This window comes from Pyrus communis, chromosome 4, assembly GCF_963583255.1.
Source record: "Pyrus communis chromosome 4, drPyrComm1.1, whole genome shotgun sequence".
Taxonomy (NCBI): Eukaryota; Viridiplantae; Streptophyta; class Magnoliopsida; order Rosales; family Rosaceae; genus Pyrus; species Pyrus communis.
The window spans coordinates 149,074-279,610 of NC_084806.1; the positions used below are offsets into that span (position 1 = coordinate 149,074).

The 130,537-nt window shown below is 37.5% G+C and overlaps 18 protein-coding genes, 1 non-coding gene and 2 pseudogenes across 26 annotated transcripts in view; 10 read left to right on the forward strand and 11 right to left on the reverse strand.

The window, feature by feature from the left end:
• LOC137731572 (uncharacterized) overlaps positions 1-1,923 on the reverse strand; it is a 3,265-nt gene extending 1,342 nt beyond the window's left edge. The window contains exons 1-4 of the mRNA XM_068470711.1: positions 1,132-1,923; positions 658-760; positions 493-558; positions 1-73 (exon numbers count right to left, since the gene is read on the reverse strand). The exon at positions 1-73 is cut by the window's left edge and continues 101 nt beyond it. Of these exons, the coding sequence (XP_068326812.1) occupies positions 1-73; positions 493-558; positions 658-760; positions 1,132-1,690 (801 nt within the window). The 5' untranslated portion in view covers positions 1,691-1,923. The remainder of the gene's footprint in view (positions 74-492; positions 559-657; positions 761-1,131) is intronic.
• Positions 1,924-2,188: 265 nt separating this feature from the next.
• Positions 2,189-10,761, forward strand: LOC137732227 (uncharacterized). The gene is made up of 21 exons (XM_068471528.1): positions 2,189-2,580; positions 2,776-2,874; positions 2,978-3,132; positions 3,300-3,372; positions 3,491-3,613; positions 3,924-4,032; positions 4,721-4,800; positions 5,481-5,562; positions 5,794-5,933; positions 6,029-6,139; positions 6,297-6,413; positions 6,517-6,606; positions 6,867-6,920; positions 7,113-7,187; positions 7,340-7,415; positions 7,568-7,667; positions 8,496-8,565; positions 8,941-9,005; positions 9,143-9,252; positions 9,532-9,789; positions 10,198-10,761. The coding sequence occupies exons 1-21, from the start codon at positions 2,455-2,457 to the stop codon at positions 10,476-10,478; spliced, it is 2,394 nt and encodes a 797-aa protein (XP_068327629.1). The 5' UTR covers positions 2,189-2,454; the 3' UTR covers positions 10,479-10,761.
• Positions 10,762-13,576: 2,815 nt separating this feature from the next.
• On the forward strand, positions 13,577-17,420 carry LOC137731644 (transcription factor SRM1-like). Of its 2 annotated transcripts, XM_068470815.1 has the most exons (3): positions 13,577-13,638; positions 13,803-14,483; positions 16,474-17,420. In XM_068470815.1, the coding sequence occupies exons 2-3, from the start codon at positions 14,098-14,100 to the stop codon at positions 16,961-16,963; spliced, it is 876 nt and encodes a 291-aa protein (XP_068326916.1). In that variant the 5' UTR covers positions 13,577-13,638; positions 13,803-14,097; the 3' UTR covers positions 16,964-17,420. The 2 variants fall into 2 exon arrangements, with proteins under 2 accessions (XP_068326916.1, XP_068326915.1); XM_068470814.1 differs by lacking the exon at positions 13,577-13,638 and having other exon boundaries at positions 13,690-14,483.
• A 2,006-nt stretch (positions 17,421-19,426) lies between these two features.
• On the forward strand, positions 19,427-20,614 carry LOC137733030 (GEM-like protein 6). Its single transcript, XM_068472255.1, has 2 exons — positions 19,427-19,952; positions 20,090-20,614. The coding sequence occupies exons 1-2, from the start codon at positions 19,709-19,711 to the stop codon at positions 20,557-20,559; spliced, it is 714 nt and encodes a 237-aa protein (XP_068328356.1). The 5' UTR covers positions 19,427-19,708; the 3' UTR covers positions 20,560-20,614.
• Positions 20,615-23,332: 2,718 nt separating this feature from the next.
• Positions 23,333-25,883, reverse strand: LOC137731186 (uncharacterized; annotated as a pseudogene).
• A 6,952-nt stretch (positions 25,884-32,835) lies between these two features.
• On the reverse strand, positions 32,836-35,305 carry LOC137731881 (FAD synthetase 2, chloroplastic-like). Its single transcript, XM_068471126.1, has 5 exons — positions 34,927-35,305; positions 34,576-34,628; positions 33,823-33,958; positions 33,509-33,684; positions 32,836-33,398 (listed from the first exon to the last, which is right to left on the reverse strand). The coding sequence occupies exons 1-5, from the start codon at positions 35,253-35,255 to the stop codon at positions 32,869-32,871; spliced, it is 1,224 nt and encodes a 407-aa protein (XP_068327227.1). The 5' UTR covers positions 35,256-35,305; the 3' UTR covers positions 32,836-32,868.
• A 506-nt stretch (positions 35,306-35,811) lies between these two features.
• Positions 35,812-44,858, reverse strand: LOC137730980 (myosin-1-like). Its single transcript, XM_068470008.1, is given in 22 exon segments — positions 35,812-36,780; positions 37,103-37,170; positions 37,302-37,448; positions 37,538-37,667; positions 37,977-38,112; positions 38,219-38,424; positions 38,552-38,761; positions 39,069-39,227; positions 39,385-39,462; positions 39,893-39,982; positions 40,072-40,224; positions 40,690-40,808; positions 41,180-41,318; positions 41,438-41,541; positions 41,916-42,041; positions 42,215-42,278; positions 42,622-42,787; positions 43,282-43,309; positions 43,419-43,569; positions 43,663-43,806; positions 43,894-43,995; positions 44,468-44,858. Coding segments are annotated over 22 exon segments (3,555 nt in total). The 5' UTR covers positions 44,840-44,858; the 3' UTR covers positions 35,812-36,117.
• A 5,392-nt stretch (positions 44,859-50,250) lies between these two features.
• LOC137730823 (uncharacterized) lies at positions 50,251-55,403 on the reverse strand. 3 transcript variants are annotated; one of them, XM_068469806.1, is made up of 10 exons: positions 55,312-55,403; positions 54,199-54,474; positions 53,654-53,725; positions 53,179-53,268; positions 52,726-52,768; positions 51,768-51,874; positions 51,473-51,568; positions 51,097-51,287; positions 50,898-50,967; positions 50,251-50,658 (listed from the first exon to the last, which is right to left on the reverse strand). In XM_068469806.1, the coding sequence occupies exons 2-10, from the start codon at positions 54,376-54,378 to the stop codon at positions 50,548-50,550; spliced, it is 960 nt and encodes a 319-aa protein (XP_068325907.1). In that variant the 5' UTR covers positions 54,379-54,474; positions 55,312-55,403; the 3' UTR covers positions 50,251-50,547. The 3 variants fall into 3 exon arrangements, with proteins under 3 accessions (XP_068325907.1, XP_068325908.1, XP_068325909.1); XM_068469807.1 differs by lacking the exon at positions 55,312-55,403 and adding an exon at positions 55,138-55,291; XM_068469808.1 differs by lacking the exon at positions 55,312-55,403 and adding an exon at positions 54,893-55,100.
• Positions 55,404-55,811: 408 nt separating this feature from the next.
• LOC137730824 (protein-S-isoprenylcysteine O-methyltransferase B-like) lies at positions 55,812-57,899 on the reverse strand. Its single transcript, XM_068469809.1, has 3 exons — positions 57,533-57,899; positions 56,831-56,915; positions 55,812-56,748 (listed from the first exon to the last, which is right to left on the reverse strand). Exons 2-3 carry the CDS (start codon positions 56,910-56,912, stop codon positions 56,102-56,104), a joined length of 729 nt encoding a protein of 242 aa, XP_068325910.1. The 5' UTR covers positions 56,913-56,915; positions 57,533-57,899; the 3' UTR covers positions 55,812-56,101.
• Positions 57,900-58,031: 132 nt separating this feature from the next.
• On the reverse strand, positions 58,032-59,493 carry LOC137730825 (prefoldin subunit 5-like). Its single transcript, XM_068469810.1, has 2 exons — positions 59,045-59,493; positions 58,032-58,430 (listed from the first exon to the last, which is right to left on the reverse strand). The coding sequence occupies exons 1-2, from the start codon at positions 59,417-59,419 to the stop codon at positions 58,344-58,346; spliced, it is 462 nt and encodes a 153-aa protein (XP_068325911.1). The 5' UTR covers positions 59,420-59,493; the 3' UTR covers positions 58,032-58,343.
• Positions 59,494-59,579: 86 nt separating this feature from the next.
• Positions 59,580-59,651, forward strand: TRNAT-UGU (transfer RNA threonine (anticodon UGU)). Its single transcript has one exon. It is a non-coding gene; the product is annotated as a tRNA-Thr (tRNA).
• Positions 59,652-60,013: 362 nt separating this feature from the next.
• Positions 60,014-62,215, reverse strand: LOC137731521 (thioredoxin-like protein YLS8). 2 transcript variants are annotated; one of them, XM_068470645.1, is made up of 2 exons: positions 62,096-62,215; positions 60,014-60,475 (listed from the first exon to the last, which is right to left on the reverse strand). In XM_068470645.1, exons 1-2 carry the CDS (start codon positions 62,213-62,215, stop codon positions 60,167-60,169), a joined length of 429 nt encoding a protein of 142 aa, XP_068326746.1. In that variant the 3' UTR covers positions 60,014-60,166. The 2 variants fall into 2 exon arrangements, with proteins under 2 accessions (XP_068326746.1, XP_068326745.1); XM_068470644.1 differs by lacking the exon at positions 62,096-62,215 and adding an exon at positions 61,370-61,572.
• A 1,441-nt stretch (positions 62,216-63,656) lies between these two features.
• On the forward strand, positions 63,657-64,502 carry LOC137732974 (nicotinamidase 2-like). The gene has a single exon (XM_068472203.1). It carries the CDS (start codon positions 63,735-63,737, stop codon positions 64,347-64,349), a length of 615 nt encoding a protein of 204 aa, XP_068328304.1. The 5' UTR covers positions 63,657-63,734; the 3' UTR covers positions 64,350-64,502.
• Positions 64,503-66,900: 2,398 nt separating this feature from the next.
• Positions 66,901-70,221, forward strand: LOC137731081 (porphobilinogen deaminase, chloroplastic-like). The gene is made up of 5 exons (XM_068470155.1): positions 66,901-67,315; positions 67,519-67,924; positions 68,601-68,807; positions 69,224-69,401; positions 69,821-70,221. The coding sequence occupies exons 1-5, from the start codon at positions 67,053-67,055 to the stop codon at positions 69,931-69,933; spliced, it is 1,167 nt and encodes a 388-aa protein (XP_068326256.1). The 5' UTR covers positions 66,901-67,052; the 3' UTR covers positions 69,934-70,221.
• Positions 70,222-70,709: 488 nt separating this feature from the next.
• LOC137732328 (serine carboxypeptidase-like 34) lies at positions 70,710-76,595 on the reverse strand. The gene is made up of 11 exons (XM_068471639.1): positions 76,304-76,595; positions 75,034-75,144; positions 74,796-74,891; positions 74,605-74,697; positions 74,450-74,496; positions 72,042-72,071; positions 71,647-71,937; positions 71,429-71,565; positions 71,219-71,305; positions 70,981-71,086; positions 70,710-70,859 (listed from the first exon to the last, which is right to left on the reverse strand). Exons 1-11 carry the CDS (start codon positions 76,593-76,595, stop codon positions 70,710-70,712), a joined length of 1,440 nt encoding a protein of 479 aa, XP_068327740.1.
• A 3,514-nt stretch (positions 76,596-80,109) lies between these two features.
• On the reverse strand, positions 80,110-81,745 carry LOC137731187 (uncharacterized; annotated as a pseudogene).
• Positions 81,746-82,683: 938 nt separating this feature from the next.
• Positions 82,684-88,061, reverse strand: LOC137732193 (serine carboxypeptidase-like 35). Its single transcript, XM_068471490.1, has 7 exons — positions 87,604-88,061; positions 85,572-85,676; positions 85,182-85,480; positions 84,762-85,076; positions 84,503-84,639; positions 83,154-83,246; positions 82,684-83,064 (listed from the first exon to the last, which is right to left on the reverse strand). Exons 1-7 carry the CDS (start codon positions 87,878-87,880, stop codon positions 82,791-82,793), a joined length of 1,500 nt encoding a protein of 499 aa, XP_068327591.1. The 5' UTR covers positions 87,881-88,061; the 3' UTR covers positions 82,684-82,790.
• A 3,279-nt stretch (positions 88,062-91,340) lies between these two features.
• LOC137732314 (cytochrome P450 86B1-like) lies at positions 91,341-94,124 on the forward strand. Its single transcript, XM_068471621.1, has 2 exons — positions 91,341-92,759; positions 93,497-94,124. The coding sequence occupies exons 1-2, from the start codon at positions 91,404-91,406 to the stop codon at positions 93,899-93,901; spliced, it is 1,761 nt and encodes a 586-aa protein (XP_068327722.1). The 5' UTR covers positions 91,341-91,403; the 3' UTR covers positions 93,902-94,124.
• A 6,453-nt stretch (positions 94,125-100,577) lies between these two features.
• LOC137732316 (flocculation protein FLO11) lies at positions 100,578-102,532 on the forward strand. The gene is made up of 2 exons (XM_068471625.1): positions 100,578-101,362; positions 101,559-102,532. The coding sequence occupies exons 1-2, from the start codon at positions 100,790-100,792 to the stop codon at positions 102,276-102,278; spliced, it is 1,293 nt and encodes a 430-aa protein (XP_068327726.1). The 5' UTR covers positions 100,578-100,789; the 3' UTR covers positions 102,279-102,532.
• A 2,053-nt stretch (positions 102,533-104,585) lies between these two features.
• On the forward strand, positions 104,586-107,226 carry LOC137731838 (ATP-dependent Clp protease proteolytic subunit 2, mitochondrial). Its single transcript, XM_068471075.1, has 2 exons — positions 104,586-104,991; positions 106,677-107,226. The coding sequence occupies exons 1-2, from the start codon at positions 104,703-104,705 to the stop codon at positions 107,099-107,101; spliced, it is 714 nt and encodes a 237-aa protein (XP_068327176.1). The 5' UTR covers positions 104,586-104,702; the 3' UTR covers positions 107,102-107,226.
• A 467-nt stretch (positions 107,227-107,693) lies between these two features.
• Positions 107,694-119,310, forward strand: LOC137730794 (ENHANCER OF AG-4 protein 2-like). Of its 4 annotated transcripts, none has more exons than XR_011068217.1 (14): positions 107,695-108,172; positions 108,763-108,839; positions 108,995-109,039; positions 109,677-111,671; positions 111,758-112,280; positions 113,019-113,127; positions 113,251-113,363; positions 113,438-113,625; positions 114,325-114,985; positions 115,069-115,585; positions 115,942-116,037; positions 116,137-116,238; positions 116,605-116,811; positions 118,876-119,310. XR_011068217.1 is itself a non-coding variant. In XM_068469754.1 (13 exons), the coding sequence occupies exons 1-12, from the start codon at positions 108,062-108,064 to the stop codon at positions 116,205-116,207; spliced, it is 4,506 nt and encodes a 1,501-aa protein (XP_068325855.1). In that variant the 5' UTR covers positions 107,694-108,061; the 3' UTR covers positions 116,208-116,238; positions 118,876-119,310. The 4 variants fall into 4 exon arrangements, 1 of the variants encoding a protein (XP_068325855.1); XR_011068218.1 differs by having other exon boundaries at positions 116,605-116,789; XM_068469754.1 differs by lacking the exon at positions 116,605-116,811 and having other exon boundaries at positions 107,694-108,172.
• Positions 119,311-130,537: the final 11,227 nt, after the last annotated feature.

The window sequence follows — 130,537 nt, forward strand, 5'->3', positions numbered from 1 at the left end:
CCTCACCAAATCAAAGAGGCCGTGGAAGAATTCTTTGAAGTTAATCTTTTCATCTTTGTCAGTGTCCCTTTCCCTAAGGAGGCAAAGGAGCATTCAGACAATTAGAGAAGCTAAGCAACCATGTTAGAATGACATCACGCAATGACAAATAAGATGATGTGCAAGGGAAAATGATAAAATACTATAAAATAAAAAATAAAAATAAAAAAGCTGGTAAAAAGGAACCATCCATCTCAACTAGTCAGTCCCTGGTTCCTAACTTCCTACATCAGTAGATGTTTCTTTTTCTCTTTTTGGTTCTGATATCAGATGATTTTAGTCCAGGAGAAACCCAAAATTATAAAAATAGAAGTAAGAGAAACTTCAGTCTGTTGCTTGCAAACTTCCTTGTCATGGTGCCTACCTCTGACCTACAAACTGATATCCTAGAAATAGATATTGCTCATATGGATATGGACAACCAGAATTTCAGAGATGGGAAATCAATACTACCTTACTTCCTCCTTGCACAACCACTTAAGTAGCTTCGGGTTTTTGCTATCAGCTGGGTGTAGAAAGCTAGAAAAGGACGAAGAGAAAAAGCACCAACATCAAGTTAAAGGAGGTATTCGAAAGGATATTATGTACAAGGAAGTTGAGAGACAGGTAGAAGCTCACTCATTGAACTCAGTTATATTAAGAAGACCATCTCCATTCGCATCGGATGCATTAAAATGTTCCTCTTTCCACCAACCCATATCATAGCCAAAGGAGATGTTATCTGGCGCATAGAACATGAATTGAATCAGTGACAAGGAGAATATGAAAACATACAAATATCTAGTTGAAGATGACCTACTCCTAGATAACAATTGACCACCCTGTTTCACCAGATACAACTTTCCTTCTTCCCACCCATATTACCGCCGTTGGAGCATTAGTACTAGGAACTGAACAACATTCCAACACATTACAGAATGGCACACTAGTTTTACATAAATTCAAGCTGTTTCTACCGAAAACCAAAAACCACAAATTCCATATAGCATAGACATGGACTGAATTTCGCTTTTCAGCAGTTAATAAAGCCAATGTAACAGAACAAGATATGAGAAATAACCAAACATATGCAACAACTTGCAAAGACAAAACCTGCATTCTGAACCCAACTGGGGGGCTGATACTCGGCAAAGGAAACAAAGCCGTCACGATTCTTGTCGTGAAGCTCCATATCCCTCTGAGTTCGATGCAAGACTTCCCTCTGAGCCTGGTTCAAGTTCCACTGAGTCAACTCGTCCTCGGTGATGAATCCATCAGCCGGGTCGACATCAACCTTTGGAAACAACAAGAGCAACCTGTTGGTGACGTTGAACCTGTCCTCATTGTTCAAGTAATCCTCAGCGTCCATGAAGTCTTCCCACTCAGGCTGAGACTCGGCGGCGGGTGCGGAGTCGTGGGAGGCGTTGAAGGCATGATCGAAGTGCTGCTGCTCCCATTTACGGTCCTCGCGGCGGCGCTCAATGTCAGCGACGAGGGGGTCAAAGGGGATCGGGTTATGGTGGTGGAGGGGGGGAGCAAAAGTGAAGTTGGAGCGGAGCTTGAGGCGGCGGTGGCGGTGGTTGCTCGGTTTCTTTGGGGAGTGGGAGATGAGCAAGAGGACAAGGACTGCAATTGCTATGTATATGATTACTGAGACGGACGCCCTCACCATTGGAACTCTGACGGTGAAATTGGAACGAATCGCTCACTGTGAGTGCACCACTAGTATTTGGAAATTTGACTGACTAGTATATCATATGGACTAGACCGGGAGGAGAATCAGGAAAGAAGACAAGAATCGGAGAAGAGGAGGATAAGACTGATTCAATATAATTATTTAATCAAATGAATGAATGAACTTGAATGAACTTGCGGATCTGCTCTGCCTCCGCCCGTCTGCCGCCACCCAACCCAGCCTACCATCCCTCCCGCACCTAGTTTTAATTATTATTTTATTTTATTTTATCGACATTAATAAGTTAGAGGTTAAATTAACAATCGATCGAGTTTAAACCAAAATCGTCACGCAACATCTTTCCATTACTTTGTAAAAAGATCACTTGCAATTTTAATTATTAATAAAAGAATTTTAACGAAAAATTCGCAGTATTATTCACTTTAACAAAACTCACGTAACCAAGCCTATGAGTATTTCCTGGTGTTCCTGGTCGATGAAGCCCAAAGCCCAAACCAGACAGATCCAATTCCAACCCAGCGGAATTCCGACTGGGGACCTGGGATCATTATTATTATTTTTTATTTTCTTTAAACAAAAAGAAAAGAAACTAAAAAAATAAGTTTAAGACAAGAAAGGAGGAGGAGAGGAAGTGACGGAGGCTTGGAATGAGAGTGTGAGGATCTAACGGAAACGGGAGTCTAATCGACGCCGTTTGGTTGCAGCGAAAGAAGAAGAGAGAAGAGCGAAGGGAAGGAGGGATGCTGAAATTCTTGAAGGGAGTGGTGGGCGGATCGGGTACTGGACCCAAAGATCTGCCCTACAATATCGGCGATCCTTACCCCTCTGCTTGGGGCTCTTGGACTCACTTCCGAGGCACCTCCAAGGTCTGCTTCTCTCACTCCCCTCTCTCTCTCTCTCTCTATGTGTGTGTGTATATATACAAACAAAATTTCATGATTCCGACGGTGGATGTGGACGAGTCATGACTGGATCTGAGGGAGGGTGATTGTTTATTTGGGACGAAGAAATTCGAATGAAATCTTTTTTTTTCTTCCAATTGTTTGTTGTAAACTGTCCAGGACGATGGGTCTCCGGTGTCCATATTCTCTATATCTGGAAGTAATGCTCAGGATGGCCATTTGGCCGCTGCTCGCAATGGCGTCAAGCGTCTCCGCACTGTGAGTTTCTCTTTCGTTTTGCTCTTCACAATTTCATATGCAAAATTGCAAATGCAGCAGCAATTGTTCATTTCATTTTGCTGATTTGCTTGTCTACTTTCAGGTCAGACACCCAAACATCTTATCATTTCTTCACAGTACTGAGGCTGAAACTGTGGATGCTTCTTCTGCCACCAAGCAAATTATCTATATCGTTACCGAGCCTGTTATGCCCCTCTCTGATAAGATCAAGGAGCTCAATTTACAAGGTATCCAAAGGTATTTCCAAACATAATCTATCCGCTCTTTTTCCCATCTTCTTGTTCAATTTGTTTCACTACGAAAATCTTTTTATTTCTTTACATTATTGCACTTGCAAATCATATAAAATGGATGCTGAAATTGTCGCTAGAATTCACTTCATCATTTTTTTTCCTTGATGTTAGGGATGAGTATTTCGCATGCGGACTGAACCAGATAGCGAAGGCTGTCAGTTTCTTGAATAATGATTGTAAACTTGTAAGTTTTTGTAATTGGTATTACTAGTATTTTGAATGTGGAGTGCACCATATAGCTAATTCTCATATATGATTTTCAGTTGTAGTAATACTGTTTGACTAGCTTTTGGACAATACAGGTTCATGCCAACGTTTGCTTGGCCAGTGTTGTTGTAACTCAAACTTTGGACTGGAAGCTACATGCTTTTGATGTACTATCTGAGTTTGATGGCGGCAATGAGGCTTCTGCCGGACAAATGCTGGTATGCATGTCTTCCCTTGTGATTCATCATTGTAGAGCCTGATTACTTCAACTTATTTCCTTGTTAAATTTTATTGAATTCTCCCCGCTTTTGTTTCTTTAACTATTGTTTTAAAGTTTACCTGCTTCACCGATATGGGAGGGCTTACATTTTTAAACTTTGGTTATATCTTTTTTTCTTGTTTGAATAGCTATGGATGAAATGGTGTTTGTTTCCACTAAGATAATTTCTTGTGGATATTTGTGCTAAAAAATTCTTAGGAATAGTAAGAAGTTCGATATGTTTCTCATTAGTTCTTATCTTCCGTCAGCAATTCGCCTGGCTTGTTGGACCACAATACAAACCCATGGAGTTACTGAAGTCTGATTGGGCTGCAATCAGAAAGTCTCCACCATGGGCTATTGATTCTTGGGGCTTGGGTAAGTCTGCTGCTATCTGTTTCTCAGAACATGATTATTGGTTTGTTAGTTCCACTTGACCTCTTAATGTTGAACTTAATTGATTCTTTCGTGGGGATGTAGAAATGAATTTTAGCCCCTCATAGAAGGTTCATCCTTGTTTTTCTTCATTGTCCCATTGTTTGATGATAAGGTATGGATTGTACTGGAAAGCAAGGCCGAGTTCGGTCCTGTGAATTTTTGTTTATGGATGTATTTTGTGCTTTTGGTGGAGAGAAAAAGTCTAGTGTGGGTTTTTAATGTGTTGCCGAAGGACAATATTTTGGGTTGTTTAGTTGGAAACGATTGGGTTTTTTTGGCAGAAGGTGGAAGGAAGTGGATTGTTGGGAATTTTGTCTCTTTTTATTTTCTTTGGTATATATTGAATTTTGACATATTCCATCTTATTATCTTAACTTGGATTGGAAGGCTGATACATGTTTAGTCAATTAGAGTTTGAAGGCTTTTTGTTTTCTAATTTGCTGATGTTGTACTGCTAATGTTTTCGTGTATTGGCTTTGATTATATTTTCAGTGAATGCTGGTTGATTTATCTTAATATAGTTAATATATTTATAGTAAAATATGTTGAATCATGTGATGTTTGGTTGCTGAACTGCCAGTGGAATACACTAATCTTGAAAATCTAAATTCTTTAATTGAACTGATAGGCTGCCTTATATACGAGCTCTTCTCCGGTCTGAAATTAAGCAAAACAGAGGAACTACGCAACACGGCTTCTATTCCAAGGGTTCGTAGTCTTCTACTGTCAGCATGAGTCAACGATGACCTTATTCTTTTTAGTGATCAACTTAATTTTAACCCCTAAGGTTTGGTAGTGGTTTTCAAATTTTTTTTCTTTTCAGAAGAACAATAAAATTTTATTAAAGCATAACATGAATTATAAAAAAGTGGATAAGAAATCCACCATCTAGCAAAACTAGCTAAGACCTCTCAAGTAGATCTATTTACAAGTAACTAACTGATGCCCAGAAGGCTGCCCATGAGGTTTGAATTTGGCAATTTGCACCCTGAAGTTATAAAATGACGTCAATTTTAAACTTCCGTCAGGAAAACTGTTTGTTTTCCGTTCAATTGGTGATGTGGCACTTTTGGGACCCATTTTTATGCAGACCTGGGGAATAAATATAGTAAACGATTATTTTGAAAGCACAAAAAGGGGTACGCAGTTCCCACATCATCAATTTAATATCATTTGTAAATAAATTACTAAAACGGAAATGTCATGGCCCATTTTGAAAACAACCCCAAACCATAGGGGTAAAATGTGGTTGATCCTTTCAATCTCTCATGAACCACCACCATGTTAACTAAAGATTTTGCAAGTGCCTGACATCTGTTTGTTTCCATGGGCTTAATCTTTTTGAAGATTCATTTTCATTTGCATCTCTCTATTTTCTTGTCTCACAGTCTCTGCTTCCAGATTATCAGCGGCTCTTGAGTTCCACGCCTTCTCGTAGGTTGAATACATCGAAGCTTGTAGAAAATAGTGGTGATCTTTCTTTCTCAACTCAAGTTAATTTCTTTTAATGTTTTTGGGAATTTATAGTCTTGACTCTTGAGAATGTCAGCCTCCTTCATGGTCTGAGGACTGATTGGCATTTATGAAAATATGATCTTTGCTCCTTCTATTGTTTATACCTTGGTGGTTTAACAATCTTATGTCTCATAGTGTTTTTGTTCACGTATATTTCACTAACTGTTGCAACAAATGTATTGGCAGAATATTTTCAAAATAAGCTAGTGGATACAATACATTTCATGGAAATTCTAAATCTGAAAGATAGTGTTGAGAAGGATACCTTCTTCCGCAAGCTTCCAAATTTAGCGGAGCAGCTACCTCGCCAGATTGTGCTGAAAAAGGTGTGTTTTCCGAATTATTATATGATTTTCGACTTCGAAATATATAACAAACCTTTTTGTTATCAAATTATAATCCTACCTTCTGGTTTCTACAGTTGCTTCCTTTATTGGCTTCTGCCCTTGAATTTGGTTCAGCTGCTGCACCTGCTTTGACGGCTTTGTTGAAAATGGGTTCCTGGCTTTCAACCGAAGAATTCAGTGTGAAGGTTACTGTTTCAGTATTCTGCGTTGACCTATATGTCATGAATGTTGTTTACTTAAATTTCTCTTGAATGTGGAAGCTTCATTTATCCTTTGTTAGTTGTTTTTATTTTTACAGTTGTAATCATCTGACTTGGGTTTATGTCTTGCCTATACATTTAGGTGCTGCCAACAATTGTGAAGCTGTTTGCTTCCAATGACCGAGCTATTCGAGTTGGACTTTTGCAACATATTGATCAGTTTGGAGAATCATTATCAGCACAAATTGTTGATGAGCAAGTATGCAGTTAATGATAGTTGGATTTTATTAAAGACTGGTAGATTTAGATTGATTCATTCCTAGTTTGTAGGTTCTAAATTTGCATGTGATGCTTGAAATTAGGTTTACCCCCACGTTGCTACTGGGTTCACTGACACATCTGCTTTTCTCCGGGAACTGACTTTGAAGTCGATGCTTGTTCTAGCTCCTAAGGTTAGTGCACCTAATTTTATGGTTGTATGATTCTTGCTTTGTATAATTTATATTCTCAAAAGCCACTGTTAATATGATTTGAATCTCAAAAACACGGTGCTTAAGTGTTAGTATTTTATATAGTATGGTTTACTCCATACCATTTTAAAGATATAGGTCAGTCTTTGTGTGGAGCCTAGGTTTAGAGGTCATTCTATCCCTTTGAAGTTTCAAATTATGTGATTATTCTCATCTAATCGGTTTGTCTTTCTACTTTGTAGCTTTCTCAACGCACCATTTCAGGGTCCTTGTTGAAGTATCTTTCAAAGTTACAGGTATTAACTTCTGAACTAATAACCTTAACTTAGCCATTGAAATGAATGTTTGCAGTGTTTATTTTCACACACTGTCTCTTCAAGTCAATTATTTTGAGGATTATTTTTGTGAGTGCATGTGTTTAGAACATAGAATATAGCCATTCTCTGACACTACGTTTTTTATTCTTTTAATTTCTTCCTGTTTTGCAGGTTGATGAAGAACCAGCAATTAGAACGAACACCACTATATTACTAGGGAACATTGCATCCCACCTGAATGATGGGGTTAGTGTCATCTATTTGCCACATTTACTGTTTCTAATGTTTTTCTTCTCTTCAGTGATAGAATGGTCCTATTGGTTAATTTCTAATTTTTCAACAGATTTTGGTAAAATATGTGCTTGTCCTAAGATGATTGGGTTCATATTTAAATGCAGACAAGGAAAAGAGTGTTGATTAATGCTTTTACTGCCCGTGCATTACGTGATACTTTCTCACCTGCCCGAGGAGCAGGTACTAGAATTTTCTATTTTTCCATGCCCTTTTTTACTACATTCTTTTTAGAATCATGTTTTAGTTTTTCCTCATATTAAACTTGTCCTTTTCCTCCGTTTCGTACATGTGTCAACGCTTGGATTCTATGATCAATGTGAAAATTGTGGCAGGTATAATGGCTTTGTGTGCTACCAGTTCTTATTATGATATCACTGAGATTGCAACTCGGATTCTCCCAAATGTTGTTATTCTTACCATTGATCCTGATAAGTAAGTATGCTGCAGATGATTTGTACATTATTTCTCTCTCTGGATTTTTTTGAAGCATGCTTTATGTTATTATTGAGGGTGTTTTCATGTTCTATGGCATGCTAACAGTTTGTACATATTGATACCTTATATGTACCTTACAAAATCTTCTCTTGATCTGGGTTGTTTTGAAGTCACATTTAACTACTCTTGAGGTAGGCGTTTGCTGTATTTAAAAAACATTGAAATAACATTTGCTGTTATAACAGAATCTTGTAAGATTCTGTTTCTTGTCACAAAGGTATTTTAAGGTCATCTTCTTATTAATGTTAGTAGTCATAATTATCTTTGGACGTTTCTTCAGTCTTTTGTTCTGAATAACTGTATATTCCTTTTACTTTTTTGAGCAGCAAGTAATAATTTGTCTATATATTGGAATACTAAGGAGATATTTCCTTAAGAAACTTTGCTTTTCCTTCCCTATTGTTAAGCCAATTACACGGTCTAGTCATTGCTTGGGTGAATGCCTGTGTGTTGTGTGATCTAAGTAGACTTTTTAGACAAGTTTACAGCATCACTTGTACAACACTTGGATCTGCGTATGATGCACTCAGAGTGGGATGGGATCAATTGCGCACCGAATATTTGTGTATCACCAAGAATTTTGTCGCTAAATCTTAAGGGGCAATGCTTCAAAAAACAAAAAAAAACAAAAAAAAAAAACAAAAAAAAAAAAAGGAAGGAAAAGCTTGAGGGGGAAAAGAGAAGTTTAGATTGCATTTTGTACTGTCATACTTTATTAATGGAATCCTTGTAACAGGAATTATACCTTTTTTCCCTTTGGTGCAGTGATGTTCGATCAAGGGCATTTCAAGCAGTTGATCAATTTTTACAAATTGTGAAGCAATCCTATGAAAAGGTGTGTTGGAATTACCTTGTGTATATGACGTTTGCAAATTTCTCATGAATTGAGTTATCAATTTTCTGTTCACATGCCACATATGATCCAACATGTGGTGTGTGATGTTGACCTTGCTACAATTTTTGGTGTTCCATCATAATTTCATCACTTGTTATCTTATGCCATCGTCTTGTGTGGTTTTCATGGTGCTTATTTGTATCGGTGAATAAATATTATTTGCAAAGGCAAATACAGTATGTATGATAGCAGAATCTTTAGAGGACAAGGCTCAGAGGAAGTTTCAGAAGCCTGATGCTCCATATCTTCGTATTTGTCAATACCGTGTCATATTGATAATCTGTTAATTTTTGTGCTCTTTTGTGGTCAATGTAGACTGATTCAGGAGATACTGCCGGTGTTGGAATCTCATCACTACCAGGAAATGCTAGTTTACTGGGGTGAGTTGCTTAGGAAACTTTTCAGCATATTATGATTTACAATTAGTTTATGGGGATTGAACCAAATGAAGCTGAATAGAAAGAAAAAGGTTCTTTCTGAGAGCTTAGTCTTAACGTATATTTAAATTATCATGCAGATGGGCAATGAGCTCCTTGACTCTCAAGGGTAAACCTTCTGAACAAGCTCCACTTGCTCCTGTAAATACCAGTGCATCTCTTACTAAAACAACTTCTAACGCAAGCTCAGGTACACATATTGATAACTTGGTTTCTTTAAGTGTGTTTAGCTTGTTGGAGAATCAACAACCATGCTAAGAATGTTGAATGCTGGAGATCCAATAATAAAAAGGGGGGTGTGGGAGGGAGGAGAGGGAATTGTGTGCGGATGTTGGTTTCCATATCTATTTTGTTTCTACCTCCACTACATAAGAGATCGGAACAATTTCTTATTAAAAAAATGGATAGACAGGCCAATGATACTTTTTTGGGTTCCACTTCTTACATTGTTATTATCTTGAAATCCTAGTGGTGGATACTCCAAGCACGGCGCCTGCCCACATAAGTTCGACAACAGATTTTGCCAATCAACGTATACCTGATTCCCCAACATCTACAGATGGCTGGGGAGAACTTGAAAATGGAACCCACGAAGAGAATGAAAGTGACAAGGATGGGTGGGATGATGTTGAACCCCTGGAAGAACCAAAACCATCTCCTGTTCTTGCGAGTATTCAAGCAGCTCAAAAGCGGCCGGTCTCACAAGCTGCTTTGCAGCCTAAACAAGGTAATTGAACTTATGTATCAAAAATGGCATTTTTTTAGCTTCTGCTGTTATGCATTTACATCTGAATGAATGTAAAATATTGCAGAAATGTATAAAAGTTACTGGTTACAATAAAAGAGTAAAAATGCAGTATACTGTTTTGAATTTCGAATGTACCTAAACCGATGATAATTGTCTTGTGGTGGATAAATCATATATCTTGTATTAGAACGAAGTATTTGCTTATTATATTGCATGCCTCCACAATGGCCTACAAAGTGTCAAAATTGGTAGAAGCTTAATATTGCTTTTACGTTTTTTCCTTTTCTAGTTCATTTAAGTTTGTATGCAGTCCGTCTTCGTTAATCGCTCATTCAGTAATATAATTGTGGTGTTAATTAACTGGAAGGTTTTTGTATTAATTTGTAGCAACGAGTTTGAGATCGAAAAACACAGCCAAGGCAATAAAAAATGAAGATGATGATTCATGGGGCTCCATTGCCGCCCCTGCACCAAGAACAGTTTCAAAACCATTGAAGGTGAAAGCAAGTGCAGCAGTTGATGATGATGATCCATGGGCTGCGATTGCCGCTCCCCCACCCTCTACCAAGGCAAAGCCTCTATCAGTAGCCAAAGGCCGAGGAGCGAAACCTGCTGCTCCAAAATTGGGCGCACAGAGGATAAACCGGACGCCTTCGTCGGGGTTGTAATTTACACAAAACAAGGAGAGAAGATTTTGGTGGCTGGTGTTCATGTTATCATTGGTGCCAACTCTTATTAATTGATTTGTAATGATATTCACTTGATTGTTTTGGTTTTACAGCTGCCATTCTGTTTAGGATGGAGGTGCACCTACTACTACTACTAGTTGCAGGGGAAGTTAAACTAAACTGGCTATCAATTTTTGGGCCTGTAAAGTAAATTGGTGACATGTAATTTATCACATTCTTCTTTGTAGTCAAAATGCATAGGGGAAGTTTTCTACCCATATCACATTCATGGCTCTGATTTTTTGACAATTTCTCTATTTTTTTTCCCGTGGGAAATGCTTAACGGCCCACCCCATAACACTTGGCCCAATACGTTGCACATGTATGTAACTGGATAGTGTTTGTTTACCAAAATAAAAAAAAAAAAAAAAAAAAGGTATATATATATGCATCAGATTAGTTCTCTTGGGAAAACCTAAATCTACGTGTATGCGAATTAACATTAATAATAAATGCAGAATTGAACAATTTGTTGTCTAAAATTGACCACAAAGTTGAGGCGGGGGGCCATGCCAGGGCCAAAGATGTCCTCTGCTGTGCTTTATACAGCCGCCGCAATTTATGATTTGCAAAATTGAGAGCAAGGGGCCACATTGGGTGGGTCTCAATTAAAATCATGTGCTTGCTTAACTTTTCAACTTTCAAGTTGTTTTCTTGTGTCTGATATTTTTGGTTTTTGGTAAAACGCCCTGATGTGTCACTTGTTTTTATCCAATCCAATAGAAAAAGTAAATCCTTTATGATACATCAGATCCGACTTGGTTATTGATAGAGTGAATAGATCTGTTATTTCTTTAATTCTCAAAAAAAAGAAAAAAAAAAGGATTTAATTGAGTATCGAGGAGTCAAAGAATTTAAGCCAAATTATCAAACGAAAGTAGATCGGTATTTTTTTCATTCCCGAGGAATTTCAGACTTGGCAACTTGCACAAATTGGGCGGACGGACTAATTTAGAAAAAAAAAAAAAAATTGTATCACTGTAGCATATGCATATCTCACTCTGCGTAAATAGAAAATGAAAAAAGAAACCATACTTTGGGGTTGTATGCGCGACATGTGCAAATTGCCAAAAAAACAACTCGCTAATGAAACGCGTATGGTATTTTACCGTAGTAGTATATGTGCTTGCCGATCTCTCCTACAGGGAAAACAAGATCCAAATCAGATAGAGCAGACAGAGTCACAGGGGGCACGAAAAAAAAAATAGAAAAAAGGAAAGAGCGAAAGTAATATATCATTTTATGCGATGGTGAAGTTGGGAAAAAAGGTAAAGTTGGGTGATTTTTTGCCATCAAAGGAAGCTTAGATTGCGGGATGAGAGATATTTATCCAAAAATTAGAAAGAGGATAAATCTGTAAAATGATATTATTAACAAATTAGGGTAGTAGGGAGTAGGGAGTAGGGAGTAGGGAGTAGGACCCAAAACCAAAAGAAGGAAGAAGTGTGCCTCCGAATCCGATATTAATATAGGATAGGCTGCCTACTTGACTCTTGTGACGGTGTTGATGTTGTGTGCAACAAAACAGGAGTCAGTCTTGACAAGTGCAAGTCTGCAAGTGCAAAGAAATGAGAAGGTTACCAAAAGATTGAAGGAAACTTTGATCACTTTTCCAACGAATAGAGGTGATGCCTATTGCTTTCAATCTCAAAAACCCAATTCCTCCCTCCTCCTTAATCCTTCTTATGTCACTTTTTTGCAATTTATATATATATTATGTTTTGCTCTGCAACTGCAAATGGTTTTGTTTGTTTGTTTGTTTGATGGTGGCGGTTTTACTATGTGCGAGCTGATGCATTAATGGGAATGGGAAATAGGGAATTGTATGTGTGTGAAATTGCAAGTTGAGTTGGAGAGTTGAGATCGTCTGTATGTAAATGTGTATGTTTCAATCAGTTATCAATCCGAGCTGTGGTGTGGTGTGGATGAATGTGTAAAGTAATCAGAGAGTAGTTGTTGGGTGATGGTGGGACCAAGTGGAGTGGACCATCCTGACTCCTGAGTGTGATGGATTCCTCCTCCTGCAGTTGCCTCTCTGGATATTTCGATTCAGGATAATCCATCCACATCATCCATTATTTTATTTATTGCTTTGTAAATTCCAACTCTTTTTCTGGCCTTTTTGACCTTTTGTTTTCTTCTGGTTGATGGTTTTAACTTTTATTTTATTTCTCTTTTGGGTTTATCTAAATTTCTGGTCTTGTTGCCTTCTCTCTCTCTTCCAGTTTGTTTGTTTTTATTAGGCTTCTTCTATTTCTGTCTATGCTGATGTCAACTCCGCAGTAAAATATGCAATCAGAGTAATTTCCCCTTGTATACATTTTTTGGTCAATTTTCACTTTTTGGTAAAATACTGACAAATGCAAACACGCACGCGCACACACACAGAAGGGGAGAAGAGGAGGTGAAGCAAGCTAGGTGTCTCGCGTACTCGAGGGTTGGGTTTTGCTTTCCTAAAAATACAATCTTGCTTTTGAGTTGTGACACTACTGCTTCTCAAAGTTAACTCCTTTGCTTGTTGATTAAACTGCCATAATTTGATAGTTTACTTCAATCCCTCTCCCTCTCCCTGATTAGGTTTTAACAGCATTTTGTTGGTTGCTAGAATCGCTGTTGTGTGCTGATCAATGATTGGAAAAGGATGTACAAGTAGGTGCATTTACTTAACAATGATTGAAAATTTTCATCTTTTTTTGCTTTAGGTGGGTAATTTTGGATGGGATTCTCCTCCTCCATTCGATATATGTAGTTTAGTAGGGCAATGAATTCACAGCGGGTAAGGTTTTTCTTTATTTTTTTGCCGAATTTTGAAATTTTAATTCTTGTCTGAATCTCCCAATTTTGAATTCTGCATATGATTAGGGATTGGGGAATGAGTGAGGATATGGATTATGGTGTTAGTGGGATAAGGAAGCTGTGAAAATTGAGTGTGAAAAGAGTGGGCCTGCGCTGTTAAAACTGTTGATATCCCTATCAGTGGGGGTGGGAATGGGGTGGGGCAGCTGCTCAAAAACTGGGATTTTTTTTCCTTAGAATTCAAAGGCTTGGGGTTTTTCCTTCTCTGTTTGGTTATTTCGTGGTCTCTTTCATATTTCACAGAGTAAAACCCTAATTACCATTCTACTACTAAATTTACTAAATTTATGTTTGTACTTAGTGATATTTCCTTTTTTATAACTGCCATTTGTTGCATCTTTGATATTATGGTTTTCAGAGGTTTTTCATGCTCTAACTGAAGTTTGTTGCCTTTTTGTTCATCAATAGGTCAGCAATTCAGAAGACTCCAATTCTTGAATTGTGGAGCTAATCGCCGCTGAAATCTTCAGTTACCTCTGTGGTCTTAAGCATCCTTTTCCCATAATTTAGCCCGCAAGAAGTTGTTAGCTATATGTTGTAACCAACTATTGAAATAATTTAGATCCAATTCCCAAGAACAATTCTAGATACTTGATAATCCCAGACCTGGTGTAGCATAAATTGCCAAGCAGGTTGCTAAATTACTCTCCTCTTCTTCCAGTGTGAAATATTTGGATAGTGGAGTCAAACAAAGATTACACAGATGACTGTGGAGGAAGCAGGCTGTAGCTCCTTGTGGACTCGAGAGCAGGATAAGGCATTTGAGAATGCCCTCGCAATTTATCCTGAGGATTCTTCAGATCGGTGGGAGAAAATTGCAGCTGATGTACAAGGGAAAACCCTAGAGGAGATTAAACATCATTATGACCTCTTACTTGAGGATATATCCCAGATCGAAGCTGGTGTTGTGCCTCTGCCTTGCTACAATTCTTCTTCAGAGGGTTCAACTAGCCACGCCAGTGATGAAGGAACCAATAAGAAAGGGGGACATTCTGGAAACTATAGCAATGAATCTAATCATGGAAGTAAGGCTTCAAGGGCAGATCAGGAACGCCGAAAGGGAATTGCTTGGACAGAGGATGAACACAGGTTAGTATATTATGGTTGAGTTTAATGATTTTCTTGCCCTTATTATAGGTGACATTTGTTGGAGTATCTAAATAAAGCTAAAGATTGGTTATTCTTAGCAAATTTTTACCAGGAGTTTTGTCCCTGGTGCAACTTTAAGATCTTAAGTTTGTTTGTCCAACAATAAGTTGTATGAAGTTGCTTTAGGCCCTAAAGCTTAGGATGATGATAGTTGGTTAAGCTATTAACTATATCGAGCTTTACCTTTTGAAGAACTTCCATATCCAGAATATTCCTTTTACGTTGTTTCTATTAAGTATCAAGCTCATGGCCCTTGGGTTATACTTTTGTACAATATTGTTGAACTATAATGGAATAAGTAAAGAAAACATGGTATTTTCGTATTTAAACACATTCCTAATATGGCAGTTGGTTGCTCCTCATTCAACTTTTCTATATTGATGCACGATTTGGTTAGGCTTCGTTTGAATTTTTCTTTTATTTTTGTATGAAAGACTTGTTAAGGCTATATGGATATATTTGTCACTGGGGTTGCCCTCGTAGACTATTAGTTAAATCTGAAAACGTGAAAATTTGGATAAGAAAGAAAACGGCATTGTAGGAGAAACTATCGAAGTATAGCACAACCTTTAGGATAGTTTGTCTGAAATGAGAGCCTTTTGGTTATGTATCTAGGTTCCTTAATTGTAATTTTTCTGTGGGATTTGGTGTTTACGCATGGAACACCCTATCCTGATATAATGATTTTGGTATATGCCTTACCTCAGCTTTTGGCATACTGCACTACTGCATTGGGCTAAGAAACCTTTGGTTCTCAATTTGGCACTGGTAAGAAGTAACTGGGAACTGCCACACCTGCTTTACTCAAATTGTGATTAGCTGGTAATTGTTTTAGTAGGAATATATGTGATCTGTAGATTTAGATTTGAACAGTATTTTTGTAAGGCAGATTTGAACAGTAACTGTTATCATGAAAACTGGTTTGTTTATGGAAGAATAGAACTAAGGTATGTAGCTATGCACATAACTGTTTTATAGGAAAGTGGATCAAAATGGCGAGACATGAAATAGCTCTGTCCTGTCACCATGAAAGAACTAGTAAGGCCCCCCAGTCAACAATCCCATGGTGAAAACTTCTTTCTAGAGAGTCGAGACTCTGCTTTTAGATATAGAACCAGGCTGTATGAAATTGTGAGGGAAATTCCTGCTATATTACTGTTAAGGGGTGCCAACTGAAAGTATGCGGAAGTGTTTCTAATAATCTGCATATAGTACTTATAGAGTTGGCATTTCATCTGAGAAAGATGGAAAGGATTGTGGGAACTCCAAAACGTGAGGTTTTTAAGAAAACATGAAACATCTGTAACAAAAAATTTAAGACCAATTTTGTTCATAGTCATTTCTTATATTTACAAAAGATACCAGCTGATCACGTTATCAGACTTGTGGCTTGATAGTACAGTGTTTGGTATGCATTAAGTTCTTGTATACCAGCTGCCATTTATCTCTCTTTAAATGAATCTGTCCAACAGTGTATGCTTGAATTATATGTACATCATATTCCTTTTCTTGTATGTTTGATGGATTTTCTTTTCTTAATTCTTTGAGTAGGCGTTTTGGCAGTATCCATCCTGTGTCGTCACCTGGGTTCTTAGTCTAGGTTAAATATCGCCGACTTACTAGTTTTTTGGTGAGAGCTTTTTGCAATTTTGTGAGCCTCCAACGCAGAGAATCTCAAACTGATTCCAAATCCCAAAACCATATTGTCCCTATGGAGTTCCATTTCTTTTATATAGTTCTAAGTTGTCTGTGTTTAGAAGTTTGGTGGCTGTTGAATTCATTGCTTACAAGGTTTTTATGGTCCTTTAACACGTCCTAGGTACTGTTTTCTTAGACCAACCTTGCAATGTCTCCTGACTCTGCTTTTGTGAGATTTCAAAATAATGCCCATTGCTTATGGTTTTTTCTTTCTGTTTTTGTACCATGACAGGCTATTTCTTCTTGGTTTGGAAAAATATGGGAAAGGCGATTGGCGAAGTATATCCCGGAACTTTGTGGTAACAAGAACCCCTACGCAAGTGGCAAGCCATGCACAAAAGTACTTCATACGCTTGAATTCAATGAACAAGGACAGGAGGCGATCAAGCATTCATGACATAACCAGTGTCAACAATGGAGAAATTTCGGCAGCTCAAGGGCCAATCACTGGTCAAGCAAATGGTGCTGCAGTAGGTTCCTCGGGTAAGTCCACCAAACAATCTCCTGCTGGGGCCCCAGGTGTTGGAATGTACGGCAGTGCACCGAGTATAGGGCAACCAATTGGAGGACCCCTTGTCTCAGCTGTTGGCACACCTGTGAATCTCCCTGCTCCCCCGCACATGGCATATGGTGTGAGCGCCCCAGTACCTGGAGTTGTTCCTGGTGCACCAATGAACATGGTTCCAATGACATATCCAATGCCTCACAGTTCGCATAGGTAGTGTGATATCGAGCAGCAGCAGCTTCAGGAATCAGAATCATGTGGTGTACAAAGAGGAGAGAGACCGTTTAGATTGTGTTGTTGGTTGGGTTAAATTAGGATGATATAGCTGCGAGGCTGAATGTTTTAGTTATTAGCAAAGCACAAGTTGAAGTGGTCGTTGAATGGTTCGTCCTTGCTTGTCCATACTTGTTGGAATAAGCCATTTATTTGATGGGGGGAAGAATGAGATGAATCTCTGTACAGGCAAATTCTGAAAGAGATGTAGCAAAGCAATGCTCTTTTATTTATCGGCAATTGGGCAGCTTCAAGTGTAGTAGTCAGTCGGTCAGTCGGTCATAAACATTTGATGATGGAAATAGTTAGTTAGCATTCTAGGCAGCAACCCTTTTTAAATGTTAGCATTGTCTTTGTTATAAAAACTTGTTTATTTAATGTCTTCTTTTTACTGTGTTCAAGATCGTCCTGCCCGCGCCAGATATGGCTACGTGAATAAACCAACAGGATTCTCTCCTCATCCTTTGGGTGAGAATTTTAGAGATTCGTAAATTATATTCGTTCATCGTACATCGTGTGGTTAATTTTTATCAGATATTGTTTGTATTTAATTTTAAATAAAAATATTTAAAATGATTTCTGATCACACGATATACGATGAACGGATATGATTCACATATCTTCATAATCCTCACAAAGAGGATCCGGCGAGAATCCGGATTCATAAATAAATTAGTGATGGTGATTGCCCAAAGTTTGTGAAATGGGAGTCAGATAATCTCCAAAAGAGGTAGCAATTGGATAGTAAAATTAGATTTGTTATGCCATTTAGGAAAAAAGTATTTCTCACATGCTCACATGCTCACATGCGGTACCGCGTGCAAAAAGGTTAATATAAATAAGTGCAAGTGGAGAGTAGAATGGACATGTGGGGAAAGAGAAGGGGAGGTGATGTGTGTTTGACGTGTGCATCCCCTTTTTTCTTTGTTATGATGGATTTAGATCACAAGTACAAAAGGTCGAGTAACCACTTGTCCCTAGGCCACACGGACACTGTTTTGCTTACGGGGGATGGATTGGACCATTGCTTAGCTAGCACACGGTTCTCTCTTTTATTTTATTTAATTTATTTTTGCTGGGAATTGACCAATGAATTAGAAAGCTTCGGTTCAAAGATTAAAAAAAATAATAATAAAAAAATAAATAAAAAATAAAAAAAGGGTGTCTTTGAATTAGATTAAAAGGAAAGGAAATGTCAAATTGGCCATGGTGGTGATGACGATTCATCAAAGTCCGTCCAGATAAGCACTTGCTCAGCTATACAGTTGTAGTTGTCATGTTGATGGAGATGCGATTTGTGATACTACACGATCAGCAGAGTCCGAGTGACATGACATTGTATATCTCTTTTAACCAATGTCAAACGCTTGACTAAATATGGAATATGTGCAACGTGTATGGTCCTCTTGCTTCTCTTATCCAACTGCCGCCAGCCACCTTCTTCTTGCAACTGCAATTTTTGTGAGTTCCCTTGGGTTTGGGATGAAAATAACACGCATACACGTTGAGGAAATTGGGTTTGAGAGGTAGTTTTGATGAATCTGGTATGAGCAAATTGTTTTGACAAACTGATCTAGTCAATGCATTTGCATAAATAGTTTGATGTAATCTCTAATAGATGAGGACAAAGTGATAAATTATTCTCCAACATCTATCACTAATAGCAGAATCACACACCTTAGAAAGAGACAACTTGTCCCTTAGTCTTGGTCTTATACCATGTGATTTGGCTCATGTACATATTTGGTGACCAAGAGTCTAATGCTTTTTTCCTTCTTTTTCGTCATCTTATCTTAATTAGTAGTATTAGTAGTAGGTAGGTAGTGTATTTGTATATTAGAAGAGGAAAGGAGAGGAGAGGAAAGGAAATCAGGGTGTGGGGGTGGCAAATGGCAATGGCATTGGCATTAGAAAGCTAAAGGTCCAGCTCAAAAGGTCTCATTGACACATCTGAATTCCTCTTCCTCCTCATACAGTTGGTTACAATATTATATTAATATCATATTTGAGCAAAGTTAAATAACTAAAAACGACGGCAAATGCATCGGGCATGGATGATAGATGCGTGTTAATCTATGCTTGTTTTTATTCTTTAGTCTTTCTCACTCTCTGTCTTCCTTTTCCTGCTTGTTGTAATGCTTGTGCTGATTTGGAAATATAGCAAAATATACAACAACTCAGACAAACAAGGTGGACCAGACAACAAACAATCTTACTTCTTTCAAGTTTTTTGGAATCGTATGCACAACATACATACATACATACATACATATATATAATTAATCTTATTGCTAAAATGTCTTTTTCTTAAAGCAAACAACCGATCGAAGATAACATGCCAATGCCATTATCTTTAAAAAATGAAGAGATGATTTATATCTTTAAAAAAGATTCGGTCGACTCTCTGCGTGCGTGTAGTCGTGCCTTTGTTCTCACTGACGAGCCATACATGACTATGCAACCAAAAGTTAAAGATTCATTCACCCCCACCCCCAGGGCCCGAGCCCCACCCACCTATTACTATTTTCCACCCCGTTATATATATAACATAATATAATGCTCACACAACCACAAGAATCACCAATTAAGTCTCCATCCATCTCCTCATAGGCAGGCTCATCAATTGTTCTTCTTATTCTAATTGACTTACAATTAATCCTAGCTAGATAGTTACTCATTATCATCAAATATGAAGGCCTCACTTCAAGGACAAATTATAGGAATTCCAATCAACTCCGCAGCTGCGTACGCGTTTAAGAGTGCAGATCATGGTGCTGCTATCCAATATCATCATAATATTCCAGCACCGGCTCCTAGTGATGCTACTGAACCTTCAAAGCTTATCAGACAAAGCAGACTGTATTCAGTGCTTAACAGGATGAACAAGCTTACCAACAAGGCTGACAGTTTTGCCCATGGAGTCAAAGAACATGGTGAGCAGCGCGGACGACTTCTGATTCAATTTCACTAAATAACTTTATTGCACCTCGCTGTTTGTACTAATTGAGAAATCAAGAGAAGTTGAGTCACATAATTATTAACTTAATTATTATTTGATTCAACTGTGCAGTGAGACTAGGGCCCAAGATCACAGAGACAGTGAAGGGGAAGCTGAGGCTGGGGGCTAAGATTGTAAAAGCAGGAGGGACGTTAGAGGTGTTCAAGCACGCATTCAGCGTTAAGGCAGGAGAGAAGCTGCTCAAGGCATCCCAGTGTTATCTGTCGACCACGGCGGGTCCTATGGCAGGCCTCCTCTTCATCTCGACCGACAAGATTGCGTTTTGCAGCGAGAGATCGATCAAACTTCCATCGTCAAATTCAGACGGACAACAGCTGGTCAGCAGAGTCCACTACAAGGTGGTGATCCCAGTGAAGAAGATCAAGGCGGTCAACCAGAGCGAGAACACGAAGAAGCCGTCGCAAAAGTACGTAGAAATAGTTACTGCGGATGATTTTGACTTCTGGTTTATGGGGTTCTTGAATTACCAGAAAACTTTGAAATATCTCCAGCAGGCTATTAATATTCCATCTCAAGCTTAACTAATTACGTACACGTTATCAAGTTGTAATTAGTTATGCAAATTAAGCTAGGAGAGGAGGAGGAGGAGGAGGAGGAGCTCAAGACCGTTAGTTAACCATGTATAAATATTGTTCTCTTTCTTTCTTTCTGATTAATGAGAAAATTCTCTTTTCTTTGAAAACCACGTGGCCTCTTTCGTATAGACAAAAATCGAAATCAAAATCAAAATCCTCTTTAATTATATTTTGTTATTGATTTACTTTTAATTAATAAAATATGGAATTTGAGTGATTTTCTAGACCGGGCTAGTATTTTAAATTGACTTTTCAATTTACCAGCTTTAAAATTTGATAACAAGTACGTACATGTAATATAGTAGTAGGGTAAATCTCAATTTACTACTCTTAAGTTATGCGATTTTTAATATTTAGTACATGAAGTTTTTTTCATCCCAGAATCATATATAAAGTGTTAATTTTAGAACAATCTTATACATTCGTTAGTCTGGCTGTTAAGTCTCTCTGATGATGTGATGCTCATATGGACAATGATGAGTGAGCATCAAATGTCAATAAAGGTCCCACGTAGATATTAAAATTTAAAAAATATATATTAAACATTAAGAGAGAAAAAAAAAAACGTTCTTTCTCAAACCCCTGACCACACCACCCCCGGGCCCCCGCCCCGGGGTGGAATTTGAGTGATTTTCTAGACTGGGCTAGTATTTTAAATTGACTTTTCAATTTACCAGCTTTAAAATTTGATAACAAGTACGTACATGGAATATAATAGTAGGGTAAATCTCAGTTTACTATTCTTAAGTTTTGCGATTTTTAATATTTAGTACATGAAGTTTTTTTCATCCCAGAATCATACCTAAAGTGTTAATTTTGGGATAGTCTCATACACTTGTTTGTCTAATTGTTAAGTCTCTCGTTAACCGATGATGTGACGTCCATATAGACACTGACTGAGCACCACATGTAAATAAAGGTCCCACGTAGATATTAAAAATTAAAAATAAATAAACATTAAACATTAAGAATTACAAAAAAAAATTAAAAAAAATGTTCTTCCTCAAACCCCTGACGCCCCCTCCCTCTCCTCTGCACATCCATCCTTCCCCCTCCCTCTTCGACTCCACCTACTCAACCCTCATCCTCTTCGACGGCCCCGTGAGCTCGAAGGAGCGGTGATCAACTGTGTGCGGTGATACTCTTAGATCTCGGGGTGGAGATCTCAAAGCTATGGGGGCGACGATACTCCCAGATCTCGGGGCGGAGATTTTGATTCAGCTATGCGCAGTGATCAGAATCGCCTTCTCCTTGGTCCAGTGGATGTACGTTTCGCAGGTTAAGCTCTCCCTAAGAGACCCGAGTCGTCCTCGAAACTCAACAGGAGGCCCAAGTCGCCATTGCCGAGCGGGAAGTACTTCTTTGTGTGCTGCTTGGGAACTGGAGTTAGTCTGATTCGTTGGGGTCAACGGCGTCGTGGTGGTTGAGGTTGAAATTGAGGGTGGCGGTGGGGGACATGGGGAAGACGAAGGGGTTCTGTGCTCTTTTTTGTTTTTTTACACTTTTATTTAATTAATTATTTTAATATTTTTGAATTTTTAATATCCACGTTTGACCTTTATTGACACGTGGCGCCCAATCATTGTCCATATGTGCACCATGTCATCAATTAACGGGAGACTTAATAGCAAGACTAACGGATGCATAAGACTGTTCAAAAATTAACACTTTAGGTTTGACTCTGGGATAAAAAAAACTTCATATACTAAATGTTGAAAACCATGAAATTTGAGGGTAGTAAACTAAGATTTACCTCTTAGGGCTGGTTTGGTATTGCTGTGCTTTGAAAAAAAGCTAATTCTGCTGTGCTGTGAGAATAAGCAGCTGTGAAATAAAGCAGCAGAGTGTTTGGTAAACTTTTTTGTAAAAGTGCTTTTGAAAAAAAAAAAAAGCAGTATTAGAGTATTTGGTAAACTTTTATGTAAAACAGATGTGAAAAAAGCCGGTTTTTCAAAGCTAGGTTTTGCAGCTTCTTGTTTTTGGCTTTTTTTCATCCAAAACTGTGAAAAAAAGCTGAAGCTGAGTGTTTACCAAACACAAAAACAGCTCCCAGCTTTTTTTGATAGCAGCTTTTTTCAGAATCACCTCAGTACCAAACCAGGTCTTAATCCTATCTCACACATCTAGCGAAGCATTCTTATCTTCACTACACTCATTTTTCGCATGTGTCCAACATTTTGTAAAGCATCGCTGATCTTATTATCGTTTTATAAAATTTTCTCTTAAATTTTAATGGTATATGACGATCGCAAAACACTCCCAATGATTATTTCACTTCATACTCAATATTTACATACTAAAATTAAAAATACTCACAAGTTTAAACTTAACTAAACACACTCACTTTTTCATTTAGGAATTTTAAACTAAACAAACTCACTTTTTCATTTAGGAATTTATTCATCCCTTTACCGTTGCTGAAATAGCCATGCCTAAAACCCCAACAACACTCATCGAATAGAGAATAGCTTTAGTACGAGGGATTAACCATGTTTCGATCATAATTTTGTCTCCTTGTTTTGGCGGTTGTTCCACGTCCAAGTCTTCCATGCACATTGACATATGGCTAATCTGATTGTATATTTGTCTGTAACATGTGATGTCAACAACGTTCGACAGAAAAATGAGTGGTCTAAAACCCTCTTGCATCCAACAACCTCTACACCAATCAATTAATCAGATATGCTGTGTAAACACACGACTAAAAACATTACATCAATCAATGCGACTGTTTGCAACAAGTAAGCACGCAGTCCTCCAGAAACTGGGTTTGCTCACAACTGTACAGTTTCGGGTCTTTTCTGAAATGATCAACATGAGGCGTCGACACAGAGTTGCAAGCCCTTACCTCATGTCCAGCCCTCCTTTGCTCCTTTATAAATGATTCCACCGACCCGGCAGGAATCACCCTGTCTGCAGAGCTGTAGATATACAATTGCGGACAACTTGGTTGTCGCGCTGACAATAGGCTCAACACATCAGAAAGCCTCCTGCAATACCAACAATAAGATCCATATAATACTACTTTTCATACAAGGAGAGAAAAACTCTTGCCAATACTAATTTCACATATTGCTTGCTTCTACAAATGTTCTTCTAGGATTATAAAACACAGGTGAGGTGAATGAATTCAAGTATAAGGGGAAATGTGTAGCATGGGAAGGTGCAACAAGATTCACAACCACCTCGGATAATTCTACAAAAATAAAAGGGCGAGGATGAAGAAAATAGACAACCTGTTCACTGTAGGAAGCTTCAAAACCACCCCAAAGAACTTCTCCAAAACAACTAGCAAAGCTGCTTCAGTTACTGCAGGTTTGGGTGCCACTACTCCAATATTGCTGCCAACCAAAGCATCCATCCCTGACTCATTTGAGTCTATGGTTCCTTTTGCCGCTACACTACGCTTTTTCAGAAAGGCTGCAGAAAAACCAGAAGCCCAGACCTGCACAAGGTCAATAATTAGATAACATACTCATCCAAACACTAATCATCTAAGATTGTAAGGAAAAAACCAGGAACCCAGAAAAACTCAAAAAACAGATAATTTGCACAACAAACCCAAACAGCTCTTGACGAGCCACACAGGAAACTCAGCAAACCAATACGTGTTTTGGATATTCCTACAACATTTGGGCATTGTGGTACAAATATATTGTGCCAACTGCAGTATTGTTATTGGTCAAATTCATACGAGCATGATCCATATTCTAAAAATGACATCAACAAGCTATCTCTGGTACAAAATGGAGTATATGTAGATAACTTTTTTACTTTAAAATATGATAAGTAGGATAACTTCTGCTCTTTCCCAGTTACAGAACTGCAACTATCGTTTACCTGTGGGTCAGGTGCTGCAACAGGTGCAGAATCTACAACACAAGCCCATTAGAGAAGGATCGTGCTTCTGGAACTGCTCCAAAATTACCCCATACCTGTAAGATGCAGCAAACCAAGAAATGGTTACACAAGAGAACGGGGAAATTGCACATGGAGTTTATATAAGAGAAAGAAGATAAGTGGGGAGTGGACTCACGTTAACCATCCAGTATTGCTAAAAGTATGGAAAACCAGGTTCTTTCCATGTTCCTCTTATAACCAATCAGCCAAATGGCTCACAAGCGAGTCGATGTGCTCTTCAACTTTCCCGCCAGGTTGGTATTTGAGAATGTCAGACATGGGCAAAGTAAATGTAATAGTATGATATCCCCTTAAAGTCTACCACTCGGCATACTTGTTGAGATGTTTTTGCTTTGCTCCCAACCATCCCAGCAAAATCACCACAGTCCCGAACTTTGCCGTTGAGCAAATGGAACCGCCTCAAACATCTATGGCAGTTGGTTCAGGTAAATGCCATGTGTAGGAGACCACAGATGGGGAAGTAGATGATATATCATGGTTATAAGCTAGCTTTTGTGCTTTAACCAAGTCTGAGGACTGATACAGATTAAGAAGAAGAGGTGAAGATGCAACCGATGCATATAGCAGCTTGGGAACAAAATTGCAGTCCGTGTTAGGAATTGGGAAGTTAATGTTAGGCACACATACTCGAATTCTAGCGATAAAGGACAAGTTTGCGAGCTTAGAAACCGAAATATGTGAAACCCAGGATGAGTTCCAATGTAGCAAGGAGGTGTTGTGTGATAAACGCGAGGTAGAACAGGCGTCGTTGGATCTGTGAGACGGCAACTTATCAGAGATGTCAGCAGAATCTGAGGCAACAGCAACGGCAGCAGCCGCAACGAGAGGTCTTTGAACCATTCCAGACGAGGAAGCCATATTGTTGGTAAGGGCGCCCAAAATATGTCATGCCAATATCAAGCAAGCCCCATTCAACATATGACAAGGAAATGACAAGCAAGCCAAGCAACCAAATTTCCCAGAAAGCCAACAATTTCAAGCACGAGAATTACCTGCAGATAAAATGAATGAATGGGATATATAAACCACCAGTCAGACTAATGAAGCACCAACAAATTGGAATAAGGAATCGGGATTGTATCAAATTGGAATAAGGATTTCAAACGAGGAAAGAAATAATAAAAAATTGGAATCATAATTTATAAGCGCATGAAAAACACGCAAGAATTAGGATTTAATAGTGGGTGGTCGATTGTCGAAAGAAATATTCTTACCGCGTTGCTTGGACTCGTCTTGTAAGTTTGTAACAAAAACAAAATCGGGCTGTCAATGTCGTTTGACAGACAGCCCGATAATCACCAGCAAGCGCACCCGACACCGACCGACCGATAGCAATTTCCTCCTTGGCCGATCCTTTCTTTCTGATGTTTGTTTTTGTTGTTTCAAAGCATAGAAAATAAAAATCCACGCTGGCGGTTAAAACAGAAGATCCAGTAGAACAATGCCACGGGTCTTTTAATTAAGAATTTTAACGAAAAAGTTTCGGTAATGTTTATTTTAACGAAAAATCACATTTTTATACTAAAAAATCAATCCTGATAATATTCACTTTATCCTTTGTTTTGCCTTTATCGTTAAAACTTAAAATTTTTAAACCCTTTTCATTAATTTTCTTTTTATAATTTCTATATAATTTTAGAAAAAAAGAAAAGAAAAGAAAAATCAGAGATGATGATAGGCTGATGGGGTAAGGGTGCGGGACATTGAACGGCATGAGGCAATGTAGGACCCCCGACCGCGAGCTCATTGGCAATTGGGCAGAACAAAGAAAAAGACCGTTTTGCCCTCCCCTTTCTTGTTTTTAAGAAATTTTCCTATATCTAAATGCGATGATTTAGAAATTTAATGTTTTTAGAATTCAATTTAATTCGACAAGAAAATAAATATTGTGAGAATGAAATCAAGGTAGAGAAGGGGAAGACCTGACTGAAGAAATCAAATCAAATCAAGGAAGAGAATGAGGTGGGGAATGGCGATCGGCGATTCCCCTCCTCTTCCCCTCATCTCTAAAACTAAAAATTTCAATTTTTTTTTTCACAAAAAATGTGAGTTATAACCTACTTTTCCAATCAATTTGAGAAATTTTACAAGAATTATTATAAGTGAAAATTTGACATTCTCGTCGCATTATATGTTTTCTTAAATTTAATTTTAGTAAATTTTGAACATTTTCAACACATAAAAATATATTTGGGAGGGGCGCGCCATACTAAATTATACTTATTTTTCTATTTTTTTACTTTGAAAGTCAATAAAAAATGGTTTCGGATCCTAATATATGGTAGAATCACATTCATAAGTCTTGCAACATTTTCCTTAACTTCCAAACAAAATATTTCCTAAAACTAAAAATTTCAATTTTTTCACAAAAACTATGAGTCCCACGTTTTCTAATCGATTTGGGAATTTTTACAAAAATCATTATAAATCAATATTATAGTCCTTTTCGTCACATCGTATGTTTCTTAAAATTAACTTTAGCACATTCTAAACATTTTCAACACATAAAAATATATTCGGATGAGGGACTCTATTATATATATTTTTTTAAATTTAAAAATTAATAAAAATTGTTTCGGGACTTATAGACGGTAGAATCACAATCAAAAGTCTTGCAACATTTTCCTTAACTTCCACGCAAAATATTTCCTAAAACTAAAAATTTCAAAATTTTCACAAAAAGTGTGATTATAACCCACTTTTCCAATCGATTTGGGAAATTAAAAGAATCATTATAAGTGAAAATTTGAGTCATTCTCATCACATCATATGTTTCTGAAATTTAATTTGAGTACATTTGAACATTTTCGACATATAAAAATCTATTCATTAGGGGGCGCTATATTAAATTATATTAATATTTTTTTTTAACTTTAAAAATCAATACTAATGGTTTCGGACCCTAATATATGGTAGAATCACATTCGTAAGTCTTGCAACATTTTCCTTAACTTCCACACAAAATATTTTCTAAAACAAAAAATTTTAATATTGTCACAAAAACTGTGAGTTATAACCCACGTGTTCCAATCGATTAGGGAATTTTTTGTAGGAATCATTATAAGTGAAAAATTTAGTCATTTTCATCGCATCATATGTTTCTTAAAATTAATTTTAGGACATTCAGGACATTTTTTCACCTACAAATATATTCGGTAGAGGGGGCGCTCTATTAAATTATATTTATTATTTTTTAACTTTTAAAATAAATAAAAAATAGTTTTAGAGCCTTATAGATGGTAGCATCACATTCATAAGTCTTGCAACATTTTCCTTCACCTCCACGCAAAATATTCCTAAAACTTAAAATTTCAAATTTTTTTTCACAAAAACAATGAGTTATAAATCAATATTCGAGTCTTTTTTGTCGCATCCTGTGTTTCTTAAAATTAATTTTAGGACATTCTGAACATTTTTGACACATACAAATATATTCGAGAAGGGGGTGCTCTATTAAACGGTATTTATATTTTAATTTTTAAAATCAATAAAAAATAGTTTCATAGCCTTATAGATAGTTGAATCAGATTTATAAATCTTGCACCATTTTCCTTCACTTCCACGCAAAATATTCCTATAACTAATTTCAATTTTTTCACAAAAACTATGAGTTATAATCCACATTTCGATTTGAGATTTTTTACAAGAATCATTATAAATCAATATTTGAGTCCTTTTCGTTAGATCATATGTTTCTTAAAATTAATTTTAGAACATTCTGAACATTTTCGACACGTACAAATATATTCGAGAAGGGGGTGCTCTATTAAATTATATTTATTTTCAATTTTTTAACTTTAAAAATAAGTAAAAAATAGTTTCAGACTCTAATAGATGGTAAAACCACATTCATAAGTCTTACAACATTTCCCTTAACTTCCATGCAAATATTTCCTATAACTATAAATTTCAAAATTTTCACAAAAACTGTGAGTTATAACCTACGTTTTCCAATAGATTTGGGAATTTTTACTAGAATCATCATAAGTGAAAATTTGAGTCCTTCTCGTCACATCATATGTGACATCCCACGTCGCCCAGGGGAGTGATCCTTAAATGTATATTCCCATCTTTACCTAGCACGAGGCCTTTTGGGAGCTCACTGGCTTCGAGTTCCGTCAGAACTCCGAAGTTAAGCGAGAAGAGGGCTAGAGCAATCCCATGATGGGTGACCCACTGGGAAGTTGCTCATGAGTTCCCAAAAACAAAACCGTGAGGGAATGGTAAGCCCAAAGCGGACAATATCGTGCTACGGTGGTGGAGCCGGCCCGAGAAGTGATCTGCCGCGGGCCAGGATGTGACATCATATGTTTCCTAAATTTAATTTTAGTACACTATGGACATTTTTGACACATAAAAATATATTCGGAAAGGGGCGCTTTATTAGTTTATATTTTTTTAACTTTAAAAATAAATAAAAAATAGTTTTGGGACCTAGTATATAGTAGAATCGCAATCAAAAGTCTTGCAATATTTTTCTTAACTTCCACGCAAAATATTTCCTAAAACCAAAAATTCAATTTTTTCACAGAAACTGTGAGTTATAACCCATATTTTCCAATAGATTTGAGAATTTTTAACATAATCATTATAAGTGAAAATTCTAGCCCTTCTCTTTGCATCATATGTTTCTTAAAATTAATTTTAGTACATTTTGAATATTTTTAACACATAAACATATATTCGGGAGGGGAATTAATTTTTTTTTTTAATTTAACTTTGAAAATCAATAAAAATTAGTTTAGGACCCTGATATATGGTCGAATCACATTCAAAAGTCTTGCAACATTTTCCTTAACATCCACGCAAAATATTTCCTAAAACTAAATTTTTTTTTCTTCACAAAAACAGGGAGTTATAACCCACATTTTCCAATCGATTTGAGAATTTTTGCAAGAGTCATTATAAGTGAAAATTCACGTCCTTCTCATCGCATCATATGTTTCCTAAAATTAATTTTAGGACATTTTAAACATTTTTGACACATAAAAATATATTTTGAGGGGGTGCTCTATTAGTTTATATTTATTTTTTAATTTTTTTAACTTTAAAAATCAATACAAAATAGTTTCGGAACCTAATATGTGGTAGAATCACATTCAAAAGTCTTGCACGTTTTAACTTAAGTGTCTAAGTGTCTTTTTAGATGGGGGACTCTATTATATATTTTTTTAATTGAAAAATCAATAAAAATTGTTTCGGGACTTATAGCCGGTAGGATCACAATCAAAAGTTTCACATCCCCGCCCGGGGGGGACCACATCCCGGGTCCGCTCCACCACCGAAGCACGATATTGTCCGCTTTGGGCCCCGACCACGCCCTCACGGTTTTGTTTCTGGGAACTCACACGAGAACTTCCCGATGGGTCACCCATCCTGGGAATGCTCTCGCGCGCTACTCGCTTAACTTCGGAGTTCCGATGGAACTCGAAGCCAGTGAGCTCCCAAAAGGCCTCGTGCTAGGTAGGGATGGGAATATACATATAAGGATCACTCCCCTGGGTGATGTGAGATGTCACAAAAAGTCTTGCAACAACTTCCTTAACTTCCATGCAAAATATTTCCTATAACTAAAAATTTCAAATTTTTCACAAAAAGTGTGAGTTATAACCCACTTTCCAATAGATTTAGGAATTTTTACAAGAATCATCACAAGTGAAAATTTGAGTCATTCTCGTCACATCATATGTTTCCTAAATTTAATTTTAGTATATTATGGACATTTTCGACACATAAAAATATATTCGAAAAGGGGTGCTTTATTAGTTTTTATATATACATTTTTTTAACATTAAAAATCAATAAAAAATAGTTTCGGGACATAGTAGATAGTAGAATCGCAATCAAAAGTATTGCAATATTTTCCTTAACTTCCATGCAAAATATTTCCTAAAACTAAAATTTCAATTTTTTCACATAAATTGTGAGTTATAACCCACATTTTCCAATCGATTTGAGAATTTTTTAAAAAATCACTATAAGTGAAAATTCGGGTCCTTCTCTTTGCATCATATGTTTCTTAAAATTAATTTTAGTACATTCTGAACATTTTCAACACATAAACATATATTCGGGAGGGGGCACTATATTGAATTATATATATATATTTTTTATTTTTTAACTTTGAAAATCAATAAAAATAGTTTCGAACCCTGATATATGGTTGAATCACATTCATAAGTCTTGCATCATTTTCCTTAACTTCCATGCAAAATATTTCCTAAAACTAAAAATTTCTTCTTTTTTTTTTTTTCACAAAAACAGGGAGTTAAAAGTTATAACCCACATTTTCCAATCGATTTGGGAATTTTTACAAGAGTCATTATAAGTGAAAATTCACGTCCTTCTCGTCACATCATATATTTCCTAAAATTAATTTTAGGACATTTTTAACATTCTTGACACATAAAAATATATTTTTAAGGGGGGGGGGGGGGCGCTCTATTAGTTTATATTTATTTTTTATTTTTTTAACTTTATAGTTTCGGGACTTAATAGGTGGTAGAATCACATTCAAAAGTCTTGCAACTTTTTCCTTAACTTCCACACAAAATATTTCCAAAAACTGAGTTCCAATCAATTTGGGAATTTTTACTAGAATCATTATAAATCAAATTTCGAGTTTTTCTCGTCAATTTTATGTTTCTTAAAATTACTTTTAGTATATTTTGAACATTTTCGATACATAAAAATATATTCAAGCATGGGCGCTCTATTAAATTATATTCATTTTTCAATTTTTTAACTTTAAAAATCAATAAAAATAGTTTTGGATCTTGATAGATGGTAGAATCACATTTATAAGTATTGGACATTTTCCTTAACTTCCACACAAAATATTTTCTAAAGCAAAAAAATTCAATTTTTTTCACAAACATTGTGAGCCCACGTTCTCCAATAGATTTTGAATTTTTTTTCGAAGAATCATTCTAAGTGAAAATTTGAGTCATTTTTGTCCCATCATATGTTTCGTAAAATTAATTTTAGGACATTCAGAATATTTTCGACACATACAAATATATTTGTTTTGTTTTTGGGGGGGGGGGGGGGGTCTATCAACCTATATTTATTTTTTCTATTTTTTAACTTTTAAAATCAATAAAAAAATAGTTTTGGAGCCTTATTGATGGTAGAATCACATTCATAAATCATGCAACGTTTTCCTTCACTTCCATGCAAAATATTTCCTATAACTCACGTTTTTCAATCGATTTGAGAAGTTTTACAAGGGTCATTATACGTGAAAATTCGAGTCCTTCTAGTCCCATAATATGTTTCCTAAAATTAATTTTAGGACATTCTTAACATTGTCGACACAAAAAAATTATTTTGGAACAGGGGGCGCTCTATTAGTTTATATTTAATTTTAAATTTTAAATTTTTAGTTTTTAAATTTTAAATTTTTTAGCTTTAAAATCAATAAAAAGTAGTTTTGGGACCTAAATGATGGTAGAATCACAATCAAAAGTCTTGCAACATTTTCCTTAACTTCCACGAAAAATATTTCTTAAAACTAAAAATTTCAATTTTTTCATAAAAATTGTGAGTTGTAACCCATGTTTTCCAATATATTTGGGAGTTTTTACAAGAATCATTATAAGTGAAAATTCGAGTCCTTCTTGTCGAATTGTATGTTTCTTAAAATTAATTTTACTACATTCAAAACACATAAAAATATATTCGGGTGGGGGTGCTCTATTAAATTATATTTATTTTTCTATTTTTTGACTTTAAGAATCATTAAAAAATAGTTTCGGACCCTGATATATGGTAGAATCACAAAAAGTGAGTTATAACCCATGTTTTCGAATCAATTTGGAAATTTTTACAAGAATCATTGTAAGCGAAAATTCGAGTCCTTCTCGTTGCATCATATGTTACTTAAAATTAATTTGAATCTTCAAAAGTCTTGCAATATTTCCCCTAACTCCCACGCAAAATATTTTCTAAAACTAAAAATCTCAATTTTTTTTTTCTTTTCACAAAAGCTGTGAGTTATAACCCACATTTCCCAATTGATTTTGAGAATTTGTATGAGAATCATTATAAGCCAAAATTCGAGTCATTCTCGTTGCATCACATGTACACCCATCATCAATGAATCCATCATGATGTAGCACAACCAGAAATGTAAAACCTTTCTCTACCCAATCCTCAACCTCGAGCCCCATACCTTAACGTAAAAATGATACATTGTAAAGCTGCACATATATCCCCGTATTATTCTCTCTCTCATCATGTGTTTGCCATTCACTCTTTTTCGGACAAGGATGAAATATTTCAGCCAACTTCTTTTAAAAGAGACGAAATGAAAATCAAATCATTTAAACATACTCAAGATTGCGAATCACCAAATTCAATACGTAAGAGCCTCAAGTCCTGTGTACCAACTCTATTACATACGCCTACGTCTACCTCATCATCCATTTCTATATGGACGTACCCCGTGTCAACCACCACCCTGCAGGATGATGCTAGGTCATCATCCTCCCCACTACAAAGATAACACTTCTCGTATAGACCCTCCTTTGGAGCCAGATTTAACAAACCAGACTTTGGAACTGACAACTTGTGTTTGCTGCCAGCAAATCCTTCCTGGTCCTTTGCAGTACTCATTATCAGACGATGCTGCCGACCCAACAGTTGTGAGACATACTTCATATCTCCCACAGCAAGGGCACGGCGAACGCGAGTAGAGGAGACTTGTCCTCTGTCTTTCAAATCACTCGACTGTATATTTATGGAGTATTCGTTCTTGTCCATAACAGAATTTATGATATATGCCTCAATGCCATACTCTTCACACAACCTCACCAGCTCTGTCGCATCACCCGCAGCTTTGTATCCAAATCGGTAGTTTTCACCTGCCACAATCAGTCATTGCAAAATCCATTTCAAACTTCAAAATATATGATCAAGGGTGTGTTTTTGACTCATACCAAGAAACATAATGGATTTCGTTAAATTAACTTACCTGCGACAACCCCACGCACTCCAAGCTCTTTCACTAATTTCTCAACAAATTGCCTTGGTGTTAGACGTCGAACACTTGAAAATTCAATCTGAAACTCTGCAGGTGCCATGTCACGACAGTACGGGGCCCAAGAGGAAAGAACCCGTTTGCGATCACATTTCGCAACTATGGGAGCTCTGTTCAATTGGTTTTTTTACAAGAATATAATTAGGTTCATTTAAAAAAGCTTGAATTTCTATTTGAAACTATAACCACCCGAACAAGGAAATTGAGTTCCAATGTGCAGCTCATATCACAACAACAAACGACAATACCTTGGTTCCCAACCCAGTACTTCAGCCATTCCAACAAATGACAAAAGGAACGGAGGTCCGACTTTGGATGCTTGAATCGCAAGTTCTCGATGACCAATGTGAAGGGCATCAAATTTTCCCAGTGCGACTATTCCTCCTGGGAATGATAACAAAAGAGAACTAAGTTGTGTATCTTAAGATTAATACAGACAGTGCACCAAAGAAGTTAATATATAAAGAACAAACGGAAAGCCTTGTGCAGGAGGATACTCGGTGATATGCAGCAAACAACCAAAGGTACAGGTTCAGAACCTGTGAGGGAAGACCCAATAAAGGAACTTGGAAGTTTTCTTAATCTATAAACTATAAACTATACGTTTTCAATGTCAGTATAGGAAATTAGCTTTTCCAATTTTGTGGACGGTTTCTTTCCCCTCGTTTTCTCAGAAGTTGTTTAATTGACTTCAGACGTGGTTGTCTTAGAAGGTTTGTTCTCCTCTTGAAAATCGGTATCTCTAAAGCAGCTAGCTCACCAGATACACTAAAAGACGTGTCACAGTGTAGAAGAATCACAAATCGCAATATACCGCATTGGTGCTTGAAGAAGCAGCTGAAAGGAATTCTGGCACATAAGATGCTAACAAAATTCTTATGGATATTAAAGAATTATATATTGCATACAAATGCCAAACTAAGGAACAAGCTTGTATATATAACGTGATAAGAAAATGTTGGTGAGAAAGCGAAAAAGGGAGAGTAGAGGTGGGATGAAACCTGCGACAGAGGACAATCCTTCGGAGGGAAGCTCGCGTTCATCTTCTCGTTGGCTAAAGTAATCAACATTGAAACCATCATAAGAAAAATTGAATCAATTCACTCATGTTAATTCCTGCATTGTAATTCTAAACCAAAATGAATGATGACAATATAAGATTTTAACATACGATCAAGTTGTAGCAGGAAAACGATAAGGCAATCAAATGGAAAATAAAGGAATAAGACAAATTCAATCACAAGTAAAATGAGAGCTGAATTGCATAATTGAATGGATTTATAACTAAACCCAAAGGAGAAATAAAACAAACGGGAAAGGGAAGGGACAAGTAGTTGAGGAGAGTGGAGTACCTAAAACAATGGGAGAGGGCGGTAATGTTGGAGGAGGACAACTTAGAACAAGGAAGGATGGAGGAAAAAGGAAACCCCCTTGTGTGAGTCTGTGTGTGAGAGTGAGCGTGAGAGTGAGGGAGGGCAGACGACAAGGATAGGGGTTTGAGAGGTGGAGGGCAGGGGCAACGGCGGCGGTGGGCGATTCTGGTGTTGTAAGACCCTAAGCCCAAGACAAAGACAAAGCCGAAGCCTAGCTGCGGGGGGTGGAGGTTGAGGTGGAGCCGGTTGACGTTGGAGTCTCGAAGTCGAGTAGAAAGACGAGAGCAGCCACCACCACCACTCAACATTATTTGCCGACGCAAGCCTCACAACTCAACCCACACGCAAAACAAGCCTCCTCTGTCTTTGTTACTTGCGTTGGGCTGTCCGGATTCAGATCGTCTCCGGATCTGTGTCTCAGGATCCTGCGGACCAAGTCATCTTGGCCGTTTGATTAAAATCCTGCGGTCTAATTGAATTTATTTCCTCCCCTCTTCTGAATTCGCTGGTTAATTTTCTTGGGACGAAAACGTGGCGTTTGTTGGTAAGGAAGTGGAGCAAGACGCAAGGAAGGAGACTTACTTTGTCGACCTGTACGTTGTAATCAAAATTTTGGACTATTTCTTTGGTTTTAGCAGCCAGCCATGGCATCTCCTTCCCTGCTCTTTTCGGGAGGAGACTTTCCTACACCCTGGAATGCTACTGTGATATTCAAACCAATGAAACAAAGTAATGTGTTAAATTCCCCACATAACATTGTACCATTGGTCCAATGGTATCCCAGAGTGCAAGGAACTCTCTCTCTCTCTCTCTCTCTCTCTCTCTCTCTATTGCCTTTAAATAGTCTGCCATATAAAGTTCCTATAAGAATAACAACATTCCATACATTGTGGCAATGTCAAAGATTGAATTCATTCGTTCGTTCGTTCGTTAATGTAGAAAATCGAACCTGCACTATAAATAAGAAAACATATACATACTCGTAACATACATATTGGAGTAACTAGCAGCTCAGCCCAGCCCTACAAATTAACTAAGCACCAAATCCCTTGCAACAGCAAAACCTTTGTCACAGTTTCCATGCAGCAACCCATTCCTCGCCGATAAAAAAGAAGGGGGTTTACCATAAACAACACAGCTAACCCAACACCAACAGAATAATTCTATTACTTAATTAATCCTCGAGCTGTTCCGCCTTCCCCACCACTTCTTTTTCACCCTGTCAGCACTGCCTCCCTCTTCATTTCCAATCTTATGCAAAATCACCTTTGTCTCCCTTAGTCTTGCCCCGTAATCCTTCTTCCAAGCCTCAAACATCTGCTTCAACCTTCTTAGCTCTCGGTCTGGATTCAGACTCGCTTCCACTTGACCAGACTTTACCTCCACCAAGAACTTGGCATCGTCGCCAAAAACTTGACTCCTCTGATCGAACTCTTCAGTTAACCGGCTTATGACGCTCAAACCTGCACTCATTGGTCTCACCCCATTGCTATCTTGGCCTCTATGGTTACTTCCTGTATCCCAACTGTACTCACGGTCATCACTTGCATTCACTGATGCATCAGAATTTCTCTCGGAATCATCAATGGCTAAGCTCTTCTTTGCAATTGAGAGGCTGGATTGTAGGGATCTCATTTGTTTCTGCCATACTTCTTCCATGGATTTCATTTTCTGCTCATATTCCGACCAACGGCTCTCATACTGTTGGAGACGTTGGTGGAGGATGTCATTCTCCTCTTCCTTCTCTCGCAGGCCAGCTTCAGCCTTAAGAACGCGGCGCTGTAATTCAGCAAGGAAAGATGCCTTTACCAGCACATCATCTGACTCGTTAGCCTGTTTGAGATTCTAACAGTTAATTATTCCAATAAACAAATGGTGGATTCCGTGCCATCAAACAGAAAATATAGTACGAATTGGTGATAGTGCTTGCACAAACAACACAAATTCTCAAACAACATTTATGGCACTCACACCACACAGCAGTAATTGAACCTGATGAAAGCTATTATGAGGCTCATTACCGGACAGCGTGCAAATAAAATCCATATAAGATGGGCAATACCAAAAATTTGAAAGATACAAACATTATAATGTAGGTGCAAAGGCCATAATGAGGTAATGAGAAGCTAGAATAGACAGAAGTGTATAGGACTACCTTCGTGCTTCCGGGCTTCAACAATCCTATACTTCCTGAGCATCTTCTGACCAACCAGCCACGAAGAACTGCAAAGATAGCTTAAACTTAGACAAAATTATCAAATATATAGATGTTGCGTAGTATGGACTGCTTAACCTTTAACATGTTGACAAAGTCTGCACAAGTTCAACAGGATTGAAGAACCAAGCTAATATACCTGATTGTATCACGATTGATGCATCATAAATGTTGTTGAATTTCTTCCTTGCAAACCTGCTTTTCACCTGCTTTTGTATGACAACAGCAGCTCTATGCCTCTCTAGTAATATTGAGTACTCCTTCCTGGTTTTCTGTCCCCTGATAACTGCATTAAGTAAATTACAATAAATACCCAAATGCTTCTTGACAAAATTTGATATAGTTCACCAAAATAAACAATGAGCAGGTTAATACATGACTGGAGAGTGGTGATTCCTCTCCTCAGCTCCTTGAGGTAACACCGAGCTTGGTGTCCTCTAAAGCAGCTTTGAACACGTAAAATACCATGGAGTGTACGGTTTCTGGTGTCCTCAAGCACCCCAATCTGCATCAAATTTCCACCACTTTGATCTCAGTAAAGATTAACATGTATGAAAGATGTTCCCAACAGCTGACACAACCAATGATTTTAGTCAGGATTTTAGATTGGTCAAATCTTGTATATAGATTTAAACACATCAAAATGTATAACAGTGGACAACATTGAAATATATGCATTAAAAGTGTTGGAACCTAGGCATGATGAAAGCATAGCCATACATTAGTCTTATCTCTACCCAGATGCACTAGTTTGACTGTCCCAAACAGGTAGCATAATCATTTTCCTTTCCTCAAACGCAATACATCAATTTACCTGTCCAGTTCGGAAAAATAACTTTGTATAGCCCACTTGATACATCTCTGGTAATATGTTGAACTGATGAAGAATAGCAACTGAAACACTAAGTGGATCCTGCGATGCAACATTCTCCAGCAGAAGAAAACCATATCTGATGCAAGGTTCAACAATGACAAAGCAAACAAAAATGATAAGATACTCGAGACAGGTATAAGGTATTTGAAAGACGAAACAGAAGTAAAGATATATTGTGTTGCCTTCTTGCAAACTTCTGGTGTGACATTCTGGTAGGAAAGCCAGATCTTGATATTCGAACCACTTCTAGAACTCCACAACATCTCAGCTGCTGCAGTACAAGTCCTTGCTCATATAGTCCAGGGGATTGAAGATTGTTGGGCTTGATACAACGTATGAAATGTGGAGTGGTGTTTTCTAGACGTTTCATCAATAGGAACAATTGACTCTAAATACCAACACAAATAAGTTAATTGAAAGAATACAGTTAGCAGATAGTTACTTCTGTATCTTATCACGATTATAATCTTTGTTAAATTCAAAGTCATGTTCTTAAAAACAGGAAAGCAGCATACCTTAAATTTTGTTGCAACACTCAGCTTCTGGGAGTCTACTCCACCACCTACTTTATACAAGGGACCAACTAAAGGCTTCTCAGGTCGATTAAGCATACTAGATGCAAATATCTGAGGAAGGTGGCATGAGCATGAGGAAAGAAGCTGAATAGAATCTAAATGCAGCAAGTCCCTGTTCTTTTCCAAAAATCCTGTTGTGTCATATGAAACCTGAGTGGAGGAGCAAGTCGAACAATCAACAGTCAGGCCAGCAAGAAAAAGTTAAAATAGAAAGCTTTTACTTTATTCTTTTTTCAGTACTATGAGATAATGCATAGAAGAATTGTTAGCACCCGAGCCTTGATTCGGAGTTAAAGGGGTGGGTTGGGCTTCGAAATGTACACTGACATTTTCTTTATACCAGTTGTGCTTTAATATAATCAGGAGAAATTATGAAGAAAAAAGATTAAAATATTATTGCACTCTAGCAATTAACGAGAACATAAAACAACGAAAATCAATTAATCAAAAGGAGTACCTCTCCTGCATAATGACTGACAGCAAACAATTTGCCTCGTTCTCCTTTGAAACAAGAATTAGAGCTCAGATGTTGCTTGAGCTTGTTGGCAAAGGTCAAATCAGTACCATTTGGGAAGGTGGACTCCTCATCTAACAGAGACAGTAATCCCAACGGTCTCTGCATTTATGTCACAAGAAGTTCAGGGACACACATACTGTAAATTTAGTTCTATCTACTAATTGGGAAAAGGGTCCCAAGCATCACTAACTTTATTGGTTATCATCATTAAACAAGAGACAACTGTAAACGGAAGGAAAGGGAAAAGGCTCAGTACCTTTTCGAAAAGACCAAGACAATCTTGGTTGTCTTCAAATTCAACTTTTGTCCAATCAATTCCGTCTTGGATATATTCCTGACAGGAATAGATAGTAGTCAATAAATTAAGCATGTGTTCTGCTCTAATTAACTCTTCATGTGATTAATTCAGTCCAAGCACAAATGTACCAATAAATTAGGAATCATTTAAGAATTTGGTTCACGCAGGGCAAGCATGATGTACTTATCATTGGTTTAATAACGTATCTTGGTTCCTTCACCTCCCTATATCTTGTTTGCTTTAAATTATTACTTGATGAACTAAAGTGGTAAATATAATTGTGACAGCATGGTTGCTTTTAAATAGGCACTGGCACTGCGAATTATGGTTTTCTAGTCTAATGAAATTCTGTGGAAGCAATAAATATCTAATTAGAACTCGATGAAACCCTGTGGAACAGAGGAAGCAAAGAATAAACGAGTCTCTATTAAATTCACAGTTAGAAAGATAAGAATGGGAAACTTACATCCTGCTCTAACTTGAATAAGTGACGATTGAAGTGTTGTTGCAATCTCTCATTTGCATAATTAATGCAGAACTGTTCAAAACTATTTCTCTACAGGGAAAAAAAAAAAGAACAAATGTTCAGTTAAAAAAAATATAATACACAAAAAGAGATCCAATTAAAGCATAAAGAAAACATACATCAAATGATTCAAAACCATAGATATCAAGAATGCTGATAGATCTGCCAGTACGCCGTTTTCCTACTGCAAGTGATTTGTTAATTTGTTCAACCAACCACTCAAACAAACATGCATAAATTGACTTTGACAAAGCATCTCTTGTGTCGATGGCCTGAAAAATGCAAAGACAGGATTTAAAGGGAGGACATGAAAATTATATCACTATGCTTAGTATGGTTTAGTCAACAATGAATGAAACCTGCCCAGTCGTTACGGAACCAAACACTAATCATCTGAATTCTTTTGTACAAGTGATCTGAGAGAGAGTCATTTTTCTTCCAAAAGTTTGCCTGAGCAGGTTGGAACATAATTTTAAAAAGAACTTGACAAGTCGATAACTATTGACGATAAATTAGCTCGGGATCTTTTTTATTTTCAGGGATCTGGTCCATGATCCAATTGGAAAATTAAATTACAATAGGTCAATCACAATAAATGTCATTTGAAGGACATATATAGAGGAATGTCGTGATTTAAGTTCTTCCTACTTCAGGGATTGACTCTCCAATCCTATGTTGTATGTATGATTTATACAACCTACAAGATAAGTATTAACTCTCTTTGAAAGATTTCTTACCTGTGATTGCGTTAGCTTCTGGACGATACTGTCATTACCAACTCTCATTTTTCGAGTCGATAAAGCAAGCTTAAGTTCATCCACACCACATCCAATCAATTTTGCGACATTGAACAGACCTGAAAATGAAACTTGAATCATTATTGACTTCATGAAACTCATTGAACCAATGAAAACCAAGACAAAATAAACTAGAGTCAGAAAAAAATACATCACAACCACAGCCATATTTATCTCTCACACCTCTCAAATAGTTTTCACATTGCACAAAAAAATAAAAATCCTCTCTTTCAAAAGGAATCACTAGAATACAACAAATCACAAAACTTCCAGGCAATCTGCCTTGAAAATCCTTTAAAATGTAAATAACAGCACAAAGCATTGATAGGGATATTGAAGCCATATATCAATGCTTCGTGATAACACCACAAGTATTACACTTAGCTAAGCCATATATTTTCTTTCATTCTATCCTCTCGAAGATTGTTACCTTCATCTTCTACAGGTTCAACATGATTTTCGTTATCAATCACACTAAATGAGATGTTTCCCAGCCACAAAACTGCAGCAAGCATTGCAAATACACTTTGTTGGTCTTCCTTGTTTATATGGACAACATCTAGAGCTTCCTGAAAATGGTAAGATCCATAGTGAGTTCACGTGCACATGATATTTCATAATGGTGAAATGGCGAAATAGATGTCTACACTACAAATAGGTATTTGTTGCATAAAATAGGAAATAGTACCTTCACCACACTGAATTCTTCAGCATCATTAACCCCAGTAATGGAATAACAATTGCTTTGCTTCAGATATTGATACTCATCTGCACTCTTCAAGTTCAGCATCTCTGTGACAGACAGCCAAAGAAACAATATATTGAATCACACACAAGCAAAACATACGTAGACGCCAATTAGCATTATGAGTTTGTGGGTTGAGGGGTCTTTGTGATTCTCATTTATATACAAAGCACGCATGAGAGTCATCAGCCATAAGTTTTTAGCTGAAGCTATAAGAAGAAGACATAATGGCCAATATGAGTTAATACAAAATTGCCTCTAATATAATATATTATACCGTTTAGCTGAAGCTATAAGAAGAAGACATAATGGCCAATATGAGTTAATACAAAATTGCCTCTAATATAATATATTATACCGTATCTTGTATAATGTTAAGTGATATATGAAGAAAATAGAAAAGGTAATCAGAATTATTAACCTCTAAGAGCAGGAGGAGCTCCAGCACAAAGCTGATAAAATATATGATAGGACCTTTCTCCTTCAGTGCATTGGACCACTCTAGACTGTTAAAAGTTTCAATTAGACAATGCACTTGTATGAAAAACTGAACAAGCTACAAACAAGGATCAGAGGAAGGAATGATTACCTTTTCAAGCAAAACTGTGTCATACAGGGGAAACAGACACAATAAAGAGTCAGTCTAGATATCGTTTTAAAAAAGAAACATATACGCAAATAGAATTCACTCCGGAACCTTAGCAGTATGACTGAACTTACAAGTTTGAATATTGGCAGCAGAAATTTTTCCAGTTTCACTGAAATGGATTTCAATCAATTTTCCCTGCAACATTTTTGCTGAGAGTTATCAGTATTGCTATGTGAAGGGTAATTAAATATACACCAAACATCTGTCTTCCCGCCTTTCCATCCTTGTCCCTTCTCCCTATCTCTCCTCCTCATCCCCCTCTCCCTGCCTCTCCTCCTCCCACTTCTCTCTCCCAGCTGCACCGGCCATGGCCATGGCGTGGAGGTTTTTCCTCATGGCATGGAGGTTTTTCCTCTGCACCATGGCCAGACTAGAAAGGGTTCGTTTTTCTTAATTTAATTTCTTTCTATTAATTAATAAAAGTAGAAAGAAATGAAACAAATAGAAAGAGCATTCATGTGAAAAACTGAGAGCTTACAAAGCGACTTGAGTTGTCATTTCTCAATGTTTTCGCATTACCAAAGGCTTCCAGTATAGGATTAGTTTTCAAAATTTCATGCTCTATTCCACTTCCACCTCCAAGTGTAGCCAGATATTGCATTGCTATCTTTGCAGTTTCAGTTTTTCCTGCTCCACTTTCCCCACTGTATGGACATGAAAAATAGATGATTGGATGTCAAAGAGGCCAATTCTATACATAATTTCTATACATATCATATATGGAGATAAAGAATTCATTAGGGATGCCGCAATAACATCAGATATCTCAGGTGCTACATCATGAATGTTAAAAATGATATTACTTAAGGGAATAAGAGTTGATTTCCTAACAAAAGGTTCTTTTATACTCCTTAAGCAAGATGAGGAAAGCTGTATTTTAGACAATTTATGATTCTGTCAACAATAAAAGGCCGTGCTTGAACCATCTGATTCATTTGACAATTTTATTCTTCTTACTGCCTTATTTGTTTGTGTTATTTTGTATGTTTGTTCGAGTGATTTCATTAATATGTCTTTTCTTATGATGTCCTTAACTGTGGTGCAGCTAGCATGTAGTTTGGATCAAATTCACTCATTTAAAATACAATGTTAAATGGAACAATTGAATACAGAAATGAAAATGTCACACTTTACTAACCTTATGATTATAGACTGATTTACTTCATCTAAAAGAAAAATAAGAGAAGGTTAGAATCTACAAGTTAATGACACTAAGCAAATGTGTTTTGAACTGCTGAAAATTCCATCATATAAATTGTGAAATAGTAAATCCACCTCGAACCATTTCCCGAATGGCTGTGTCTGCAATGGCATACACATGTGGATTTTCAACGGCTTTACGTTTGTATGCTTCAATGTATTCATTCCCATATAAAGAAACTCTCTTAAAGGGATTGACAGCAACCAACACTGGTCCTGCTTTTGTCTGAAATAGACAAGTATACCCACAAAAGCATTTATTAAAAGAAGGAAAACTCGGAAGTAGATTTCAAAGTAGAAATACCATATAAACACTTACATAAATCATATCTTGATTGTATCTATACTGAAGATTGTACAACACTGATGGCTCATTTAGGTAACTAAGTTGCATGAGATCATCCACACCATCAAGGATATCTGGATTAGCTGAAACCAAATCTTCAGTTTTTACTGTTACAACCTACACGTGAATAAGAAAACTTTAAATTAACTCAAAAATCAAACTAGTATCACATCGTACTTCCATAGTTTTCAAAAGGTGTCTTACTTTATCGTTAGGGAGTGATATAACAGATTGAACGCCTGAGGTCGACAATATTCTCCCCAGTTCCCAATTCCCATTTGGCAGTTGGAACCAAGATTGAAGCTTCTGAAACAAAAATTGTAATAAGCTATCAAAATCAACTCAAACCATTACCAAATAATTACAGCTAATTTTTCATAATCCCATGGCCTTATATGCTGTCAACAGATTCAGAATAGAATTACATATGCTTTCATGGACATACAGAAATAATGAATATGAATTACAATACAAATGGGATACTAGTTTGTTCTACACCTTCAGGCACACACCATAAATTCCTATATACATACAGACATTCAAATATGCAACTAAAGGACATAGGTATAATAATACAGCACATATGCATTTACATGATTGTGTGTATGCATAGATGATTATATGAATATCCATAAGAAAGTATATGCAAACTAACAAAAGAAAAAGGGCAAATAAGAACCCTGATTTTGCAGCATATGAGCAAGAAGGTGAAGATTCTTTTTCTTTCATTCTACCAAAAAGCAAATTTAGCTCGAATTTCAAGTGCATGATTAAATACCTTCTTCACAGCATAAGGATTGGCGTCACCCCACCTACTTTCCCTATGGGATGAAGATATTGAAGGCATAAATGGAGCAACATAATCCAAGTCTTCATCACCCCTTAAGGGCCTGTCTTCGATGGAGATTGTGTTCCTGCCATATGGTGAATCGTCTACCTGTTCCAAGTCGCCAAAAGGCCTGCTACTCCCTTCAACCCCCTCAAAACCACCATTTTCTGGAATACTCGAGGAGATGACATTGCTATTTCCCAATTTCCCATCATTGGATTTTCCAAATCGATCAGAAGCTGGTAGACCTGAGAACCTAAAATCTCCGGGCAATGATTTGATTGACTGGAAGGAAGGTGGGGCCCTGGTTTTCTGCAACATTTCCTCTATAGAGTTTCTGCAACCTTCAAGATTGAAAACCAAATAATACTGAGATCAAGAGGCTTACTTTTTCAACAAAGAAAATAGGCATATCGAACTTTAGCAAGGTCCCACGGGATGACTTATCCAACGATCTCAATGGAGGGGACCATAATCCAAGATACAGACTACACTACTTTTCTCTTATCAGCCACCAATCGCATGTCCAACGCCAAATGATGTTTGGTAGGATCCTCAAAGAAACTCAAACTGATAATGGTACCAAATATCCAGAAAATTAATCTAAGCAGAGTTTATCTGAAGAACCCTAATACAATCTCATCTTTCAACACTTTGTAAATAAATAACTGAATATTGGAGCAATGCCTTTTAGGAAATAACAGATCTTTTCTTCCATGCACCGTTTGGTTGCTGAGAAATTGAATAAAATAACAAAGTATGGTCGAGTCGCAACAAATCGTTTTGACTTAGTCAACTCAATGAATTCAAGCCTTCAAATAATAACACAAAGAAGCAAAATTTTAACATACAGGAAACTCAGATTACCCTTTTGTTTACTTCATTCATCTACTAGGAAAGTAACCACCAAATTCAAGTTTAAAACACACAGAATTACTCAAACTCGAACTGATCCACTTACCTCGCCGAAAAAGTGAACCCACTTGGGAATTCGACCGAAACCCTCCGATCAATCGTCGAATACCCTAAAAATGTGGTCAGAGACTCAGAGCTCAGCCAAAAGTTCAAGGCAAAAAGCCTAATAATTTGAGAGAATGTGAGGAGGAAGATAGATTCCTTTCAGGAAAACCCTAATAATTTGAGGGGGCAAACTGTTGAATGCGAGGCGACATTATGTGTTTGGATTGTGAGAAAGTGAGAAGAGAAAAAGGAGAGACAATGCAAAGGCTTGTGGAGACTGGAGAGGAAGCAGCTTTTTTGGCTCGTTTTTCACTGCTCCACATGAATCCCTGATAAAAGAAAAATCGGAATTTTTAAAATTTGAATTTTAAATGGTATTAAAATTTTATTTTTATGGTGTTTAAATTTCGGGGGTTTGGCACCAACCAAATTTAAAAACCATGATTTTAACGGTTCGGGCACTTGGAGGTGAATTGACGGTGTTAGCCCTTTCATTTGCTACAATGGCGACGAAATCCAAAACTGAAGATTCCACAATTTGTTTGCCATTAGAGGGTTCTTTTTGTTCAAACCAAGGTCTACAAACGGAGCGCGAATTGCTGTTTAAAGGGAAAGAAAAAAAAGAAAGAAAAAAAAGGAGAGAACAGTAGAAAGAAAATGTCATTGTCATGGAATGGATGGGATCGTTGGTGAGTTGAGAGGGCAATCTGGTTGTTGGAACGAGTAAAGAGTTTTTATTATTAATGTATTGATTAGCTTTATCTTTAAAGTAATGGATTGACATACGTAATTTTAAGAGGAGAGAGAAAATAAATTATGAATTTTCCAATATGCACAAAAAAATAAGTAATGCTACACCTATCATGTTCTTGTACTATTATTTATATCATTATTTAAATAGAAGTAGGATCCGTTAATATGTGTAGATTATATTTAAAATATATATATAGTTTGGGCTTTGGGGGTGTGCTTTTCAAGATGTAAATAGTCCCTTCAAACCAACTAGATTACTAATTGGGTAAGGAATAGGGATTAGAGGGCGAAAAGACAACGAGAGCTAATGTTAACGTGAGAGCGAAAGCATGTGATTAGGAAACATCAACACAGAGAAACACATTTTTGTTCTAAATTTGAAAAGGAGAAACAGTCGATACTCGACAAGCAAAAATTACCATTAGATTAGATTAAGATTAGAATCATTACACAGATCCTCACCTTACTGTCCCCCCTCTTCGATATTGACTAGCCACACAATCCACTTTCTTCAAGTCTTTCTTTTCTTTATTTTAAACATTTTACTCAACTAATTAAGATTTCCACTAAAACTATGGTTTAGCAAGGAGGAAAGTATAGGAGTGTTGGAGAATGATGATGCGATATAGATGATCAGAAAATACAAAAAATCTTATACGTTTTTAAAATAGTTTTAAAAGTGAAAATAATTTAAAATAGCTTATTTTTTTATTATTTCTTGTACATTCTTTTTATAAGTTTCTCACATTATTATTCCTCCACTCTTTATCCATCATTTCTTTTATGTAATTTTTCTTTATCACTACACTGAAAAGTAAAATTTAAAAACAAACTGGTTCTCATACAAGGTAATCAAATGAGAGCATGAAACGAAAATTACCATAAGGATTGTGTAGGAACTTCAAAGTTAAAAATATAAAATGATAATGTTGGTAGCCAATAATATACATTTGTTTTTTCAAAGCGACCCAACTGCATCCTTAATTCTTCTAAATTAACAGGAATTATACATGTTAAGTGGTCCAGCCACATTTTTGCTGTGGCTTTTGATGATGAGAAAATAATGGAGTTGGACGTACCATCTATATATATATATATATAGTCTGTGTCAAATATTGGTGTTTCTAATATATTTAATTTCACCTATAAAGTAATTAAAAGAGTAATGAGAATTTGGTTTCATTAAATCTTTGGGCTATCTTGGTGAAAACTGTAGTGTAGTTTCTTGTCTTGGTGAAATTTACCAACATATACAGCACTTCACTTGCATTGCGAAGTTAAGATTAAACCCAAATTATTCGTAAAGCTCCAATGTTTTTTTCTCTGTCAAAAAATAAAATAATGATCAAATCCAAATTACACTTTATCTTTACTTTTGATATCATATGATATAGGTTGTAATGAGCTTATAATTTACAAAGCACATATAATATATAACGTGCGCGAATATAAAATGTATAAGTACCTACGTTGTTATATATATATATATATATATATATGCAATCAGCAGCTAACTTGAGCTGAACTTAATGCGAAAAGATAGAATTTTGGTGCATGATTAATCAACAAATTTGTTTGTTTAATTCTGCCATAAGAAAATATGTGAGATTGTTGGATGTTAATATCATAGATCCATCTGATGAAGCACGAACACGTACCAACCAAATACGAATAATTAGGTTTGGTTTGGGTGTAATGTAAATTGTCCCAATACCCAGCAGCGTATCATTAATTTCATCTGGGAAGGGGGAAGGCCGAGTCAAGTAGTAGAAAGAAATTAATGGTTACAAATTTGTACAAGAAGCTCCTCTCTAATTAATTAAATTCGGTCATCTAATGAGACGAAGATGCTCATGACAAAAAATTTCAGGCATGCATTCCTAATTTGATTCGGTACGTACGTTCGGTATATATACTCACCCGTACGTGGTTACGTCTAGGTCTAAAAAACCCATGCATGCATGCACATTATATATATATATATATATATTGTGAAATTTTATTTCAGCTTTTCTCCATTACTACTCATCTAAAATTAAGGAATTAGCCTAACCTTGTTGTGGAAAGGGATACTCTCTTAATCATTTCCTCCTAATTCATCAAATCAGGAAATCTGTGTCATTGAAATTTGATCCAATGACTGAAATTATTATAACTTTTAACTCTTTCTTAATTTTAATTTAAATATTTATTAGGAGATGGGTCAATCGAGGTGTGCGTGTGCAACAGGAGAGATTGGGCGCAGCAAAAAAGAATTGAAAAGGTTGTTTCCCACTACTTGCGTATATATATGGATCGATCATGGTCCACTCCATCTCCATGGACACAAACAAACTCATACGAAAAAAGGAAGGAAAAGGGAGGGAGTCAATGCTCATACAGAAAAGCAAATAACTTGTCGTTAGATTATTATATATATAACTTATAACATTCTCATGAACATCGATCATCTTCTTAATCAAGTCCAGACTCGGAGGTGTAATATTATATGTTTTACAATTATATATTAAAACACAAGGCTGTATATTGATGAAACCAATTTGTGTGGCCTGTCATTGCCAATTTGCCATGCCATGTTGCTTAATTATATATACTGCCTTCCATCAGCTTAAGACTCAAAGCGGGGATCTAAGAAGTTCTCTTAATGGTAGGGAACTGAGGTTTTGAAAATACTCGTCCAAAACGTCAAGTAGGAATTTAATGAATTATAATTACACATGAAACCAAAATGAAGCATACATAATTATTTGCACGGTCTGCCCGGGCAGGCCTGCCATGTTATTATGTTTGCTAAAGGTGGATTGATGTCGAGTGGAAGTGGTTATCCTCTCCTAAGTCCTAAGTCACAAGTGAATTGACAACTACGGAAAGTCATCGTGCACTTCTTTTCTATCAGTTGGATGAAGCTAGGAAGGTAGCTAGCAAATAGCAGTAGGATTGAGATTATTCATGCATTCCCCTTAAGTAGTGGATAGGCCCTGAACCTGTGGGGACCAAAAGTCGTGTGTTGGTGTAGCCTAGGAATAAGAAGAAGAATACGTAAAGATATATGTTCTGTGTTCATAGGACGAGGAAGAAGAAGGAGAAGATTGGAATGCCGATTGATGGAGTGTCCACAACAATTGACAGGTACCCGCATCATCCATCCATCCATCCATCTTCAGAGTTTACACAATAATACATGTGGTCGTTTGTACTTCTCAATTAACTTCCCAACTGATAGCCACATGATCGATATGTATATAGCAGAAGCAGATAGAAAGCGAATGGATCGATCCATCATCCAAATGAGAAAAACAAACAAACAAACAAATAAATAAATAAAGATGGCGGGTCGGGTTGGGTCGGGTCGGGTGGGGCGGGACTGTCAGCCTGGCATATCATTATCACATGCCCTTCCATAATTAAAGAAGCTAGCTTGAGCTCGACTCGACTTATAACCATAAATAATACCAAATAAAGGTGAAGAGTGGATGCCTTTTTCCGTGTTGAGAACGACCATCAATTATGAATTATGAATTATGAATTATGAAAAGAGACTTGTTAAAAAGTTTTCTTTCCACCTTCCATACACATTTCCGAAGCCTCAGGAACGCGCACCTTTGCTTTGCAAGACAAGTTGCACACGCCACCAAAGTAATTATTAGTTAATTATTAGTTAATTTAGAGAGAAATTGGCAATCAAAGTAAGGTTTCTTATGGGTAAAGGTTTTAGGAAACTTTAACGAAAAACTCCTGATATCATTCACTTTTTGTTTTAATTTTAAGAAACCACATTTTTACACTAAGAAGTCAATCCTGGTACTATTCACTTTACCCTTTATTTTGTCCTTATTGTTAAAACTTAAAGTTTTCAAACCATTTTCATTAGTTTTCCTAAGGTTTTAGAGTTAAATCCCCCGTTTATTTGGCAAGAGGTTGGAGCATTACAACACTCACTGCTTTGGTTTGGTGGGCTCATCTCATTACTCATAAGAGAGGGAGGGGAAGACAGACCATCACAATACAGAGTGCGCACAGCCAATGAAAGTATTGCAATTTCATAATTTAACTATAACAATAGCAATCTATAATCTACATCAAAACCCTATAAACAAAATAATTACTCCAAACAGAGGTTACCTCTACTATAACCATATGTGTGTCCGCCCCGGTAAATCTATCTTTAGATAGAAAGAAAATCTAATTCCGTTTATGTCATTTGGCAACAAGAGAATAAGATGAACATTTATTAGTTAATAAAACAGCGTCTCTGCTCTCAACATCTCCATCAATACAACAGGTGCCCGTCTCCAAAGGCAAGTACACTTCTCCACTCAATTCACCATCACGTGATCAAATCCTCCCCCACCCTGCAGTGCAGGAATCCGGCTCACTCCAACATTTTGCAGCAGTTGTTGCAGCCACCTCCTAGTAGTTGGATCTTCCTGTATGCATAATACAATCAACAAAATGAAATCAGCAAAACAGACAGAGGCTAAATTAACAAAACCGCCTACCTAGTTTGAAACCATAAATTCATGGGCCAGCGGGCGGCGAAATCCTCAAACAGGACACTATTACTAATAAAGCTCATGCTAAGGATTATGTATCCCAGAACTATTGCCCCTATCCAAAAAAATATTTTTGGTGGAAACAACACGAATCCAAAAGCAGATATACTTACACAAAGGAAATTGTTAAAGCTAGCCTCTCGTAACACATCTGGAAGGCAACTTCTTAAAGCATCACAAGCCCTGCACAATAAAAGACCAAAGAACAAGTTTAGAGTACTAATGAAAATATGAACCCAACCCAATGAAAGAGAAAAAGCCAAGGCTGTGGAGAAGAATCAAATGATTGCATCAAAGATAGCATAATCCAACCTTGGATTATCTGACAATCGAAGATAGCAACGAATGATGTGTTTCAAAAGGCGTGATGAGGGTTGATCAGCCAGTGCTGTAACCATGGTCCCCAAAACTCGACCTACGGCAAAAAACCGTTCTGCTGTAGTACAAATATAGTCCAAGCCCATATCATCCAACAAAATCTTCTGAACTATAAATGTGGCTACCTGCCATAACAAGACCCCTTGTCAGATAACTAAGAACTTTTAAACCATCCCCGTGCATCAGAGAGAGGGGCCTTCTAAAAAGGAAAATGACATCCTTTAAGAATATGGTTCTTCTGCAAAAAAATTAGATATCAGATAGAAAGCATTCCAAACAGAAATTTAATCAAATAATCAGGACACTCAACTGTTTTTGAGAGTTCACTGCCCAATTCCATAGTGCGAAGGCACAGTGGAATTATTTCTGTTGACAGAAGGAAACTAATAACTTCAGTATCATCAACCTGGCAAAAGGGAAGAAATGAAACAAAAATAACAATATAAAACTATTAATGTCATAAGGAGGGATGGAGAATGTGGTTGTAACAGTAATATGACAGGGAATCAGCTATTCCCTTGTGTTAATTAAAAATTCATCAGAGCACTCAAATTTATAACATCAATAAATAAAATGGTCAAGAGAAGTTATCCGATAAAAAGTACCTTCACCAGGGCACCAATGACTCCTAAACTCGTAAGCCTTAAGTACTCAAATGGTCTTGCCTTGCTTGATGTATTGAGAAAAGGATACAGATATAAAGGTATATGAGCTGCAATAGAAAAGTTCAATAGGAAGAATAACTTAGAGGTGAATAAGTTAATGCAAGTATTAGCATCTGCATTAAGCTGCCAGCCATAAATATTCCTTTTCATAAGCAATACGCACAAGGAGAGTTACACAAAAAAGCGCATGACAAACATAACAACTTATCATGAAATGCACACTTAAGCAACAAAGAAAAAGGGGAAGACATTAATTTCTAACATAAATCAGAAAAAAAGACAATGAAATGCCAGTGGATGGACTTGACACCTCCCTTTATATCATGGGGCTTGGTCAGTGATTAAGTACCTAATACCATGTCAAGCAACCAACACCTATGCAACCATATACTTTGTTTGTAAGGTATGCATACCAAGCAAAGAAGAACATGCTCAGAGGGTACAAACACTTATAACAAGGCTATAAGAGAAAACAAGGGAGGTGACGTTCAACCTGAAATCAAGGCATCAAAGTGATTGCAACCAGAACTTCAAATTTTAAACAAAGATATATGTACCATATTATATCTAGGTTAAAATTATCTTAATCAGTGTTATGCTGTCATACACTGCATATCCATATCCGTGCTTCATGAGAATAAATCAAACTTTTTAATACACTGATGTTTCTAAGTAGACATGAACTTCTTTGGGGAAAAAAAAAATCTTCTAAGAACATAAGAATTAAAAACTTCCATTTTTTTAGCTTGCAAAAACATTATAATGAAGATGTTGTAGAGAAAATAACAGTTACTGAGGAACAACATTCTTAAGCAAAACAATATAAGCTATATAGCATCATATTGAACGGGTAGGATAACTTTACTTTACATACTATAAAAATAAAAGAACAAATTACCATTGAGGAACAACATTCTTGTATCTGGGTGGGAAGCTACGCACTGCAAGAAAATATAAAGCATAGCAAAACATTATCAGAATCGAGTCACCGAGGAAAACATAATTGATCTTTGAATCTAAGCAATATCCATGGTAAAGAAAATAAAACTATTTGCATAATCATCATATCCAAATTTCAAAAGATAAACACGACTTCTCCGATTTTGATTGACATAAATGCGGGCCCTTTTTTTTATCGTAAACATGGGCCTTCTAAACAGAATTCAAATACTCAAGCTTAAAACTCAGTCCCCAAGTTAGTTAAAAAAGAAACCGTAAAAGAGAAGTCAAAATGTGCTTCTCATATGGATGATTTACAAAATCATAAGTATAAAAAAAAAAAAAAAATAACATAAGTATACAGCTAGTAATATAACATAAAATTGATACTTGAAACAGGAAAGCATGTGACCTGAAGAAGAGCAAGAGCATTGCAAACTCGATTGGATTGTGCCGGAGTCAGATTTGGTGGTGATAGAACAGGGTATATTGAAACTATCTCCTGCAAATATAAAAGAAACCGACATCAGAGAATAGTCCCAATAAGCATCCATAAAAAATGAAATGTCAAAAAACCTTAACATATGAAAATCACACTCCTAAATTTAATCTAACAGTTGTGCTAAGGCCTAAGTGGGTAAAGCAAAGTAGCAAAAAGTCATCAATGAGTGAAAAACTGTTAAGGAACTTCCTTCAATGAACTTAGTTGAAAAAAATGAGATGGACAATGTATGATAACCATGCATCATGTACTATCCCAAGCTACCCACTTAAACAACGTACCTGTAAAAGTGCAGCAATAGTACCAAAAGAATTCCACAATACAGGAGCCAAATCTTGAAATAATTCTCTCGTCTAAAAGTAAAAACAGAAGGAAACACAAGTACCTGGATGAGTGCAGCAATAGTACCAAAAGAATTCCACACGAAAGGAGCCAAATCTTGAAATAATTCCTTGTTCTAAAAAATGAAACCAAAGGCACACAGAGTTTATATAGAAGCATATCAGTGTTGTAATATACATTGCATAACCACCTATAGGAAAAGTCACAGGCACAAATAATTAACTATAAAATCTGCTGTAAAAGAAACCTACGCAAGCTTCCCTGTGATCATAAACATATAACATGTATTTGTTGAAAACATATAGTGTATCTATCAAGATGCTCCAAGTAGCTTACGGGTCCTATGTAATAAAGAAGAGGGTAAAATTTTGAATGCCCACTTATACTGATGCAATAGTCACGCTTCCGAATCAAGTTTCTCGCTACAGGAAACAAATGCACTTTTCTTCCTCTTGTTAGTTATAAAAATGAGACAAGTAAATAAGGAAACGACATAAATAACAGTCAATTACATCCAAAATTACAAGCCTCCGACTCGGTGCTTCACTCTTGATATAGGAAGTGACAATGAAAACTTGCAAAAGTTACCTTTGAAAGTTCAAGAAGCGCGTTTTCTCGAAGATCAGGATTACTCAAGTCAAGCACCAAGCGCTCTGCTGATGCCATTTTACGATCTTTGTTTGCTTGAGCTCCAGCAATGCTTGGTGCTGAAACGCTTGGACCTCCGAATGGAACATTTAATGAAAGTGACTGGGGCCGGTTTGCCATTAATTGCAACACCCTAAATTCTCACCACTCGGGTATTGAGACAGATTTTATTATCAGGTAGGGTTGCCAGACTGCACCTTGACGTACTTAATTCAACTGATTATTCAAAAGAGAGAGTAAGTAAGGAAGCAAAAGGCCGTAAACAGAAACCATTAGCGAGAGGGAGAGCATGAGAACTTTATACGGTTACCAAATATTCAAATAACATTACTTATAAAGTGCCTATTACCAAAACAGGCACTGTGTATAAATTGCAAGAGTGTCAGAGATGAAGTGCCAAAATTGCGATGTTTGGCAGTCCCAGAAAAACAAAACCTATTGTGAATTGAGTAACTGATGCAAAATCTGTTCTCGTTGGTAAATCTTTTATATACAAATAACAGTTTATTTTTTGATATTTTGACATTAAGAAGACAAGAAACGGAACTCTCCGCGCAAAGAAGAGGGAGAAAAAGGTTGCAAATTTATTTCAGATAGATGTTTAAGCAATTGAATATCAAGTTATCAAGCAAACCTAATTCAAGTGGGAGATTTGAATTCTTTAACATCCTGGGTTCGTAAATCACCCCAAATCGCTCAGGAACAGAAAGGCGGAGGGGGAAATAGAGCATGCATCAAGAACACTAATTAAATTGCTGCCACAATTCCATGAAATGAAGAGAAAAATACGCCACCCGATTAACATTTACAGCATAACCACCTAGTTTATAAAATCAATTACGCATCACTGGTTTGAATTGAACATGAACAGATGCTTACGATTAGAGTAATGCAACTCAAGATACAAAAAAACAGATGAAATCCGTCATCAACCCTTCCGAACAACTAAATATATAGATTCACTGTCGACGTCAAAACATGAATTTAATAATTAAAGATAAAATTAAGAGATGGAGGGAGGAGGAGGAGATGGTTTGGTGGCCGGTGCCTCACCTAAAGAAGAAGCCTGTGGCGGACAATGGAATGGAGACGTTGCTGATCTTTCTCTCTCTGTCTCTATGTTCTCTGTCACTCAATTTGGGCTTCGGTTTGGGATTGGGCCATGTGTGTTGAGAGTGCTCAACTTTTAAACTTACCAAAAGGTGCCTTGAGTTAGCCCACAGTGGTTTATTGTGCCCTTTTCGGTTGTTGTTTAACTAGGGGATTCGTCACTTAGTATTATAGTTTAGTGATATTCTTCTTCATTTGTAACTTGTAAGTGAGAGATCTTAAATTCAATTCTCACCAAAAGCCAATTAAAACCACATTATTGCTAGCCTATTATAAGGCTTAGCCCGCTCCCCCATCCCCTTAATATAGATAATATTGACTACAACTGGAGATTATTGTTCTAGTCGCATGATGCAGTTTCCTGTCATGTAATGACTTATGATTATATGTATTCCGCCCTAATAATCTCCAAAACCTGATTAGCTTAAAAACAGAAAAATTACTAAAGTTGGGAATTTTCCGTTTCCTCCAAATTAAAGCCTTATAAATTGGTTGATACATTCTGTAAATAAATGGTACAACAGGAGTCAGGGATGGATGTATTCTCTCACCAATGCTTTCACCGAATATGAGCCGCTCCAAGCCTCCAAGCAACCACTAAGCTGCAGGAGGCGATGAAGCAATTCCGTCTCCCTTGTAACCCATTTATCAGTTCAACAAGACGACACTATTCTTGATCAAGTGTGGCAAGAGAAACTCATCCATGCCTACAGAATCCCAAGGATTAGGATCTTCACTTTACAAAAGGCACCCCGGAAGGAATCCGTCGGCCATATTCCTCGTACTGCGACCCAAAAAACTGCCTCAAGAAATACTCTTCATACGGAATCCTTTGCGCAAAGAAGCGCCAAACTACAAGTGCAAATGCAATTGTTGATATGGGATTACAGAGCATTATCTGAGTACCCACCGACCATATGAAGAAACCACTGTAACCAGGATGACGAACAACTCTATAAACTCCATTCGTAATCAATCGGTGATGCTCTGAGGGATGAGTCCTTATAAGATGTGTGAAGGACTGACCAGCCGTAATTATTGCCATCTTCCGTATGATTTCGCCTATTATGACCATTGCAAGGCCTAAGTTGCTGACCCACCAGTGTTCCTTCAGACCAGGGAACAAAAAAATTTCAACACAGTACTCCAGCAAGGAAAAAACCATGGCAAGAAGATAGTTTTTGCTGATCAGAAGAGACTTAAGAGTAACGTTTGATTTCCCGTGAATGCCAACCGCTAAAATGTATTCAGAACCATGAAAAAAGATTACTGCCAGGAACATTTGAGACAACTGTCTGCAGGCCGTGTAACTGAAGAGTTGCGCCATGTTTGGTACAATAGAGCAAATCGATATTTGGCTCTGATTTACTGTAGTGAGACCTAAGAGGATGAGGTTGTAGCAATCTTTGTCCAAAATCTCTAATTGAAGAAATAAATAAAGTTTATGGGGTTTACTTCAGACCTGGAAAAGATAAACCACTACATGGCGTTGAAGCCAAAAAATGTCTTTTGACATCACCCCAAATATGCTTCAACACGGACATATCCTGCACAAAACAAGATCAAGAAGGTTGAGAACAGTTCAGATTTCCAGGAAATTACTAGGATGCTGATATGACAAAGATCTTAATGAACATCAACTATGAAACCATACGTGCAGATTTTGAGCAAAACAATCAAATCTCATCGAATTATTCCCAGTAGAGCCCTCTGCGAAACCGCAAACTCCCCTCGCCCGACAGAATTACGGAAGACTGAATACCAAAGTTGGATTTTCGTCCCAGGTAAGTTTTAAATTAGGCCAACAACTGGTTCAAGCCCTCTAGAATTTGAAAACCATTCTCTTTTCAATTACACAAATGCAACAAACAATCTGACAGCCCACTTACATGGAAATTAAAACACAAAATCAATCAAATTTGAATATTCCAATTTTCTGATTTCTAATTTCAATTTCACGACTAACAAATCACGACCCGCAACTTAGCAAAAAGCGTCGAACCTGAGATCTAATTAAACCCATGAAATTTGAAAAAACAAAAACGCATATAATCCTAAAAACAAAAGGAGGATTATTTCGAATATATTGGCATTCTAATTATTTCCAATTCAACTACCACAAAAAAAAAAAAAAAAAAAAAAAAAAGTGTTAGAGAAAGATTACCTGATGATGATTGATACTGATATTCTGATAGGTACTAATCTGTTTGCGTTTGCAGGGGATCTACAGTCACCGTGGTGTTCTATTTGTGGTTGTGGGTGAGCGAGCTTACCGAATCCAGTTCAAGATCAAGGAAGAAGCTTTTTTCATGTATGGGTTTTCTTTCCATCAAAGCCCTCGTTCGAGTCAGTCCTCACTCCTCAACTCTAATATGATCAAATTACGTTCTCGTCCCCACGTTTGAGCCAAATTTCTTTCAAGTCCTTTTATTGTCGAAATTATCATCGAAATATTCAAAAAAACCACGGATCGATATGAAAAAAATGGATGAAATTATAAACTTCATCCTACATCGGCGAGATTTTAAAAAACCAATGAATATCAATGATATTTATCAACTTACTACACAAAATTTGCCGTAACACATTACAGATTTCAAACTTTTGAACTTTTTTAGAGAAATTTTTCTCTAGTTTTGACTTAAACCTGAATGAGTTGATCAAGAACAAGGTTAATGTTTAATTTATAAGTTTTCCTCCGAACAAAAAGAAGATGAACGATAGCACTTTTCGTCCTTCAAGTTAAACTCAAACGGCTGAAATCTGATAAAATTTGAAACAATCAATTATCAAGTAGTTCTGTCCTGCTACACAACAGCATTCGCGTTTCTCAGAGTCCCATACGGCAGATGGGAAATCAAACCTAGAAATCTAAATGGGCAAAAAAACAAACGCTCGTTCGCACTCGAAATCTAGTACATTTCAACATCATCTTTGAATAATATCATAACCACCATAAGCAAAATCATCCACCCCTATGACGTTGTAGCAGCCAACTGCTTCACTTTGGCTTGCAAAACTGCCCCGGCTTCATCTGCGATGCTTTTCTTCTTAGAAGCAACCTGCACATCACATTGAATTCAAGATTTCTCTCTCTTAAATGGATGATAATAACAATACAAAACGCAGAACAAAGGATCATCTCCAGCAAACTAGCAATCAAAGTTGAAGAATTTTGCAACCAAAGGATTCAATCCCTTATGAGTACGTAAGAGATAAAATTGGCTTTTCTACTTCAGGGAAATGATTTCCGCACAAGCGGTTTCTCCTTTTATACAAACCCTACTTGTTTTTCTATTAATTATCATTGATTTATTCAGGCTAGAAACAAACAGGAGGTGTGCAGTGTGCACAAAGCGGAAATCACTTCCCCTTTCATATTCCGCCTTATTCGATTCATTCCTCAATCCACAAAAGTAACATCCTTCTTCCTACAAGAGCTATTCAACTAAATTACAAGTGAAACCAAGTATACACAGTCAAATCATCCAAACAAGCTAAACTGTTCCTACTATGAGCTCGCAATGCGTAACAGAATAAATCCCCAAACCCTAGCAGGCTAGCACTACCAAAATCAATGGAAATTACTCAAGATTGAAATATAACTTTTTGCAAAATTACAAGTTCATTAATCTCTAATAATAATAATAACAAAAAATTAAAAAGTTGAACATACCTCGACAAGTTGGTCAAAATTAGATTTGAGCAAGTTGATCTTACGGTCGCAGTAATCTTTGGCCTGAGGCATGGTTTTCTCGATGAAGTAGCCGGTGCCGACGTCGACCAGGACTTGGTGGGCGTCGTGGAGCGTTCCGGGGACATAAAGCGACGCCGTAAGGGGGACGAGCATCTTCTTTCCCTGAGGGCGGAGGGAGAGGTCGTGGAGGGCGGAGGAGGCGACCTCGAGGCGGGCGGTGGCAGTGCGGATGTTGTTGAGGGAGTCCTGGAGAAGATTGACTTCCATATCGGTTTGTTCTTTGACAGCCTTCAACTGCTCAGGGCTCAGCTTCTCCATCTCCGCTCTCACGTTCACGCTCACGGCCTTCTCCATCTCTCTCTCTCTCTTCTGATCGAATCTCAAAAAAATTTCTCTTATGCGACTATGCCCCGCCCTGTCTTCTCTCCCAACTCTTGTACACTGCAGTTTATACTATAGACCACGCTTCTTTAATAAAATAAATATCAAAATTTCATAACATTGCTGTCAAGTGGCCCCTATAGCTCAGTGGTAGAGCGTCAGTCTTGTAAACTGAAGGTCTGTAGTTCGATCCTGCATGGGGGCAGCTTGCTTTTTCTCATTTTTTCAAGCTCGCCTTTTTTAAATTTCTCACATCCATGTCTCAATCGCGACCATCTCCCTTCGCCATAATAACACACCCATTGACTTGGCCGCCACCCCTTCTCTCAGGGAGACGAACCCAACTTCACAGGTGTCGAATACGAATATCCAAATGCTATTAAGTGTAATCATCATTTAATCAACAGGAAGGATAAGCTTTAGATATGTTTTTTCTTATCTTTTTCTTCTTTCTTTGATGCCATGGCATAAAAAGTGATTAAAATTTGTTCGTTAGCAAAGCTTAATCAAACCATAAGAAGCAATCACAAGCACGAGACGTTATTAAGCAATTCCACCCATTTATGCTGCTGCATAAGAAACAAATTGAGATGCATTCTGCAATCTACATACACAAAACTTGTTTTGTGTCTACAAGTCAACTACTAGAGTTCAATGCAACTCCATCCAATTCCAAATTACAAGATATTCCCCCGAAATGAATTACAATGTCTGCAGGGCTTAGTAGCGGTACTTGGTGGAGTAATCCTTGGGAGCAATGACCAGACCGCGTCCCTTCCTTGCCCCGCGGTACACTGTCTCAACAATGTCAATGAACTCTTGCTTGTCCTTGAGAGCCCAGTTGATCTTGTTGTTGTTCCCCGTGCCAAGATCAATCATAATGTGCTTGTTTCTGAAAAAGAACATGACCGTAGATGGATCGTAGAGTTCATACATTGTGTTGAAATCAGGAACCTCCGTGATGTCCACGAGGTAAATCACAGCAAAGTTTTTTATTGTCTCAGCAACAGAAGCCAGCACCTCATCCATCTAGCAAATCGAACACAATAACAGACCACAAGTTAATCAGCAGCATTCAAATCGCGATTAATAAATATATTCAATCTACAGAAAGCATTGATAAAATGAAATAGGGCTAAGAGGCTTCATAAACATGGTGAAAAGTTCATTATCTTTTGTATTACTTTTCATGCACGCAGCCATCTAACTTATAAGGTTTACATACAACAAAGAAATGATCCGTATGTACAAAAGCTAATCACCACAGTGAACACGGAACAGGCCCTGTAAAGCCGAGCGGATTCCATAGAACACAGGAAACGGTTTACAAGATCAAAAATCTACAAAATGGGATCTATTATTGGCACTCCAAAATTCTAATTGTGCACTCCAAAGTTTCCATATTTAGAAAGAAAATTAGCACAATTAGATTCTTGGAGTGACAATCACAATTCACTATGAAACTAGTTGATAATTTGGCTTGCTTGAGAGTCAGTTTGGAATATCAAAATATGAGATTAGTGAAATTTCAGAACTGCTTCTTAGTAATATTATCCTACATTAGTCTAAAGCAACTTCATTTTGGCCGTTGACCTTCAATTCATTCGATCAAGGCCGGAACTGGAAAAGGTGTGTGTAGTAAAAATGTGAACTACAAAATATGACAGATTTACATACACCAAAACTTTTAAGGAAACTTACTATATGCATAAATGAAATAAAACCCTAGAAAAAGTCAGCCACAGCCACACCTACTCAGTTGCTAAACAGAAATTCCTGATGTCGTCTCTCTCTTAAACATTAGGATTTTAGCACGTAATCGAATCAACTTTTTTAATCAAAATTATGAAACATGAAAGGAAAAAAGAAATTAAAGAACTGAGGACTTAGGATTAACAAAAGTTGCGAAAAAGGAATTCGAACCTGCATACAGGTCTCATCCCAATCGTGGCCGAATCGGATGAGGACAAGACGCTCCTCCTCGGCGAGGATGGCCTGATCGACGGCCCATCCTGAGTGGAGGTGCGGCAGCAGATACGACATCGTTTTTCGTCGACCTTCTTCCCTTCACTCTCTCCCAAGCTTTTTCTCTCGCGCTCAGAAAGGTCTAAAAATTAATCAGCAAATTTATATGAAAGAAAAATGGATAATATGCGCCCCCGCTAAAAAATATACAACGTGCAGTCGGTGGACTTTTACGAGTAATATTTTTGACCGTTTGATGAAACGAACGGTCATGATTAAAACTTGAGAAAGCCAACTGACTGCACCCGTATTGGCCCGAAATGGAACCCGGTTTCCGAGCATCTTGGATTTGGTTCTGCAACTGTTTGCTTCTCGTCCAATTTTATTTTTTCAAAATCAAAAAAAAGAAAAAGAAAACAGCAACCGGGATAAAATAATATTGATGTGAATCAATATCGAAACAAACAAGAATTCAATCCTCGCCACAGCTTGTGTCTCGATTGATTAAGAGCATTTAACTTTATTATCTAGATTTTAAATTCGAATCTTCTCCACCCGGGACATGACTTGTATAAAACAGAAAAATCAAGGCTATGAAATATGGACGAAGCAATTGTATTGATTAATAGAGAGAAAAAGGAAGAAAGAAAGTTAATTAATTAATTAATTAAATGGAAAAATTACCTGCATGCAAGTGTCATCCCAGTCATGGCCGAATCGGATGATGACGACGCGCTCTTCCTCGGCAAGAATGGCCTGGTCGACGGCCCACCCCGAGTGCAGGTGCGGTAGCAAGTAGGACATTATTATTGATGATGGATCTAATTAATTTCTTCTGTATTTCAAACTGTGATCTCTAATAACTTGTGTATCCTGATCACTCTCAGCCTCATGTCTAAATTTCCTAATGCATAATAATTCGCGGGAAATGACATGGCGTCATCAATGGTATTGACTAGTTAGGATTCAGGAACCCTCCAGAACAATCTTGACCTTTCTCCATTTTTCTTTTAATAATTATAAAACAAGTAATAAAAAATTGTTGTAACTTGGAATGTGCCTGAGACTACTAGTCACATTCAACCACAAAATAATTATGAGCCGTTTGATAACATGTTTGTTTTTAATTTTAATTATTATTTTTTTTTATAATTAGAAGTAATTATTATCCAAATTTTCAGTTTTAGAAAAGTGTAAAATCAAAATCAAAAATTAAAAATTAAAAATGAAATAACTATCAAATGTTTGAGGATGGTCATCTCGCATGCGGCAATTCTCAAACGTATTCCTAAATTATGAAACACCGTAACTAAATCAAGTCAAGATGACAATTCTTATGATGCCTAAGAGCCTTTTAAAGGTAATGTCAAAATTGTCGCATAAATATACAACAATAAAAAATAGAAGTAAACTCTTTCAAACATAGCCTTTAATTTCTTACAAAATGGTAGCAAACTCTTAGTCGTTATTGTTTTTTATAAGAATATTTTAAAAAGAGTAATGCTATGTATGCTAAATTTGTAGACTAAATTTATAAATTAGGTAACGTGTGTCTAAAAAAAAAACACATTAATCAAAATAATTCAACTATCAATTTCCATATCATTTGATCTTCCTAACACTGTATTTGGACGAAGAAATTTAAGATTGTTAAGGAATTTTAAAATGACCAAAATTGAAGTGAAGGGATTTTATTTTTTAAAATTTGTGAATTTTCTTGTTTAATTAACTTAAAAGAACAATATAATTGAATACAGAATTTGTTATTTTTAAACTCACAATCATATAAATTGGAAAATGACACATATTTACATGAAATTTAAACTTGGGAATTGGAGGACCCAAATTCCATGTTTTTTTTTCTAAGCGGAAATTCTAAATTTATATGTTTATAAATCCAAACAACAGAATTGGTGCATGTCAATTTATAAATTCTAATTTTTATCCGAATTTCAAGTTTATTTCTCTCATCCAAACATAATGTAACATTATCTTATCCTTTTAAAAGATAATGAACTTATTAATCACCGATTTTTCCTTCTCCCTTAATATATAAGGAAAATTAATGAAAAATGTTTGAAAACTTTCAGTTTTAACAATAAAGATAAAATAAAAAGTAAAATAAATAATAACATGATTGATTTTTAGTATAAAAATATGATCTTTCGTTAAAATGATTAGTAACAAGAACTTTTCGATAAAAGTTCCCTAATATATATTCCCTTCGTCTAGAGATAATTGATAATGAATCACCCGACACACTCTCCCCAATCCTCATCCTGAACTGCTCAATCGGTCAATCTCGGTTCTGAATCGTTTGGCTATGGCCTCCGCCTCCTCCTTCTCCTCCTCATACACAAAATACGAGATCAGGAAACGAAACCCAAACCCAAAAGCGGCGGCCCTTCTGGTCATCGACGTGCAGAACTACTTCTCCGCCATGGCCCGACCCATCCTTCAAAACCTCCTCACCACCATCCGCCTCTGCCGACGGGCTTCCATCCCCGTCATCTTCACGCGCCACGCCCACAAGTCCCCCTCCGACTACGGCATGCTGGACGAGTGGTGGAACGGCGATCTCGTCTACGACGGCACTCCCGAATCGCAGCTCATGCCGGAGCTCGACCGGAGGGGACCCGACGAGGACCGCGTGTTCGACAAGAACACGTACAGCGCGTTCAGGAACACGGGCCTCGAGGAATACCTGAAGGAGAAGGGGGTGGAGGAGGTGATCGTGACCGGCGTCATGACCAACCTGTGCTGCGAAACCACGGCTCGTGAAGCGTTCATAAGGGGGTATAGAGTGTTTTTCTCCACGGACGCGACTGCGACGTCGGATCGGGAGCTGCATGAGGCGACCTTGAAAAACATGGCTTGTGGGTTTGCCTACTTGGTGGATTGCAAGAGGCTTGAGGACGGCCTTTTTCCGGGGACATAATCAGAAATTAACCTTTCGCGGTTGAATTAGTAAAAGGCCTTATTGTTTGTGTTGTGCAGTGCAGTTTGTTTTCTCATGTATTTTGTGGTCATGGAATAATTAGGTACCCAGGTGGTATCATACATTTACTAATGCAACAGTATGTAATATTTATGTTAAATCAATCTAGTTGGATACGGTTTGAGTTATCAGTGCGTATTACATAAAATATTGTTTAGTAATCCGGATTTAAAAACAAGAGTGGTGCAATCGAGTTCATGGTTGAAAATTCCAAGTCACTCTAACTTTGGGGTGGGCATGTACCCTTGTTCATGTACAAAATTAGTGAGATTTTTAAACAATATAAAGTGTTTAAGTTTGTAAAATTTGCACGATAGTGAAGTATGGTACAAGCAACCTTGATCACATATTTGTTACATTCAATTATGTTTTTCTTATACAAGTAATATTGTGCTTCAAGTTAACGGAAATGGTTGGAATTGAGATTCAAATTTATATTCATAAGAGAGTACATTTGCTGGAGTCAATCTGATTAAAATTATGCTTGCACTATATTCAATTTGTGTTGATCCTAAAAACTACCAAGCCTACGTGGCGCGCAGAACGAGTAACTATTAAGCTAACTATGTTATTAGGTTGTGTGTGGGGCGTGCTAACTCGTCAGCCGAGTTCTGCCATGGAGTAAAATATGTCGATGTGGCATTGGGCGCTACTGACTTCTCGATCTTGCAACTGCGATCGAAGAAGGAACACATCTCGGTCTTCAGGTTTCAGAACCTAAAAAACAAGGCTGCTAGTCTCTTCAAAGTTCACAAAACGCCAGCGCCAAGTTCGATCTCAGTAATTGTATTCGTAAGAGTATAAGTAAACCGAACTAATACCAAGCTATATGGACACAAATACTCGAAAGAGATAAATGTCTTGATCATAAATGTGATTCGACCGTCGGAATGCCGAACTCTAAAATGTACTTGTGAATATCCAATCATAAACTAAAACTCGACTTTCAATGTGTTGAGCCTAGTAACCTGGTAACACCTCACTTCACCTAGAAGGCTAATGAGATGACATCTACCAACAAGGACTCTTAAATCCTTGTTGATCGAGACTTGGATAAATAACCAATCGATCTCGAAGCAGTGTTGTCTATCCAAATTGAAGATGCTTCTCGGTCGGCTGATTCTACGGCTCCAGTGTTGTTTATCCAAACTGAAGATGTCGCTGGTTGCCTTCACAATTCTTTCTATCCAAACTGAAGATGTGTTGGCGGGAAGAAATGAGGAAAGGAAAAATTCTCAGGGTTGTTGAGAAGCTTTGCGTAGAGCAATCTATGTGTTGATTTGAAGGGGGCCTTGAATGATGCACTTCCTTCTCTATTTATAGCAACAAACCCCCTTATGACCGAACTAGAAATGTACTCGGATTAGAGCTCCTTAATCCAATCTAATCAGGTTTCAACCAATTGTAACCCATATAGGACTTTGAACCAAACTCCTTAACGAACCAGATTCATCCCCTAATTCTAAGTGTCTTTAGCTTTAAGATTCCTTGTTGCACTAGAGTTCGACTACCTCACCCTTATCTAAACTAATTATCCTCGCAACATGATTTAGCCGACTTTGATTGGATAGCCCATCACAAGATTCTAGATGAATGTTACTGGGTCGAGAACAATTCTAAGCTCGGCCAAAAATATTATTTTGGGGCCAAACAATTTGATAAACCCTTTTCACTTTGAGTAAACACTTCTTTTGAAAGACTCAGTCATTTTTTTTTTTTTTACATTTTAATATGAAGTTAGTATTTTTAAGAAAATTCAAATTAAGAAAGTAAATTCAAGCCCAATAAATGAAGTCCAAAACATGTTGAAGTAATAATCCGAGTATAAAGTCTCATTGAAAAAGATCTCAGTAATATTATTTGGACTTCCCACATGATTAGAAAAAAGAAGTTGCATATTCCAAATAACATGTATTATAGGAAAAAAAAAAAAGAAGCATTTTTAAGTATAGAGAACCAACATGAAGGTTTAAGACTTAGGCCAACGTTAGCTAAGCTATATTCTCATAACTAAGGTAGCATGGCCACAATTATGCATAAAGTTAGATTAAAGGATCCAAATTTGGTTTGTGTAAAAGCAGGCCGGAGAGGGTTTCAATTCCTAAAGTAGAATATGATCATTTATAAATCCAAACCATTTGGATCTTTAAGATCACTCTTCCTCTTCAACTTTCTCATTTTTCTCTTTCTCCTCAACATTGTTGCCTTCTTCTTCGACGATGATCAAATAATTGAGAAAGAAAGAAGAAGAAGAAGAAGAAAATGCAAAAGGGTTGAAGGTCGAGGAAATTTGTAGTGGGAATTCGAGTGGGAGGATGAGGGGGAGGTGAGTGATGGTAGGGAGGTCCGTAGGATCCGGATGGTTCGAATCCGGAGAGGATCTGTTCCACAAAAAGTGACAAAATAAAGCCAACGTGGCAAGGCAGTAGTTGGATTTAGCTGAGATCAAACATGTGAAGTTGATAAGGAACCGGACGATAAGAAGAAGCGTATTGGAGGAGGCACCCTTCCATACCTGTACTGCAATCCCAAATTATCCTATCCAACATCCATCCTCAGACAATCCCTTCAAACTCCCACACTCCCAATCGCCATCTCCTACTTCTTCCTCTCCCTCCCTCTCTATCTCTCTCTGCAAGTGCAATGGAGGCCCTTTGTTCTTCTTCTTCCTGCTCCTCGTCTCTTTTGACCAAGCAGGCGCTTCCTTCATGCTCTTCAATCAACTTCGCAGCAGGAGTTGGCTCCGTCTCAGTCCTCCGCTCCTCCATGCCCTCCCTCAAGACTCGAGCTTTTCCCAACTCCATCAGAAAACACAGTCTAATTGGGATCCCAAGGGCCTCCGTCGCTGTTGAGCAGCAGATCCAGAAGTCCAAAGTTGCCCTAATCAAAATTGGCACCCGAGGAAGGTACTCTTTTCATGTTTTCCCCCCTTTTTTAACTTTTGGTTTCCTCCTATTTGAAAATGTAATCTGATTTTAGCTCATTACTCCAATTATCCCTATTATCTATGAATTCCTAGATGAATTATAATGATGGGTTTCTTTTCAAAATCTTGTATTTTATGTCTTTTTTTCGTGAGTTATTGATACTCTTTCTGGATATAGGATAGCCCATTAGCACTTGCTCAGGCTTACGAGACAAGAGAGAAACTCATGGCATCGCACCCCGAGCTAGCTGAAGAGGGCGCAATTCAGATTGTAATCATAAAAACTACCGGTGATAAAATACTGAGTCAGCCCCTTGCAGACATTGGCGGGAAGGGTTTGTTCACCAAGGAAATAGATGAGGCACTCATCAATGGTGATATTGACATTGCTGTCCACTCAATGAAAGACGTGCCTACCTACTTACCCGAGCAGACAGTTCTGCCTTGCAATCTTCCACGAGAGGATGTCCGAGATGCATTTATATCCTTAACTGCATCTTCTCTTGCAGGTCTGCCAGCTGGAAGCACTGTTGGTACTGCTTCACTTAGAAGAAAGTCACAGATACTCCATAGGTTTCCAACACTCAATGTAAGCTACCATATTCTTTGGTGTCACGTGTATATCTGACTTTTGCTTGTTCGATATGTTGGAGATTGTATGCTAGTTCATTTGATATAGCTTAATTTAAAGTTTGCATTGGCTTTTGGGATCATTTAATGGAGTCTGGAGGGACTCAACTGTTTCTAGCTATGTGTTAGATTTCGAAAGTCATGGGGTTTGTATTTTGCCTGGGCCATTGAACGGATATCCGTTGGTCCATTTACTTCATTCTAATGGTATCCCGGTGAAAAAATCTTGTTCTAGAATGGGTTGTGTATGTGTTGGTGTGGAGTAGGGTTGGGTTGAAGATCAGTTGTATATGTTCGTTTATCTGAATGAAAAAGCTAAATGATCATGACTTTAGTTCCTTCCTAGCCAATTGTCTTTATGAGAAAATGTTTAGGCTGGATTTGAAGTTGGCACTAGATGTTCATATCCATGACATGCATGCCTTTTGATTGTGGCTTGTCAGGAATAATTCATAGGGCGATGCGCCTGCCCTTCCTGAATATGATCGAATCATGACTCTTTTCTTGTTTCCTTTTTATAACTCTCTATCCCTGTGTGTTTGTAACTCTCTCCCTGCCACTATTGCGTGCCATTTCTTAGATTTCTGACATTGTTCTGTTGCTTGTTTCACGTTGTGGTTAATTTCATCTTGCAGGTGCAGGAGAATTTTCGGGGTAACGTCCAGACACGGTTGAAAAAGCTTAATGAAAAGGTGGTCGAAGCAACCTTATTAGCATTAGCTGGACTCAAACGCTTAGATATGACAGAAAATGTGACTTCAATTCTTTCACTAGATGAAATGCTTCCAGCAGTTGCCCAAGGGGCGATTGGAATTGCCTGCCGAACCAATGACGATAAAATGGTGTGTTTAAATCTTTACATTTCCATTCGCAAGATAACATATTGAATGATATTATACTTTTGCACTAGTTGATATCATTGAATTGGCCCCATGAACACACACTTGGGTATTTGGCAGGAGTGTTCTACAATAGCTAAAGGGAAGCAATTCTAAGCTATTTTAGCTTGAGCTAGTGGCTAGAAAATCATGCATCAGTAAAATTTATGCAAAAAATTGAATCTTTAGATCCATCTGGACTTGTGAATGCGAATACTTCCGAACTTTCCTAAGGTGATTGACACACACACACATTATTTCTGGGTTAGTACAAAAACCTTGTGTAATATTTATATAGAAGTTGTTGCCCGCTAACTGCTAAGCTCTGCTTTTGCCTCTCCAAAATGTTATTTAATTTTTGGTTGGTCTTTTCCTTGCAGGCTAATTACATAGCTTCATTGAATCATGAGGAAACAAGACTAGCAGTTGCATGCGAGAGGTCGTTCCTTCTGACCCTGGATGGGTCTTGTCGAACTCCTATTGCTGGATATGCTAGCAAAGATGAGGATGGTAATTGCATATTCAAAGGGTTGGTGGCTTCCCCTGATGGAACCCGTGGTATGCTCATGCTCATACTCTAAGGCTATGTTTGGATGAGGTTGTCCAAGTTCCAAGGGATTGATGCTAAGTAATTAAGGAATGGACCGCAAAATGCAACATAGAGGGGATAATAAAAACCCTCTATGAGCATTACATAGATATGTGAGAGGGATTTGCTAATATCTAATTGGGAGGTGTCATCTACAACTCCCTCTCACATGCCTTTGTAATCCTCATGGAGGATTCTATATAACAATTTATGATCCATTACTTCATAACTTAGCATCAATCTCTTGGGGCTCGGAAAGCCACATCCAAACATAGCTTAAGGAACATTCATTCAGTTTTATTTCCTAGTTCTCCACTGTAACTTAAAAAGGAAAGAAAAGAAATTAACCTTTGCCCCTAATTATGTTTTCCTGTGTGTCTATTTTCAGTACTTGAAACTTCTAGGAAAGGCCCATATGCTTCTCAAGATATGATCGACATGGGTAAGGATGCAGGCCAGGAACTTCTGTCACGTGCAGGTCCAGGTTTTTTCGGTATTTAATGTGAGCCTTACTAATAGGGAAAGCTGCGGAAGTTAATGCAGCCTCCCTTCCTCGTGCAAATTTTGGTCGTTGCAACCAATGAGTTTATTTATCAGCCTTTGAGCTGTCTGTTGTAACTTGTTACATTAGTATTTGTTCTGTTTTTGTTGCTAGAAAGAGCGTCTGTTACATTTTTAAGGATAGTCGATTCATTGATTGTATATTAGCATTTAGAAGACAATTCAGTCACACTATAGGCTTTGATTGTTGTCATCTCAGTTCATTTAGTAGCCAAGGTTTTACGACTCTCTCTCTCTCTCTCTCTCTCTCTCTGTAATGGTTGGAAATGGATGGTAGTTTATTATGATCTACAGTTGGTTTTCGTTTATGATGGCTGCCTGATCAGGGATGCAATTAAACGAAAATTAACTGTAGAAAAAATAGCGACGCCTGATCTTACATCCGCACGGTTAGTTTTCCTCTATGATTGACTTCCAAGGAGGCAGGATCAGGCGTCGCTATTTTCTCTTTTGTTATCCACTAAAATTATGTGCACAGGGATTGCAGAAATCAAAACCCGTGTAAGTTCACCAAAAACAATTTCTCTGTTTTTTTTTTTTTTTTTTTTTTAATCTTTTTGCGCAACTGCTTCGAAGTTGCAAAGATTCCACCAATTAAGACTTGGAAATCTGACTGGTACAATTGATGCCAGAGACTAACGAAGCTTTACAAATTCCAAAGAATCGTAAAATTGATTTACTTATTGACATCGAGAAGAAGAAGAAGACGGGGAATGCTAGAAAGGTTGGGAAAGGAGTTTCCGATTAGCCAAGAAGTGTTCAACTAGGAGGAGCGACTGCCTTGGTGCAAACACCGGAACTTCATGGCCTGCCGCTCTAATTGTCACAAACATAAGCCCGTCGTACACAACTCTCCACCCGCCAACCTATCATATCAAAATTACAGTTAATTAATTGATTAAAAACAGGATGATCTACCAAACCACCCCAACATAACATCATAAATTCTAAGAGGATACTAAGGAGGAGTGACTGGTGAGGGAGCACCTGCTTCTTGTTGTACCAAGGAGTCCAATCTTCATTTATCTTCAACCTGAGCTTTCTCAACGCGTACCTAGTTGATGTTACCGGAACTCTCCCATCAGTATCCCCGCTGCAATATCATGTCAGAAAACAGTTCTATACAGTTAATGAGATAGTCATGATCGCACAACTTCAACCACTGAAAAGATTTGGTAATTAGCTATCCATTATTTCATGAATGATGAATCATTTATTTAAGTACCTGTAAATCCAAACCCGAAGACCCCCAGCTACAAGCTTTCCAATTACAGGAAGCATTGATGATGGTGCATTCCAGAAGATGTTATTGCTGTATTTGGACGATACATTGTCCTGATGAGTAATCACATTCATATATATAAACACATATGACTACTTAGTTCTTGCATCATTAGTTAATTTATTTGGTGAGTTAATAGGTTAGAGGTGGTACTTGCAGTGAGACCATGGATAGGAGATTTTGGTGACATTGGCATGAAGTGCCTTTTGAACGTCAGGCCTGTTCAAATACACATAACTGTAATCTGATGTACAAGGGTCATATCCTGCAGGTCTCTTGTGCCGTACATCCTGCACACCACAAATATTTTAATCAACTTTGTTTGCTCTAATAACATGATGAGTCGTTATAATTAGTGGGGAACTACTTACAGCTCTGGAAAACAGAGTGGAAGCGCCTTGGATCGTATGGGATTGCCCGCTGCTGCTGCTGCTGCTGGTGTTACTAAGGCACATAGGGGTGTACAAGCTGTACATGTCTATGATATTGTACACATTATAGTACTCTTCCAGCAGCGTGTTACACTGTTCTGATATGTTTTGGCCGAAGTCGCATTCCTTCTGAATATCATGGTACAAGCGATCAGAGATCACCGCGTGATCCCAAGCGTAATCAATCAATCCCTTCTGATCTGATTCATCATCTATTGCTGCGTTACCAATCTGCATCATCATATATACGCATAGTTAGTTTGTTATTGGGACACAGAAAATCGATTAAACAAAATATTTATATGATGAGCAAAAAGTAGCTAGATAAAAACTACCATGAATCCCTTGAGGTTGATATGATTCTCCTTGGATGACACGCCCCGACCCCGAGGTCCTAGGGACATCGAGATGGTCACGTGCTGGCCGACACCCGAAGGGTGACGCAAGCCATTTAATTAAACAAAACTAAGAAAATAAACTAAAGTAAGCAATAAAGGCTAAAAACCCAAATAAAAGTTCTACTTCTAAATATTGAAATTAGGTAAACACACAACACATCCAGAGCATAAGTCTAAAACAGAGTACAAGCAGAACTAAGAATAAAGAAGTGCTATTACAATAAGTGGTGAAGCGGAGCGAAAATGACACAAATCACTGGTAGGGGAATGCCTCGTAGCTCAAGTCGTAATCCTCGTTCCTAGGTCCTGAAGGGGGCGCAAAACAAAGGTGAGTGGACCAAGTTTATATATACAGTAATAGTAAAACAGTTATCAACATACTAACCCCCAGGTTTTATGAAAACACAAGTATAGTGAGAACATAGGTTTTCCGAAATCTAGCATGTCGTGCAATGTCTCACATCATAAATCGCATAAGTAATAAACACTAGTGAATGTCCAATATAACACTTCAGGCCCCATGCCGGCTCCCCGTCTCTGAGAGCACACAGTCAGAGGAAAATGCACTTCAGGCCCCTTGCCGGCTCCCCGTCTCTGAGCAGACAGTCAGAGGAAAACACACTCCAGGCCCTATGCCAACACCAAACCGTCGCCCGGGACGGACCGGATCTATCCCTACGTCCCGTAGCGGAAAGGACCACTAGGTAAGTACAAAACCAGTGAACATACATATATTGAAAATCAACTTCATAGTATAAAGTCATCCATCATCTATACTATAAAGAAGTGTTCTAAACATGTTCTAAATATCATATCGTCATCCATCAGATATGCTATAAGAACATGGGTTATAGGAAAAATAGTAATAATTCAAACTAGCCTCAGTAAGCATGTTATCTCGTAAAACGTTCATAAAACATAATCATATAGTCATGCTTTTCTGTGTATGCAATTCTACCATTAAAACATGCATTTTCAGAAGGGGTCCACTCACCGCACACCGAAGGTGCAAGCCGTACCAAATAGGAATAACGGAATCGCCGCTAAGAATCGCACCTAAACACACAATTGAGTACTTTCAGTCAAACTCTACTCAAACGATTGAATTTGAGAAAACGGACATCGGAAACGGGTTCAGGACGTCGAAATTAGCCTAGGAGGGTCCCCGTACGAAAACACAAAAAGTCAACGGTCAAAGTCAACGTTGACCGTTACTAGGCAAAGTCAACGTTGACCGTTGACCGGGTCAACGGTCACGGGTCAAAGTCAACGGGTCACGGGTCCACGGGTCGGGTCAGGGCTTTAGGGTTTTGGGTAATTGGGTTTAGGTTTTTAGGTGGGTTGGGTTGGTTAAAAACAGAAAATGGTTTGGGTTTTTGGCTAACAGGCCCGAAGGCCTTAAGACAAAGGGGAAAGGGTTTTGGGCTGCAACCAAGGCCTTAAGGCCTTTTGGGTTTTTAAAAAGAAATAACTAAAAATAAAAAAAAGGAAAGGGTGAGGGTATTGGGCCAGAGACCAAACGGGCTTAAGGCCCATGTGTGTGTGTAGAGAACGGGCCGAAGGCCTGGGTGCGCCGGAGAAGACCACCGGAGCTTCCATAGCTCCGGCCAACTTCAAACACTCGAACTAAACCCCGATCTAGGTACCAAAATGAAGAACTAGAGGAGAGGAGTAGTTTTATACCTTGGGTTCGCCGTGAAACGGCTTGTGGTGGCCGAAAAAACCTTCGAAAAACACAATCTCGCCGGAAAATTGGGTGTGCACTCACCCGTGCCAAAAACCCTCCAAAACCTTGGAAATCAAGAACCCAAGTTCAAAAACCACATCTAACCAACATCTAATAAGACTAAAAAGGAAGAAACCATGCTTACCCAACCGGAAAACAAGCTAAATTCGCCGGAGGTGCTCGTACCCTCTTGGCGCCGTGAGCAAGGGAGAGAGAGAGAGCTAAGGTTTGATGATGAAGATGGTGGCTGTGTCCTCAAGCAGGTGCAACAATGGGTGTGTGTGTGTGGGTGTTGTCACGGGTAGAAGAGGAAGAGAAATGAGGGAGCTTTCGAAAGAGAGAAAGAAAGATGCAGACAAACCAAAACAAAACAAAAGAAAAGAAAAGAAAAAGAAAAAGGAGAAGAAGAAAAAGGTGTCACGGATTGGGGGGGGGGGGGGGGGGACAAAAGAGAAAAAGAGGGAAGTGGGTTAGGGTGCTGCCACGTGGCAGTCTAGGGTAGAGTAATAATTTAAATTTCAGATCTTGGTTGTGTGACAAAATGAGGACCAAAGTGATAATTCTATAAATTTTTAGAAAGAATTACAGAATTATCCTTATAAGCAGGGGCGGGTGTAACATTGGATCTGTCAAAAACGAGCTCAGAAAGCTGTGGAGCATAATGCCCTGTAAAAAGGACATGCACATACAGAAGACTAAGATATATAGTTAATCAAAGATGCATGATGACATATACATATATTATATTATTATTGTATATGTATGTATATGTACCTGCATAGCTCTCTCCAGAAATGTAGAAGTCATGGGACTTGTACTGTGGAAACCGTTTAAACCAGTTGATAAGAAAATTGTATGAATCCTCAGCTGTCAGGCATTTTAAGAAAGAAAATGGATGAGTCATAACTTGCAGATTCATAAGAAAATGAAAAATTGATAGACAGACGCATTAATCTATCAGATACCTGTAATTTTATCGTCAAGTTCCTCGATATCTTGACTAGTATTGGTGTAAGAAAATCCGACTCCAACGGGAGACTCCAAAAACAACAGATTGGCAGCTGAAATGAATTACGAACAACAATACGCGTGCATGGTTAATCATTCAGACTCCAAAAACAATAGATTGTAATTTTACTAAATCTAAATGCAATATTGTCTTTCATTCGAAAGTTGCAGTTAAGTTGGGAGCAATTAAATTACCATTGTTCCAGGTGTAAGGGTTGAACTTGAGATTGGGTTCGGTGCTATTTTGAGGGAAGAAAGGGCCTAACTCCTCTGTGGCACCGTATCCAATTGATGAACATCCTGGCCCTGCATCCGCGTCATAAATTTTTTTTTTTATCAATTAATCTAATTGCTGAAGACTAGATAGACAGTTTAGTGTTGTTGTGTATAGACCGGAGCGTATAGTATGCGACGAAAGCTACATCCAGCCGTTCATTTACCCGGTCCATACTAGAATTTTTAGGACGTTCATTCATTTTTCATTAATATATCAAACGACGAAAGAAAAGTGCATATATGACATAGCTAGAAGGCTAAACATAGCCAAATGGGCAATTGCTTTAGGATGGGATATATGGTATATGGTCCAACCCTACTCCTTGCGTATAAAGACATACACTTGACAGAATATAAGAAGAAAAATTCCCTCTCTAAGTCTCTATGAATAAATCTGTGACGCAATTGCAGATACTATCAATTAGGTAATAGAAGACAGATAGAATACCAGTATTTAGTAATACACATACAGACAGCTCCATAACCAAATTCAGAAATCACACTTGGGGTTGAAACTTGAAAATATATATTATTCAAGGAATTAGGAAAATATGTAATCCATCATTGTAGGGTTTGACAGCTCCTCCGATAGTCCGATGAGGATACGGAAGTTACACGCATGCCTGTACATATATTATTCTTTTCACGTGCATGCATGGTATCCTGGTTTTCTAATATATGATATATCCATCCTAAGAACTCCGCCTCTTTTATATTTTATGTGTTTAATCACGTTCAGATGAGATTTAGAAGAATTTTTTAATTTGAAAGTCTCCTTCTAATTGAACCCATCCATAGAAACAAAAACATAATTAAGCTCACTAGTATATTTAAATATGGAAAATAAGAAAATAAAAATGATGACAGGGAGAGAATCGATGACAATCGAATGCACAAGAAAAGGATGAAAATGTCATATTCTCTTTAGCTAGCATGACCATATATTTTTTTAGTGATAAATGGCAAGAAACGAATAAAGTTGGACTTTAAAACTAATAACCTAGGTGATCATGAGAAATATATATGTATGCGAAAATATTTTTGAGTGAAAATTTTCTACCAAAAAAGAGAAATTTGTGAGTGAACATTTGAAGAATAATTACGACAGTTGTTTAACGAGGAATTGTGTGTTAACTAGTAAGAAAGAGTGGTGTGGAAATGAAGTCATGAGTGGCAGTGACCGACGTACCTCCGTTAAGCCAAAGGAGGAGGGGTTTATCTTGAGGGTTGTTGGTGGCTTCAAAGAACCAATAGAAGAGTGCTCTTCCGTGAGTGTGGTTGACGGTAACATATCCCGCGTAATGCTTGAAGCTCACTGGAGGCAGACCGGGGAGTTCAATCACCTGGTCTGCCTTTTGCTGTCTCAGAGGATCATGACGATGGTGCAGTCTAGCGCCTTGGGTCTGAGTAGCACAACATATGCTAAAGGCAAGCAAATAAAGAAGAAGAATATTCAAACGAAATGAAGAAGAAAAAGCCATTTAAGTTGGAACTTAGACTTGCTTCTCTCTATCTATCTCTCTAATATCTGCAGAAATATCCTTTTTATGAGGCACGTCAACAGCACAATTGTAGGTAGTAGACTAGTAGTAATCCTAAGAGTCGGAATAGTCCAAAATCCAAAATGGTAAGGCAAGACGTACAGATCATTCATTCATATAGAATGAAACCCAGATCGTCTAGGCGTGTGGTTTATATAGTAAGTCCGGGTGCTCCAAAGACAGATAAGAATGCTAGTCTTTCCTATTGTTGCTATTGAAATTACAAAAACAAAAATATGATTTCATTTGGCATTATTATTTTTAGGCAAATGATTTTTACACATCATTTTTCTTCACCTCTAGGTGTTTTGGAAGTACTATATGTAAATTGTAATTTAACCGTTGGATATTGAACAAATCAAGGGCTAGTATTAGAAGCAATGTGTACAGAATCATTATTATTATAGTGGCTTATGTTGCAGTACAACACCGAATAACCATGTCATAATACAACAGTTACTTTGGAGAGTTTTGTGAGTAAGTAGTATTAATCATATAAATTCTAATATTCAATAATTATAATTACCATGATTATACACTACGTATGAAATATGTTTTTGAAGATATAAGAAATTAAAGTATCTTGGCTCTATCGCATGAGTCAATCTAGAAGTTGATTAATTATGAAAAATATGATAAATTATTTGATTCACTTAATGTCTAAATAAATATTTATTTTACAAGTGAAGCTTTCGTACATTAAAAATTATCAAACCAAAATTTTCATATTTATAGGAAATTGATTCTGTAAGCGATACATGACTCAATGGAGCCATTTTATAAATAATCTCTCATGATCATTTATTAGCACTGAGATTTTTTTCTTGGCTGGAACATGTTATGATATTATTATATATGTCAATTGTATCGTAACTTTGAGGGAGTATGCCAATGCATTAATATACTAATAATATATGGTATAAATTGTCATTGCGTATTTGATTTTTTTATTTTTTTATTGTTTGCTTGCTTGTGTAGACTTAAACCAAAGGGACTCTTTGGGACTTGTCATATATATATATATATTTTTTTTTTGAACAAATGATTAAACTAAAGCGGTAAAAGAGTGGACTTAACCTCACAATTGGCTAGCAATAATGTAGTTCAAAATCACATTTGGCAAGAATTGAATCTAAAATCTCTCACTAATTAAGAGAAATATCATTAGACCGTAATACTATGTGATATGACTTGTCATTTATATTAAACGCACAAATATTTCAAAGGAATTAACGTCACGTGGATACACCTTCAAGTTGAAGATGTCCTTTATTTTACATGCACAAAATCTAAAAGCTATTCCTAAATACAAGGATCAAATTTGACACCATATTGCTGTCCTTGATGTGATCTGTGCAATATTAGTATATCACGATGGAGAGATTTGCGGTTTGCCTCAGTCAAATGCTTTGAATTGTAACCTCATTTTCTGATCCTGAGATCACATATTATCTGTATATTGTTTTGTTTCATGAATACATTTATCTGTACATATATACTTGAGACCTACGTAGTCGACAGCTATTAATGTAGCAATATCCAAATGGCCAAGAGCTCAAGGCGAACTAAAATTTATCTTTATTCACAAAAGAAAAAATAACGAGAAAAAAACAATAGAGGTCAAACGATTTTATAGAGGCCAAGTGAGTTGTGAAAACTTGTTTTTATATTTCTATATTTATTGATGTTAGAGGTGTATGTGAAGAGTTTTGTTTAGAGACTATTGAATATATCGTCAATCACTTGTCTATTTATTTAACTATAATTTTATTTTATATGAACCGATTTCCTCAATTTAATGATGGCGAAGTAATTACTTTTGTGCATGGCATTGGCATACTAACATATATCTCACAATCAGATTAGGTGTAGCAATGTTAATTGGCAACTTGCATTGGCTAGCTCAAATTTTTAATATATATTTGGACAAATATGTAGGATTCCTAATTCCAAAAGTAAAAGGCTCTCCATGCATAATTGCACTTGTATCAATCCGAGAATTAAACACAATACAAAACGAGCATATCAGAGCGTATCAAAATGCGACAGATGGCAGCTTATGGTTAGCCAAAAAATGCTGATCTGGAGAGAACGCCTCGGAGGAAAATGAAATGTGGGAACTTTGAAGGCCTCCTCCTCTCATCGTTAGGAAAGTCAACCCCTCATTCTCCATACTCCATCATCCAACCATGATAAACTAATATTTTAGAATATATTTACAAATTATGCAATGTGTCATCAATAGAAAATAAGTACGTTAATCAATACTTAAATAATAATTCAATCTTTAACAACCATGTCATGTGATTTACAGAATATAGTTTAACTAAATGATCTCCTTAACATTACCTCATATTACATACATTCAATTTTGTTATTTCTAAATCATTGTTAGTAACCCAACTAATCTCCAATTAGTGATCAAAAGTTTGATATTATTTTAGACTTTTAATGCGTTTAACTTTATTTTCCGATTTTCTATCCTATCGAATGCGTCTGATTCATCCAAAGAAAATAATATGAAGTAGGAACAATCTACCCAAAAAGAGAAGGAAAGAGATATGGAGTAGGTAGACCTAGGAATATTCCAAGGAAAGCAAATAAAAATCATAAAGCTTACAAATTTCTTCCTTTGAATGGTTTGATCTTTTATTTTATCCAATCCTTTTATATAGACAGTTAGACGTTCAATTTAGACACTGATTTCAGATAAATCCAACTATTTATTTATTTATCTTACACGTTTGTTCTTTCCTTTTCTTCCTTCATTGGTATTTTTGGCATTTTACGATAAAATAAATCAATTATCTCTCTATGGACCATGGTTGCCCCATGGGGTCCAATCCTCAGTGATGTTTAGGCCAAGCTTGTTCAGTGTTTACCTTGTTGAGGTCTCTGGAACCCCAAATAGATTGATGCTTGTTATGTACACTTTCGGGGTGGAATTACAATGTTATTGTTCTCATCGTTGAATGCACATAAACATACAGATGAAGCCGCCCACATTGTCTCTCTGTGCGTGCGAGCGTGTGTTGCATCCAAACAAGCAAACAGTACCAGTTCTAAAAGCTCAACAACCTGCTCACATCGTTTTGCTTGGTTTTTACTCAAAGAAAGACCATCACATCTAAATCAAACGAAAACAAATGGGAAAGACCATCGCAACCAAAACATAAACGAACACTTTGTATGGTCGGACCTGTCACGTGTGAGCATGCGGTGAAATTGACGGAGCCAAAGCCTTAACTTTGAGCACCATGATTTCAATAAATAAGAGAAGTAATATTCATCAGGTAATGCAACCATGCAAGTCTGGATAACCTTCAGCCTTTCAGATCTTTAATATCAAAAGAGAGAAAATTTCCATACCAAGCAAGAACCAAAAGTCACTCATGCTCAGGAAAGAACCTTTGAACCTAATACATAAAACACAAGATGCCAACTTTAACAAAACTTAGCTCCACCGTCTTCGGTCTTCCTCCTCATCAACAGGAGTATACCACTCTGGCCGACGTTAGAGTTGCTCAACCTATAGTTCAGAAGCACTTCTTCATCACAAAGTGCCCTTGTAGCCACCAGGACAAGACTCTGCAAAACAGGAACATCTGAGCTGCTATTTTTCGAACCTCCAAGCTTGAACCAAAAGCTTCCAAATCTTTTCATCTTCACTTCTTCTGCATCTCCAAATATTACATTTGGAATATAGACCCTTATTTCTTTTTCGGTCAGTGGGAAGTCATAAGGGCAAACCATAACATTTGGAGACATATCCTTTGCCGGATGGTTGCAAAATGAGCCAAAGCTAATGGGTGCCTCCGCTCTATTACGTCGCCACTTTTTCCCAATTTCCTCTGATCCAAAGGCTTACTGAGGAGTCTCCAGATCCAATCTCGACCTTTCTCATCTCCCTGCTTACTAGGCCTGGTTTCTGGTACGGTTAAACCATCCCAAAAGTCACGGGTTTCAACCCCATAACCCCAAGGTTGAGCGTTGATCACAGTTCCATCATACCTTGTGATCAAATATGAGTTTTGTGCATTAACCCTTGGGTATCCAGGAATGTAGCGGTAATACGCTGGGGAATATACTACACCAGGGTACACGGCCACCACAGCACCAACATCACATTCACCATTTAGAAATAACCTTTGTCCCGCTTCCTTGTGGGGTATTTGAGAAGGCTTGATACCAAGCGTGTAGCCAATGAGATCTTACAACTTTTGAGAAACATCAGTGCGCTCTAATGGCCATGTCTCGGGCACCTCTGTACTGAAAATCATAACTATCAGCATAAACGCAAGTTTAAGCTAGTAGTCAATGCTCCGAAAAATTGCTGAGAACAGAGGAATAAGAAGCCAAGAACAAAAATAAAAAGCTCACCATGAAGTTTAACTGGTGGACCACTCCTACCAATAGCAAAACTAAGACCACTTCGTCAAGTAGCAGCATTTGATTGTTTAGGTGATTTGGTTCCCTCATTTATCTTCTTAACATCAGGGAAAAGAACTTCATCCATAGACGCGCAGAAGTTTTTAATTTGGAGATGAATGTTTTCTTGGACTTGTATCTGTTGATCAGCAATGGAGGCTTTATTAGCCATGTCAATGATCTCGTCCACATCTGCCTCATCCGCATCCCTTCCCAAGCGATTGTAGCTGGCAACATCCAATATATTCAAAACAAAAAGTAGCGCAGCATGCACAGTATACGAGCGAGAAAGGTAGCTCCAACAAGAAGTTAATCTAAATTTGTTTCTTTGGAAGCGAAAGGGCTTTAGTGGAGCAAAAATTAGTAGTTTTGTTTTCATATGGGAAGATGGTAATGTGAGAGCAACCTGGTATATAGGAAGAGGCGAATCAAATCTGCCTCAAACTGCTGTTGCCTTGGATTCCTATTAAACATGGGTTGTTTAGCAAGAGCTCGTTTTCACACCCTGAAAATAAAAACAGCACAGCGTTAATTTTCACATATAGCATGGCGGAGTGCGGTAGCCCATTTGGAAGTCCATGAAGACCAAATTCCGACAGCAAATCCAACTGTAAACCCTCTGTGGGACAACCTGACCTCGGCATGAGCATATCTAATGCCATTCCTTGACAAGGGATGTTAGGAACCTCAAATCGTAAAGTTAGTTCCTTAACAAACAACTAGTAAGGAAAAGGAACGCCATTTGGATAGAATTGATTGGGATGAATACTCCCACTCTCAGTACAAGTCAGTCATCAGTAGGCAGACACATAGCAGACCAGACGACGGAGAAGGAAGCTCAGAACTCCGAAGCTGCTGCCAACTCCTAATTTCGATCCAACAAAACCAACCAACCCAAATAACACTCAATTGAGTCATTCAGTACTACTATCTGATGGTATCCTCTTCGTTTAGAAGTGAGAGGTCTTAAGTTCGAATCTTGTGGATGGTGAATTCGATACCAAATTAAGCTGCTCATTGTGTGGCTTAGCTGAACTCTCTCTCTCTTTTGTGTAAAAATATTGACGTACTGAAAAAAAAAAGAAAAAAAGAAAAAAAAGAAAAAAAAAGAACACTCAATTGAACTGGGCCAGCCCTAAAGAATAAGATTAAGGTGGGCTAACATTAACCAATGGAAATTGAACTGGACAAGGATTCCTGTGTAAAATTCTTCAAATGAATGGGCCACATTAAACAGACTAGATCGGTTCTTTTTTCTTTTTTTTGGGGGGGGGGGGGGGGGGGGGGGGGGGGAGTGGTGGGGGGGGATGGGTTTAAATTATTTTCCTTGTGTTAAGTTCTCGGGAGGACGGCTTACAAATCTCCAATCTCGGGAGAGTCGAACCACCTTGTGTGCGTTATATGATCCTTCTGTGCGTGTTCTTGGCAAAAAGGGAGATGTATAATTCTTTTACCCTTTACACATTTCATATATGAATTAAATTGGTGAATTTATTATGCATATATAAATTAAAGCCTTGATACTGCTTGTACATATATATATTGGCTTTATTTAATAATTCATTTGATGAAAAACATACTACGTAATATTGGAATTATATGTTATTAATAAACTTAATTATGAGTCATGTTACACCTTGTTGGCTGTAAACGTGCAAATGCAACGATCCCTAGCTAGCCAGTAGCATCCTATTCTTAGCTCAAAGCCTAAAAGCGAGAAGAAGGGAGGCCGTGGGTAGTGTTGGGATTGGGATGGAGGAAATGGGTAAATAGAGAAAGAGACTGACGAGGTCCAAACACCGGGACTTGGTGCCCTGCGCCCCTCACCGTCGCAAATGTCAGGCCGCCCTCGTACGTCTCCGCCCACCCGGCCACTTGACCCTTATCAAACCATGCTTTCCATGGTTGCTTTACTCTTAAACCCATCTTCTTTATGCTGTACCTCGTTGATGTTACCGGCACCCTCCCATCCGTGTCACCGCTGCATGCATGTAATTCATTAGGGTTTTAATTATTATTTATCACAAATTACAACTTATTACTGCAGTTATCATTAATTAAGTTCATTACCTATAAATCCAAATACGCAAGCCAGCTTTCAAGAGCTTCTGAATGATTGGCAGTACAGTGTCAGGCGAGTCCTTCCATTCCTTTATGACGCCACTGCATGCCACAAGAAGCAACAAATTAAGATACCATATATTATATGTTACGTAAAGAATTACTTCAACATGCATCATCTCAATTTCTAATGCATTGCATTTTTCAAGGTAACTTGAGAAAATTACCCCACATGCAAGGACGGAGCTAGGCAGTTAAGGCCCACTGGAGGCAAATTGCCTCATTGAGTTTTGTGTAAAAATCAAGATGCTTATAAAGAATTCGAATTTATCATGTTTAAATACTTATTAGTTGAAATTTTCAAATAATATGTATAATAAGTTATTATTATGAAAAAATGTTTACAAGTTGGCAAGAAAAGTAAAACACTTAAATTATATACTTTACTATAATTATTTTTTTTTTTTCTTTCTAAAGTTTGGAGGTTAAGGTCACCCCCACTAGATAAAGTTTCTAGTTCCGTTCCTGTCCACATGCACACATATATATCTACAATTTAGGTATTAGGGTTTCTTGCATAACATATCAAACACTCAATATGTTGCGGGAATAAACAATGCCTAATTTGAGGTGGGAAATTAAAAAAGCAAGTGAAATTCGAGAATGTTATAATAACTGCGATCCCATACTGGAAACCAACTTGCACATGTCCCCACTCCCCACCCTAGCTAGAGTTGTAAAGGAGGGTCCTCCGGCTGCATGCAACTTTGTGTTTGTTATTTAGAGTTTTGACAAATTAATATCACCACAGGCACACATCCCTACCAGTACCGGTACCGGTACCAGCTTTCTTGCCTTGGTATCAGATGATTAATTTGTTCTGACTAATATATAACAGAGACAAATATGGAGGCAAAACATAACAGCTAGCCTGACTGGTTTTAGGTGGGAAGGGTACAACCATGGTTAAGGAATTGAAAACGACGTGTCGACAATTTGTAATCTTCTAGATATCCATCTGTCTACATTATTCATTTCCGGTTGCACAATAATATTAATATTTATCAAATATTTTAATTTTTTGTGTTTTATTGTGGAGAAAAGAAAACAAAAGGATAAATGTTAATGTAAGATATATTTCATTAATTATGATCCGGGCCTTGTGGCAGTGTGGAAACAGAAAGAAAGCTCCAGTTCGTTGATTTCTCAACGTGCATGTTTCTTCTAGTCAATTCTTGAAATTAACTTTCAGCTACCTCTCTGATCTCTCTCCCCCTAAATTCCAGAGGGATCGAGAGAAAGATAAATGGTATATACATACATGCATGAATCAAATTACATATGTAGATAATAGTTACCTGCACGGGGAGTAAGGATAGGAAAGGTTAGTAATATTGGCATGTAGGGCCTTCTGAACATCCTTTCTGTTGAAATATTGCTCAACATAATCCTCTGTGCAGGGATCATACCCTGATGGTAGCCTCTGCCAAAGCTCCTACACACACACACACACACATTTTACATAATTAATTAACCACACCAAAATTACATAACTAATTACTGGTTATCTAATGAATTAGATTAGATAAACTCGTTCGACAATGATTGATGACTTACATGTTGAGTAAGCAGCCGAGGTGCAACATTTTTCATGAAATTATTAATCCTTGTTGGTTTGGGAGAAGTAGTAGTAGATGGAGATGGATCAGTGAGGCAGAGGGGTGAATAAATACCGTAGATGTCAATTTGAGAATAATTTTGTAAGAAGGCTCGAATGTGATCATTGCACTCTTCTGTTTGGTTGTCATCGTGTACGACATCACACTTCTTGACTAAATTGTCGTATAGCGTGTCCGAGATTATGGCATGACTCCATGCATAATCAAACATCCCACTGTTGTCTGTCGGTCCATTGATCACAGCATTCCCAATCTAATTCAATAATTAGTTATCATGCGATGGAATGATTAATTATAGCTAGATAAAGAAATGAGTTAATTATGTCTGTAGGGTTAGGGTTCATGCAGGCTGGCTCACCATGAAACCTTTGAGATTTATGAAAGACGAGGAGTCTGATGGGGATGATGATCTGGTGGTTCGATTGTTTCGGTCGTAGATGAGGTCAGCAAGCTGGGGAACGTAATGGCCAGCATAGCTCTCCCCAGAAATGTAGAAATCGTGGGGTTTGAAGGTTGGGAACCTCTTAAACCATTCCACCAGGAAAGCATACGAATCAGCTGCTGTGATTCCATCACCCAGCGTACGCAGATCCTTGGAGTTGTTTGTGTAAGAAAACCCTACTCCAACAGGTGACTCCAGGAACAGCACATTGGCAACTGATCATCATCATCATGAGTATTCAAGAAATCAAGCTTATTATGCAATATTAATTAATTTGATGACATTAATTATTTAATTAATATAAACCTTTGTTCCAGGAGAAATCGTTAAGAATTAGGGTTCCATTGCTTCGAACAAGAAAGGGGCCCAGTTCTTGTGCAGCTCCATAAGCTACAGATGAGCACCCAGGTCCTGAAATATACATAATTATAATTAATTAAATTAGAGCATATCTTAATTTTTTTTCCTGGTAAATAAACCATTGACACAGATCAGAGATAGATGATAATTGGATGATGGAAGATGGCGCCACACTCACACTACACTGTTTGTAATACACACGAACCAAGGTGTGTATATATATGTTATACTACAAAATTAGTATTATTGGACCAATATATCATTGTCATGGACCATTATTAATCAAGCAAAAAGGGTAAAAAACGCCTAAAATTCAAAAGGTTAGATGACCTAGCTCTCTCTTAATTTCAGTAAAAGCACAAAAATGCGAAGAAACAAAGAGAAGAGGGGACTTTAATAATCTTAATTTTAATTGCATGCCGAAATTAGTAAAACGAATCAAATTGTCCGGCAGTGACTGGTGAGTAGGGATCGATGACTAAAATGGGGCATTGAGTATTGCATTTGCATGTGCATAGCCTTCCAGAACCAGGCTTGCCACTGTAACAAAGAAACAAACAAATTGAAGTGGTGGTGGGGGTGGAAACCGGAAAAGAAAGAATAATGAAAAAAAACGGTATATTGCTATGAAATTGGACGATGAATTAGAGAACACGGGAGAATAATGGGCTCCCAACACGATTCATTAGTTACAGAGCAATTCGCATGACACAAATTTTTTATCACATGTTGTTTTAATATACTATATTAAACCCAAACATTAGATTTCTCTCGGTTCTGTAAAATAATTTCGGCCCAAAGAAATATAACATTTAACAATAATAGGAGCAGAGGCCTGGCAGTGAATCGGTGATGGGCACAGGCAGGCCAGGCAATAATATCCCATTTGCATGCCATGCCATTGCCAACAATATTTGAGAGCCACATGTGATGGGCATCTCTATCCGCTTCAAGAGGGTAGCGCTTTTATAAAATAAAGACTAGACACAAGTTCTTCGTAGGGTACACCGGTGAATCAGTTAACACTGCTTTTTATGAATGGCTAAATTTTACTGTTTAACGCACATAATTTTGTTATACACTAAAATAATATATATATTAGCGTAACTGCGCTATTTATTCATGATTCAACCATGTGATTTTACTGAAAATCATCCCTAGTGAAAATTGAGGCCAAAGACTGCTTCCTTCCTGTATAATTATCACATATTAGGACCTGGGGGAATGCACTTCTTGGGTTGGGTACTCGCAGGACGGCCGTTAAAGGTAACGGCGGGGCGGCAAGTATTCCTTACTGTAAAAAGTTTTTGACTTTGTTGGAAGTTTGATGGGATGGGATGCTCCCTGCCCTCTGTTCTGTTCTCTGCTCTGCTATGCTCCAGAGACTCCAGAGTCCAGACCCAGAGACGACCAGAGAATCAAGTCCGTTACTGGACAGAACAGATGGTACTTTGTCCGTCTGGTGTGCTCAGACTGAGAGTGGAGAGAGATCACGGCAAACCGGCTCTCGCCGTCAAGGATAACGGAAAAAGCCACCATTCTAAAATCTAATTTTTTTTCTGATTTCTTACGCCTATTTTGTCTTAAAACTCTTGTAATTTAGCACACGAACAAATTGTGCCTCTCAACTCAACAGACGCCGACACACAATTCAAAAAGAAGATAAAGAAAATCAAATGAAAAAAATATGAGAGGAAAAAGTGTAACCTCATCCAACCCAATGAAATGCACATGAAAAATAATTATATTAAAAAGAAAAAAACATTTTTAAAACATCCCCTATCTTATCATTTTTTTTTAATTCGATAAGGCATAGCACAAGTACGTTAGATGATTAAATTTGAATTATTGTATTTTGACAATCTTAATCTAATTGCTCAAAATATCAATGTGTCTCGTATATTCGTACAGAAATGTATATCGGCCCTAGCAAAATCCAAAATAAAAAACAAATTTGATTGGAAGAGAGGGAACTGACCTCCATTAAGCCAAAGGACGAGGGGTTTTCGAGATGCATTCTCTTGGGCTTGAAAAAACCAGTAGAACAAGGCCTTCCCCGAATTGGGAAGTCGGACGTAGCCGGCGTAGTGCGGGAATGACACCGGCGGCTGTCCGGGCAAGTTGGTGACCCTGTCACTTTCTCCCAGTAGTCTCTGCACTTCAAATTCTTCATGTTTCACAGCATTGATCACAGGAAAGAGTAGTACTAGACTCCATATCATAACTATGTTCAACAGATTAGGATTAAGAGCCATTGGAGAATCTCAGCACAACACACTCACACACACAGAGACAGAGACTGCTAGCAACTACTACTGCTGTCCACTGATTGTATATACATTAATATTGTTCTAATTAATCTGTGTGCAAATTTGGGTGCTTTTTGTGTGAGTGAGACTCCGACTCCGAGGGGGAAGACCGAAAGAGAGAGGGCTGAATCTTGAACGGGATAAAAAGTAGAATGCAGTTTGTGTCCGTTCGATCAGACAGACAGCTTTTTATATATTTAAAAAGGAATGGCCAAGGGCCAATCAAGTGGGGGGACTTGGGGGGAGGGGTGGGGGGTTTTGGGGACATCCCATCATGGTAATTACATTTGATTTCTCACTACTTCTTGTGCTTTTCTTTAGTTCCCTTTCTTTTTCCTTTCGTTTTTGCAATACCCTTTTTCTTTTCTTTATTTAAATGTTTTATTTTTTTTCTAACAATGACTAACCACAATAATTAAATTGAATATGAGAGAGTGAAGTCATATTTTCATTCATTATTATCAGTACCATTAGTATTTGTAGTTTGAGTGTTGTTGCAGGCAATAAGAAACGACTCGTGGAAGGAACAATCAAGAGTTGCGCCAAAAGGGTAAGGAATGCTAGGATTGCCACATGTATCCGAGCAACTAGGTTTTGTTTGACCAAATGCTGCTGTTGCTGCTGCCGCTGCTCTTCCTAAAACATGGCCGTGATCATCAAACAACAACTCCAACTCGGAGGAGCAGCTGATTTCTATTACGAGTCATGACTAACTCTTCATGCATACTATTCTGATTTCTGTGTAAAGAACAACTCTACCCTCCACACAAATAATGCACGCGGCTTAGTTAATCAACGTTGAACTTTTTTTTGCGACCAGTCAGGCTATCCATACCCTATATGATTTCCCGTTGAATTAAATGAAATTTAGAAACCGTGGAATCAAAGTAATTGTGATATCAGAAAGATTACAAAAATCACGACCAAATTAATCAAAATCTTGAAGAACGTAGGAATGACTGTAAAATAAATATTTTACTGTAAACGATGAAAAAAAAACCTATTAATTACGGGTATTTTTTAGCTTTGCCTTATCTATACGAAAGAATTTTTGGAGATTAACTTATATACACACAAATTAAAGAAGGGAGCTTTGATGAAAATAGTATGGGATAAGTTTATTTTAACAAAAAACCATCCTGCAACTTCATTTAATGAAAATGACTTAAAATTTAATAAAAAAATACAAAAATTTTAATGAAAAAGCCAAAAGTTCAATATAATAAAAAAATTAATAAACAACTCACGCGCTGGACCGGCACTTGTTTTTGGCAAAGATATTTGAACCATTTTTTTTCTTTACGCATTAATAGCATGAGACGCTTGGTGGGTCATTGGTCACGGATAAAGAACTTGACGGCAAATTCTTTGTTTCGTTTGATCAAATAACAAAGGAGCAGCTTAGCTGCAGATCAGAAGCGACATAGGTGCAATTGCACTCTTTTTGCTTACGTTTCTTTTCTTTTTTTATTTATTTTTATTTATTTTTATGATTTACTTGTCCTTATCATCAAACAAAGTTTTCAACTAAAAAATGAAAATTTTAAAATTATTTTCATTAGTTTTCCTATTAAGGAAACCGATTGACCTCTATTGACCAAAAACATTTACCTTATGATATGGCAGATCTTGATTAGCCAGATGATCATGGTCGGTTGGGAAAACTACAATTTGGGAGTATTAGGATTTATTCGGCTCCTTAGCAATATTCAATATGTTGGCCCTCAAAATTTTCTTGGTGATGGTATTTAGCCCAAAATATATGTGCCCACCCACATACGCACTTACATTTGGGTTACGAAAACCCTAGCCTTAAAGTTAAAGCCCACTGCTGTGTCACCATTGATTAATTAGTGTTCTCTAAACACTCATTTTTATTTTATTCTTGTACACCCATTTTTCTTGTTTAATGGTTTTATTTTCAATTTGGAAATTCCTGCTGATAGCATAATTTTTTGTTCTACGTGTGACTTTATTTTATGAAGTAAAATTTGGACTATAACCAAAAGCAATATGAGTAACAATTGTGAAATTTGGATGAGCATGATAAAGTGAAATTGAATAGTCGCGAAATTCTTTAGTCGTTGGTTACCACGTTTTTTGTTACAAAATCCTACTTGTGTTTAAAAAAAAAAAAAAAAAAAACAAAAAAAATTATTTTCCTTAAAAATTGCAAAACTCTTTGTGGTAACTTTATATATGAGTATAATGGCCTTTTTACTTCTAAACAAAATGGTGTCCACAGACGAAATTTAACTTTACAAAAAACTACTCTTAAGATTAAGGCTGATGAAGCGACCTAGCTACATCAACCAGTCCCTAACCCAGTTTTAATAGTTATATTTATAACTATAAAAATTAGTTTTCAAAATATATGTTAATTTAGGTTAAGTTATAAGTTAACTAACCCATCATCGAACAGAGCCAACACACAATTTTGAAATATAAGTGGTCTGCTTTCCCCACGTATGCGTGTGCAATTTTCCCACTAACTAACTAGAAATTACGTAGTATAAAAAAATAGGAAACTTGAGAAACGAAAACTGTAGAAAATTAGAAATAGTTGCATCTTAGGTTATCTGCCGCATCCACTTCTCAACCTCCACACTGGATGATCTCCACTCCAAAACCAAAAGTTATCTTCCCTTTGGCCGCACTGGAAACGCGTCGACCTTTTTATTTGATTTCTTATCCCACTAAATAAACAAAACACACAGACCGACCTACATTCTTTGCTTTAAACCTCAAGTCTTCAAGAGACGAGAGATATATACCATATTCTCCAAATTCACACCAGCTAGTAATAAATCTATATTCACACTACCTAGATAGAAATTTTGCATATTTCCTAATGTGGATATGGAGTTTTTGAATCACTACTATACGTGAGATCAAACCTTACACACCAATTTTGTGTGTGACATCTTTGTGTCTTCTATCATTGATTGACACCTGTTAAGTTTATGGCAACAAAGTTAAAGAGGGTTAGGTTTATTAATACATCTCAATCAATAATAGGTGCAGAAGATTTGATTTCAAAATACATTGTGTATAACGCCCTAAAAGAATATTTCGTAAAGAGTAATGCTACACTTATCACGTTTTCTATACTATATTTGTATCACTTATTTAATAGAGATAGAGTCTGTCAACACATGTGAATCTCATATCAATTAGAAAAACGATACAAATGTGGTAAGAACATTATTTTTTTTCCTTAAATAGAAATTGGCTCAAATGAAAGGGTGGCAACTACGTCTGATGCCCAGAATACATTTCAGCTCACCAAACCGAAACCTATTGGGTAAAAAAGTAGAAAACATGCACGCCAAGAAAACACATCATGAATCATGACCTTCCCCCACCCATATAACACATGACCTCCACCGTGCCACTCCTCAACCTAATTAAACCAATATTAATAAACCACACACTCTCATCACATAGGCTCTCCTCTAATTCCAACAACATGATCACCACTCCTCATCACCCTCCTCATCCCACCAATAATCTCACCTCCCTCCTCTCCCCCTCCTTCTCCGAGACTTTCGTGGCCAAAATCTTTGATTCGCGGCAACTCTTTTTCCTTCACCACATCCAAATCTTGGAGCTCTTTCTGGCTCTATGTGTTTTCATTACCATACACTCGTTGAGGCAGAAGAAGCACCATGGCCTACCCATTTGGCCGGTGCTTGGTATGCTACCCTCTCTCTCTTTTGCCGTACTTGGGCTCCAAACCAACCTATATGAGTGGCTTTCCCAAGTTCTTTACCGCCAAAACGGCACGTTTCTATTCCAAGGCCCTTGGTTTAGCAGCCTCTTTTCTGTCATCACTTCCGACCCTCGTAACTTGGAGCACCTTCTCAAGACCAAGTTCTCCAATTTCCCCAAAGGCCCTTATTTCCGAGACTCAGTTCTAGATCTTCTCGGGGATGGCATATTCAACGCGAACGACGAGACATGGCAGCGACAAAGGAAGACGGCTAGCATCGAGTTCCACTCGGCTAAGTTCCGGCAACTGACGGCCGATTCGTTGTTTGAACTTGTCCACGCTAGGCTTTTGCCCGTCTTGGAGGACTCAATCAAACACTCGGCCGCAATCGACCTCCAAGACATTCTTTTGAGGTTAACTTTTGACAACGTTTGCATGATCGCGTTTGGGGTCGACCCTGGTTGCTTGCAGCCCGGGTTACCCAAAATACCATTTGCTCAGGCCTTTGAGGACGCGACAGAAGCAACACTTATGCGCTTTGTGACCCCAACGTGCTTGTGGAAGACCATGAGGTACTTAAACTTGGGTGCAGAGAGGAAGCTCAAGAGGTCCATAAGAGAAGTGGACGAGTTTGCGGATGACGTCATTCGGACAAGGAAGAAAGAGCTCCCACTACTACTTTCTTCCACCAATAATTCTAATGCTTCTAATGATGATGATAAGGAGAACAAGCATATTAGATCAGACTTGTTAACGGTTTTTATGGGTTTGAAAGACGAGAGGGGGGAGGCGTTTTCGGACAAGTTCCTGAGGGATATATGCGTCAACTTCATACTTGCAGGGCGAGACACGTCATCGGTGGCAATGAGCTGGTTCTTCTGGCTGCTTCATCAGAATCCGGAGGTGGAGCACAAGATTCTTCAAGAAGTATGCCGGATTGTGGGCGGAAGAACATCATCCGATCGCGATCATGATCATGAAAGTAAAAATAATGGCGGCGACGACGAAGCAGTAGTATTCAAGCCAGAAGAGATAAAGAAGATGGAGTATCTTCATGCAGCTCTATCAGAGGCTCTAAGGTTGTACCCTTCAGTTCCACTAGATCACAAGGAGGTAAGTTCAGTTTATTAAATCATATGCACTTTAATTATTTATTTTCTGTTTTATAATTAGTAATTTACTCAAATTAACCATTTTTAAGTGCATGCATGCCTGGCATGTTATGGGGCCTTGTCATGCCTCACACATTCATCAACTAACCATATAATTATAAGCTTATCATGATATAATAGTGGGATAAAAATTGTTCTCCAATTCGCATGAATCTTGTAATGTATTGATATGTAACTTCTAATAATTTTATTTTGACGCAAAAAATTGACATACTTTTTAAGAAATTCAAATATATGTGGAACTCACATATATTAGAGAATATCAATACTTGCGTTAGATTGGTGTAAAAATAGCATTACTCGTAATTTTGGTCAACAATGACTACCTAGAGGGGTCTTAATTAATTTATGAGATTCTTGTTTACCTAATTGGCCAAGGGAACTATTATTAGCATTCCAAAAATCTCATTCTACACTCCTCACAAGTGTATTTTTCTTTCTAATTATAGAAAGTTTGGAGTGCCAAATGAGATTTTTGGAGTGCTAATAACAATTCCCTTGGCCAACTCTGTGTACATATATTCATTGGAACAATTGTTTCGTGTTAGGAAGATTGCAGAGACTAAGCTAGCTACTTTGTAACTATAATAATCCAAAAAATAAAATATACAATTTGATTGGTAATTAATTAAGTTTTCTAATTGAGTTGAACTTAACTGATCAATTGAATATACGTAGGCAGTTGAAGATGACATATTTCCAGATGGAACAATATTGAAGAAGGGAACAAAAGTGATATACGCAATCTACAGCATGGGGCGAATGGAGGCGATTTGGGGGAAGGACTGCAGGGAGTACAAGCCCGAGAGATGGCTACGATCATCGGACGGCCGCTTCATGAGTGAGTCTGCATACAAATTTACGGCTTTCAACGGTGGTCCTCGCCTGTGCTTGGGCAAAGACTTCGCTTATTACCAAATGAAGTTCGTCGCTGCCTCCATCATCTACCGTTACCGCGTCAAGGTGGTCGAAAACCATCCGGTGGAGCCAAGGCTGGCACTGACGATGTACATGAAGCATGGGTTGAAGGTCACTCTCCAAAAGCGTGACCGTGCTGAGCGTCAAAAATTGCTAAATATATAGTATGGTATTAATATATAGTACATATATAGTGTGTTTGGCCTTCTTTTTTGTTGTTTATGATATTGTTGTCGTATACAGATAAATGGTGGTATTGCCATACATGAATACATGGGAAGATGATTGAAAATCTTTAGAGTGAGATGGTAGGGCTAGCCTGCTAGGAGGGATCTATATGCATTTGAATAATCGATCTAGTAATTGTGTAAGCTTGGATTGTTCATAATTTGGATTTTATCATCATATATGTATTTCAATATTTTAATAATCCATAAAATTAATGTGTTACTCTCTCTCTCTCTCTCTCTCTCTCTCTCTCTCTCTCTCTAACCTAACCTAACCAAAGCTATAATTAACCACCAATTTGCAAACATGACTACTACTCCATGCACAAATATAGTAGCCACTCTGATGCATAGATGCTATCTTACTTGATTTTCCAATGCATGTTGTGTTCGGACCATGAACCTCGTTATATAAGCAAATACCAAGTGAAACAGGTGAATCACATGATGTGTGAGATAGACATAAAGTGATAAAATAACAGTTACATGGTAGAATCTCTCCATTCTATGACAAAGATATTATTATGCATCATGTTAACTTCTTTAGCCTCAAAGCTGCCCCTAGGCCCTATGGCCCCTACCCCATCGCCATTGTATGGTACTTATAAATGGGCAAAAAAGAACAGATTCTAAATATATTGGTCGTTTCGTAAAGCATTTGATAAACACTTGGATTCAACAAGCCCTTACTGGATTTCTTCAATTTTCTCAACTTCCAAGGCATTTCAATTACGAAAGCTTCGCTGGTCGACCGCAAAAGTAAAGGCAAGTTTGGCGAGCAACTCATGACCTAAACATCCATCCCTGCAGGTTTGCAGTCGGTTTTTCTGTTCCGTTTTTAGCTTTTCCTGTTTGAAAGTTGACTCTGACCATCCGTGGATATATAATTGGTATAGGATGTAACTTCCATCCACAGATCTCATCGTAGAAAAGAATCCTAAATGCAGAGCTTGTTCTCATTGATTACTTAGGCTTCAGTACTTAGCCTAGTAATAACTCATATAATACTCATCAAAGCTTCGCTAACTATAAACTATGTGCTTGTATATCAGAGCTCAACAGTTGCAAAGGGTTAACAACCACAATAATGTCTACAAAGGAGACTGCACAAAGATCGGAACTGCATATATAATGAAAACAGAATGAAATTTCAAAAATGCGTTATTAAGTGGCATAAACTGTCAATGGAGAAAATAGAGGATGCACATATTAGTGCATGTGTTGAAATATACAACATTTTCCTATGTGGGAAAGAGGCATGGCAAGTACATCTCGGCATTATGAAGTTCTGACAGATTATAGCATCAAACTCAAATGCATTGAAATTTATGCAAGCATAACAGGGAAGAAATAACGTGGCAGGAGGAGCAGCGACCTGCTCACCCATTCCCTTGATACATTATAATCTTGATTTTTTTGGTCTCCTCTATGCCCTCCTCATCGAGAAAGTTCTCAACAAATTTTTCCTCTGAGGGATCTCTACGTTCCAACAGAATCAGAATAAGAAAATAAAAGCAATGCTGAAAAGATGCAGGAAGAAAAATAGAATGAAAGCCACATAGAAGTGCGTACTACTGCATGTTTCAGCACGTTACATGCATGGAACAAGAAGATAAAAGTAGACATTTAAAAATAACGGGTGCTGTGTTTCGCAGTATGAATCCTCCCCTTAAAATCCATATCCACCCATATGTAAATGCCTAAAGCATCGGTGGCTACTGGCATCCATTTATAAGCAAGCACACAAAATATGCTATAGAGTTAGGTTGTTAACCCTAACTGACCTATATCATGGAGAAGTGCAGCCACTTCTATCTGTCGACCAAGAAAAGTAAAGTATAGATTAATAAAGGCCTCCTCCACCAGCTTCTTCGCCTTTCTCACCGTCGCTGTTTCTAGATTAACTGTTATTTTGGAGGTGAAAATTATAGACAAACAAAATCTGAATAATGGAGTGAAGAACGGAAAGGGATGAATTGAGAATAAAACAACTTAATTTAAAATTTCAACCTAATTAAGATCCTAAAATAAAACAACTTAAATTAAAAATAATTCAAACAAAACATAAATAAAAATTACAAATAAATAATGAGGAATAAGATGTGAAATAAAAAAGGGGTGTGCTATCCACACACCCCTTTTCACTTCTCACACACCCTTTGTTAATTTATGTCCGTTGATTTTTTTTAATTCATTCGATCCGATGGTTGAAAATTAGAAGAGTGTATGAAAAGTAAAAAAGAGATGTGTGGATATCACACCCCAATAAAAAATTGCCACATGCTCGTGTGGCATTAGGCCAGTAACTATAATTTCCTTCACTTCAAATTTTTTTATTCATATTAATTAGAGATTAAATGGTCTCTAATCGAATTAATTTTTATATACACGATGAAGAAAGAGAAATAATATCACGCAGTCATTAAAAGAAATGAGTAATACGGTGTCCCTTGAATATTATTCATTGTATGTGAATGTGCCAATCACTCCTAAAGATTATGCTAGAGTCTCGGCATGAAAAATGTTTATGATTTGGCTTTGAGTACTTAATTTAGATGTTTGCTAGGGTTTAAATGTTAATAGAACACTTCCGTTGCAGACCTAGATATAACCGAGTTAGTTCAGTTTTGCTCTTTTAAGGTTCTTATTTTGAGGACGGAGGACCAAGTGTATATTAACCATAAGATTATATAAGTGTCTATCTAAAAGGCTTAAAATATTTGACAACTTAATAAAGCAAAACAAGCAAAATGAGTTTTCCAATAGTTTATGGATATAAGTTGGTTTTGTTTTATTAAATTGTCAAATATTTTAATCCATTGGATCTAAACTAATATAATTTTGTAGTTAATATGCATTTGGTCCTCACAGGTCCTCAAATGAAGACCTTAATTAAGAGAGCAGAACTCGTGTTAGTTAGTGGAGTATACTCTCTTATACTCACTCAAGTTCAAATTCATGTCCATGTAATGCATGCATGCATTTTCTACATTCTTTGTGTTTGATGGTCAAGCTATGTCTTAATGGCTCATTTGGAAGTGATTTAAAAAAAAAAATTTATTTGAACTTGTTTATCTTATCTTTACACCCAACTTAAAAACTTATTTAATAAAATTCCAAATGTGCCCTGAAATAAATAGAAAGAATTTCAAAACAATTAGAACCTGTATAAGCTCCAGCCAACCCCATCGGGAAAACACAAAGGGAGGCTTTCACACTCCCCAACAAGCCACGATATCCCTTTTTTCCAGCAAACACAAGTGAAGCTCCAACAATCCGATTAATGCTCTCCTTTTATCTCTTTTTTGTTTCTCTATGCGAACTTGGGTCCAATCAATCGGGAAAGAAAGGCCGGTGTGAATTAGTGTTGACGGAGAAGTGCGGAGTCATGTTCGATGCCACCGATGGCACCAAAAGGAAATGATGGTTCATATTCTTCTCGCGGTTGTGATACGAGAGAGGCGGGGAAAAAGAAGAAAAAGAATGGAAGGAGCTGACAGTTGTTCATGACTTGGGGATAAATTTTGGCATAAGTTTGATTTGGATTCGCCGGAAATAATGGTCAGGTGGGTTTAGGGCTATTGGGTGTAGACAGAAAAACACCCTTTTTTATTTTCTTTTTCTTATTTATTAAGGACAAATTTGAGAGTTTGTTGGACAAAGTTGTTAAGTTGAGTGTAGAGATAAAACAAATGGGTTCAAATAAAAATTTTCCTTTAAAATGAATAAAAACGATTTTGGTTAGAAACGCATAACTGATCCTTGTTGTAAAAATCATTTCAGGTGCTTTTAAAACTCACAAATATTTTATTTAAAAGCACTTTCGGTCTAAACGAGCCCAAACTTAGTTACCTATCTATATCAACCCGTTTAGGTGGAGCCACCCTTAACTCCTGCCACAAGCTCTTGATATATAAATGTAGTCGGGCAACTCAAAAATATCAATTCGCTGGGGCCGTTTATGTTCAATTCCAAAGCAAAATATGCCACACCAGGTACCTACTACAACTACAGCCTCTCTGCATATCTAATATCTAGTTCATTAATCCATGAACAACTTCAATATTAATTAGTAAAAACTATAAACAATGATTATCAAACAGCCGCTTAGGTAAAGTCATGTAACATCTTCAGATCTTCAAACAAGCAAACTTCACAAATAATTAAGTTGCGCATGATTCAATATGAACTAGCTTTAACCTAATTAACATATTTAAGGAAGTGTCAAGTAAATGAGAGCAAGAACACTTTCAATTTTTCCATTGGCTTGAAGATTGATGCAAAGTAAAAGAAAATGAAGTATTTGACTGGGTTAGATTGTTGGAAAATGTTGGGTATTAATTAGTTGCAAATAACGAAAATGAAAGGAACGCCTTATCACATATATCTATATTTAATCAATGCAGATTTAGTTTAGAGTTCCATGAGGGAATCCCTCGTTTTCTCGTGTAGATTAAATGAGATGTTTAGAGAGTCCATTAAATAAATATAGGAAGGTTGTTTATCTTATACTCAGTCGATAAATATGTACATATTATGAGTCAATAAACATGGACATGCTCTGACTGGCTAAGTCAATAAACCTACCTTTCTCAGTGAACACAAATTTTAAGTTCCGATTCTTATAAAATTAGAATCGCTCACATTAAATTGGAAGTTCTTTTTTTGTCGGCTGAGTAAACCTACCTTTCTTGGTGAATACAGATTTTAAGTTCCGATTCTTATAAAATTAGAATCACTCACATTAAAATGGCTTTTTTTTTTAAATTATTTTTTGTTACAATTAAGGGTTTCGAACTCTAGATTTGTCTGCTCTTGCTTTTATCTTTACCCAGCTTCACCGCTGGGCTAAACTTAGTAACTTGTCAAAACAATAAATTTAGGTATGCTATTCACACATCATTTTTTTCTTCACACACTCTAGTTATTTTTGTCTATTGATCTTCTTTAATTCATTCAATCCAATAGCTCGAAATATAGGCACATATGTGAGAAGTAAAAATATGTGTATGGATAGTAGTGTTCTAAAAATCGGACTAGGCGGTGAAGGCCTGCCACAATTTAGTGCAAATCGTTTCAAAAAATTGGTCTGGAGCTAGGTGGTCCTAGGCGGGCTAGGCAGCACCTAGGCAGTTTGTTTTTATTATTTATTTATTTATTAATTGTTTGATTTTTTTCTTTTTTAGTTTCATGGTGGTATACTTATAGAAATGGTGTACATAATTTGCAAATAATGGATTATGTTAGATCCCACATCGCCCAGGGGAGTGGATCCTCTATGCCTTATATGTATAGGGCGTGTCACAAAGCGGACAATATCGTGCTACGGCGGAGCCGGTCTGGAATGTGACATATTGACTACAAGTTCATCTAATTGTGAAAGGACTTGGGGCAGTTTTGAGGGGATACATATAAAGAATAGAAATAAACTAGATACAACAAGGTTAAATAATTTAGTTTATGTCCAATCCAATGTAATGATCATGACCAAGAAGAATTTAGTTTATCATCCAAGAATTCTCCTCATTATGATTATATGCTTACTGTTTTTTAAATATTGAACTTGTTGGATGGATGTACTTTGTGTATTATTATACTTCTATTTTTGCATTTTGTCATTATTTTATTATCCTTACAAGCATAATTTTTTTCAAGTGTAAATAGACACTTATTTACAAGATATACAATAAATTTACATAAATCCGCCTAGGCCATCTAGGCTCCCGCCTAGCCGCTAGGTCTCTGCCTGCCACCCGACTAGCACCTAACGTTTTTTAGAATATTGATGGATAACACCATCCTAAATTTAAGTCAAACTAAAATAAAATATAATTAATAAATGGGCCTAACTATAAGTTTGATTCTTATTGTCACATCTCGGCTAGAGTCCCCACCACATTCCGGGTTCAACTCTACTGTAGCACGATATTGTCCGTTTTAGGCTCCGACCACGCTCTCACGGTTTTGTTTATGAGAACTCACACGATAACTTCCCAGTGAATCGGGCCCCCACCACATCCCGGACCGGGATGTGACACTTATGAAGTAATTAGTTGCAACTATTAAACTCACACCACTACAACAACAATATAGCGAAGATGCGGGAAGTAACAATATGCATTAAGAGGGTCACTCAAAGGTGATTGTGAAATTTGGTTCTTCTAATATCGTGATCATGTTGCGAAGCGAGTTGAAAGTGGTTGCAAACGATTGACAGCGTAATTCACGATGTATTACAAATGACTAGACAATTGGAGTCAGTTGACTTTTTATACTTGTCGTTAATCTAGCTAAGTAACTCACCCGATGGCTTCCTTTGCACCCAAATATGGGGTATGATGTAAATATTTTTCTAAAAAGTTAATAAATATTATTATCGTTTAAATTAATCAAACTCACCTAATTAAGGATTAGGCGAATAATATTGATGTAGATTGAAGAAGCTAGCTAGATGATGGAAGCGCGAACGTAGTTAAAACGTAGAAGGACTTGTCGACTTGTTCTTCTTCTTAATTATCCACCAAAGTCTTGAAAGTCACGCATCCCTATTTCTCAAGTCATAACCAAACCCATTATTATTATTACACATCTGAATCAGCCATAAACAACGCCACCATTAAAAATGAGAATAAAATACGCCAATAGGGACCAATACATATTAATTTCAATATTTTCATTAGAAAAATAGTGAATTATATATAAAAATCGAAATATTGAGGTCGAGCACTAGGGGCGACCAAACCTAGTATTTTCTTCAAAGCTGAAAGCCATCCTCTCTCTTTCTCTACATGATCCATCTCCATGCCTTCCCCTCCTGCTTTATCTCATGACTTCCATGGCCGAAATCCAAAAGAAAACCATTACTCCCACTCCTAGTCCTACAACTTCTCCTACTCCGTCCGTATCCAAATCAAAAAGCAGTTGTTTTCTCGCTTGCTTCGGATTTTCTAGGCAGACGAGTCACAGACGGAGTAGGAGATCAAAGTCGGCCCCCATCATCAGAAAGGAAGCCAACTATATCCTAGAGGATCGTGAAAACCATAAGATTGATATCGAGGGTGAACATTCAACTGGTAATACTAGTCAACGCAGCTGGTATTTGATTTCTTGGTCAAGTTGGAGGTTTCACACGAACAAGTCCGCCACCAAAACCGTCCCCATCGACGCCTCCGGTACCACTGTAACCACCATCACCGACAAACGGAAACGTCCGTGCAAGGTGGTCAAGTTCTCCAGCTTGCAGACCAAGTCAAAGTCTGGTAACCTCGTCTCTATTTCCGAAGACGTAATTGCGGCCACCACCGATGGGGAGCCGCCAGGGACCCCAAGTAGGGAAGAGGCTGAGCCGCCTCCCGTCGTCTCAGACCCGCAGAACACTATTACCCAAAACCCTCCACAGGTATAGTAATTTATATTCATTATTTCACTCGTAGATATTGACCTTTAGATTCGAGGTTTCAGAGATTGATTTTGCTCCCCCAATATCACTTGTATGGAAGAAAATAAACCAGCTTAATGTAATTGTTGTGCTTTAATTTATTCCATTGTTTACGCGAATTAACTTTGTTGTAAATTAATTATTTGTGCCGTTGCAGACCAACACGATCAACCTCGGAAGTAGGAACCATTTGGAGTCCCCTAAGGATGGCACGTGTCAAAATCTGTTTTGCCGGAAAATTCATTCACTAAGAACAAATACAACTAGTGCAGGATCAGGTGGAAGAAAAGGGACATCTAGCAACCAAGGCCAACCCGGTTCACCGGCTGTACAGGAGGCTAGGACGCCCAAGTCTCGTACTCAGACAACAACCGCCGTGTTGTCGCACTCCGTGTCTTTCCCCGCTCGCGAAAGCCAAACTCAACAGGCACCGCCGGCAACTCCGTCGGCAGTGAGACACAATTTTAGTAAACATTATTCGTCATGGTCGTGGTCGACAACCGTGTCAAACAACGCCGGATCGAAAAATAATAATAGGGGGAAGGTAAAGGCAAAGGGAGAGTCGAGTCGAGCCAATAGGAAGAATTTGGACCCACTGGTTGGTATGTCTATTATTATGGTGACGTTGATTATTATGCTAGTATGGGGTCGTTTGTGTGCTATCCTTTGTACGTCCGCATGGTTTTACTTCATCCCGCGCTTAAGATCAGCAGCTGCCGCCACCGCTACTGCTGCCGATGGATTTGGATCCCCTCACCATAATTCCGTTTCCAATGTTAGTACTCCGCGGGCCTTGGATATGAATTCCGAGGAATGCAAGAAGAAGGTCGTCTTGGAGGGATTTCTCGAGAGGAATCACCGGAATATTTTTCCATGAATTTGCATGCAAAAATTGGACTATTTGAGGTGCGGTAAAAGAAGTCAAATCAATAATTAGTAATCTACTCCTGTGATATTTTGAAAGTATATGTTATTGGCACGTATGAAATATTGATTGTTTCATCATTTTGTCCTTGCTTAGTGCCTTGTCTGTAATTAAAATTTTGAAAATATTAAAGTATTATGTATCATAAAATACTTGTGTAATGTTGAATTAGCTTACTAAGCTGTTTTAATTCCCACCGATTTTTCTCTCCTTAACAACTAATGTTAACTTACTAATATTATTGTTTTTGTAAGAAAAAATTTTCAACTTTTTTGGTGGTTTTTATTTTAATTGGATGTTGGGATTGTCACGTGAAAATTGATGTGCTATAGTGGTTGAGAGGAAAATGGATGGATGGAGTTGGACAAGTTGTGGCCCCTGATATACCCCGTCAAACTCAAACACGTATACATGCCAAATTGCCAATCACATCTGTTTGTCTTATTCTCTAACAATCAAACTTTTTATATATTTCGTCAAATTAACGTGCCCACTTTTTATTTCCTTAATTGGTTAGTTATATTAAGGTCATATAATATAACCAAGTTTAGAATCGATATAAATGAAGGCTAAGAAAAACTATGTTTAATTTAAGGGACATGGATTCTCTCCGGATCTAGTTGTTCTAATCTACCTAGTCAAATCATCCGGAACATTGAAATTTGATCAAATGGTTAAAGTTATCATAACTTTTAAAGTGGGCTCCTGTTTGTTGCCGTTTGATTAAATTTTAATGATCCGGATAATTTGACTAGGTGGATTAAGACAACTGCATCTAGAGAAGATCCATGTCCTAATTTAAATTTGCGAAGTCTATCAACAATATAGACAAGAGAAAATGGATTTGGTGTATTCTATGCCATCACACTTTATTTCATCCAAAAATGGAGTGGATTTGTTTCCCATGAAGCACGTCGAGAAGACTGTATATCAATTATTTTCAAACAATATTTCAAACTTTGACATTTGACATCGTTTTTTTTTCTTATCGCCAATTTTGCGTAGCTACGCGTTTGGTTAAAATTATAATTATTAGAAGGCTTCCTTAACTTAGTTTCCATACATTTCCATAAACTAAGTTATAGTCTATACATTAATCAACTTGCACACGTCTGGGCAATTTGTCAAACAATTTAAATAAAAACTATTTACAATATTTTGATTAAAAAATTCTACAAAATTGTAACATATGTTGTGAAGGCAAAGCTGGCATATGATAAATTTTGCCTGCGAGACAGGCCAAAGAGACTTGCTCAAAAATAAGCCTTCGCAAATTCACTAACCACGTATGGATTTGATTCAATACAATAATTATAATTTGGGCCATTGTATAATGGAAAAACAACTTGCAACAATAACTATGAGTTTTGAAGACCCAAAACGTCAAGCTGACTTCCACCAAGCCCACTTCGCCGGCGACTTCTACCCTCTAGTCGGAAGCTTTGCCCGCAAAGTGTTCTCTCGACACCGCCCGGAGTTCCCTCCATAAACGCCGGCACTATGCGCAATCCATTATTTTCTAGTAAAAAATAAGCAACATACCATAACTTATTAAGGCCACCACAACGTGAAGACCTGTATTTTAGAAATGCATATATATGGTAAACTGTAGTGTTAGTATTGTGATTAATTAATTGAGCTATATATATTTTTCAGCTGGTAACTCATTAAATTTATTATCGTTAATTTTCATACTCTATGGATTACACAAGTCAGCCAAGAAAATATTATTTTTGGGTCCATTTCTTGAACAATTCCAACGACACAGGTTTTCTTGTTTTCTTCCGTATGATGGAGGTTATGAGTTTGAAACTTTGAATACTGACAAACTTTGAATACCATATTAAACGACAGAATTTAAAAAGTCCACTACTGAAAGAATGAAAGTTGCTGCCACCGTAGCCACAATTGAATCTGGCGAACCATCATCAAGGTCACCAGAATCGCAAATTATACACTCGGAAATTTCTATATTTAGAAGGAAAAAAAAAATCATATGAAGAGTGATTTTGAAATGCCAACAATAATTTTCCATTTTTTATCCAATTCACTATAATTTTTTGGTTTCTTGCAATTTTTGGGCCGGATGAAAAGCTGTGTGCGTAGGGTGACATTGACTACATATTAATGGGCTGATTTTAGGAGCTGGTGTTGGCGGGCTTTAAAGGAGCCCAATTCAACAATTCATCAGCGGTCATAACTCGCAACCTTAACCCGACCACATAGGATCTCAACCCAACCAACCCAGATCCTAAAACACGCACGCTCACTGTGTCTCTCTTGTCTCCCTAGAAAAACAGTTGGAGCTTGGAGTAAACGTTTGAACCCATAAACCCTATCCCTCACCCGCGAGTCCCTCTCCTCGTTTCTCTCACGATGAGAGGCTTAATCTCAAACGCGAAGCTCCTGGCAAGCAGCAGGCCATGGGACCCATCTCTGCGCAGCTACAGCTTGATTCCGATGGTCATTGAGCACTCCTCCCGAGGGGAACGCGCGTACGACATCTTCTCCCGCCTCCTCAAGGAGCGGATCATCTGCATCAACGGCCCCATCAACGACGACACCTCCCACGTCGTCGTCGCGCAGCTTCTCTTCTTGGAATCCGAGAACCCGTCCAAGCCCATCCACATGTACCTCAATTCCCCCGGTGGTCACGTCACTGCAGGTCCTTTTATCGCTTCCCATCTTTTATTTCTGTTTAATTTTTTATAGGTTGTCTGAAATTCTCGTGCTTTAATTTGTAGATATTGTTTTGGTTTTCTATTTGTCGATTGCAATTTTAACATGTCAGAAATGCGATGGAGGATTTTGTTTTCTCATTTTAACCCATTCTGACTTCCATTTACAACCTGATTTACCCTTTTATAAGTTTGGTGGTTGTTTATTGTTATATTACCAGTTGAGTGAATTGATATTTGCGGCAAGGATGATTGTAAATCATAAGCATTATCAGGGAGAACCATGAGATTTTCTTATGACTTCGCAATCTATTAAGTTGTTGAGTGGAATTTGATTCTACAAACCGTCACAAAATCAAACTGTTAGACAAGTCATTGACTTGCATAGTCATTATACGGTAGCTTAATAGTTGATGATGGATCTCCACTTTTAAATTACCATTGTATGACCATGTACACGAAATATCACCAGTGTTTGTGGCACTCACTTTGTAGTTGTACACTCCGACATGGGTCCTTTTCACCGTAATATTACATGGTATCTGAACTCTATCTTGGCTACTACAGTTGTATCCTTACAACAAACAACAACAACAAAGCCTTATCCCACCAAGTGGGCTCGGCTATATCCTAGAACGCCACTGGGCTTGGTTTTGTGCCAAGTCTTCCGTTACCTCCAAGTACTCTGTGTCTTTTCTTAAAGTCTCTTTCCAAGTCTTGCTAGGTCTTCTTCTACCCCTTTTGACACTAGCCTCCGCCTCATAATCTCGTTGTGTGGGATTATAAGTATTGGACATTTAAGGAAAATGCTGTATGAGTTTTGTTAAGGTAGATGTAGATGGTAGGTTCTTATGGAATTAGAGTTTGGTAACCAGACAACTTGTGTCTGTATAACTTTACGAGAATGTTAAGAAGAAAAACTAGGTATCACAACCATGAATAGAGTTGTGTCTTGCACTTCTTCACTTTCTTGAAGTGTCTCAATACTTGACATGCTTAAAAGCATGCAAGTCTATGCTCCATTAGTCTTTCACAATAAGAATCAAGGTCGGCAAAACTGAGGACTAACCACATAACTGCTACAGAGCTCTTTTATGATTTTATCCATCTTCAAATTTGCTGTCTAGAAACTGAAGGCTTTGGAGCCGAGACTTATGTGCTCTCCTAAAGCATACTGAAAAGGTAGATACAAATTGAAGGGGAAACAAGACATGGCTAAAGCCATACTTGATTATGATGTTCCAAATCATACTCCACGAAATCAGGATAAATCCTTATTCTTTGTGTGTTTTCTTGGGTCAAGAAGTCAACTAATTGTAAGCCTTGTACCAGCAACTAGTTTTTTTTTTTTTTTGGGGTGGGGGGAATCAGTTTTAGTTTAAGCTATTCCGATAAAATACAGAAAGTCAAAGAGTTTCTACTACAAACGTTATTACAATGCTATATGTTTGTACTCTTATCAGTTACAATGATATGTTATGATTCTTTAATTTGCCGATACTTCTGATTTAATTTTTGAACAGTATAGCTCTGTTTTGTACCATACATAAATAGATGAGACTTGTTAGAAGATGTTAACAATAAATAAAGAAATAGACAAGACTCAATGCACGATTTGGCTAAAATTCACAAGCATTGTTTCACGGTGATGATTATGTATTAGTTCATACAGGTCTTGCAATTTATGATACGATGCAGTACATTCGGTCACCAATCAGTACCATTTGTTTGGGCCAAGCTGCATCAATGGCTTCTCTTCTCTTAGCTGCGGGCGCCAAGGGTGAGAGGCGGTCTCTCCCAAATGCTTCAGTTATGATTCATCAGCCTTCAGGCGGGTACAGCGGACAAGCAAAAGATATGACAATTCACACGAAGCAGATGGTTCGTGTCTGGGATTCCCTTAATGCGTTGTACTCGAAGCATACGGGGCAACCAGTAGATGTAGTTGAGAAGAATATGGACAGGGATAATTTTATGACCCCAGAAGAGGCAAAGGCATTCGGAATCATTGATGAGGTGATTGATGAAAGACCAATGGCTCTGGTGACTGATGCTGTTGCCAATGAAGGCAAAGAAAAGGATAAAAGTTCAAAGTAGGATCAGAGTCCTCAGAATTATATTTCTCATGTGTCGGTCCGTGCCGGAAGTTAACATGATTTGTTTTTCCCCTTAGCATTCATTTGGAATTCAGTATTTTCATAAAAAAGCACTATCACTTATAATCTTCGACTTTTGAGCGATGAGAAAAAGAATGTTGATACAAACTTTATTGGCGGGAGCAGGTAAACGCTCTAAGCCACTTAATATTGTATCCCTTCTTAATTTTTTTCTTCTACATATTTTGCTTATATATCCTAGTTGCTATTTCTATAAAGTGAACAAGGATATTTACATTTTAGATTTATAGAATAGATAGAAAGAAAAAAAGGGGAAGAGGAAATTAAGAGAGAAATGTAAAAGATTAAGGAGTCCTTGCCACGTACACAGACAGCACATAAAACCATCTCTCGGAGCGAGTCCCGACCAATCTCATCTTCCTAAATTAAATTTAAAAAAAAAAAAAGGGTTCAATGTTTTTGTCCCAAGTACTAATATATATCTATCTATACATATAAAGTGAGCATATATGTATGTATGTATATACAGTGTAAACCAAGAATAAAAGAAAAATCGTAAAATTACCGATACGTCCCATTCCGATTCGGGCAAAATTCCAATTGGTGCCCCCAACACCCCCAAAGCTTGAAAGCCCAAGCCCTCCTTCCCACAAACTCTACAATCTCTCGCCCTTCGACCGCCTCAATTCCTCTCTCACACACCCACACACTCTCTCCTTCTCTCTCGTTGGCTCGCTGGAATTGTGAATGCAGAGCCCTGTCTTCCGATGACCTAGTACCTCCGGCGCCGGAGCATCCACCGGCCGTCGACAACGGGCGACGATTCCAATTCCGAGTCTCTGGGACTTGTATAGGGTTTTCGTAGCTGCTTGTGCGATTCGATTGCGACGATTCAATTAGGGTTTTTGCTTTTGTTTTCTAAGATTGCGGCGTCCACGCCATGGCTCCGGGGCGTAGACGCGGAGCGAACAAGGCCAAGGATAAGAGCCAGTTGAGTCTCGGCGATCTTGTTCTTGCTAAGGTCAAGGGCTTCCCCTATTGGCCCGCCAAGGTCTGCCTATTTTATTCCCTTTCGCTTTGTTTCTGTTACGGATTCTGCCTCTTCATCTTCGGCTGTGTGCATTTTTTTTCGTTTTTTCCTTTGCGTTTATGTTTGTGGTTGTGTTTGTGTTTTGGGGCATTAGGGTTTTCCTTGAATTGCTTGTTGATCAATGTACCCTACTTGAATTTGACTTCTCGTAGAGTTTAAATATTAACAAAATTTGCAAAATTTCATAGGCTTTCGGACTTGTATAGTTTACTGAATGGGACTGAACATTGTGATGCATCTTAGACATCGTGCATATCTTGCCTTAAACTTTGCAATGTACTTTAAGGAATAGGATTGAACATATCTTGTTTTTGTTTTTGTCTTGGCGAATAAGATATTCGATTCATAAAATGGCTGTGTTAGTTTTTAAACTAAAGTATATTGCTTTCTGCTGTATAAACACAGAGCATGAAATTTCAGTAATTTGGCATGTTTAGAATTGAATGGACCATGTTTAATGTTTTCATCGATAAGAGTAACTCTGTCAGATTTTAGTTTATGTGACAATTCGGTTGGCCTTTGAGGGAGCTCTTGTGGGTTTGAATTTTCAGATTAGCAGGCCTGAAGATTGGAAGAAGGTCCCTGATCCAAAGAAATATTTTGTCCAATTTTTTGGAACGGAAGAGATGTAAGTATATCCCATTTGATAATTTCAGATTTGTTCATGTACATTGTATAAAGTATGTTTGTGAAATGTCTTACATTTACGTTGAAATACCTCTTGTGCATAGAGTTTTCATAACAAGAAATAAGACACTAATATATTGACAACCTAGGGTGTAGATCACAGAAAGGTGAAATTGACAATTTTTTTGGAACGGAAGAGATGTAAGTATATCTCACTTGATAATTTTGTATTAGTATATGCAAGTGAATACAGTTTGTTGTCACATCTACATTTAACTACCTGTTATACCTGGGCATTTATTATTTAAAATGAAAACACTAGTATATAAACAGCCTAGAATGTAGATACTGCAAGGTGAAAATGACAACATAGTCTGCCAAAATGCATTGAGTTGATTAGGATTTCAATAGTTGGAGCATTGGATTTTGAATTAATAGTTTCTACTGGGAAAGAAAATCTGAGGGAACTTGTTTCCTGCTAGTGAACAATTTCACTAGCGAAGTTTACATTTTATACAACTAAACAGAAATTTTTATGGCAAGTGTCAAATGTGGTCTGCTTTATAATTAATATATTAATTGGCGCTCAAATCTATTAAATATAGAACTTGATGCTTTTTCCAAAACCACTTTGAATTGCGCATAGAAACCAAAAAAAAAAAAAAAACCAGTGGAACCATTTAGAGCAAATCTAGAGTCCATAATTCTTCCCTCTGTGTTTTATTTGCTCTGCTCATTTTCTAATTCAACTGTTTTTTTATTTTTTTTTTAATTTTTTTCTGCTGGTTAAACTGACTGCTACTGATGTTGTTTTCTTGTTGTTTTCCCCACTCCACAGAGCTTTTGTTGCCCCTGCAGATATTCAGGCATTCACTAGTGAGGCAAAAAGCAAATTATTAGGTCGTTGTCATGCTAAAACTAAGAATTTTTCCCAAGCTGTGAAGGACATATGTCAGGCATTTGATGAGTTACAAAAAAAGAAATCAAATGATTTGAGAGTTGATACTGATAGATCAGACCCCGGATGTGATGCTCCGTCTGGTGATGGCGTAGAAGATAATGGGATTGATGTTGACTTAAGGGATGGGGAGGGTGTACGGGATTCCAATGGACAAACAGATAAAGAAGAAGCCTTGGGTGATATTTGCCCTAAGCTGGAACGTTGTTCACAGTTACAAGGTGAAAATGACAATGATGTTGTAAATCCATCTACCTTGTGTGGAGCAGAAGAGAGTTCTCCAGTTTTTTCTCCTGAGAGAAAAAATAAAATGGTGGCAGTTCCACCGCCTAAAAAAGAGGTATTAAAGAAATCCAAGCCTGAGAAGGAAGAAGTTTCTGGTAGTAAGCGTGAAGAAGATGATCGCACTAAGAAACACAGTGATGGACAGAGGTCTGTAGCAAATGGCCACAAGTTGTCAAAGATGGTTACTGGATCAAAGAGGAAACATGATGGCACAATTGAGGAACAAAAAAATCGTTCTGCTGTAACATCATCGAAGGATGATAGCTCTGTTGGTCCTGTTGATCAGCCACAATCTGGTGAGCGATTGAAAGATGGAACAAAAGGCAAACTTGGCTCTGGTGGCAGGAAGAGGGAGTTCTCCCCAGATGCTCAAAAATCAGATACTGGTAGTAAGGTTGGGAAAAAGACAAAAGACCTGGTTAAAGCCAATAAGCAAGTCAAGGTGCCAGATGATGTGATGGATGATCCTGAGGAACAGGCCAGAGACAAACATTCGGGAAGGACAAAGGGGTCTCAACCAGGGCTTGGAAAGCCTAATTTGGTAACAAATGGTCCTTCACTTCCTACCAAAAAGTCAAAACATGTAGATGCAGGGGATAGTGGCCCAAAGGGTTCAGTATCTAAAATTGTGAAGAGTCTATCTCCTAGTTCTGATGTTGATGACAAGACATTAAAAAAATTGGATTCAAATTTGTCAAATTCACGTGTGAAAAGAGAGAACCATCTAGTTTCCAGGTCCAAAATTGTTGTTGGACCCAGTGGTCCTGGTGATGAAGCTGTGCTACCCCTTACAAAGAGGCGCTGTCGAGCATTGGAGGCTATGTCTGATTCTGATGGTTTGGTCTCTGACGATAAGAAGAATGATATGTCATGCTCAACTGATGTCAGAGTTCCTACGCAGAGAAAACGGAGAGCTGTGTGCCTCTATGATGATGAGGAGGAGGAGGAAAAACCCAAAACACCAGTTCATGGAGGATCTTCCCGAAATACTAAAGCGCCTTCATACTCTTCAGACGCTGTAAAGAGCACGAATGAATATCATGAGAGGTCAGATACTGCTCAACAGAGTACCAAATGTCCTACTGAATTTCAAATGGGCCGCACAAAGGAATCATCTTCCCAGTTAAATGATGGTTTTATGTCACCTAGAAAACCTCACGTGGATGAGGTGAGGCCGGAAAGGAAACCTCAAATTGACAAAAAGAGTCTTGAAAAGGCAGTGCATGTGTATCACAGTCCAAAAAAATCAGAACTTGGGCAGTTGCTGAAGGAGGAGAAACCAACTGTGATTTCTCCTAAGAAGTCTCCCCAGTTAATTTCTACCACTAAATCAGTTGTGGAACAGCAGAAACCCACAAAATCTATTGTTAAAGTCTCTAGTACCGGTACTCAAAAGAAGGCTCAGGCTTTGTGTAGCAAGGGTTCAGGTTTAGTGTCTAACAGTTCGGTTTCTTCTCATAATCAGGCAAGAAACAAGCCTGCATCTTCTGGAGAAAAGTCTAAACCTACTCCACGATCAATCTCTCAGATCAACGACCCCGCTATCTTAACAGAAAATGCAACCGAGTACATTTTATTTTCTGGTGAAAGGTATGCATGCTCTTTCTTCATTGTGTGCAGGTTGCTACTTGCATTTCTTATGGTTGATAATTTGTTGCTTGTTTTCCTAATAACAGAATGGAAGTTGGCAGAGAAGATAAAATTGGCTTATCCATGGATTCTAGAACTCCGGAATCATCTCAGTCTATGAGGCATCTTATTGCAGTTGCACAAGCAAAAAGGAAACAAGCTCAGTCGCAAAATTTCTTTCTTGGATTTTCCAATCCAACTCTTGTATCTAACTCAGATATGCAAGGGAGGAGCCCCAGTCCTTCTGCAGTTCAGGGGTTTTTTTCCATTACCAACAGTGCGTTGCAGGCAGATATCCCAGGATCCAATCAACTCACAAATGTAGTTTCCCCGGCTGCTCATGGTCGACAGTATGTATCACAAGTTCAACTTGATTTAGAGGAAATTTCAGAGAGAAGAGTTAGTTCTGGGCATCGAACTGCTGGAGGATCGCTTAGTGGTGGTACCGAGGCAGCTGTTGCTCGTGATTCTTTTGAGGGAATGATAGAAACTTTGTCTAGGACTAAAGAAAGTATTAGTCGTGCAACTCGTCTTGCCATTGATTGTGCCAAGTATGGTATTGCCAATGAGGTAGGCTCCTTGGCTCATTCATATTTCTGTTATCTTTTGTTGTTTTATTCTTTTCAAAGATGATTACCATTCATTAATACAATATTTTCGTTTCTTTTTCATTCATCACTTGATTAATTTATCCAATAACTTATATCAATTTGAAAGCATTTCCATATGTTTGCTGGATGATACGTTTATAATTTGTAATATATGTCCATTACATGTGTGAGTGTACTCTTATTTGTTAAAAAATAAGCTCAAAATAGTTCTGTAGTGAGAATTTTATTTTCTATACTAACAATCATTCATCTTGAGTCTTGATTGATGCAAATGTTTAAGAGCATAAAAGTTCAAAAATCAGATGGGTGAGAGTGAGGCCAAGTGAAGACATCTTTCTAGTTTGAAACTGCTCATCTTGTAAATTTTGATTTCACCCAGAGCCATTACACTGGTCCTTTTGAATTTTAAATCTCATGTCCAACCTACCATAACAAATTAGCAGTTGTCATTTCTTTCTACAATTTATCTTACGCTGAGATAAAGAAAACTTTAAATAGTAGTTGGTGCATTCCTTTAGGTTGCGAATCTAGATTTTGTAATGCGTGTCAAGTTTGCAAACGAAGTTGGTTGATTATCTAGAACTGCTTACACTGACCAATAAATAAATATATCACACAAAATCAAAGATGATTATCATGGATTACCATGATGTTGATTTGTAGATTCTTTCAGTTATAATTTAAAATGTTGATGCAGGTTGTGGAACTACTAATCCGGAAGTTGGAAAGCGAGCCTAGTGTCCATCGTAAAGTTGATCTTTTCTTTCTTGTGGATTCCATCACACAAATCTCTCATAATCAAAAAGGTACATGCACTTGAAAGAACTTGTAATAATAAATATTTATCTCTCTCTCTCTCTCTCTCTCTCTCTCTCTCTGTATTTCATTGTAAAAATAATTAAAGATAGTTATTGTTTATTGATATTCAGGCATTGCGGGAGCTTCATATGTTCCGATGGTTCAAGCAGCATTGCCACGTCTTCTAGGTGCTGCCGCTCCACCTGGTTCTGGTGCTCGTGATAATCGTCGTCAATGTCTTAAGGTAAGTGCGCTGCTATATAATTTGATGAGTTTTTCTAACATTTATACAAGAAGTGAAACAGACTTCTCTTTCAGGTTTTACGGCTGTGGATAGAGAGAAAAATCTTTCCTGAATCTGTTCTTCGTCCTTACATGGATGACATTGGAGTTTCAAATGATGATTCAACTGCTGGTTACTCCTTTAGACGTCCATCTCGAGCTGAGCGTGCCATAGATGATCCAATCAGAGAAATGGAAGGAATGTTTGTGGATGAGTATGGAAGGTATTTAGTACTAACTTTTTACTTGAATGGTTGTAGTTGTATTGTATTATTTTCTTCTTTTGTTCTATTAAGCAGATTTTTGGTCCTCTAAAGGCATGACTATAAGATTCTGTTTGTTATTGTTACTTGAAGTAACTTACATTTGGTTATGGAACTCAAATCCAATCTCAGTGTCATGTTTAATTTGGAAAACCATTATACTTAGACTTGAACATATAAGGGATACGATGAATATATATCTTTCTTATATTTTATGTACATGCAATTCAACGAATTTTTAATTAATTATTTGTTTGTTAGATGCAGTTGAAGGAATCCAAATGTTGTTGCATGGAAAATTCAATGATTTCTTTTCTTCTTAAAATGTATTATTTTAATTGCTTGTTGGATTGTGTTTTGAAATTATAGTTATTTGTTTTTCCATGAAGTACTCACCAAAAGAAAATTGCATGATAGTATTGTTTAGAGGAGAAAATAAATAATGAGTATCTGGTTTGCAATGCTCGAGGAACAAGTGTTTGTTTCAGTGGAACACTTGTTGCAACTTGCAATGGTCTTGTTCGATTATTGGGTTCAGTTATGTGAAATTGTACTTAAAGATCTGTTATCAAAATGCTTCTATTATTTGTATGTCTGTGTTGTTGCTTGCACTTTTTCTGAAATTTAATACGTGTAGTTGTCTTCTGCCTCTTTTGTCAGTAATGCTACATTTCAGCTGCCTGGACTTCTGTCTTCTCATGCGTTTGAAGATGACGATGAAGAAGAAGAAGAAGAACTTCCTAGCTGTTCATATAAGGAGACTAGCCATCCCTCACCAATGGAAACTACCCATGCTTCTGGGGAGTCAGAATCATGTGTGGTGACTCCTAATGATAGGCGACATTGCATCTTGGAGGATGTAGATGGTGAACTTGAAATGGAGGATGTTTCTGGACACCCAAAGGAAGAAAGACCCTTGTTTATTAATGGTTCTTTTGAAATGGATCCACAACAGCAGGGATCAGATAGGGTCATGGAGCCAGCTTCAATTGCTTGCACTGATTTGCCCCCTCTTCCAGAGGGTTCTCCACCATTGCCTCTTGATTCTCCTCCTGCACCCCCACCTTTGCCTCCCTCACCTCCACCACCCCCACCACCACCTCCGTTATCTCCATCACCACCACCACCCCCACCTCCCCCATCACAGCCACCTCCTCCCCTACCATCTTCTGGTCATCAACCGTTGTTGATTCCCCAGTCATCTATACCAACACAGGCTTCATTACTACCGCAACAGATGCTGCCTCTGCAATCATCAATGCATCCTTCACCGCAGGTGGCATATCAACCTCCTATACCTCATGAATACTGCAGCACAAGTGTAAGACTTCTTGCTTTCTCCACCTTTATCAGTGCTACATTGTTATTGTTGTATATATTATGACAAATTCTTTCTTCATCCAGGGTAACCAGCATGTTCAAGTTTCTGGAAATGCTCCTCATGTTGGTCCTATTGATGCGACTGCCAAGAAGGAGATGTTTCCGCAGCAGCAAGCTTGCTTTGTTCCTGCTGGAGTATGTGGTCCTCGAGAACCTTCTGGATTTAATTCGACAAGGCCGCTAGAACATGGACATAATGACCTGTTTCTAAGTGCACAAATCTCTCAACCAAGCCAACCATTTCAACAAGTTAATACACCTTTCCCTCAAAGGCCTTTACCTCCTGCCCCACCACAAAATCCGTCGAGTCATTTCTCCTATACTAAGCAACATCCACAGCAGCATCCTCAACAACATCCTCAGCAGCATCCTCAACAACATCCTCAGCAGCATCCTCAGCATCCTCAGCAACCATACCACGGTTCATACTCTTTGCCTCCCCCACCTGATAGTCAAAGAAGATTTGTTGCCGATGAACAACGTGGTGTTTGGATGAATGGAGGAAGACCCCCACATCCGGGACCACCATTTGTCCACGAAGGTATAGGGTTCTGGTCCTGGTGGCGAAGCTATCCATTAAGAAGTTGCCTGCATAGTGTACAGTGCTATTATTCCCACCCACCTATCCATTTTCCCACCTACCTTGTAACTAAATCTAGATGACAGATCAATAGAAGGTAGGTGGGAATGGTAGCACCTTAGAATTTCTGCTTGTATTATTGTTAAAACTCATTTTCTCTTTGAGGCTAGAAAATCATATCATGGGCCCTAAGTTGTACTAATAATTTATTAGTGTTTTTATATAATGTTTTAGTTGTGATGGCCAAAGTTTCCTTTGCCTTATTTGCACTGCCCAATGCATCTCGACTTATATTATATTCGGTTCTGCTATGACAGGTTATTTTCGCCCACCGCCTGATAGGCCACAACCTAATAATATTGCTTTTCAGCGTCCTGCCCCTAATAATGTTCCAACTGGAGCTCCAATATCAGGTGATGTTTACGTAAACTCGTTTTGAAGTTTGCTTGCATGTTTAAAACACTGGGCTATTGTTGCAGTGATTAAGTGACTTTCTGGCTGCACTTTTCCAGGTCACAGTGCTTCCCAGATCTTGCCATGTAGACCAGACATATCTGCTGTTAATTGTTGGAGACCAGCTTAGTAGTGAACCTTAGCTCTACATAACTATTCTTGTAAGTTGTTTTTCTTTTTTTGTTCAACATTTAACTTTGTGTTTTTCAGCTCCTGCACTTCTCTGTATGGCTTCATCCTGCTACAGTTTAATTGATTCTTTCCTCATTGAAACCTCTGTTAATTTGAATCGATGGAGGCCTCTTGTGCTACCTCTTTTTTGATAATTGACTCCACAATCTTTTAATCAGAATCATCTCAAAGATTTCATATGATTTCTCATCCTTGACTCTATAAGTGCAAATTAGTGTGCTGCATTTTGAACCGTCATTTAGGCATATTCAAACTGTTTCCATGATGGCTTAGATTGATAATTCCCTCTCTCTGGGTGATGAATCTGTTTGTTTATTTTCTGTAATTTGTTTCAGCATTGACAGTGGCATATCAATTAGTTACGTCACATTATGCTGTGCTTGAAAGTTGGATTCATCTTGTTTGCAAAACCCAAGTACCACTTGAAGGCACTATTGAGAACTTGTGGAGGCTCTTGGCAGGACTCTGTATATTGTAATTTTTCCTGACAAATGTATCCTGAGAACATTTGCTTCCAAGTGTATGCCCACGTTTCTTTCTTGGTTAGTACACTTGTTTCTTTAAGTTTTTAAATGATGTAAATATACCCGATATCAAAATAGATAGAAATCAATTCAATGCACCAACTTTTAATCTTAGATGAATTTATTTTGTTATTATCTTTATGTGCATGTTGCATCGTAAAATGCATTGTCTTCTCAATCAGTTCAATTTGTATTCTTGACTCCACTCGGATGAGCATGTCCTTGCTTGTGCTTGCATCTATTAAACAGTCAAAGATATTTCAAATTTGTTCCCTCCTCTTGGATGGGTCCTGGTATTTCCAAGTTAGGTGAGGTTGAGTGTGTGGTTTGCCGTGATTTTGTTATGTTGTTGCTATGTTTTGGCATATGCTGAGGGTTAAGTGATCTCTTAAAAGTTTGGTTTTTTTTTTTTGGAATCATGTCCTTGGTTGTGCTTGCATCTATGAAACAGTCAAAAAGATATTTCATATTTGTTCTCCTCCTCTTGGATGGGTCCTGGTCTTTCCAAGTTAGGTGAGGTTGAGTATGTGGTTTGCCTGCTGAGGGTTAAGTGATCTCATAAAAGTTTGGTTTTTTTTTTTGGAATCATGTCCTTGGTTGTGCTTGCAGCTATGAAACAGTCAAAAAGATATTTCATATTTGTTCTCCTCCTCTTGGATGGGTCCTGGTATTTCCAAGTTAGGTGAGGTTGAGTATGTGGTTTGCCTTAATTTTGTTATATTGTTGCTACGGTTTGGCATATGCTGACGGTTAAGTGATCTCTTAAAATTTTGGTTTTTAGTGGGAATTCCGGTAATCACATTTTGGGATGTCATTCAATACCCAAGCGTAATTTGTTGTCAATTTCATGCATCATTGAGAGTTTTTCTTTTTTCTTTATAGAATCACTTTAATCTGTTGCCTTTCAGTTTATACTTTCTTTCTATTATTATAAGGTTTCGGGTAAGGTGAGAAGTGACTGATTTATTGGTATATGACTTTAGAGCACTCTTTTAGGTGAGATGAAAAGTGCATGCCTAGTTTTTATCTGGTTTGCTCTTAAGATATTACCAATGTCTTTCGTGATCCTGAAGGTGCACTTGGAATCCCTCTAATAATGTATAATCGGGTCACGCATTTTTCTTTTTGAATCTTAGTCACATTTTGTTGTTAATTGTTGTGAATGATAGCCCTTTTCTGCCGATTTCTAATGATAATGAAGTCTTGTTAGATGATTGGAGAATCCAATATTACAATTAACCAGCCATTATCTTTTGTCACATTTAGAATGTTGGAATGTACTGTTTGCTATTATAAGTTAATTGTGAGGTTCAGCATGTAGAACCAAGTATCAGCACTGCAACCCTTGACTGTAAAGCTGAAGTTACCGGATTTTGAGTGAATATATACATGATTCGAAAAGGAAACGTCAGTGTGTATTATATATTTTTTGGGATTATATAAACTCAAATATATGTGACCTTTGATTGGGATATTTATCTTATTCTTCTGTTGAAGGTGAAGGGTCAGCTAAGGTAACCTATATAAGTTTTATCTGACTCATTGAGTTAGAGGCACATCTGAGTTTCATTCCTTCACTCCACCTTCTGGTTCATTCAAATGGCAAGAGATGTCATTGTGTATTTTAGTGTGTGCTGTCTGGTACACGTTTTGCATTTTTATTTTTAGTTGATGTTGCAACGTGTCGATGACATGCCACTTATCAAAACAGAATTTAATTGAGTAATGCGTGGTGCTGTATGAGTGGCTCACTTTGTGCATTCAGTAGAGTGTCGGGAGTTGCATGCTACATATTTTGTGCCAATCAGCTCCTATGATGGTGTTCAGAATGTTTTCTTAGATATTTGCTGATGTAGAATTCTCCTTTTTTAGCTCCTTTTATGTTTTTCTTGTCTCAATAAAGGTGCGAGCTATGTGAGAGCCATGCGTGTCTGTATTTATTTTGAACGTTTAGTTCTAAGAATCTGTTTACTTGAGCCTGTCTAATCATTTCTTGTGGAGCTTTTACTTTTCCCTTTGAATTTTGTTTCTGATGAGGTATTTAGTCTGGAATGACATCATAACTATGCATGCTGTTAACAGGTTTCGGAAAAAGATTAAAACAGAAGTAGCATCCTCTGTTTTGGAGGGTTTATTATCTGGTCACTCACAGAGGAAAGGGAATCCACTTGGTAGCAGATACACTGCTGTAAAACATTCAGGTAAATATTTGACATGGATTTTTGGACCAAGAAAAGGCTTGTAATTATTTATTAGTTGAGTACAGTTTTGATGCAACGGTATCTGTTGCAGTGTAAAGGTAGTTCATGCAGATGCTTCTTAACTGTTGAAAGTTGTATTTGACAGTTCCCTTCCCTTTCTTTTCAATCAGTCGTTATACATTGCTTTGTAGCCACTGATTTTTCTTTTAGTCTGTAAAGATCCTAGTTTTCTTTCTGGGGGATAGAATTGGGTTTGATTATGTCCTTGTTGCTCTACCGTAGTACACCGGAGCATTACAAAATGAAAAGCGGTTCTCTGAATGCACCATTATTCTTTGTTGCTCTCTTTTTCTCATCCTTTCGTGGTGATCTTTGATTTCATTTTCCTTTCGATTTTGTTTTGATTTTCTTTTTGGTTATTTGACCATTTGCCCGAGATTGGCTGTTTTGTCCGTCGTTTGTCACCAACTTTTGTTGTTTAAAATCTCTACTTCTACTCCCAGTTTGAGTTCATTCCTAATTCGACTTGAGGTCATTTGTGCTCTGTCACTCGTAAACTTTGTAACTCTCTTTTGGAAGGGTCGTTGGCAAAGATGTGCTTCGAGCATGTGCATGGACGTAACTCGTGTCATAAACATTTGATTTTTATGTTGTTAAACGAAATTTGACCACCATTCATGGGTCCCTTTTATAAAGTTTTTGTGAAAATTTTGATTTCCTAGTTTGAGGAATTATTTTGCGCGGGAGTTAAAGAAAATGTAGCAAGACTTCTGAAAGTAATCCTACTATCTATTAGGTCCCAAACTAGTTTTTATTGATTTTTAAAATTGAAAAAAAAAAAAAAACAACTAATAGGAGACCCCTCAAATATATTTTCTGAAATGTTCGGAATATCCTGAAATTAATTTTAGGAAACATATGTTGCGACGATAAAGACTTGAATTTTGACTTGTAAAGATACTTATAAAAATTCTCAAATCGATTGGAAAACGTAGGTGAATTTATTGTAACTTTTAATTTTAAGAAATATTTTGCATGGAGTTAAGGAACATGTTGTAAAACCTTCGGGGATGTGATCATACAATTTATTTGGTCTTGAAATTAGTTTTTATTGATTTTTAAGTTAACAAATAGAAAAATATATATAAACCAATAGAGGCCCCCAAATATCCTTTTATACGTCGGAAGTGTACGAAATGTTTTAAATTAAATTTAGAAAACATGTGCCATGACAAGAGTGACTCAAGTTTTAGCTTATCATGAGTCTTGTAAAATTTGACAAATCGATTGGAAAACGTGGGTTTGAGGTAATATTTTACCTGGGAGTTAAGGAAAATGTTACAAGACTTTGAATGTGATCCTTCCATCTATATTAGTTCTTGAAAATTATTTTTATTAATTTTTAAAGCTGAAAAATAGAAAACATAAATCTGAACTAATAGAAGGCCCCCCAAAAATATTTGTGTCTAAAATGTTTGGAACGCCCTAAAATTAAATTTAAAAACATGTGGTGCGTCAAGAATTATTGAAATTTTTACTTACAATGATTCTTGTAAAAATTTCCAAATCAATTGGAAAACGTGAGTTATAACTCACAGATTTTGTGAAAAATAGAAAATTTAAATTTTAGGAAATATTTTGGCTGGGAGTTACAAAAAATGGTGCAAGATTTTTTAATGTGATCACAATGTCCATAAGGTCCTAAAACTAATTTTTCGATTTTCAAAGTTGAAAAATAGAAAAAATAAATACGAAATGAGGCTCCTCAAAAATATTTTTATGTGTCTGAAATGTTGGGAACGCCCTAAAATTATAATTAGGAAACATGTGGTGCGACGATAATTACTCAAATTTTGGCTTATAACAATTCTCGTAAAAATTCCCATATCGATTGGAAGTCGTGGGTTATAACTCATAATTTTTGTGAAAAATCAAAATTTTTAGTTTTAAGAAATATTTTGTCTGGGAGTTAAGGAAAATGTTGCAAGATTTTTGAATGTGATCCTACCATCTATGAGGTCCCGAAATTAATTTTTATTAATTTTTAAAGTTGAAAAATAGAAAAAATAAATATGACTAATAGAAGGCCCCTCAAAAATATTTTTAAGTTTATGAAATGTTGGGAATGCCCTAAAATTATATTTCGGAAACATGTGGTGCGACAAGAATTGCTCGAATCATGGATTCTAATAATTCTCGTAAAAATTCCCAAATCGATTGGAAACCGTGGGTAACTCACAATTTTTGTAAAAAAATCGAAAGTTTTAGTTGCAGGAAATATTTTGCCTAAGAGTTAAGAAAAATGTTGCAAGACTTTTGTGTGACATCCCACATCGCCCAGGGAAGTGATCCTTAAATGTATATTCCCATCCCTACCTAGCACGAGGCTTTTTGGGAACTCACGAGCAACTTCCCAGTGGGTCACCCATCATGGGATTGCTCTAGCCCCCTTCTCGCTTAACTTCGGAGTTCCCATGGAACTCGAAGCCAGTGAGCTCCCAAAAGGCCTCGTGTTAGGTAGGGATGGGAATATACATTTAAGGATCACTTCCCTGGGCGATGTGGGATGTCACAATCCACCCCCATTAGGGGCCCGACGTCCTCGTCGGCACACCATGGCCAGGGTTAGGCTCTGATACCAAATTGTCGTATCCCGGCCCGGGGCGAATCACTTCCTGGGCCCGCTCCACCACCGTAGCACGGTATTGTCCGCTTTGGGCTTACCATTCCCTCACGGTTTTGTTTTTGGGAACTCACGAGCAACTTCCCAGTGGGTCACCCATCATGGGATTGCTCTAGCCCCCTTCTCGCTTAAATTCGGAGTTCCTACGGAACCCAAAGCCAGTGAGCTCCCAAAAGGCCTCGTGTTATGTATGGATGAGAATATACATTTAAGGATCACTTCCCTGGGCGATGTGGGATGTCACAATCCACCCCCTTAGGGGCTCGACGTCCTCGTCGGCATACACGCGGTCAGGGTTAGGCTCTGATACCAAATTGACACATCCCGGCCCGGGCGGGACCACTTCCCCGGCCCGTTCCACCACCGTAGCACGATATTGTCCGCTTTGGGCTTACCATTCCCTCACGGTTTTGTTTTTGGGAACTCACGAGCAACTTCCCAGTGGGTCACCCATCATGGGATTGCTCTAGCCCCATTCTCGCTTAACTTCGGAGTTCTTACGGAACCCGAAGCCAGTGGGCTCCCAAAAGGCCTCATGCTAGGTAGAGATGGGAATATACATTTAAGGATCATTCCCCTGGGCGATGTGGGATGTCACAATCCACCCCCCTTAGGGGCCCAACGTCCTCGTCGGCACACCACGGCCAGGGTTAGGCTCTGATACCAAATTGTCACATCCCGGCCCGGGGCGGATCACTTCCCGGCCTCGCTCCACCATCGTAGCACGATATTGTCCGCTTTGGGTTTACCATTCCCTCACGGTTTTGTTTTTGGGAACTCACGAGCAACTTCCCAGTGGGTCACCCATCATGGGATTGCTCTAGCCCCCTTCTCGCTTAACTTCGGAGTTCCTACGGAACTCGAAGCCAGTGAGCTCCCAAAAGGCCTCGTGCTAGGTAGGGAGGAATATACATTTAAGGATCATTCCCCTGGGTGATGTGGGATGTCACAATCCACCCCCCTTAGGGGCCCGACGTCCTCGTTGGCCGGCCCGGGGCGAATCACTTCCTGGGCCCGCTCCATCACCGTAGCACGATATTGTCCGCTTTGGGCTTACCATTCCCTCACGGTTTTGTTTTTGGGAACTCACGAGCAACTTCCCAGTGGGTCACCCATCATGGGATTGCTCTAGCCCCCTTCTCGCTTAACTTCGGAGTTCCTACGGAACCCGAAGCCAGTGAGCTCCCAAAAGGCCTCGTGCTAGGTAAGGATGAGAATATACATTTAAGGATCACTCCCCAGGGCCGATGTGGGATGTCACAATCCACCCCCCTTAGGGGCCCGACGTCCTCGTCGGCACACCACGGCCAGGGTTAGGCTCTGATACCAATTTGTCACATCCCGGCCCGGGGCGGACCACTTCCCAGGCCCGCTCCACCACCGTAGCACGATATTGTCCGCTTTGGGCTTACCATTCCCTCACGGTTTTGTTTTTGGGAACTCACGAGCAACTTCCCAGTGGGTCACCCATAATGGGATTGCTCTAGCCCCCTTCTCGCTTAACTTCGGAGTTCCCATGGAACTCGAAGCCAGTGAGCTCCCAAAAGGCCTCGTGCTAGGTAGGGATGGGAATATACATTTAAGGATCACTTCCCTGGGCGATGTGGGATGTCACAATCCACCCCCCTTAGGGGCACGACGTCCTCGTCGGCACACCATGGCCAGGGTTAGGCTCTGATACCAAATTGTCGTATCCCGGCCCGGGGCGAATCACTTCCTTGGGCGATGTGGGAAGTCACATTTGACTGTGATCCTACCCTCTATGAAAATAGCAAACATAAATACGAACTAATAGATGGTCCCCCAAAAATATTTTTATGTGTCTAAAATGTTCAGAACACCCTTTAAAAACATGTGGTGCAACGAAAATGACTCAAATTTTATGCTTATAATGACTCTCGTAAAAAATCGCAAATCGATTGGAAAACGTGGGTTATAACTCATATTTTTTGTGAAAAAAAATCAAAATTTTTACTTTTAGGAAATATTTTGTCTGGGGATTAAGAAAAATGTTGCAAGACTTTTGAATGTGATCATAAAATCTATAAGGTGCCGAAACTAAATTTTATTGATTTTAAAACTTGAAAAATACCAAACATAAATATGAAAGAAGGCTCCTAAAAAATAATTTTGTGTTTGAAATGTTTGGAACACCCTAAAATTATATTTAGAAAACATGTGGTGCAACGAAAATTACTCGAATTTTGACTTATAATAATTCTCGTCAAAATTCCCAAATCGATCGAAAACCATGGGTACTCACAATTTTTGTTAAAAAATAAAAAATTTTAGTTTTAGGAAATATTTTGCATGGGAGCTAAGGAAAATGTTGCAAGACTTTTGAATGTGATCCTACCATCTATGAGGTCCCAAAATAATTTTTATTGATATGAACTAATAGAAGGCCCTTCAAAAATATTTTGATGTGTTTGAAATGTTGGGAATGCCCTAAAATTATATTTAGGAAACATGTGGTGCGATGAGAATTGCTCGAATTATGGCTTATAATAATTCCGGTAAAAATTCCCATATCGATTGGAAAACATGGGTTATAACTCACAATTAAATTTTTTTTTGGTAAAAATTGAAACTTTTAGTTGTAGGAAATATTTTGCCTGGGAGTTAAGGAAGATGTTGCAAGACTTTTGAATGTGATCTTACCATCTATTTGGTCTCAAAACTAGTTTTTATTGATTTTTGAAGTAGCAAAATGGAAGAAGAAAAAAAATTTGAATTAATAAAAGGGCCCCTAAAAATATTTTTATGTGTTTGAAATGTTCTGAACGCCCTGAAATTAAAATTAAAACCATGTGGTGCAACGAAAACGACTCAAATTTTTTGCTTATAATGACTCGTAAAAAATTCCAAATAGGTTAGAAAACGTGGGATTTTCACTTACAATGATTCTCGTAAAATTCCAAAATCAATTGGAGAACATGAGTTATAACTCACAGTTTTTATGAAAAAAATCGAAATTTTTAGTTGTAAGAAATATTTTGCTTGGGAATTAGGAAAAAGTTGCAAGACTTTTGAATGTGACCCTACCATTTATGAGGTCCCAAAACTATTTTTTATTGATTTTTAAAGTTGAAAAATAGAAAAAATAAATATGAACTAATAAAAGGCCTCCCAAATATATTTTTATGTGTCTAAAATATTTGGAACGCTCTAAAATTAATTTTAGAAAACATGTGATGCGACGAGTATGAATCGAATTTTGACTTATAAAGATTCTCAAAAAAATCCCAAATCGATTGGAAAAAGTGAGTAACTCACAGTTTGTGAAAAAAATCAAAATTTTTAGTTTTAGGAAATATTTTGCTTGGGAGTTAAGGAAAAAGTTGCAAGACTTTTGAATGTGATCATTCCATTTATTAGTCCCCGAAACTAATTTTTAGTGATTTTTAAAGTTGAAAATAGAAAAAATAAATATGAAGTAATAGAAGCACCACCCAACCCCTTCCCCAACCCAAAATATTTTCATGTGTCTATGATGTCGGGAATGCCCTAAAATTAATTTAAAGAACATGTGGTGCGACAAGAACGACCCAAAAATTATCTTATAATGATTCAAGTAAAAATATCCAAATCGATTGGAAAACATGGGTTATAACTCACAGTTTTTGAGAAAAAAATTGAAATTTTTAGTTTTAGGAAATATTTTGCGTGGGAGTTAAGAAAAATGTTGTAAGAATTTTGAATGTGATCGTACCATCTGTAAGGTCGCGAAACTAACTTTTATTGATTTTTAAAGTTGAAAAATAGAAAAAAATAAAGATGAACTAATAGAAGGCCCCTCAAAAATATTTTTATGTGTCTAAAATGTTGGGAATGCCCTAAAATTATATTTGGGAAACATATGGTGTGACGAGAATGTAACATCCCAGATCGCCCAGGGGAGTGATCCATAAATATATATTCTCATCCCTACCTAACACGAGGCCTTTTGGGAGCTCACTGGCTTCAGGTTCCGTAGGAACTCCGAAGTTAAGGGAGAAAGGGGCTAGAGCAATCCCATGATGGGTGACCCACTGGGAAGTTGCTCGTGAGTTCCCAAAAACAAAACCGTGAGGGAATGGTAAGCCCAAAGCGGACAATATCGTGCTACGGTGGTGGAGCGGGCCCGGGAAGTAATCCGCCCCGGGCCGGGATGTGATAATTTGGTATCAGAGCCTAACCCTGGCCGAGTGTGTGCCGACGAGGACGTCGGGCCCCTAAGGGGGGTGGAGTGTAACATCCCACATCGCCCAGGGGAGTGATCTATAAATGTATATTCTCATCCCTACCTAACACGAGGCCTTTTGAGAGCTCACTGGCTTCAGGTTCCATAGGAACTCCGAAGTTAAGCGAGAAAGGGGCTAGAGCAATCCCATGATGGGTGACCCACTGGGAAGTTGCTCATGAGTTCCCAAAAACAAAACCGTGAGGGAATGGTAAGCTCAAAGTGGACAATATCGTGCTACGGTGGTGGAGCGGGCCCGGGAAGTAATCCGCCCCGGGCCGGGATGTGACAGAGAATGACTCGAATTTTGGCTTATAATAATTCTCATAAACATTCCCAAATTGATTGGAAAACGTAGGTTATATAACTCACAATTTTGTGAAAAAAAAATTGAAATTTTTAGTTTTAGGAAATATTTTGCTTGAAAGTTAAGGAAAAAGTTGCAAGACTTTTGAATGTGATCATTCCATCTATTAGTTCCCGAAACTAATTTTATTGATTTTTAAGGTTGAAAATAGAAAAAATAAATATGAAGTAATAGAAGCACCTCCAAAAATATTTTCATGTGTCTAGAATGACTTGAATTTTGCCTTATAATGATTCTCGTCAAAAATTTCAAATCGATTGAAAAACGTGGGTTATAACTCACAATTTTCATGAAAAAAATCAAAATTTTTAGTTTTTGGAAATATTTTGCATGGGAGTTAAGAAAAATATTGCAAGACTTTTGAATGTGATCATACCGTCAATAAGATCACGAAACTAATTTTTAAAGTTGAAAAATAGAAAACTAAATAAGAACTAATAGAAGGCCCCTAAAAAATACTTTTATGTGTCTGAAATGTTAGGAATGCCCTAAAAATATATTTAGGAAACATGTGGTGCGACGATAATGACTTGAATTTTGGCTTATAATAATTCTCGTAAACATTCCCAAATTAATTGAAAAATTGGGGCTATAACTCACAATTTTTGTGAAAAAATCAAAAAATTTTATTTTAAGTAATATTTTGCCTGGGAGTTAAGAAACATTTTGCAAGACTTTTGAATGTGATCCTACCATCTATTATGAGGTCCCGAAACTAATTTTGTGTTTGGGGGATGCCCTAAAATTAATTTTAGGAAACATGTGATGCGACGAGAATTACTCGAATTTTCGCTTAATTGATTCTCGTAAAAACTCCCAAATGGATTGGAAAACATGGGTTATAACTCACTTTGAAAAAAAAAAAAAAAATTGAAACTTTTAGTTGTAGGAAATATTTTGCTTGGGAGTTAAGGAATATGTTGAAAGACTTTTGAATGTGATCTTACCATATATCTGGTCCTGAAACTAGTTTTTATTGATTTTTGAAGTAGAAAAAAATAATTGAACTAGTAGAAGGGCCCCAAAAAATATTTTTATGTGTCTGAAATGTTCGGAATGCGCTATAATTAATTTTAGGAACCATGTGGTGTGATGAGAATTACTCGAATTTTGCCTTATATTGATTCTTGTAAAAATTCTCTAATTGATTGAAAACATGGGTTATAACTCACAGTTTGGTGAAAAAAATGAAAATTTTTAGTTTTAGAAAATATTTTCCTGGGAGTTAAAGATAATGGTTCAAGACTTTTGAAGTGATCGTGCCATCTATTAGGTCTCCAAACTAATTTTTATTGATTTTTAAAGTTGAAAAATAGAAAAAATAAATATGAACTATTAGATACCCCCCTCACAAATATATTTATGTGTCTGAAATGTTGGGAATGCCCTAAATCGATTGGCTTTTAATAATTCTCATAAATTTCTCAAATTGATTGGAAAACATATAACTCACAGTTTGGGGAAAAAAATCAAAATTTTTAGTTTTAGGAAATATTTTTCCTGGAAGTTAAAGATAACGTTGCAAGACTTTTGAATGTGATCGTACCATCTATTAGGTCTCAAAAGTAATTTTTAAAGTTGAAAAATTAAAAAAAAAAAAAAATGAACTAATAGAAACACAACCAACACCCCCCCCCCCCCAAAAAAAAAAAAAAAGATGGGTTTGAAATGTTGGAAATGCCCTAAAATTATTTTAGAAAACATATGGTGCGACAAGAATGACTCGAAATTTTGGCTTACAACAATTCCTGTAAAAATTTCCAAATCCATTGGAAAATGTGGCTATAACTCACAGTTTTGTGAAGGAATCAAAATTTTTAGATTTAGGAAATATTTTGCCAGGGAGTTAAGGAAAAAATTGCAAGAATTCTGAATTTTATCCTACCATCTATTAGGCCCCAAAACTATTTTTATTGATTTTTGAAGTTGAAAAATGGAAAAAATGAATATGAAATAATAGGACCACAAACCCCCCCCCCCCCCCCTCATTTTTTTTTTTATCTGTCTAAAATATTCGAAATGCCCTAAAATTAATTTTAGGAAATAGGTGGTGCGACGAGAATGACTAGAATTTTGGCTTATAATGATTCTTGTAAAAATTCTCAAATCAATTGGAAAACGTGTATTCTAACTTACAGTTTTGTGAAGAAAAAAAAAGTCAAAATTTTTAGTTTTAAAAAATATTTTGCCTGGGAGTTAAGGAAAAAGTTATCCTAACATCGATTAAGTCCCAAAACTAATTTTTATTGATTTTTAAAGATGAAAAATTGAAAACATAAATATGAACTAATAGAAGGCCCCTCAAAAATATATTTATGTGTCTTAAATGCTCGAAATGCTCTAAAATTAATTTTAGGAAACATGTGGTGTCACATCCCGGCCCGGGGTGGATCACTTCCCGAGCCCGCTCCACCACCGTAGCACGATATTGTCCGCTTTGGGCTTACCATTCCCTCGCGGTTTTGTTTTTAGGAACTCACGAGCAACTTCCCAGTGAGTCACCCATCATGGGATTACTCTAGCCCCATTCTCGCTTAACTTCGGAGTTCCTACGGAACCCGAAGCCAGTAAGCTCCCAAAAGGTTTCGTGCTAGGTAGAGATGAGAATATACATTTAAGGATCACTCCCCTGGGCGATGTGGGATGTTACAATCCACCCCCCTTAGGGGCTCGACGTCCTCGTCGGCACACACGATGCCAGGGTTAGGCTCTGATACCAAATTGTCACATCCCGGCCCGGGGTGGATCACTTCCCGGGCCCGCTCCACCACCGTAGCACGATATTGTCCGCTTTGGGCTTACCATTCCCTCACGGTTTTGTTTTTGGGAACTCACGAGCAACTTCCCAGTGGGTCACCCATCATGGGATTGCTCTAGCCCCCTTCTCGCTTAACTTCGGAGTTCCTACGGAACCCGAAGCCATTGAGCTCCCAAAAGGCCTCGTGCTAGGTAGAGATGGGAATATACATTTAAGGATCACTCCCCTGGACGATGTGGGATGTTACATGTGGTGCGACGAGAATGAATCAAATTTTATCTTATAATGATTCTCTTAAAAATTCCCAAATCGATTGGAAACGTGGGGTTATAACTCACAGTTTTTGTGAAAATATTGAAATTTTTAGTTTTAGGAAATATTTTTCCTGGGAGTTAAGGAAAATGTCGCAAGACTTTTGAATGTGATCCTACCATCTATGGAGTCCTGAAACTAATTTTTATTGATTTTAAAAGTTGAAAAATAGAAAAAATAATGTGAAGTAATAGAAGTTCCCCAAAAATACTTTTATGTGTCAGTGATGTTGGGAATGCCCTAAAATTAAATTCAGAAACATATGGTGCGACGATAATGACTCGAATTTTACCTTATAAAGAATATTGTAAAAATTTCCAAATCGATTGGAAAATGTGGGTTATAACTCACAATTTTTGTGAAAACATCGAAATTTTTAGTTTTAGGAATATTTTGCCTAGTAGTTAAGGAAAATGTTGTAAGACTTTTGAATGTGTCCTACCATCTTTGAGGTCCCAAAACTAATTTTTATTAATCTTTAAAGCTGAAAAATATAAAAAATAAATATGAACTAATAGAAGGCCCCCAAAAATATTTTTATACGTCTAAAATGTCCGGAATGCCCTAAAATTAATTTTAGAAAATATGTGGTGTGACGAGAATGACTTGAATTTTGCCTTAGCTCTTCTGCTCTTTTTCTTCTTCCATACCCTCAAGTGGGTGGAATACCGGGCTAAGGGCACCTAGTCCTTCATTTCCGTGCATTCTAGCCTCCGTGGACTAAAGATTCTCTTCAGAATTCCCAAATCCATTGGAAAACGTGGGTTACAACTCACAATTTTTGGGAAAAAATCAAAATTTTTAGTTTTAGTACATACTTTGCCTGAGAATTAAGGAAAATGTTGCAAGACTTTTGAATGTGATTATACCATCTATTAGGTTCCAAAACAAATTTTTATAGATTTTTTAAAGTTGAAAAATAGAAAAAAATAAATATGAACTAATAGATACCCCCCGCAAAAATATTTTTATGTGTCTGAAATGTTGGGATTCCCTAAATTTAATTTTAGGAAACATGTGGTGCGACGAGAATTACTCGAATTTTAGCTTATAATAATTCTTGTAAATTTCCCAAATCGATTGGAAAACGTGGGTTATAACTCACAATTTTTGTGAAAAAAAAAAACAAAATTTTTAGTTTTAGGAATTACTTTGCCTAGGAGTTAAGGAAAATGTTGCAAGACTTTTGAATGCGATCCTA

Bases quoted from the DNA above. Each gene is read 5' to 3' on its own strand.
- LOC137732227 (XM_068471528.1), top strand. From the start codon at position 2,455: ATGCTGAAATTCTTGAAGGGAGTGGTGGGCGGATCGGGTACTGGACCC. The intron at 4,801-5,480 runs GTTCGTAGTCTT...CTTGTCTCACAG, and splicing joins ACACGGCTTCTATTCCAAGG to TCTCTGCTTCCAGATTATCA. The intron at 9,790-10,197 runs GTAATTGAACTT...ATTAATTTGTAG, and splicing joins TGCTTTGCAGCCTAAACAAG to CAACGAGTTTGAGATCGAAA.
- LOC137731644 (XM_068470815.1), top strand. From the start codon at position 14,098: ATGACTGTGGAGGAAGCAGGCTGTAGCTCCTTGTGGACTCGAGAGCAG. The intron at 14,484-16,473 runs GTTAGTATATTA...GTACCATGACAG, and splicing joins TGGACAGAGGATGAACACAG to GCTATTTCTTCTTGGTTTGG.
- LOC137733030 (XM_068472255.1), top strand. From the start codon at position 19,709: ATGAAGGCCTCACTTCAAGGACAAATTATAGGAATTCCAATCAACTCC. The intron at 19,953-20,089 runs GTGAGCAGCGCG...TCAACTGTGCAG, and splicing joins CCATGGAGTCAAAGAACATG to TGAGACTAGGGCCCAAGATC.
- LOC137731881 (XM_068471126.1), bottom strand. From the start codon at position 35,255: ATGTTGAGTGGTGGTGGTGGCTGCTCTCGTCTTTCTACTCGACTTCGA. The intron at 34,629-34,926 runs GTACTCCACTCT...TGATTACTTTAG, and splicing joins GCCCTCTCCCATTGTTTTAG to CCAACGAGAAGATGAACGCG. The intron at 33,959-34,575 runs GTTTCATCCCAC...TATCATTCCCAG, and splicing joins AGGATTGTCCTCTGTCGCAG to GAGGAATAGTCGCACTGGGA.
- LOC137730823 (XM_068469806.1), bottom strand. From the start codon at position 54,378: ATGGCAAACCGGCCCCAGTCACTTTCATTAAATGTTCCATTCGGAGGT. The intron at 53,726-54,198 runs GTAACTTTTGCA...TTCATTTTTTAG, and splicing joins CGCTTCTTGAACTTTCAAAG to AACAAGGAATTATTTCAAGA. The intron at 52,769-53,178 runs GTCACATGCTTT...ATTTTCTTGCAG, and splicing joins ATGCTCTTGCTCTTCTTCAG to TGCGTAGCTTCCCACCCAGA.
- LOC137730824 (XM_068469809.1), bottom strand. From the start codon at position 56,912: ATGTCCGTGTTGAAGCATATTTGGGGTGATGTCAAAAGACATTTTTTG. The intron at 56,749-56,830 runs GTCTGAAGTAAA...TCATCCTCTTAG, and splicing joins TAGTGGTTTATCTTTTCCAG to GTCTCACTACAGTAAATCAG.
- LOC137730825 (XM_068469810.1), bottom strand. From the start codon at position 59,419: ATGGAGAAGGCCGTGAGCGTGAACGTGAGAGCGGAGATGGAGAAGCTG. The intron at 58,431-59,044 runs GTATGTTCAACT...TGTGATGTGCAG, and splicing joins ATTTTGACCAACTTGTCGAG to GTTGCTTCTAAGAAGAAAAG.
- LOC137731521 (XM_068470645.1), bottom strand. From the start codon at position 62,215: ATGTCCTACTTGCTACCGCACCTGCACTCGGGGTGGGCCGTCGACCAG. The intron at 60,476-62,095 runs GTAATTTTTCCA...TCGATTTGCTAG, and splicing joins GGGATGACACTTGCATGCAG to ATGGATGAGGTGCTGGCTTC.
- LOC137732974 (XM_068472203.1), top strand. From the start codon at position 63,735: ATGGCCTCCGCCTCCTCCTTCTCCTCCTCATACACAAAATACGAGATC.
- LOC137731081 (XM_068470155.1), top strand. From the start codon at position 67,053: ATGGAGGCCCTTTGTTCTTCTTCTTCCTGCTCCTCGTCTCTTTTGACC. The intron at 67,925-68,600 runs GTAAGCTACCAT...TTCATCTTGCAG, and splicing joins ATAGGTTTCCAACACTCAAT to GTGCAGGAGAATTTTCGGGG. The intron at 68,808-69,223 runs GTGTGTTTAAAT...TTTTCCTTGCAG, and splicing joins GAACCAATGACGATAAAATG to GCTAATTACATAGCTTCATT.
- LOC137732328 (XM_068471639.1), bottom strand. From the start codon at position 76,595: ATGGCTTTTTCTTCTTCATTTCGTTTGAATATTCTTCTTCTTTATTTG. The intron at 75,145-76,303 runs GTACGTCGGTCA...ACGCGGATGCAG, and splicing joins CCTCCTTTGGCTTAACGGAG to GGCCAGGATGTTCATCAATT. The intron at 74,892-75,033 runs GTAATTTAATTG...AATTCATTTCAG, and splicing joins CCCTTACACCTGGAACAATG to CTGCCAATCTGTTGTTTTTG.
- LOC137732193 (XM_068471490.1), bottom strand. From the start codon at position 87,880: ATGGCTCTTAATCCTAATCTGTTGAACATAGTTATGATATGGAGTCTA. The intron at 85,481-85,571 runs GTTTATATTAAT...GATGATGATCAG, and splicing joins CGATTTCTCCTGGAACAAAG to TTGCCAATGTGCTGTTCCTG. The intron at 85,077-85,181 runs GTGAGCCAGCCT...TTATTGAATTAG, and splicing joins TAAATCTCAAAGGTTTCATG to ATTGGGAATGCTGTGATCAA.
- LOC137732314 (XM_068471621.1), top strand. From the start codon at position 91,404: ATGATCACCACTCCTCATCACCCTCCTCATCCCACCAATAATCTCACC. The intron at 92,760-93,496 runs GTAAGTTCAGTT...GAATATACGTAG, and splicing joins TTCCACTAGATCACAAGGAG to GCAGTTGAAGATGACATATT.
- LOC137732316 (XM_068471625.1), top strand. From the start codon at position 100,790: ATGACTTCCATGGCCGAAATCCAAAAGAAAACCATTACTCCCACTCCT. The intron at 101,363-101,558 runs GTATAGTAATTT...GTGCCGTTGCAG, and splicing joins TTACCCAAAACCCTCCACAG to ACCAACACGATCAACCTCGG.
- LOC137731838 (XM_068471075.1), top strand. From the start codon at position 104,703: ATGAGAGGCTTAATCTCAAACGCGAAGCTCCTGGCAAGCAGCAGGCCA. The intron at 104,992-106,676 runs GTCCTTTTATCG...TAGTTCATACAG, and splicing joins CGGTGGTCACGTCACTGCAG to GTCTTGCAATTTATGATACG.
- LOC137730794 (XM_068469754.1), top strand. From the start codon at position 108,062: ATGGCTCCGGGGCGTAGACGCGGAGCGAACAAGGCCAAGGATAAGAGC. The intron at 109,040-109,676 runs GTAAGTATATCT...CCCACTCCACAG, and splicing joins TTTTTTGGAACGGAAGAGAT to AGCTTTTGTTGCCCCTGCAG. The intron at 113,364-113,437 runs GTAAGTGCGCTG...CTTCTCTTTCAG, and splicing joins ATCGTCGTCAATGTCTTAAG to GTTTTACGGCTGTGGATAGA.